At 42.3% G+C, this 144,179-nt stretch overlaps 1 protein-coding gene across 1 annotated transcript; it reads right to left on the bottom strand.

The window, feature by feature from the left end:
• Window positions 1-23,722: 23,722 nt before the first annotated feature.
• Window positions 23,723-142,558, bottom strand: TAF3 (TATA-box binding protein associated factor 3). Its single transcript, XM_043883554.1, has 7 exons — window positions 142,185-142,558; window positions 137,433-137,675; window positions 57,210-59,038; window positions 49,677-49,759; window positions 29,621-29,876; window positions 26,579-26,685; window positions 23,723-25,658 (listed from the first exon to the last, which is right to left on the bottom strand). The coding sequence occupies exons 1-7, from the start codon at window positions 142,348-142,350 to the stop codon at window positions 25,544-25,546; spliced, it is 2,799 nt and encodes a 932-aa protein (XP_043739489.1). The 5' UTR covers window positions 142,351-142,558; the 3' UTR covers window positions 23,723-25,543.
• Between the last annotated feature and the right edge of the window lie 1,621 nt (window positions 142,559-144,179).

Below are 144,179 nucleotides of genomic sequence, written 5' to 3'. Positions count from 1 at the left end.
TTCCTTATCTGTACTGCTCACATATCCAGGATCAGAGGAGCTGATTAAGAAAGAAGTCAGAGGCAACGTTGGATTCATAATGATTTGGAATAATGAATCCTTATCTCTGCTTTCCAGATTATCTGCCTTTCAGCTCCCAATGTTTTGTTACATGGGATAATTTATTGCATCTAATACATCACAATGAATCTGATGGTAGAAAGTGATGGCCGACGTTGTGAAAGGGGGCCCTTATTTTTTATCCCGGGGCAATGAAACTGCTTTTTGCAGTTTTTAATTGGGAAAATATAAGGTAGATCTGATAAAAAAAAAAAAAAAAAAAAAGAGCTGGGTATAATCTTGCCTGCTCCCGCATTACCGCTGCTCTTTAATTAGTGTGTCAATTTCAGGCTGAAATTAACAAGATCGACCTGAAACCCGGGCTTAGTTTCTCCCCAGCACCTAGATCCTAATTTTTAACATGATTTATTTTTATGAAAAAGGAGATAATTAATCATAAACATTGAGGAAAGCACAGAGCCAAGTTGAGATAAAATGCCATTTGCATCTTTATATAGAAAGATACCAATAATGTTAATTTTTCAGAGATTTCTTCACTCCTCGCCATCTCCTGCCCCCACTCAGCTCCCACCCTGACTGCTGCCCACTCCAGCCTCATTCCTAGTAAACAAGAAAAAAAAAAATCAACTCCAGTTTCCTCTTTGGTATTCACTGATCTTTCTTTTAAGGGTATGTATTTTTATATATTGTCAGCTCCGCTGGCTTTGTCTGTTAACACATGCAGAATTTTACAGGTTTCCTTCCCTCCTCAGAGCAGTGGGGTGGGTGGATCGCCTGCTCTCTCTTCCACCTACCCTCATCATCTTCCTTCCATTTTAGAGTTAGAGAGAGGAGGACACACATCTCATTTAATGGTTAATTAGTTACAATAATTGGCATTTTTGTTTCTTTTGTCTTTTGCCCTAACGCCCAAGGAACAAAAGCCATCCGAATGCAACAGGCTTTCCTCTGTGCTTCTTCAGGACTGATTTCAGAATCCAAAGCTGTACCCGGGTCCCCTCCTTACCCCAGATCGCCCTAGCCACCTCCTGGCTTCGGGAAGTAAGAAGGGGCAGGAGTCACTAGTAATTTGCTCTTTAAGCTTTTTGTGCCTGTTGATTACTTTCTGGTCGCTTGGATTAAACAATCGTTGCAAATATGCAAACCACTGAAAGGCGATTCATACATATTCGCTCTCCAATTGTTCCTCCTGACGTCAGATCATAATTTCTTGGTAATTGGATGGCTTGCACCCGAATAATGTGCATCTGACATTCTCCACGTTTGCTCTGGGTTGTACTAGATTTTGTACTGGGAGTAGGGGGGGAGCAGGGAGGAGGAATTGTGTTTTGTTTTGTTTTTTTTTAAGAATTCTTTTCTGTGCACTGTAGTTCCTACTGCCTCCCTTCCTCGCCTACACTTAAGAATATTTGCTTTTAAAGTGTGAGGATATGGGGTTTGTTTCTTGGGAATACGATTTCCCAGGCAGTTCTTGAGTAGATTGAAGAAAGTTGAAGACAGGCTGGTAAAGACGGAGGAAATGGGGATACAGTTGGGGCAGAAGCAGGGGTGAGGGTCCGTGGAGCCAGAACCACTTCTCTCTCTCTGCTCAGATCTGCAAAGTGTCCACCTCTGTCACTTCTTCACGTCACGCTAGGTTCTCAGCTACCCTGAAGTCAAGTCTCCATTCCTGACCGTGACCCCACACACTCAAGCCGAGTAGGCACCAAATCATTAAAAGCTTGAAGCTTGATTATAAAGATATTTCAGGTTTTAGGCAGGTGGTCCCAGAGAGAAACCTGACTTTCTGATATTTTCTCTTTCCCTCCACCTCGGCCTCAGTTCAGTGGACCTAGACCTCTAGGTCTTATTCTGTATCCAGTGCTTTGGGATTGCCTCTCCTTCCCCCTCTCTCTCCCTCCCGACCCCCTCTTCATCCCTTCCCCTCTTCCTTTTGCTCTCTTTTCCCTCTCTTTAGGACACATCACTCCAAGAATTTCAAGTATCAATTATAAGTAATATTAATTTCTTGGCCCCAACCAGTGAAGAGCAGATGATCTGATAGGAGTATAAAAACGGTGCTTCCCTAGATGAAACAGACCAGTGGAGCCTGCTGGGCCGATTCCCATGGCCAGATGAACATTCAATTTTCCAGCATTATCTCCGCACTTAAACTCGCTTTCTCCGTTTCTGTGCCAAGATAAATTTGCATAATATTTGCAGCTGTAATTAGCTGATGAGCATCTCCTAGCCTCCTCCTTTTGTTTCTCTCTGCATTTGGTCTTCCATTGATGCTACGTTTGATCTTTAATATTATAGGATTCCCGATAGAGGACCGCATATCTTATCTCCTGGGCTCCAAAATCTTTTAAGAAGGATGGGGGGGGCGGGGCGGGGAGAGGGAGAGTGTAGGGAGAAGGCTGAGTGGGGCAAATGAAGCCTCACTAATCACAGTTGAAAAAGGTTATGATGGCAGAAGGTGTAGGTAGTGACAGAACAATGAGAGAAGTGGAGAACCATGGGGGGGATGGGAGGGTTAGGAGGAGCCTCTGGAAATGGGGGAGTCTGGAATGAATAGGTTTATTTAGAGAACGCAGGAGTGCGGTTTGGGGGCTGGGCTGAGATCTGGAACACAGATAGGTAGGGAAGTGTGGTTGGCATCCAGCCTCAAAGGGTATGGCCCTTGCTCCGTTTCTGGGGAACCAGTCTCTGCCCATCCAGAGTCCGAGTAGGACGCTCTGGTGGGTTGCTCCCTTCAAGCAGAAACTGGAGCTTTTGAAACCAGGCGACACCTTTATCTGCTCATCTGTTTGTCTCTGTTAATAGAGACCAGGGCACTCCTGAATTTCTAATACACCACTAACACTTCATTCCCTCCAGTGCTGTTTAAAAGAAATGAAAGCCCAGCCAAAAAAAAAAAAAAAAAAAAATTTAAGAAAAGGGGGAAAATGAAAAGAAAAAGATACAAGGGACTAAATACAAGGAGAGGGGAGTCGGTCGCACTGAATAGCCTCGACTCCATAAGTGGAGCAAAACCAGAAAAGTGACCCCTTGCCTGGGTTGTCATTGTTGTGTTCTTTTTCCCCAAACCAGGAGTCTTCTGACTTGGGTGGCGGCAGGGTGGGAGGGCAGGAGGATTAGAGGAGCCACTGGTTGAATTAGTATTTGTGGGAATCCGGAGGGGAGAGGGAGAAAGGAAAGGAAAGAGGCAGAAGGAGGGGGAAAAAAGAAGACAAGAAAGAGTCGATTTCCATGCCAATCATCGGAACAAATAGCTAACATTTAACGTTTACACCCGCACTGGCGGCGCCCTGGCGCTCCGAGGACCTGGAGCCGAGCTAAAATGTCCCGAAAGCCTTTGGAGAAAACGAGTTTCCAGCTATCAGGTTCTCCCCGTCCCCCCTTCCGCGAGGCTTCGGTTTCAGGCTGGACTTGTCCAATGTCTGCGTCGCTGCTCCGAGCCCCCAAATGAGTGTCAAGGAGGCGAATATCAAATAGCGCCGGGGTCAAGGCGATTTAGTTAACCGCGCGGGGCGCTCGGGACTTGAAACTTGTGTGGGACTCCGGAAGGAGTAAAACAGGCGGAGGGAGGGCTGGTGAATGAATGAATGATGATGAACTGATGAATGAATTAGTGGAGAGGACACCCAGGCACTCGTGGGGCTGAGAGCGCCTCCATGCACTTCCTCTCCCCCGCAGGGCAAAAAGCAACGCTCTAGGTTGGAGAAAAGTTCCTTAAAAAAAAACTTTAATTTTTTTTATATCATGAAGCCAGTTTTCTAAAGCGAAGTCAAGCCATTGGGCCCTTGTCCGGCCCTTCATCGTGTACCTTTTAACACTGTATTGCCTCAAGGCCTCAGGGTCCCTATCTGCCAAATTGATGGGGCAAGACCAGAGGATGGTCAAGGTCCCTTCCTTCTGCTTTGAAAAAGCAGGCTGCGGGCCCTGGGAGGTCAATGGGAAGGAAGGGGCGGGGCGGGGGGGTTGCGGAGGAGACCAGGTCCGCAACCCCAATGCGCCCTGGAGACCCCAGCACTGCCTCCGACCCAGTCTGGGTCGCGGGCGCTGACCAGACAGACTTCCAGCAGCGAGAGCTTCAAACTCCCCCAGTGCAACTGTAGGGTTCCCCCCTCTCCACCCCACTCCCACCCCAAGCTCGGCCGCCCGGAGCAACAGCACTTGTTCTCGATTATTCGATTATTCTCGGTCTCGCCGTCTAGGGAAGTCCGGCTCGTCCTGCCTCGGCCCACTGACTCCTTAGGCGCGCTCTGCGCAGTTTTGTGCCTCCTAAGTTTGCAAGAGAGCATCCTCTTTGGGGGAGGAAAGGCGGAGGCGGCGGGGCGGGGCGGGGCGGGGGGGGGGTGCTGGTGTGTATTGAGGTTTCTTTCAAAGTTCCCAACTCCAGAGCCAGAGCGGAAGTCCAAGCGGACGCAGCCTTCAGCTGCACCGCGCGCCGGGTTAGTAACCGATTAACCCAAGCCTGCTCCTTAGGATTTCACGGTGTCTTTTTTTTCCCCCTTTAGTTTTGAAACCCGGGTTTCTGTGCGCGAGCGGGGGAGGGAGGACGTTTGCACGTGCGCCGATCTGCGTGCTCCGGCGTCGGAGCCTGTGCTCTGGAGCTGGGAAGTGGGAGCGGGGAGGAGACCGCGGCTGGGGTGGGGTGGGGAGTGTTAGCACCAGACTTGGTGATTTGATGATTTATTTCCCCGAACCCTGAGTGGAATATCGGGTGGAGGCAGTAGGCAGGCGGCAAGCCGTTGCTTCGGAGGCTAGTCAGGCTCCAGGACTGGCACCCCGGTCTCCATTATCCTTTCGGCCTCGCCCCCCGCCCCCATCAACTCGGCCAGACCCCTACCTCCCACCCCTCGGGCGCAGTTCGGGGTCTGTCCGAGGCCGAGCGCCTGGACCCTGGCCGTCCAGTACGGTGCCTGAGGAGTGGGGGTCTGTGCAGGCGAAGGGGGGGGAGCTACCCACGACCGAGGTGCCGAGACGTGCGGGGTGGACTGGCAGGGGCGGGGTGGGCTGGCAGGGGCGGGGTGGCGCTGTCTACTTAAATAACCCTTCTCTTGGTGAGTCCCTCTTCTCGCTGTAATTCTCAGCGATAGTCATGAAGACTAATCGCGATGCTACTTTCCCCCTTCTTTCTCAAATTAAAAAGAGAGAGAGAGAGAGAGAAAAGCGCACCCAACTCCACTAGCGTTCGGGTTGTGGAGAGAAATTCTCCAATAGAGCAGTGTAATTTCTCAGTTGATTTTGATTGACACACTGTCCCTGGGATCATGTGTTAATCCCTTCTTCACTCAAGCCTTTTCATAACTCATTTCTCTCTCGCTAGATGGGGACTCTGATGGTTACCGAGGCAACCACGATAGCGCTAAGCTATTTCCCTCTCTGCAAGGAGACCATTATTCCGCATGCATAGGCCATTTGCAACAGAGGTCGTCGCAAAGTCATTCACAACACAGCACACACGTTTATTAAACTTTTATTCTCTTTTTTCCCCCCAACACAGAAACTAGTTTGCCCTTGTACGGGGGAGTGAGGGATCATTGTCCTACCCCGGGTTGGCAGCCACTGCTCTCGAGGGCGCGGGCCCCTCGCGGACACTCAGCACCCGCCTCCGGCGCGCGGGGGTCAAAGGTCCCTCCACTTCCCCATCTGCCCTTTGAGTCTTCTCTGACGCCACCTCTGGGACCTTGGGATAAGAAGAGGCAGGGGCAGCGTCTCAGTACAACCGGGAACCGGCCTCTCCGGCCGCGCGACCTCCGCCCGGGAGGCCGGGACTTCGCCTGCCTTCCGATGCGGGCCCCCCCGTTTCTCGGAGTTCCCCCTCGCCGACATCCCCTTTCTCCTCCCCGCCTGGAGACCTGGGCTCTCCGGGGGCCTCCTGCTGCGCTGGCCGCCCTGGCATCGGAAAAGCTACCTGCCCGTAGCGCTCGGATCGTGGGTTTCTGTTCCCATTCTGGCCACGAAAAGGGCCGGCGAGGCGCCCAGGCTCCGGCCTGGCCCCGCACGTCGGGGGCGCCGGGAAACGGATGGGTTGGGTCCCCAGACTTCTGGCCGAGGGTTGGGGCTGGCGGGAGGGGAGTGGAAGAACCGGACTGTCTGGGGCGGTCAGTCAAGAGCATTATTACCCCAGACCCTTCTGGGTTAAGGCAAACACAGCAAACACCTGTCTTCCCTGCGCGGGAGCTCCCCAGAGCCACAGGGCAGCTGAGAGGGCCCGGCATCCCCGGCCACTACTTGCATCTTCTCCCACTTCCTCCCTCCCTTTCTTTTGCCCCCCTTTGGTCCCTCCCAGCCTCTGTTTTTTATGGGAGTAGACCCACAGGGGCCCTAGGGTGTGGGTCTCTAGCTTATGGGAGGAGACAGGCCTCCACCAGCCCCAGGCGCCCTCACCGCCTTCCCCACCTGAACCCCAGCTCGCTGAGGTCCCCCAGAGGATGCACCTGCCTCACCCACAGCCAGGGTTGTCCCCTGGAGCCTGTCCCTATCCTTCTCCCCCCCGCCAGGACCAGCTGGCTGGGAGCTGGCTCACTGCCCTGAAGGCACCAGCAGAGAGCACAGAGGTGGAGGCAGGCAAAGGTGTTGGGGGGTCGGTTCCCAGGTCAGCATGTGGCGGGTCCTCCAGAGGGCCACGGGGGTCAACCTCCCCAAGCCCCGGGTTGCCCACCTTCTGTCGAGGTCCCACAGGTGATACTGAAGGCCGGAGGGGATGCCATTTGCACGGGTGCCCCCTCCCACTCCATTCTGTCCCCAGAGAGGGGGGTTGCTTTGTTCAGCCTCGGAGGTGACATCACCTGTCCCATGGGGAATGCAGCCGGCTGGGGTGGGAGGCGCCCGAAGAGCCTGTGATCTGGCAGGGCAGGGGTGCTGGGGAAGGGGCGAGGAGGGACCCTTCCCCAGGGGGTCAGCCAGCTCATCCTGGGCCCTCCCCTTGCCACATCCACAGACCTCCCCTGGAAAGGCATCTGGAGAGGGGAATTTCAGCCACAGCCTTCCCAGGGGGTGTGGGGGTCCCGGAATCTAGAGCCCCGGGCAGAGGGTTCCAGGCTGGGGAACTGAGTCGGGAGCCGGCTGGGTGGGCGGCAGTGGCCCAGCGGAGCCTTCAGGAAGTGGGCTGTGTGTAGGCAGCTGGTCTCACTTTTAAGGAGGAGACCCCAGCCACTGAGAATGCAGCTCTGGGGGGCTGGGAGCGGAGCCAGGAGGAAGCAGAAAGAGTTCCTGTCCTGACTGCTCCGCAGGGAGCTCCGAGGGTCACAGACAGGCCACACGCCCCCCTCTGAGCTGTGCCTGGTGTTGGCAGGAGGGTGGCAGAAGCCTGAGTCTGGGCGAGGGTTGGCTTGGGTTCGAGGCACCTGAGGAAGGGGAGGAGAAAGACTGCATGTTCGGGGGCCAGCTCCCAGTGCCATCAGGCTGGGTTGGCTTTAGGCCTGGCCATCTGATCTCTGCGAGTTGGAAGGCACCACACGTCACACAAACTCATCACCCACCTGAGTTATTTCGGGGGAAACCAAACTGATAAAACTCTGTTCTAAGGAAAGGGCCGTCCAGGTTACAGGAAGCCCGGCCACTTACACCAGAGGCCACAGCAGTCGGGAGATGTTACGACAGCATCTGCATCCATCATAAAATACATCGGTTATGAAATACTGCTTATTAAAGTCCAAACCCCTTGTAAGATAGGTTTATTCCCATTTCACAGGTGACCCAGCCTGGCTGGTCACGACGCCAGCCCTCATTACTGCTCCTGGGGCTTCACTGCTTCCAGGAGACCTCAGTGTATGCTGGGGAATGTCCATGGGGTTACCGGCGTATTTCTGTGTCTTCATCCTTCCTTCCTGTAACCTTGTGTTTGCCTGATGGGCACCCTGCTAAGCTCTGAGACAGGAAACTGTCCCCCGTGCCCAGGTAGAGTCGGGGGCGGGGGTGGAAGGACAAGCAAATGGATCACTTGAGATGCAATAAACAGCCTGTAAAAAGCCTGCTCTGTGAGAACAGAGGACAGAAGGCTTGGGCGTGTCCTCGAATGTCCACCAAATTGGGAAGCTGGATCTGGCTCTTGGGGTGCTCACAGTGCAGGGTAGGCAAGGAAGAGATTTTCCAGAAGTAAAGAGGCAAGTTCAATAGCACTGGGATGGGGTGGGGGGTGGGTGGGGAAAGGGCCTGGAGGGTTGGAGAAAGGATGAGAAAGATGTTGTGGGGGTGTTCTCAGGTGATGCTAGTGGTGAAACACCCTCCTGTCAATGCAGGAGACATAAGAGATCGGGTTTGATTCCAGGATCGGGAAGATCCCCTGTAGGAGGATATGACAACCCACTCCAGTATTCTTGCCTGGAGAATCCCATGTTCAGAGGAGCCTGGTGGACTACAGTCCATAGGGACGCAAAGAGTCAGACACAACTGAATCAGCTTAACACACATGAGCAGGGGAGGAGTGGGAGGGGTCAAGACTCAGGGCAGTGAACTGTGGAGTCCAGCTAAGTGGCTTTATCTGGTGGGCACTGGGGAACCAGTGATGGTTCACGCAGAGGAGCAGCAGCATCAGAATGAATGAAGTTAGAGATTCCACATGCCATTCTGATGACAAGTCTCCCCCTGCCCGCCCCCCACCCAGTCACATGCCCAGAACTAAAGTGTTTGCCTCAATAATTTCTAGTTGTATACAGCAACTGAGAAATACTCTGCCTCCCCCCCCCCCCCCCGCAAATGCTTAGGCAAAAGCAACACTTACACCGAGGCTCCTGGGTCTCTGTGCATTTTCTCTCGATGGCTGCTAGGGACCCTGGTCCCCCCGGCTCTTGTGAGTGTGCTGAGAGCAGCAGCCCTGGTCGCTGGCTATGATGCAGGCACATCCCTGCCTGGACCAAAGGCACTCTGACAGTTTCACGGCCGTGACAGAAATCAACTAAAACCCTGAAGGCAAGCGGTGACACCACCTAGAACACCACACGGCACCGTGACTGTGATGGCAAGAGGCGGGGAAGCCGCTGCCCTCATGAATATATGGCAGGTATCTACAAACCCTCACGCTAATTGATGGGCTCCCTATATATCATCCTAGATAAAGGGCCCCTGTGCAGTAAATGCTGATGTTGAGAACACCCTGATAGGGCTTTGTTAACAAGAAGATAACAGGAGAGCAAGATATGTTTGTTTAGCTGCCTATAGATAAACCCAATAGGTCTTCGTTAACTTTTCATGACTGATGGCAACCGCTAACCATGATAAATAATCCTGCGACGGGGAACTTTATTTAAAGTGCCAGAAATGGGACCTACATTTTTAGCTCTTTTGAATTAGGAGGAAGTATTTTCTGAGTGTGAGCACGCCTATGTGATAGTACACCCATGCCCAATTTTCACTAAATAATTTAAACCATCGGCTGAACCCCTGAACCAAGTTGACCTTTGGTACTTTTTTCAGGGTTTGCTGTGTTTCAACCTCACGGAAGTGGAGCAGATCTGAGGGAGGAACTGGGTTTTACAGAGTGAAATCTAGTCCAAAAAAGTGGCAGAACCTTGGGAAATCAACACAAATGTTTTTGGAGCAGCTACAAACAGGTAAAAATGCTTCAATATTTTGAAAAATATTCCTCAGTATTTGTTAGGAATATGGTGGCCAGAGATGGCCCATCTGTCAACATATAGGAAGTTGCAAAGTCTTCTCCAAAACTGATGGCTGCATAAAGATTTATTTTTCAAAGCTAAAGAGGTAAGCTTCTCACTGTCTTAAACGATGTCTTGATACATCATGCTTTACCTAGTGTCTGACTCTTTGCGACCCCATGGACTGTAGCCCACCAGGCTCCTCTGTCCAAGGGATTCTCCAGGCAGGAATACTGGAGTAGGTTACCATCTCTTCCTCCAGGGGATCTTCCTGACCCAGAGATCGATGGGTCCCCAAATCAGGCTGTGTCCAGAACTCACCCCAAATGAAATCCTACAAGTGCGTGGAAGGCAGCTATTTCATAAACCTGCTTCCAAAGAGACCAAACTTGTGTGCCATTGGAAAAAATGATCATCCCACTGTTACCTTTCTTGAAATCTATTTTTCTTTTTCTTTTTTTTTTTTTTTTTACTAAAAGCATCATTTGAATTTTATCTTTGCTAAAATGCTAGGAGGAGTGAGGCATCTGACCTGATGGAATAATCTTCTGTAACTTGCAGACTAAACAAATTTGATGGAAGAAGTGACTCTGGGTCTCTAAAGTGACCCAAATTTGCCACCAGTAAATGGAGATCTCAGATGAAATGATGTTTCTGTTAATAAAAAGAATATGAAGTGGAATTTGTTCTAATGTAGAAAAATGATTGCAAAAGTCACAGGTTAAATATGTCCTAAAGTGCTAGGGAAAGCTTTCTGTCTTTTTTTTTTTTTTTTTTTTCTGATGTGTCACAAATAAGAAAGAGCTATTGTAATTCAGGTCCGTTTTTGGGCTCCCTCTCTGGGGCAGCTCGGTCCTGAAAGCATCAGATTTGATGCCCTAGACTCCCTGGAACCGCGAGTTCACATCCCCAAGGGCTTGGGCTCAACCCTTCCTCCTTCCTGGGCAATAAATAGCATGGAAACCAGGTTATCTGTGTGGCCAACTTTCAGGAAAGACCTTGAAAACAGAGACGGGGTGGACCTGAGCGGTCACGTGCTGCTTTCCATTACCCTGGGGTTCACTGCAGGGTGGCTGCAAGCAACCGTCCCGAAGCAGCTAAGTGCCCCAGCGATCCCAGGAGATACTTCTCGTGGGTTTCTAATAGAAGGCCGGTTCAAAGCCTGCCTAGACTCGGAGGCAGCCGGCTCCCTTTACCCTGGTGTGAAGCCATTGGGTGGCTCCATCAGATTAGGTGTGAGACAGGGGGAGGGAATTCTGAATGTTTGCCGGTACATCCAGCTTTCAGTGGCAGGTCTATGGTGCCTTCGTATCTTAGCACTCTATTTTGTATTTGTGATTAGCGGGTTGGCTTAGGCACAACGTGATTAATCTTTCTTCCTTTCTCTCTGGCTCAAAGTGACGGTGCCCTCACCTGAGTTTCAACAGTCAAGTCACTGAAGCCATGGCACATTTTTTTAAACTTCTGCCACTTCTTTACCTAAGGGGCACCGTCTCCACTTGAGCTTTGAATAGATTGTTGGCCCAATTTCTGACAGGACTCTACTTAATATGAAAGACCAGCTTTTCTTGTGGGGAATAAAAAAATCAGACAGTGCCAGCCAAGACCATCAAATGGTTGGGCTGAGGTTTGTTTTAGGTTCCTGAGCTGTCATACATAGCACCTGAGCAGTGACTGGACCAGACGGCTCTCCTGGGCCTTCGCTTACTATTTCCCCAAATTATTGCTTTTCCTTCTGACCTTTGAGCACCAACAAAACATGAGTAACAGCTTAGTGAAGCCAGATTCTTATTTCCAGCTGCATGATGCATATGCAAAATGATGGCCATGTGATGTGACTTTTGTGTCTGTAAACTGCACAGTTTCAAAAATTACACAGGAAAGTTGATGTAGGAAGTGTTGTGAGCTACAGGTTGTAATCACACCATGTATCTTTGTATAAACATCCTTCAGATGAGTCTGTATCCACAGACCTCTGAGAGACAAAGTGGGCTGCTCTCAGCATTAACCAGTTCTTTGGGAAAGGAGGTGAATAAACTTCTTACGGCAAAATACTGTCTTTTGAATTCGGTCAGGATTTCTGCTGCATTAAATTGCTGTATTGTCTGTGACCACGAACTGAAACATGGGCTAGCTTGGTTTGGGCAGTCTGGGTAATTTGAAGCCCTCCAAGAGGGCTGAGTATTTTGTAATCAATAAGCAAAACTTCTCTGTTGTTTTTACTGATTTGAAACAAAATTCAGTGACAATGATTTGTCTGTAAAAACATTCGAACAAATAACTAACCATCCAACAAATAATGTAGCTGTTGAAAGGGTCTATATTATCTTCAAGATGCTAGAAGCAGCTTGGAAGCAGTTCACACGTCCATGGATTCAGTGTATGCATATGAACAAGTGCGTTCCTGTTAATGGTTGAATCAATGTGGTAGAAAAAGTTCACTACAATCTTATCCAAAGCACCGAGAACTGGTATTTTGTACATAGAAGACTCCTGGATACATAAAGTATGGACTTAATGAGAAATTGTTAGTAAGTTGAAAACATTAAACTCTTTATGTTTTCTTGCCTTTCCCCGTCTATTGACAATAAAGCTACATAAATGCCTCTATATGCCTTTAAGAATATCCTCCCGTGCAGGAAATGTTAGGGAATATACCCACCTGGGCAGTAGCTGTCTGCCACCCCACCGCTATACAGCCACTGTGCCTGCTAAAGACATGCTCTTCTGTTCCTCCTAAAAATGTGCTCTTGTGAGAGATAAACAGCCTGAACATGATGTGCCTATTTTTTTAAACTTATTTTTAATTGGAGGATCATTGCTTTACTTTTTTTAAAATTTATTTTTAATTGGAAGAAAGTGCTTATTTTTTGTATCCTGGTTTTATTTCAATTCTTTAACTGTAAGCCTATGTTTTTTAATGTTATTTTAGAATAAATCCACACCTTAAAAATGCTGAGGGTACTGGATCCCATGTGCTGCAACTAAGACCCGGTGCAGTCAAAGAAAGAAATAAATACATTTTTTTTTTTTTTAATGCTGAGGGCAAGTCATTTCTGACGGGGTTCCTTGCATACAACACATAGACTACTTCACCCACAGACCTGACACCGTAACAGACACTGGATAGATTTGATGTGTCCCTACCTCTGAAACGGAACTAATTTATTTCTAATATTTCAAGTCTCAAGCCCAATGAGAGAGCTACAAGGAGCCGGTAGATCTCATGGGACCTCTTTGTTTCAATATGACGGGGCTGAGGCCCTGGGGAGAGTTGGGCACAGGCTCAGAAAATGAGGCTATGATGTCAGAGCTTCCTGGCCGTATACAAGGTCAGAGCTCTGTTGAAGGAGCAAAGAATGTCCACAGTCATGCGTGTCCCAAAGCTGCAGTGATATGCTAGCGACTGGCTGCCTGTGCTCACCTACATTTCAACTGGTTAAAATTACTTTAAAATTAAAAATTACTGTAATGTTTTTTGGTTAAAATTAATATATCTTTTTTTATTTCAATTAGTTAGAATTAAACAAAACTAGGGATTCCCTGGTGGTCCAGTAGCTAAGACTTGGTGTTCTCAGAGCAGGGGGCCTAGGTTTGATCCCTGGTTGGGAACTAGATCCCAAGTGCCATGCCTCAACTCAAGATCCCACACACCACAATTAAGACTCGGCTCAGACAAATAAATGAACAAATTTTTTACTAAATAAATATTATTTTAAAATTAAGCAAAATTAAACATTCAGTTTATTAGCTGCAGTAGCTGCATCTCAAATGCTCCACAACCCATGTGGCCATGGCCCCTATATTGGACAGAACAGACGTGAAAAGAAAGACGTGTCCATCTTCACGGTCTGAGCCGGGAGATGAATGCAGTGACCCCAGAACACAAACGCTTCTGTGTGGGAGAGATTTCTAACCACATGGGGAAAGGGTGCAATGGCAGATCCTCCACTAGGGGGTGCTCTAGACACCAGTGCACCCTTCGGCTGGATCACATTCAGAGGGTGCTGAGAAATTCCTGTTGGTTAAGAGAAAGTTGGGTTTCCTTCCTTTCAGTTCAGTTCAGTCCTGTCCGATTCTTTGCGACCCCATGGACTGCAGCATGCCAGGCCTCCTTGTCCATCACCAACTCCCCGAACCTACTCAAAACTCATGTCCATTGAGTCAGTGATGCCATCCAACCATCTCATCCTCTGTCGTCCCCTTCTCCTCTCGCCTTCAATCTTTCCCAGCATCAGGGTCTTTTCCAATGAGTCACTTCATCCAATCAGGTGGCCAAAGTGTTGGAGCTTCAGTGTTAGCATCAGTCCTTCTGATGAATATTCAGGGCTGATTTCCTTTAGGATTAACTGGTTAGATCTCCTTGCAGTCCAAAGGACTCTCAAGAGTCTTCTCCAGCACCATAGTTCAAAAGCATCAAGTCTTCAGCGCTCAGCTTTATGGTTCAACCCTCACATCCATACATGACTACTGGGAAAACCATAGCTTTGACTAGATGGACTTTGTTGGTAAAGTAATGTCTCTGCTGTTCAATATGCTGTCTAGGTTGGTCATAGCTTTTCTTCCAAGGAGCAAGCGTCTTTTAATTTTGAGGCTGCTGTCACCGTCTGCACTGATTTGGAGCCCCCAAATACAAAGTCTCTCACTGTTTTCATTGTTTTCCCATCTATTTGCCATGAAATGATGGGACCGGATGCCATGACCTTCATTTTTTGAATGTTGAGTTTTTAAGCCAGCTTTTTCACTCTCCTCTTTCACTTTCATCAAGAGGCTCTTTAGTTTTCTTCACTTTCTGACATAAGGGTGGTGTCATCTGAGTATCTGAGGTTATTGATATTTCTCCCAGCAGTCTTGATTCCCCGCTTGTGCTTCATCCAGTCCAGCGTTTCTCATGATGTACTCTGCATGTAAGTTAAATAAGCAGGGTGACAATATACAGCCTTGACGTACTCCTTTCCCAATTTGAAACCAGTCTGTTCCATGTCCAGTTCTAACTGTTGCTTCCTGACCTGCATACAGATTTCTCAGGAGTCAGGTCAGGTGGTCTGGTATTCCCATCTCTTGAAGGATTTTCCATAGTTTATTGTGATCCACACAGTCAAAGGCTTTGGTGTAGTCAATAAAGCAAAAGTAGATGTTTTTCTGGAACTCTCTTGCTTTTTTGATGATCCAACAAATGTTGGCAATTTGATCTCTGGTTCTTCTACCTTTTCTAAATCCAGCTTGAACATCTGGACGTTCACGGTTCACGCACTGTTGAAGCCTGGCTTGGAGAATTTTGCATAGTACTTTGCTAGCGTGAGAGGTGAATGCAATTGTGCGGTAGTTCTGATCCATTTCCTGCACTGAGGCCTGAGGCTGTGCAGGAATGGATAGGTAAAACCATGTGCGTGCTGAGCATGGGTGAAGTCTAGCAAGTGCTTGTCTTGTATGATTTACTATTTCATTTTTTTCAAACTTTAAACTTTTTATTTTGTATTGGGGTATAGCCATTAACAATGCTGTGGTAGTTTCAGGTAAACAGTGAAGGGACTCACCCATACATATACCTGGATCCATTCTCCCCCAAATCACCCTCCCATCCGGGTTGACACATAACATTGAGCAGAGTTCCCTGTGCTATACAGTAGGTCTTTGTTGGTTATCCATTTTGAATACAGCAGTGTGTACATGACCTTCCTAAACTCCCTAACGATCCCTTCCCCCGGAGTCTCTGCTTTGTAAGTTCATTTGTATCATTTCTTTTTAGATTCCACATATACAGGATGTCATATGATATTTCTCCTTCTCTGTCTGACTTACTTCACTCTGTGTGATTCTCTCTAGGTCCATCCATGTTGCTATAAATAGCATTATTTCATTTTTAATGGATGAGTAATATTCCACTGTACAGGTGTACCACATCTTCTTTATCCATTCATCTGTTGATGGACATTTAGGTTGCTTCCATGTCTTGGCTATTTAAATATTGTTGCAATGAACATTGGGGTGCATGAATCTTTTCAGATCATGTTTTCCTCCAGATATATGCCCAGGAGTGGGATTGCAGTGTCATAGAGTTTTAGTTTTAGTTCTCTGAGATTGTTCAACGTTAGAAAGTGCCAATGCCAAATCCATTGCATTTTGACTTGCTGTGTATTAATATCAGTTGTCTAGGCCTGCTGATGGCAGCACACCTCTCCCTCCACTGCCCACCTCTGGGTACCATACAGATGGGTATAAGGGTGAGCTGGAGAAACGGGTCCTGGGATGAAGTCTCTCTGCAAGTGACCTTCTGTATCCAGAAATCAAATCATTGGACAATAAAATCAAATAATGCCTGTCCAACCTTCAAACCTTGATTGTAAACCAAGATTGCCTTTTTAAAATTAAAAAAAATTTAATTGAAGTATAGTTGGCTTACAACACAGTGTTAGTTTCAGTTATACAGTAAAGAGATTCAGTTATATATACATATATATATATATTTGATTCTTTCCAATATAGTTTATCAGAAGATATTGAGTAGAATTCCCTCTGCTATACAGTCGGTTCTTGCTGTTTACCTATTTTTATATAGTACTGTGTGTACATGTTAGTCCCAGATTCCTGTTTTAGTCTTCCCTTTCCTCCCCTTTGGTAACCATGTTTGTTTTCTATCTGTGAGTCTGATTCTGTTTTGTAAAGAAGTTCATTTGTACTAATTTTAGATTCCACATATAAGTGATATCATATAATACTTGTCTTTCTCTGACTTACTTCACTTAATATGATCATCTCTGGGTCCAACCATGTTGCTGGAAATGGCATTATTCATTCCTTCTTTCATGGCTGAGTCATATTGCATTGTATATGCAGGTGACGCCATGCTTCTGGCAGAAAGTGAAGAGGAACTAAAGAGCCTCCTGATGAAAGTGAAAGAGGAGTGAAAAAGTTGGCTTAAAATTCAGCTTTCAAAAAATGAAGATCATGGCATCTGGTCCCATCACTTCATGGCAAATAGATGGGGAAACAATGGAAACAGTGACAGACTTTATTTTCTTGGGCTCCAAAATCACTGCAGATGGTGACTGCAGCCGTAAAATTAAAAGATGCTTACTCCTTGGAAGAAAAACTATGACCAACCTAGACAGCATATTAAAAAGCAGAGACATCACTTGGACAAGGGCCCATCTAGTCAAAGCTATGGTTTTTCCAGTAGTCATATATGGATGTGAGAGTTGGACTATAAAGAAAGTTTTTCCAGTGGTCATGTATGGATGTGAGAGTTGGACTATAAAGAAAGCTGAGCACCGAAGAATTGATGCTTTTGAACTGTGGTGTTAGAGAAGACTCTTGAGAGTCCTTTGGACTGCAAGGAGATCCAACCAGTCCATCCTAAAGGAAATCAGTCCTGAATATTCATTGGAAGGACTGATGCTAACACTGAAGCTTCAACACTTTAGCCACCTGATTCAAAGAACTGACTTACTGGAAAAGACCCTGATGCTGGGAAAGATTGAAGGTGGGAAGAGAAGGGGACGACAGAGGATGAGATGGTTGGATGGCATCACCGACTCAATGGACATGAGTTTGAGCAAGCTCCAGGAGATGGTGATGGACAGGGAAGCCTAGTGTGCTGCAGTCCATGGGGTCGCACGCAAAGAGTCGGACATGACTAAGCAACTGGACTGAACTGATATATGTATGTACCACATCTTTATCCATTCCTCTCTTGATGGATATTTAGGTTGCTTCCGTGTCTTGGCTATTGTGAATAGCACTCCTGGGAACATAGGGGTGTATGTATCTTTTTGAATTAAAGCCTTCATATTTTCAGGGTATATGCCCAGGAGTGGGGCTACTGGCCAAGACCGCTCTTTTGATGGGATATCAAAATCCAGAATCTGAGTCTCATAGTAAATCCAGAATTTATAGAGCACTGAAAAATTATTGGAAGAGCAAGATAATCTGTTACCTACTAACAGATTAAAAAACAATTCCTACAATAGATACTATGGCTCCCATTTGTTGAGCTCTTTCAATGTGTTAAATGCTTTACATCAGATCTCATTCAATTTTTGCAATTATCCAAAGAAGACATTCTTATTCTCCTTTGACAGAGAAGGAAGCTGAGATTTAGATAAATTAAATATTTTCTTCTAGTTCATTCAGTAGTTGAGCAAGACAGCCAGGATTCAAATCCAGGTTCTGACAAAAAAAAAATGTGTGCTCTTTGTGGGAGAATGTGAGGGTGGGATATTTCAAAAGAACAGCATGTATACTATCTATGGTGAAACAGATCACCAGCCCAGGTGGGATGCATGAGACAAGTGCTCCGGCCTGGTGCACTGGGAAGACCCAGAGGAATCGGGTGGAGAGGGAGGTGGGAGGGGGGATCGGGATTGGGAATACATGTAAATCCATGGCTGATTCATATCAATGTATGACAAAACCCACTGGAAAAAAAATTAAAAAAAAAAAAAATGTGTGCTCTTGGCTACTATCATGCTGCCTAGATTCCTTAAAATTCAGTTAAAGGTCTAAACACAATTTGAAAAAAGACACATAAAGCAGAAAATATGAATTTAATGCATGCAGCTCATCAACCATTCTGTAAGCACTCCAATGGGGGTACATAGGTCTGGCCAATTATATTCAGTTTCTAAATTCAATTTCATTTCTAAACATTGGTAAAAATACAGTAAGTCAAAAATATTGTTATCATACCTCCAACAAAATTTGACTTGGATTGTTCTTCCTGGAAGTGAGCTTGATTCCTAGGAGTCAGGGAAGTAACCTGCCCATATCACAAGGAAGGTCACCATGTAGAAGGAGTTCAAATCATCCAAAAATTTCATCAGGTTATATTTTGATTATTTCTTTTTTTCTTACACTGTTTGGAATGTTGACTAATTTTTTTTGTTTTGTTTTTTTGTTAGCTTTTAGAAAGTGATTTCTCTATGTTCTCTATGTTCCTGAGATGTTCTCAGGAACATCTCAAAGGATGTTCCTGAATGATCAATTCCTCTTTTCTCCTTCATTCTGTTACTTTTGACATGGTTATTTACAACATCCAGGCTTCCCTGGTGGCTCAGTGGTAGAGAATCTGCCTGCCAATGCAGGAGACATGGGTCAATCCCTGGGTCAGGAAGATCCCCTGGAGAAGGGAATGGCTACCCACTCCAGTATTCTTGCCTGGGATATCCCATGGATGGAGGAGCCTGGCAGGCTATACAGTCCATGGGGTTGCAAAGAGTCAAACACCACTTAGCAACTGAACAACAACAAATGTCAACATTCACAAAAACAAAGAAGGAGCCCAGAATGTCCTGCACGCAGCCACATCCACACACATCCCCCCAAACACCGCTAGGCATCTCCCCAGGCTGCAGGAATAAAGAGATGTCCTGAGACGCCTCCCCAGCATTGCAGAGAGAGATGATGGAGAATTGCCTTAGAGACGTGCTCCACACCCTCAGAAATGGATCCAAGCCACAGTGCACAGAAAGATGGCCAGTCCTGATTCCTGTTTGACTGAGTTTCAATTGCAGGTCCACGAGTCCAAGGAACATGATGCCATAAGACTTTGCAAACCAACACAGATGTCAGACTGTGTATAGCATGAGTCCTTGTATATAAAATCCTCAAAAAGCAAAAATGGAATCGACTAAATGGGATGAACACAAAGGTGGGACAGTCAGGAGAGACCCTGATAAACCCAAGGACGGTGGCTCCTCTGTCAGGAGAGAGGGGTGTGGACGTGGGAGGGGCTGCGTAGACTCAGGCTGCTTCCAAACACTGCAGCTGTTGTTTACTCGCTCAGTAACAGCCAACTCTTTGTGACCCCACAGACTGTACCCCACCAGGCTCCTCTGTCCATGGGATTCTCCAGGCTAGAACACTGGAGTAGGTTGCCATTTCCTCCTCCAGGGGATCTACCCAACCCAGGGATCGAACCCTCATCTCCCGAATCTCTGTAAAAACCTTATTCCTGATCTGGGAGGTAGTCATCCTGACAGCGCTTTACAGTCATTTGTTAAAACTCTACATGAGTTTTAACTATTTTGTGCTTGTTCCTCTCTAGAATAAATAAATTTAAAAAATCTGAATTGGAAATAAAAAGCAGTAAGTTGAAAAAATTACAGCCTTCCCAGGAACTTTCACGAATTGGAGAAGGAAATGGCAACCCACTCCAGTGTTCTTGCCTGGAGAATCCCAGGGATGGGGGAGCCTGGTGGGCTGCCGTCTGCGGGGCTGCACAGAGTCAGACACGACTGAAGCGACTTAGCAGCAGCAGCAGCAGCAATGTGGTCTCACCAAGGAAGTATGATAAGAGAGGAAAAAACATGTACAAACACCTGTATAGCTTTTTTAAAGTATGAGGAAAAGCTTTTTTCCCTGAACTTTGAACGCTCAGGGAGGCAATCAGAGCTTCCCAAGGACGTTGCCGCAGAACGTGCAGAATGCAACTTTCCCAAAGCTCAGCTCACAACCTCTCCAATGCCATTCTCCATAAACACCTCACGTGGAAACAGGCCACGGGTGAAGTTATTAGTATTTCGGTTTCGCTTTGGGCAGAGCATAGCACAGAACTGTGAAAATCTGACTCTGGAAACATTTAGGCGGACCACACGGTGACTTTCCTCGTGATATGGGCAGGTTACCTTCCTGACTCCTAGGAATCAAGCTCACTTCCAGGAATAACAATCTAAGCCAAATTTTGTGGGAGGTATCATAACAATATTTTTGACTTATTGTATTTTTACCAATATTTAGAAACCGGAATTGAATTTAGAAATTGAATAGAATTGGCCAGGTCCATGGCCCTCCATTGGAGTGCGTATAGGATGGTTGATGAGCTGCATGCATTAAATTCATATTTTCTGCTTTATGTGTCTTTTTTCAAATTGTGTTTAGATCTGTAACTGAATTACTACTGATGACTACTTTTATTATAGATTTAAATGAGGCCCTAGAAGCAGAACAAACATTTTCTTCCAACCATTGAATTTGGCAGTAGTTAACTCATTAAGGCCAATGAGAGTCTTCAGTTTTGTGTAGTTTTGTGTAAGATGGTTCCATTCTAAACGTTTCACTAATCAAAAATAAGACCAAGCCAAAAAAGAAAAAAAAAAACAACTCCGCAAAAACTTCAAAAGGTTAACAAAATCTTGACTAGGTTCCAAGGATATAGGTAGGAGATAATTGCTAAGGGCAAAATATTTAAAATTATTCCGTTCTGAAAACCCCACACCTTTATGTCTTGTGGCATCCATCTCTTTACAAAAAGAAATGCATTTTTTCATATATTGTCAACTCTGCTAGTTCCCAGAATAGTTAATGTAACTGTTTGCTAAACTTTTCAATATTTTGTTCTAAATATAAACATTTCAAAGTATAATGCTGTATCCATATGAAAAGCTATTGCAGTCTAAGATGAATAGAAAGGTGATGTGGAGAGAAGTGGAGAAAGAACTTGTACAGAAGGGGCTTCAGGAGTCAGTGAAATTCAAGTTAATACACAGAATATTGTGAGAACAAGTACAAAGCGGTGGAGGCCTGATGGTGGAGGAAAATTGAACTTGGGTGTAACGCACATTTGCCACTTTCTGCCGTTTCCATGAAGTGTGTCCAGCTAACGTTGAACAAACAAATCCAAGTGTTTCCAACTGTCCTTCTAGAAACTAACCTAAAAGCTGAGTGGTCTGGAAGGAAAAAAGTTAACCAGTGGTTGGTTGACTACCTCATGTGTAAACTAAATGTTGTGTTTCCCTGATAGGAAGAAGAAAAGGTTCAGCTGTCCGCCGGAATATCTGATTCCCAGTGTCACCTCCTGGCCGGCACTTGGGGATTAATAGTTTCTTTAGATATTTTAGGCCGCGACAAACGCAGGATTCTCAAATAAAGAGTTTCCAAAGAGAATGACCTATACTATTGTGGAGAGACGTTATTCAGAGCATTATCTGTTTCATTCTTCACTTGGGATGACTATCTACTCCTAGACTTGGACTTCTAAAGGAGACTGCTATGATCTGGAGAGATTGGCCATAAAACTATTTGTATTGAGAACTTAGCCCGCGCGCCTTTAGTGGACTTCATTCATTAGCATTCTCACCGGCCGGGTTTCCATATCTCAGTGTTCCTTTTATACTTTAATTTGGTTACCAGGGTCTTTGTTGAATCGTCCTATTCAAGGGAGAACAAAGGCGGGTGAGGTGATACCCCGGAGTGAGGCACTATGTTTTATCTTTGCGAAAAGCCCGACAGGGCCAGAGTGCTCCGATGCCCTCTGATTTTCTGCAGGACGTTTGGAGCCGCAAATCATCTGGAGGGTAGGGCTCCTGGCTGTGCTTCAGTGCAGACACCTTCAGAAGACAAGCAGCTTGGCGGTCAGAGGGGAATGTGTCCCACTCCCACCGGAGACACCCTCTATGCCTTTACATCACGTTTTCTCAGTCCCGGGAGTCTTTCCAATGCTTGCTGCTCTGTGACCTTTTTCTCCCTCAAAAGTCAAAACCCACTCTCTTACAACCCTCCTCCACTGTGGGTGGAAATGTAAATTGGCACAGTCACTGTGGAGAACAGTAGGGAGGTTCCTTAAAACACTAAAAATAGAGCCACCATATGACACTGCAATCCCACTCCTGGGCACACATCCAGAGAAAAACATGATCCGAAAGGATACGTGCACCCCAATGTTCAATGCAGCACTGTTTACAATAGCCAAGACATGGAAGCAACCTAAATGTCCATCAATAAATGAATGGATAAAGAAGATGTGGTGTGTATATATATATATATATATATTTCATGTATATATGGAAATGGAATACTACTCAGCCATTAAAAAGAATGAAATAATGTCATTTGCAGCAACATGCATGGACCTAGAGAGTGTCATACTGAGTCAAGTAAGTCAAACAGAGAGGGAGAAATATCATATGACATCCCTTATATGTGGACTGTAAAAAGAAATGATACAAATGAACTTACAAAACAGAAAGAGACACACAGACTTGGAGAATGAACTTATGATGTGGAGGGTGGGGGAAGAAGGGTCAGTTCGGGTGTTTGGGACGGACATGCACACACTGCTGTATTGAAAGTGAATAACCAACAAGGACTTACTGTATAGCGCAGGGGCCTCTGCTCAATGTTATGTGGCTGCCCGGATGGGAGGAAGCCTGGGGGAGAATGGATACCTGTGTACGTGTGGCTGAGTCCCTTTGCTGTCCACCTGAAACTACCACAACATTGTTAATCAGCTATGCCCCAATACAAAATAAAAAGGTTTTAAAACAAGACCAAAAAATGCCGTGAATTTTCCAGTCAAAAAAACCCCCCCAAACCCACTCTCTTTCTATTGCATGGGTCCCCTCAAGGTTTTCTGCTGATTAAAACCATCATCTTTCCCAACATAACCCTTCCTTCTCTCGTCCAACACAGGCTTTTCATTTCCCTATTTAGTTCGACTGCATTGGGATGACTGAATTCATCTCCATCCTCTTCGTGACGTCTGTGAAACTCTTTTTCTTCAGCGCAACTTTATGTGGGGTGAGTCAGCCCAGCTTTCTAACTCTGCTTCGGAACACCGGGGTTTTATTCTCTAATCCACATTTCCTTTTGCAGTTTCTTGGACCCCTTTTGGTTGGTGTACAGCTAGCCACCCTGTAGAGACGGAGACCACCAGCCCATTTCACACAGGCCGCTGAACAGTCAGAAGGTGGTAACAACTCCGAGTCTCTGGTGACCTGGGCTGGATTCAGCTCACTGACCCAGAGGTGAAAGGCTCTGTATTCCATTACTAATCCCCCGAGCTCTTCGGCCCCCTGAAAATGATTCTTTGGTTTTATTATTGCAAAGGCCATTTATAAAATCATGAACTGGATTTAGGAAAGCAACCATGAAATAGCAAAAGACAACGAACTGATTGAAATTCCTTCAGTGTCCTGTGGGCTGAGGTCTCTCAGACAGCGGGACTAGGGCAAAGTTCTATATGGGCACTGCGTTCTGATTTCAGTGGCGTGACCAGCTCACTTAGATGTGGCAAGGTCAGATCCACTGACCATGCCTTGAGGAACTAAATCCTAAGTAAAGAAAATGGAAAAGCAAACTATGAAATAGCCAATAATCCTTTATTTTGCACTTCCCCACCCTCATCCCTCTCCAAAAAGCACTAATGGGGAAGATTCTGTGCATGTGAAAATATCGTATAAAGTATTTAGGATGATCTGAAATTAATAGAACAAAACCACGTATCTCAACATAGATGCTTTCTTTGTAGGCATAGAAAAATGTTGGCTTCTAGAACAAGGAGGGCAATGAAATACTGCACTCGAGAGGGTGACACTGATCTGCAATTTAACATTCACGGCAGAAAACCTCAATATGATTAATTCATACACTAATATCAATTTACTTGGCATTTTAAAAAAAAAAATCACAATTTCTATTAATATATTTGTATTAGGTTCAAAGCCCATAGTCTAGCATTCAAGATATCCATTACACTGGCCCAACTTGGGATTATTTCAAAATCAAGTAAAAGTCCATATTTATTCCAAAGTTGCTAAAATATGCTAATAAAATTAAATTTGATGTTTTACATTAAAAATAAAATATTTGGTTTATCTCTCAGACATCTATTAACATATAATAAATAGTGGGCAGTATAGTAATATAATAAAGTTTTGTGATACCCTGAAATTTGATGATTTTCTTTAAAAAAAAATTGCATAATATACTTCATTTCAGCCTTAAACCACAATATAATGAACAGATTTGCAGAAATAAAACAATATAAACACAAAATGCTACAGTATTTTTTCTTTTTTTTTTTTTACTTTTGGGCAATCTACATGTCCTTTGAAACAAAAGGAAGTCAACAAAAAGAAATTTACAGAAATGGAAGAGATAACAATTTCAAATCATAAGCCATAGATTTAAATTGCCTTGCTTTCCTTCCAACTGCTCAGGTCCTCCCCCGTGTTCTGCGAGGGTTCAGCTCAAGGTAGGGAACTGAACTTAGCATGGCTCTTTTTTTTCCAGCCTTCTTTGCTTATGTACAGCGGTAATTACAGACGTGGCTGAAACCGCAGCGCGTTTTCACAGAAAGCCAGAATTAAACACGATAAAAAAATTTTTAAAAATAACTACTTCATAAATATTTATTATTTACATTAGGGGAGATCTCCTTGTGTGCAGAGGTTTCATACAAGCTGATGAGATGGGTAAGCCATGAGAAGACCACCAGCAGTTTGGAGGAACGGGCAAAGTCCGCCGACGAGAGAGAGAGAGAGAGAGAGAGAGAGAGAGAGAGAGAGAGAGAGAGAGAGAGAGAGAGAGGACAGGTGAGAGAGTCAACAAAAACAACTTGCACGAGAGCCAACAGGACATGATAGAAACCTTTTTCTTAAAAAATATAAGGTATTTCACAAAAAGCCTGAACATTTTACATGTTAGTACTAAAAACAGGGGGTGGGGTGGGGGAAGCTTCATATATTTTTCATCACAAAAATATTTACTGACACTCCCCCTCGAGTTTTCTTTCATGTGATTACGATTATCTGACTACAGAGGGGAGGAGGCTGGAGACACATACAGCCGACCCACGTCACCCTCGGGCACGGTCAGGGCGGGCCACACGCCATCTTCTCAGCTAACACCTTAAGGAAAAGGCCCTGGAGAGAATTGAGGAAAATCGAAAGGAGAGAGTATAGTCTTTTTATTAATAATACTTGTCACTGGTAATAGGAAACGGAGGCGAGGCCCCCCCACGTGAGAGTTCTTCTGCGGGGGCGACCACGTGGCCCTCTCCGGGGGCCCCGGCAAAGCCCCCGGGGGTGGGGGCGTGTGTTCCGTCCTCAGTCTGGCCGGGCTCAGCGTCCGGGCGGGCGACGCGGTGGCGGCGGGCGGGGGCAGCCCCGCTCCAGGCATCAGTGCGCCCGGTGCTTCCGCTTCTTGTGCTTTTTATCCTTCTTCCTGTTCGAGCACTTGGGGCAGAACCACTGCATCTCTTCCGGGGGCGCGGCCATGATGCCCACGCAGGGCCTACACGGGAACCAAGCGAGAGGAGCGTCAGACAAACCGGCTTCAGACACACACATCTTCTTGTCCTACGTTTTTCAGGACATCATTCAATAATCTGTTATGTGTATGGGTTCGATCCCTGGGTTGGGAAGATCCCCTGGAGGAGGAAAAGGCTACCACCCACTCCAATATTCTGGCCTAGAATTCCACGGACTGTATAGTCCATGGGGTCGCAAAGAGTCGGACACGACTGAGCGATTTTCACTTTCAAGGCGCATTTACCAGACACCCAAGTCACCAGCTCTGGCGGAGGATGCGGCTGCACCCCTGCTGGGCCAGTGGGCGATCACCTTACACGAGCCCCTTCCCCAGGCTCTGCTGGAGACCTTAATGAGCTCATTCATCCTTTCAGCCAGAAATAGTCTAATTCCTGTGAGCCAGGCTTTGTTTTTATCTCAGAGATATCCCACAGCACCTGACTAAGCAGATTCCTATCTTTTCATATCCGATATTTTCAAGATAGAACAGCAGGACTGTTCGCATGCACCCTGATGCTGCTCCTTCCGTTTGGGGAAGCTGTGGAGACCACTCCAGCTGCCCCTTTACTTCTGCACTTTATGGGGGTGTTTACGGGGTTCCCTCCGTGTTTCCACAGCTGCTACAGAAAATGACTGACAAGAAAGGCAAGGGAACCAACCTGCTGTATCTCCTTTTCCCTTTCTAAAGAATACGTGAGCTAAGCGACACATTCAGAATTTAGGCTGAAGAGCCACAGTCTAAAGACTAATTTTTTGCAAATAATACGAATGCCATTCTCTTGGCACAGGGATTCTGCTCCAGACGCTCCTCCCAGGAAATGAGCTGCTCTGGGAGATGAGCCTGCATGGGCCGGGGCCACGCGTGTCCTGAGCCTCTCCCCCGGTGCCCCGCAGGGGACTCACCAGTGGTACCAGTCATCACATTCGTCACAGCCGATCATGGGGCTCCCATCGTCGGGCTTGTTGCAGCCGGGACAGATCCAGATCTGGTTTCCCCACTCGTCTCGGATCTGGGGTGGGCGAAACGAGAGAGGCATTGAGAAAAAAGAAATCCCCAAAAGGGCATGATAAGGATTACTACACACTGTGGAGCTAATAAACTGACAGACTAAATGAACAGACGGAAAAACCCAGGAGCTAATAATTTATTAAAGCTGTGATCATGGTCCTCACTATCCTGGGATCATATGGAAAAAAAAATGCTCCTTAGAGTTCAATGATAAGACCTTTCTTCTACTTTTTTTTTTTTTTTGGCCATGTTGCATGGCTTGCAAGATCTTAATTCCTTGACCAGGGATTGAACCTGGGCCCTGGCAATGGGAGTGCCGAGTCCTAATTACTAGGCCATCGGGGAACTCCCAAGATGTTTCTAATGACTATTTTAAACTGTCTTTTCAAAGTCATAAAAACAAAACCTTTGATAATCATTTCTGTGAGCAATGTGACCTACAGTCACCTTCATCTAAAGAAAGACTGAAACACACAGGTTCTGAATGACTAGTAACGCCTGATACTTCTGAAAGCTACCTAGTTCAACTCTGCGTTGTTCCCTCCATTGCATTCACAGGTCTGGAATCAATAAGTACGGCCTATGTGCATATATCGCCTTATTACTTATTAGCCAAACCCTCCTCCTGAACTGGCTGATAAGATCAAGGATATAAAAGAGTTGTTACTAAGTAACTTTCCATTCCCTTTATGACATTTTTAGCAAAGTACAATCAACTAAAGGGCAAATGAAATAAGGGACGCAGGAGGCCAAAGAGCCACGCGTTTTCACGTTATTTTGCAACAAATATGCTGTGCTCTGGATTTGACTTAGCAGTTCCAAATAAGAAGCATTCCTAACTGAACCACCTCCTCAAATTCCACATGAACAAGACCAATCTGGAAGAGACAATTCTCTGACAGTCTTTCAAAAAGCCAGCAATAACTAAGAGTTAATTTTTGAAGTTTTGCTGACCACACAGCATATAATTTCATTCCATTGATTTTGCAAGCTGTAGTCTCTCCTGGTGCGTTCAGATACAACGCTGACTGGATGTGCAGGAGAGAAACGGTTTTTTGTGTGTGTGACGGGTGTACGGGGGGCAGAGACGGTTCATTCCAACTCACGGAATTCTAACTATTTTAAGGTCTGCCATTCTGGAAAGTCTCTGCAAGAGCAGACAGGCTGTGAAGGCTTCCTGAACAAATCTGTGGGCAGCCACATCCCCGACTCGGTCCTAGTCTCCAGTTTCAAGCAGAGACCACCAGTCGGCCTGTGCCAGCTGTCTGGGGTGAAGGCCAGCCCAGTAACCTGCGCCCTGAAGCTGCCATGCATGCCCTGTCCTGCGGCTGATTCTTGAAATTAGGAGGCCGTGACCCTGCGACATGAGAAATCTGCTACAGCGCCCAGCCCCTCGCAGTTTACTAAGCTCTTTCGAAAACACCTGACTTGGTTTCATCCTCCTAAACAGTGCTTGGGTAGGTTAGAAATGGGGAGACTGGAGCTGAAGGAATGTCAGTGACAGTTCCAGTGTCATAGATCGGGCAGCAACAAAATCAGCCTGTGTCCTTCCTTCAAATCACACATTTTGTCTTCTGTCTACAAAATGTCTCTGAGGGGACAGAGGCTTTTCGTCTATGCTGTCTATGCAAGTCTGATCTATCTCCAGGGAGTTGACTCAAAAATCCACTGGAGAATCAGCTTTTAGAGCTAGAACACACCACAGGGATCACTTAGTCTAACAATCCCTGGTTACAGCTGAAGAAATGGAGGTCAGGGAGATCAAGCATAAAGTCCTCCCCGATTTACCCATCTTGGGGTGACGTGGCCTCAATTAAACACCTGTGGCAACTGGTCCTTGAATGCACTGATTTAATGACCACAGATCTTTGTACCATGTCTTCCATTGTTGTCTTGAATTGCCAATTTAATATTTTCTTGTTAATAGTTCATGTCTTTATATCCTCTCTGAAGACTTCTGAGACTTTCTTCTTATCCTCTGTATCATGATAGTGCCTCAAACACTTAATGATTCACTGAAATTTCCTTTCAAATGCCCGTATAGAAAAGTAATACTTGCATGATTTGTGACGTCAACGGCAGGGGTCCGAGTCTGTCGCTTCCCAAGCACATCTATTCTGAAAGATCCTAGCCGCCACCAGGCTGACACGTCTCAGTCTACACACTCGGAGGTCCCCCAGTGTCAGCTCACTGAGGACCTCTATGTGCCTGAAATCGTTTTGTCATGTGCTCGTGAGTCACACTACGGAGCCCAAAGAGCCTGTTTGTTACTTAACTGAATTCAGGGCTTCAGTTAGACCTGATACTAGTAAGTAGGGCACAAACATGAGAAAACGGTCTCATGACAACCGTGTGAACACATGTGTCAAGGTGAGTTTTTCCACCTGAAGACAGGCTTGGACTCAGGAAGTTCTGTGGTTTACAGGTTCATTTCCATTCATTCTGCAGGCCCAGATATGTTCTGGATCTCAGCCAGTGAGATACTATAATTAGTACTCCTGCTCAGAAACAGCGGCTGGCCTGTGAGATGTGTGTACGTCATGCTAATTATTCTCTGAAGTGAATCACTGCTTGATCAAGAAAGTCAATGAGGAGCTTGACTGTCACTATTCACCTCTATATTTATACGATTGTGCTGTATATATGTTTGTGTGTGTGTGTGTGTATAGTCATATTCCAAAACAATGATGCGTAACAAAAACAATGCTCTGGCATTGTTTATGGAGACTAACTATGCAGACATCCTAACACAATACTTTTCAGCCAAAAGCTTGAAAATGCAATGAATATGCCTTTCCAGTCCTGAAGAATCGCTTCTGAAATTCAATGATGATCCATCTGACACTGCTTTTTTAATTGGAAACATTTTCATGAGCAAAGAGTGAGCTCTTAATTGACTTTCTCTTAAATACTCCCCAAAACAGAAAGCTGCTCACCACGTAGGTGCTGACCGTCTCCGTGACCACACTGCGGACCGGGGCTTTGGAGCTGGCGGCTCCCGAAGCAGCAGGGGCTGGGGCGGGCATCCCGGCGAGGGGTGCGCTGGCCGGGGCCAGGAGGGGCAAAGGCACCGGGGCAGGGGTGACGTGCATGGGGGCCGGGGCGGGGGCCGGGGCGGGTGGCGGCGTCTTGGGTCTGTTCAGAGAAGGCGCCGGCTTAGCCTCGGGGGCTGGGACCACTTTGCTGATGACGCTGTCAACAAAGGAGAGAAAAGGAAAAATCAAAACACACAGTTGAGTCAAGCCAGGTAGCTACAAACACGATGGCACAATCGCTTGGTTCTTCTAGCAGCGAGAGACTTTTTGGAGAGAGCAGAGAGAGGCAGAGCTCAGGCTGCAAGGCTCTTGCCCAAGCTGCTGCTCCACGACCAGGGCAGGGAGAGAGGCTGGGCAGCAGGAAACAGGCAGGGGCTCCAGCTCCCTTCCATGGTCAGAGCTGCCTGCTGCTCTGCTTCTCCATCAACACTGCCTTCTTCACAGAACCCAAGCCAGGGAAGAAGAACTCGGCTCAGAACCAGGAGGTCGGAGGTCAAACTCTACGTCTTCCACAGGCTGGGGTGTGACCTCACACAAGGCATTTAAAAGCACTAGTTGCTGAGCACCTCTAAGCAGGTAGGTGTTATACTAGGTACTTCCCACACATTACCTCATTCAGTCCTCAGGGCAACGTCAAAGAAGCTGCAGTGACCCTTGTTTTATAAACAAGGGAACAGGAGCAGAGAAAGGAGTTTGGGTAAAAGTGGCAGGCTTTGAACTGAGACCTGCCTATTTGGTCCTCAAACTCTTTCTTTTTTTTTTTTTATACGAAGTTCCTAGATTTGGCAGGGGGCTGTATATATCATTTCAAGTACAGAGAAAATGTATTTATTTCCGGTCTCTCTCCTTTCCTCCTCCAGAAGGATCCACGGTCCTCTGGCTAGCAGGTGTGTTTCCATATTTTTGTCCTTTGAATTTTTTCTGCAGATACCCATAAACAGTGCATCCCACTGCTGTTTTAGGCATTTCAAGTATACAAACAATTCACATGCTATTTATCGTTGGCAACAAGCTTTCCTCACTTAGTTTTTGCAACTGAGATATAACCAACAGGTAGCCTTGTGTCTGTCTGACCACACAATGCGTCGGTTTGACACATTCGTACACTCCAATCTGATTACTGCCGTGGCTTCAGCTAATTACGTCATGTCACGTAATTATCATTTCTTTTTTCTAAAGAGGACCGTTTGGATCTAGTGTCTCCCTTACCTTCAAGGCTTGTGAATGGTACCCATGAAAATGGTTTAGCATTAGCAGTGAAGCCAATGGATGTAAACAGACTGCTGATCAGTTTATGGGGCAATACCTAAGGTCTCAGAAACACCTACCTGAACAAATCTGCTTATTTACCAATTTAGAGAAATGGCACTTTCATGAAAATAACTATTATAAAGATAATCCTTCCAAATGCGTATTCCTCCAATTCAATTGAATTACTCTAGTTCAATTAATTACTCCTTTAAATATGGTACGTATTGAGATATATATATATATATATATTCACATATATATTTCTCATTCAAATTTTCTGAGTAGCAAAAGAAAAAACACTAAAGTGGGTACTCAGTGTTGATGAGACAAAATATGTACTAATTTTTTGCTTCTAGGAGATGAGACTGGAGTTCAGTTCAGTTCAGTCACTCAGTCGTGTCCAACTCTTTGCAACCCCATGGGCTGCAGCACACCAGGCCTCCCTATCCATCACCAACTCATGTTGAGTAAACATGAGTTTACTCAAACTCATGTCCATTGAGTCAGTGATGCCATCCAACCATCTCATCCTCTGTCGTCCCCTTCTCTGCCCAGCTTCAATCTTTCCCAGCATCAGGATCTTTTCAAATGAGTCAGTTCTTTGCATCAGGTGACCAAAGTATTGGAGTTTCAGCTTCAGCATCAGTCCTTCCAATGAATATTCAGGATTGATTTCCTTTAGGGTGGACTGGTTGGATCTCCTTGCAGTCCAAGAGACTCTCAAGAGTCTTCTCCAACACCTCAGTTGAAAAGCATCAATTCTTCGATGCTCAGCTTTCTTTATAGTCCAACTCTCACATCCATACATGACTACTGGAAAAACCATAGCTTTGACTAGATAGACCTTTGTTGGCAAAGTAATGTCTCTGCTTTTTAATATGCTGTCTAGGTTGGTCATAACTTTCCTTCCACGGAGCAAGCACCTTTTAATTTCATGGCTGCAGTCACCATCTGCAGTGATTTTAGGGCCCAAGAAAATAAAGTCTCTCACTTTTCCCACTGTTTCTCCATCTATTTGCCATGAAGTGATGGGACCAGATGCTATGACCTTAGTTTTCTGAATGTTGAGTTTTAAGCCAACTTTTTCACTCTCCTCTTTTACTTTCATCAAGAGGCTCTTTAGTTCTTCCTCACTTTCTGCCATAAAGGTGGTGTCATCTGCATATCTGAGGTTACTGATATTTCTCCCGGCAATCTTGATTCCAGCTTGTGCTTCATCCAGCCCAGCGTTTCTCATGATGTACTCTGCATGTAAGTTAAATAAGCAGGGTGACAATATACAGCCTTGACGTACTCCTTTTCCTATTTGGAACCAGTCTGTTGTTCCATGTCCAGTTCTAACTGTTGCTTCCTGACCTGCATACAGACTGGTGTTATGTAGGCTCCAAAGGGACTTGCCTTTCCCAACTCTTTTGAAATCCACAAGAAAACTGATGAGAATTTGGAAGCTATTGTTGGTTCCAGCTGCTCCGTTACTTTTGAGGTAACTGGAGGTAGAGTTTTAAGAACAACTTTTTTTATTATCGCTTTAATTTTGAACATTATCGAAAAAAATAGATAATGGTATCACATGATATAATTCCTCCTCAGTTGTAAGACAAACTGTCATCCTTCAACCTAATTTGATCATCATAAAAATAATTTTGGGTCCCCACTGGTCTTCGCTGTCAACCTTTGTTGTTTCCTCCTTTCAGACATTGCCTTCTCTGTTCTTCCCACCCCCAGAACTCTACCAGGGGGAGTTTAAAGACCCTCACTAGTCAGCAGCTGTGTGCAAACACTGTGAGGCCGGCCATCAGAATCATCAAAGTCCAAATGGCAGGCTACTCAGTGCTCGAAGTTCACAAGTTCCCTCACAATAGCTCACTTACTCGCCCTTAAAAGCCAAGAGCCATTTTTAAATGGCAACAAAATGATGCCATAAGTAAAACCTACTGTAAGTGCCTCCATGAATTTTTTACATCAATTTTTCAACAGGGAACTTGTTTGATGTCTTGGAGAAAACTCACTTTGATAAAGCTGCAACTTGCTTTTCTCCTTCAGATTTAAACCTCTGATCAATCTCAGCAACTCTGTGCATCTTTTAAGACACACATGAAACAGACTCCCATGGTGTACTGTAAACTAGCCCCTCCTTACCAAAAAGAGACCACTGAGCTTTCACTATGTATTAGGGTGGTTGTCGTCCTAGCACTGCTGCATCAGTGGTTATAAGACATCACAGCTCTGCTTTCTTACTTTTCTTTTAAAAGTCCCAGAAATACTGGGCCCAAGAGTGGCCTCCAGCAGCACCCGCTGCCCTGGGGTAGTCTCCTCGCAGCCTGAGTGGGTCTGACTCGGGTCTGACTTGGGTGGCTGCTAACGGGCTGTTGTGAAAACAACTACACATGACGGCCGGCGAGGTCATGAGAGACACTGCAGCTCCTGCCTTGCTCTCTTTCGGATCGAGAGCTCTGGGGAAGCCAGAGGCTAAGTCATGAGGATGCTGAATCTGCCTTAGAAAGACGCCCACATGACCGGCCAGTGGGGCCTCCAGCCCATAGTCACGTGTGAGCCCACAGGCCATTCTCCAGCCCTGGGGAGGCCTTCCAGTGGCCGAGGCCCAGGGCAGTGGCTTGATGGAGACCGGAGTCAAAACCACCCCAAATTCCTGACCCACAGGAAACTGGGAAGTAATACCTGTTTATGGCTTTAGCTGTTAAGTTTTGGGGTCATTAGTTATGTGGAAATAGAAAATTAATATACCAAGTATTTAATTAATCTCAATTAGGAACAAAAATAAATACCTAGAATTTAGGAGAAATTATATTTGCGAGCATCAGGACTTAAAAGAACAAACTGTAACACAGTCATTTCCATATTTCACGTGTGATCAAAAGGAACAAACACCTAAAGACAATTATGGGAATTGGTGTTATGTTGATTCTTCAAATCAGTCATTACCCTTCTTCTTCTTGATCCTTACAGCTCAGCTCTGAGTGCTCATATAATTAGCACGCAGCTGCAAATGGAACGGAGCTAACTCCTTCAAGCTCGTGGCTTGCCTCCTAAACACTACATCATCTTATCTTGTCATAGCCCAAGTACATACCAAGTGGCAAACATTTTATCTTTTAATTCAGGCATGACCTATTTGAAAAATGAAACAGATTGCATGAAGTAATTAGAGGAAAATATAGCCATTGTAGAGTGTTCCTTTCCAAAGGAGATCACCAAGTGATTAGACTTAATAGAAGATGTTCAAAATCTGTAAAATGGTCTAGAAGGACAAGAGTGCTTAGATAAATAAAAATGTATATTTCTTAACAGTATTTTCAGAAATATAGACAAAAAGATAATTTAAAAAAGCAACAAAAATGGTAAGGTGTAGGGCCATGAGGATAAAAGCGGAAGGATAGGATGGAGAGCAAGACTTCTCTGAATACATCTTATTATACAGTCTCAACTTTGGAGGCAAGGAAATGTCTTACATATTCAGAAATTTTAAGTTATAAAACTGCCTACGAGTAAAAATAAGCAGAAAAGAATGAACCTCAATGTATATCTTGTTGGTGACACAACCAGCTACACCCACACACACACAATGACTTCAGGAGGACAGCATTTGAGACTCTCCTCAAATTCAGCTCCACCCAAGTCTTTTCTGATTCTTTTGGGCTGGAAGTAATCAACTTGAACATCTGGATCAGTTGAGATGTATCTCTTATAGACTTTCACACTTTCTACCTTCTGTTATGATTGTTTGTATCTATGTTCCTGAGAGAAGACACAACATCTGATCCAAATTTGTCACTTGCACAGTGTATTTCTGACAGTTTTACTATGTATATAATCAAAATTAGTATTTTTCAAATGCAAAATAATTTTTAAAACATGTAAAACCAAGAAGATGTTGTCCAGGACAAGGCCAGGGTTCTCTTGGAAAAAAACCAAATTCCCCGTAGTCAGAACTTGTAAAAGATTTTGTGATGTTAGTAAAGCTTCTGCTTCTCTCCAGCAAAGAAAGGGTGCCTTCAATAAAAAAAGCCAAACCAAATGAAACTGAAGAGTCAGCACTGATGAAAGCTCACCTTTATCACTTTCTGGGCCTGGAGTCTACAGAGGAGGATGAGATGCTTTTACATGAAAGTACGAAAGTCAACTATAAAAGATGAGCAAGCACTCATTCGTTCGTTCATTCATTCACTGTAGGGTTAAATAACATCCCAATTATATGAAAACATTAAAAGCAGGAAGAGGATATTCAGTGAACTAGAAAAATGAACAAGAGTCTGATTAAGATCTGTGTCTCACTGTAGTGTTGTAATATTGTTATGACTGAGGTTGTGCTTGGAAAACCCAACGTTACTACTTTAAAATATACTAAAATTTGATAATAGCTGTTGTGTTTTTATCCAAAATGATCATGCTTTACATGAACTTTTACCTTCCTCTGTAAACAGCATGGAAACAATATATATTTATAGCCTGTGCTACATATGTAGATGTATGTTGTTGTTGTTGTTGTTTTAGTCGCTACGTCATGTCTCTTTTGTGACTCCACGGACTGTAGCCCACCAGGCTCCTCTGTCCATGGGACTATCCCGGTAAGAATACTGGAGTGGGTTGCCATTTCCTCTTCCAGGGGATCATCCTGACCAAGGGATCAAACCTGTATCTCTTGCTTGGCAGGCAGATTCTTTACCCTCAGCCAGCAGGGAAGCCCAGAGAGATAAATACACACACATAAATATGTACTTCCACCTTTGTGGGCTAAAGCAGCAGAAGTAACTGATTAAAATTCTAAGCACATGTTTGAAATGCCTCTCTGGTCCTCCCACTTGGGCTTTCTAGCAGGTAACTGGGCAGACTAGGCTGCATCTTGGGGAGAAATCTGAGCTGGAAGGAAAGATTTGGGAATCATCATCACCTAACTTTGAAAAGAACAAAAAAGAAAATTTAGGGAGAAAGAACAGAGTGGTGGATCAAGGGCAAGAAGAGAAAGTGATCAAAGAAAAACAGAAGCAATGATGGAGAAAGAGAGCACCGTGTCATGAAAAACAAGGACTGGAGGTTTTCAAAAAGGGCTTGGGGGGAAGAATGTATTGAACAGGAAGGATGAAGACTCAGGGCTGCGGCATTGTCTCGGGATGCATTTAATCATCTTAATGAGAAGCTTCAGGAAAGTTTCCAGAGCAGAAACCAGGATGTGGTGAGTTTAGGAATAAAATGGGGGGGGGGGGGGGAGTGGAAATTGGAAGAAAGTCCATATAAGGAATATGTTTTGAAAAGTGAAAATGAGAAGAGGCATCTATGTGACCTTTCCCTCACCTGGAGGGGAGGCTGGTGGGTGTGTGTATGAGGATTAGGATGGCAGAACCCAATGGAAGGTACCAGAAGGGAACAGAAGATACAGTGGGAGGAAGTAACAAAGGAGGTGGCGGGGAGGTCAGGGCCAGGAAAGGTGGGGATGGAGAAGGAACAGGTCCTGAAGGTCAGGAGGGATGCTGGGCTCCCTCCTGGACCAGCCTGAAGGACAAGCCGTGAAGACAGGTGCAGCTCTGGAACCCCGAAGAGTGAATCCAAACAGGGGTGATGTGGCCAGTCAGTCCCTGCAGCGACGAGTCCCTGAACCCAACCCGTGTGGGTTCTCCGTCACAGAGGTCGGGCAGGGACGTGAGTGTTCAGCTCACAAGGAGGCCGGAGCGGGGACAGAGAGGAAGAAGCATCACACTGTGCCTCTAAAGTCCCTCCGGAAATATTTTAATATTGAAGTGAAAGTGTCAGTTGCTCAGTCGTGTCCGACTCTTTGCAACTCCATGACTGCAGCCTGCCAGGGCTCCTCTGTCCATGGGCTTCTCCAGGCAAGAATCCTGGAGTGGGTTGCCACTCCCTTCTCCAGGGGGATTTTCCCAACCCAGGGATCAAACCCAGATCAAAACTCTCCTGCATGGCAGGCAGATTTTTTACCATGAGCCAGCCCTATAAAATGACAGGAAGGATAGGACGCGAAGGATTGAAATTTTCTTTGTTGTTGTCAGTAATAATAATATACCTCCTGTTCTCATCAGTAGGTACACATTCTCTTTAAACACTAGAAGTGCAACTAGTTTGATCTTTAGGGGAAATTATAGGTAAGACAGTATCCAAAAGGTTACCATGATATAGCTAAATTACCTCTGCCTGTCACAGGTTAAAGAACATTTAAATGCTGGAAGTTCACATCAGCTTTTTCTAGATAACAAATCTTAAATGCCTTCCTATATTCACTCAATGAGTGATCCGGGGCCTTGATAACCAGCAGGGAGGAACTTGCCAACTATCATTCAAATCATATCTACAAAGGTGGTCATAAATATTTTAAAACCTAAGTCAACTAAATAAGACCTAGACCCATTAAGGATAAGATCTCTTACAACAAATTAAATAAAACAATTTATTGAAGTCTGGACGCAAGATAAGCTAGATTTACTAGCTGACCTTTTATTCATTTAAAGAACAAAATTAGCTCTAATTGCATTAGAATGGAATCCAGTAAATTTTCCCCAGTCTTCTAATGTGGCATCAGTGTAAGGACCGCTGTAATTGTTTACAAGTAAGATGGAAATGCTTTGATTATAATCTTTCCACTTGTTTTACTGGGTAGTAAAAACATTTCCCAAAACCTGAAGCCAGTTTTTCTGACAGCATACTATTTTTTTTTTCCTCTTGGATACACTGTATCTTTGGCAATAGTCGACAAACTACCATGCGTCAGGGGAAGAAGTCAAACTTGGGGATTTCATCTAAACTTTAGCTGGGTAAAAAAGAGAGAGTGCTCTAAGAAGGTCAAGATCCTCCCAGTCTGGAAAATATCAGAAAAGGGCTGAAGACCCAAGCAAGAAAAATGTTAACGACCTGCTTCCTCTTGGAATTATAACTGAGATATATGGGTTTGGGTCTGCTGAATTTATCAATATAAGTACAAAAAGTAGCAAGAATAATGGATACCACCCACAATTTGTGTTCTCATTGTTCAGCTGCTAGGAAATTTCATGTGTCACGGTACCATATTTCACTAGCATTAAAAATAAGTTATTTGCCATAGATTTTAAATGCAGTCATTCTTAAGTTTTTTATTCTTATTTATTAATTTTTTGGGGGGTCACTGTTCTTGTTAGATAGTTTCTCATACAGGCAAAATACCTATGAAATGTTTCTGTGTCCGCGGCAAGTTAACCAGGGCAAAACAAAGAAAACTATCAACACTTTTCAATCTTTTTTTTTTTTTTAATCAAAGCAGACAGTTTTACTGCAAGAGAAACAAATTAAAACTAGAAGAAGAAAAGGCCTTCCAAGTCTGACGGGACGATGGTCTGAAATGTTCTTGAACTTTATTTCTAAAGGATCATCTTTTTTTTTTTTAAACAACAAGCTCCCTTGCTCTGCCTCTTCAGCATGCTTTTATAAAAACATGAACTTGACTGCCTTTCTCTACATAAACGAAAAGCATATCAATCGTTTCTGCCTGCCCCACCCCCATCCCAGTGGGCGCGCCCTTCTCTGCTGGAACCTACCAGCCCTCGCCAACAGGGCCCCGCACCCTCCCACTGGGGCTGGCTTCAGGATGGGAGCCAACGAAGGGTGCTGTCAAGTGGGGGGCTGGGGGCGTGGGGGGGTGCAGCCTATGAGCACAGAAGGAACCACACTGGCCAAGAGCAACCAGGACCACCTCTGCCTCCACACAGAGGCCAGGCGGAGAAAAAGAAAGCGAGCAGTCTTAATGACACTTTGAACCTTGGTTAAAGTCACCTTGCCTAAAGTCAAATAAACTGCCTTAACCACGGTTTGAGCTAGTTTAATTAGGGTTTCTGTTACTTGCGCCCAGAGTCCTGACTAATAGAAAGCATGAGAAGTGTTTCTTTATTTTTTTTTAGTATCTCTACTAGTTTCTTTTTTTTTTTTTCATTTATTTTTATTAGTTGGAGGCTAATTACTTTACAATATTGTAGTGGGTTTTGTCATACATTGACATGAATCAGCCATGGAGTTACATGTGTTCCCCATCCCAATCCCCCCTCCCACCTCCCTCTCCATCCGATTCCTCTGGGTCTTCCCAGTGCACCAGGCCCGAGCACTTGTCTCATGCATCCAGCCTGGGCTGGTGATCTGTTTCACCCTAGGTAATATACATGTTTCGATGCTGTTCTCTCGAATCATCCCACCCTCACCTTCTCCCACAGAGTCCAAAATTCTGTTCTGTACATCTGTGTCTCGTTTTGTTTTGCATATCGGGTTACCGTTACCATCTTTCTAAATTCCATATATATGCGTTAGTATACTGTATTGGTCTTTATCTTTGTGGCTTACTTCACTCTGTTATAATGGGCTCCAGTTTCATCCATCTCATTAGAACTGATTCAAATGAACAGTATGGTACTGGCACAAAGACAGAAATATAGATCAATGGAACAGAATAGAAAGCCTGGAGATAAATCCACGAACCTATGGACACCTTATCTTCGACAAAGGAGGCAAGAATATACAATGGAAAAAAGACAACCTCTTTAACAAGTGGTGCTGAGGAAACTGGTCAACCACTTGTAAAAGAATGAAACTAGAACACTTTCTAACATCATACACAAAAATAAACTCAAAATGGATTAAAGATCTAAATCTAAGACCAGAAACTATAAAACTCCTAGAGGAGAACATAGGCAAAAACACTCTCTGACATAAATCACAGCAGGATCCTCTATGACCCACCTCCCAGAATATTGGAAATAAAAGCAAAAATAAACAAATGAGACCTAATTAAACTTAAAAGCTTTTGCACAACAAAGGAAACTATAAGCAAGGTGAAAAGACAGCCCTCAGATTGGGAGAAAATAATAGAAGTGTTTCAACTGGAGAAGAGAGTACTCTTTATGAAGCACCCGCACTGTGCATGCTCCGAGGCTACACCCTTGGACTAGGGGTTGGAGTAAGAAAGAGTCAAAGAAAAAAATGCCTTTTATCTGCTGTAAAAGCTGCTATGGAAGACGGCTATTTTGCCATCAGGTTCCTATGGAAATAAAGTTTCAAATTTAGCATCTTGAAAAACATTGTCTCTCCTGAGAAACTAAGGGGTACCTTCTCTTTAAAAAATGTATCTCACTCTGCCCTTATTGCTAGGAAGTTGTGATCATATCTGATGTATAAATTTTCTTTTTTCCTCACCTTGTTCTTGGTTTCCTAGTATTTTCCAGTATCTTTATTTTATGTTCTCTAAGTCACTCTTAAATTTATTTAAACTAGAAAAAAGCTACATATGAATAAACAACATTTTAAGTGTAGGAAAATATGCAGAAAGTGAAATAAAAATAATTTGCTATTATTTTTCTAAAGAACTTGCCACTAAAATACCACTATACACATTTTACCTATTAAGGGCCTTTCAGTTAAATCTGGTTACATAAGAACATAAAATGCTTACTTTCTTTAAAAATATTTTAAATGGTTACTTTTGTAATTGTGCATAGTTATCCTCTATTTCTGGTTGTACTGTCAAAAAGAGTTAATCAGAAAAGTTTGGATCGCAGAAAAGACAGCAAATATCTATACTTACTTTACATTTTTAAAGGTTAACCATTTATTTTTCAGGACTAATGAGCAAAAAGTTTTAGCTTCCATTTTTATGGTACATATAGATAATTTAGAAATTAAAACTATTAAGCAGCCTTGGTTCAAGAGGAAGGAGACATATGTATACCTTTGGCTGATTTATGTTGATGTTTGGCAGAAACCAACACAATATTGTAAAGCAATTATCCTTTAATTTAAAATAAATAAATTTTTCAAAAAAGAAGCCTCTTCCTCAGCATAAACTAAACTCTATAAACTGCAACAAAAAAGTGAATTACTTACAGGAAAAGGAAAGCATCCAATTTTCAGCACTTCTGCTAAGAGAGGTCTGATTAATGAAAGAATTTCCTGGATTGTAAGAAATCTGATAATACTCATGGCCTTGGTGACAAAGTGTTAGTAGAAGGAAAACTCTAGTTGCCAGCAGTAAAGTAGTCACTGAAAAATAGTTTCGCAAATTGTGCGCATTTGGGGAACAGGATTAAACTTGTAACAGACAGTATCTATTGTGTCCTCTAGCCAAAAGAAAATTTAGACTTGGTAATGATACTGTTTTCATGAAAGTGACACAGAACGATTCTGGGTCACTTGACCAAATACAGTATCAGGTGTTACCTGGAGCAATGACTGAGCATGACTGGATGTGTGTACGCCAAGCCGCTCAGTCGTGTCTGACGCCTTGGGACCCTTTGGACTGTAGTCCACCAGGCTCCTCTGTCCTTGGGATTCTCTGAGCAAGAGTACTAGAGTGGGTTGCCATTTCCTCCTGCAAGGGATCTTCCTGACCCAGGGATTGAACCCACGGCTCTTATGTCTTCTGCAATGGCAGATGGGTTCTTTACCACTAGCGCCACTTGGGACGCCGGCTGGATGTGTGGAGGGGCCCAATTCATTAGCTGTCCCTGGTGAGCGCTCTGAACCAGGGCAGCAGTGCCCTGAGAGCAGGACCAGCTCCAAACTTCTCCAGTATAGCAGCGCCACCAACCAGGCCAAATGATACTGCTGGCAGGACAGCCACGGGACAGACGGAGAAAAGGACAGACCCACCTCCCCAGCGCCAGCGAGAGGAGAGCCTAAAGAGACACGGAGAAACGTGAGGCGGGGAAGACCGCGTAACCCCTAACCGCCACTGTTACCCTCAAATCTTTACATACAAGGGCCTTTCCTCTTAATACTTTACCAATACTTTAAGTTACCTTTTTAAATGAGATGCTCCTTTAATAGAATTTTGAGCTTTATAAATATAACCACACATTTAATGCTCTGCATGTCTCTTCTGACAATCCTGTCTAAGCAGTCCCACCCCTCAGATGCTCCCTTGCTTACACCACTGTGTTCTGTTTACGTCCTTCATAGAAATGACTAAACGCACGGATGCCACAAGTTAGCCCAGCTTTCCTAGGCTTACTCATAATGAACTGACTCAGTAAATGACAAGGCCGGGGCAACAGGTAACACGGCGGCTGTGCTGCCACCCGGCAGCCCATAGCGCCTCTGGTCCCAGGGACACTCACTGCCCCTTCCGGCACCAGGTCTGGGGGGCCTCAGCAGCAACATACTGACCTGACCGGTAAGACGTCAGGCGCTGCTCCCAGGCCAGCTAAACCCACCTGCTCTCTCGGCATCAAGGCAAAGCTTGGCCCTTAGGCCAGACTCAGTTATTCATTGATTTACTTGAATGCATTGCTTCTTCCCCTTCACACCACCCCTACAAGCTACAGATGCTGAGACTATAACTTCAGGATCAGTATCTTAGTTTCCTCTTCAATACAAACTAAGGGGAACTCTGGGTCCTCATTCCTGGGATACCTGTTAAAGGAATCTGAGGTGCCTGGAGAGTGACCTTGAACTTTAACACAATCAGGAGGTGGCACTGGGTCCCCACAGACCCTTCACACCACACTCGGCAGGAGTGCTCAATCAAGGGAGACAAGGGCCCTCTGTCTGGCTTCCAGGAACAATAACAGAGAAGAGAGGAAACAGTCTAACCTCAAAGCACTTTCCTGGATCATGGGTCAGAGGCATCATTTCTTTATATAAGATTTAGAAACTAAATATTGTCCTAGAGATCTTCCAACAAGAGGGTATAATTTGAACCCTGTAAAGTGTTTTCTTTTTCCTATGGTTTCAAAAGACTCTACTCTCTGCCTGTTCTTCAGAAATAAACAACTCCTCCTCCTAGACTATTCAACCCCCCACTTTGAGTCCTAGTCTACTCATTAATTCTACTTCAAAAGAGCATCATTACAGCCCCAGGTGAATACAAACTATATACAGGCATGTTTATATGAACCTACCGTCTCTTTTCCATCATTACTGCCAAGGAATAAGCCATGATCCCTATGCTACAACAATAAAAGATTACTTTTAATTTCATATAATTTTCAAGTGTCATAAAGTGTTATCCTTCTTTTAATTTCTTTCAGCTGAGCCATAAAAAACACACAGTGGGATGGATTGGCCCATGGCCGTAGCTTGTTGACCACCGATTCAGATTTAAAAAAACAAAAAACAAACAGAAAGACCCCTCTTTACTGATTATGTTGTATTTTATATAAAATCCTATTGCTCATGGCAAAGGGGCTTGTATAACTCAACGAAGCTATGAGCCATGACGTGTAGGGCCAACCAAAACAGGTCACAGTGGAGAGTTCTGACAAAACGTGGTCCAGTGGAGGACGGAATGGCAAACGGCTCCAGTATTCTTGCCTCGAGGATCCCCGTAGACAGAATAAAACGGTAAAAAAATATGACACCAGAAGATGAACCCCCCCCCAGGTGGGAAGGTGTTCAATATGCTATGGGGAAGAGTGGAGGGCGATTACTAATAGCTCCAGAAAGAATGAAGAGGCTGGGCCAAAGCAGAAGCGACGCCCAGGTGTGGACGTGCCTGGTGGTGAAAGTAAAGTCCGATGCTGTAAAGAGCAATATTGCATAGGAACCTGGAAGTCAGGCCCATGAATCAAGGTAAGCTGGATATGGTCAAGCAAGAGATGGCAAGAGTGAACATCGATACCTTAGGAATCTGTGAACTAAAATGGACTGGAATGGGCGAATTTAATTCAGATGACCATTATATCTACTAGTGTGAGCAAGAATCCCTTAGAAGAAATGCAGTAGCCCCCATAGTCAATCAAAGAGTCCGAAATACAGTATCTGGGTACAATTTCAAAAGTGACAGAATGATCTTGATTTGTTTCCAGGGCAAACCATTCAACACAGTAATCCAAGTCTGTGCCCCAACCTCTGACGCTGAAGAATCTCAAGTAGACCGGTTCTCTGAAGACCTACAAGATCTTCTAGAACTAACACCAAAAAAAATATATCCTTTTCATCATAGGGGACTGGAATGCAAAAGTAGAAAGTTAAGAGATAACTGGAATAACAGGCAAGTCTGGCATTGGAGTACAAAATGAAGAAGAGAGAAGGCTAACAATTTTGCCAAGAGAACACCCTGGTCATAGCAAACAACTTCCAACAACACAAGAGATGACTTTACACATGGACATCATCAGATGGTCAATACTGAAAGCAGACTGATCATTTTGCATCAGTATTCAGTTCAGTTCAGTCACTCAATTGTGTCCGACTCTTTGCAACCCCACGGACTGCAGCACACCAGGCTTCCCTGTCCCATCACCAACTCCTGGATTATTTTGCATCTTTGCAGCCAAAGATGGGGAAGCTCTATACAGTTAGCAAAAATAAGACCTGAGGCTGACTGTGGCTCAGATCATGAGCTCCTTATTGCAAAATACAGGCTTAAATTGAAGAATGCAGGGAAAACCACTAGGCCATCCAGGTATGACGTAAATCAAATCCCTTAAGATTATATAGTGGAGGTGACAGATAGATTCAAGAGATTAGATCTGGTAGAGAGTGCCTGAAGAACTATGGGAGGAGGTTTGTAACACTGTACAGGAGCTAGTGATCAATACCTTCCCAAAGAAAAAGAAATGCAAGAAGGCAAAGTGATTGTCTGAGGAAGCTTCACAAATAGCTGAGCAAAGAAGAGAAGTGAAGAGCAAGGGAGAAAGGGAAAGCGCCAACCAACTGGATACATAGTTCCAGAGAACAGCAAGGAGAGATAAGAGGCCTTCAATGAACAATGCAAAGAAATAGAGGAAAATAATAAGGTGGGAAAGACTAGAGAGCTCTTCAAGAAACAGAAGAGATTAAGAAGAGGTGGCAAGAATACACAGAAGAACTATACAAAAAATATATTTTAATGACCAAGATAACTATGATTGTGTGGTCACTCACCTAGAGCCGGACATCCTGGAGTGTGAAGTCAAGTGGGCCTCAGGAAGCATTACAACAAACAAAGTTAATGGAGGTGACAGAATTCCAGATGAGCTATTTCAATCCTAAAAGCTGAAGTTGTTAGGTGTTGCCCTCAATATGTGCGCAAATTTGGAAAACTCATCAGTGCTCACAAGCCTGGAAAAGGTCAGTTTTCATTCCAATCCCAAAGATGGGCAATGCCAAGGAACATACAAACTACCATACAACTGCACTCATTTCACATGCTAATTTCACATTTCACAACGTAACGCTCAAAATCCTTCAAGCAATGCTTCAGCAGTATGTGAACTGAGACCTTCCAGATGTACAGGCCGGGTTTAGAAAAGGCAAAAGAAGCAAGCGAAGCAACTGACAAAGAATTAATCTCAAAAATATATAAGCAGCTCATGCAGCTCAATACCAGAAAAATAAACGACCCAATCAAAAAATGGGCCAAAGAACTAAACAGACATTTCTCCAAAGAAGACATACAGATGGCTATCAAACATATGAAAAGCTGTTCAACATCACTCATTGTCAGAGAAATGTAAATCAAAACCATAATGAGGTAACATCTCACACTGGTCAGAATGGCCGCTATCAAAAAGTCTACAAACAGTAAATGCTGGAGAGGATGTGGAAAAAAGAGAAACCCCTTACCCTGTTGGTGGGAATGCAAACTAGTACAGCCACTATGGAGAACAGTGTGGAGAGTCCTTAAAAAACTGGAAATAGAACTGCCGTACGACCCAGCAATCCCACTGCTGGGCATACACACAAAGGAAACCAGAACTGAATGAGACACATCTTCCCCAATGTTCATTGCAGCACTGTTTACAATAGTTAGGACATGGAAGCAACCTAGATGTCCATCGGCAGACAAACGGATAATGAATTATCCAGGAATAGCTGTATAATTACTGGAATTAATGTTCCAGTAATAGCTGGAATATTACTCAGCTATTAAAAAGAATGCATTTGAATCAGTTTTAACGAGGTGGATGAAACTGGAGCCTATTATAAGTCAGAAAGAAAAACACCAATACAGTTATATTAACGCATATATACGGAATTTAGAAAGATGGTAATGATGACCCTATATGCCAGACAGCAAAAGAGACACAGAGATAAAGAACAGACTTTTGGACTCTGTGGGAGAAGGCGATGGTGGAATGATTTGAGAGAACAGCATTGAAACATATATATTATCATATGTGAAACAGATTGCCAGTCCAGGTTGGATGCATGAGACAGGGTGCTCAGGGCTGGTGCACTGGGATGACCCAGAGGGATGGGATGGGGAGGGAGGCGGGAGGCGGGTTCAGGATGGGGGACATATGTACACCCATGACTGATTCATGTCAATGTATGGCAAAAACCACTAAAATATTGTAAAGTAATTAGCCTCCAATTAAATTAATTTTAAAAAAAGATAAAAATCCACCAAAAAATTTTTTTATTAGGGTATAGTTGATTTACAATGTTGTGTTATCAATATCAACTTATATTTCTAATACTGGTGAATGGAAACACTGAGAAATCTTGTTCACATAAATATGCAAACAGAAATGAAAAGTGATTTGTTATAGTAGGGACACTCAATTCTTTGAATTTCTTCTGAGTTAAATGACAAAAATGAAAAAAACAAACAAACACAAAAAAGAAAAGGCAGAGGAACCAGAGATCAAATTTTCAACATTCTCTGGATCATGGAGAAAGTAAGGGGATTCCAGGAAAACATCTACTTTAGCTTAACTGACTACACTTCACTGACTCTGCTAAGGCCTTTGACTGTGTGGATCACAAAAAACTGCAGAAATTCTTAAAGAAAAGAAAATACCAGAAAACCTTACCAGTCTCATGAAAAACTTGCATGTGGGTCAGGAAACAATAGTTAAAACCTTACATGGGACAATGAACTGGTTCAAAATTGGGAAAGGAGTATATCAAGGCTGTATACTATCACCCTGCTTATTTAACTTATATGCAGAATATATCATATGAAATGCCAGGCTGGATGAACCACAAGCTGGAATTAAGACTGCTGGCAGAAATATCAACAACATAAAATATGCAGATAATACCACTTTAATGGCAGAAAGCGAAGAGGAACTAAAGAGCCTCTTGATGAGGGTGAAAGAGGACAGTGAAAAAGATGGCTTGATACTCAACCTTTAAAATACTAAGATCACGGCATCCAATCCCATCACTTCAGGGCAAAGAGAAGGGGAAAAAATAGAAGCAATGAGAGATTTTCTTTTCTTGGGCTCCAAAATCACTGCGGACAGTCAATGCAGCCACAAAATTAAAAGACACTTGCTCCCTGAAAGGAAAGCTGTGACAAACCTAGACAGCATGTTTAAAAGCAGAAACATCACTTTGCTGACAAAGGTTCATAGAGTCAAAAGTATGGTTTTTCCTGGAGTCATGTATGGATGTGAGAGCTGGACCATAAAGAAGGCTGAGTGCTGAAGAATCGATGCTTTTGAATTGCAGCGTTGGAGAAGACTCCTAAGAGTCCTTTGGATTGCAAGCAGATCAACCCTGAATATTCACTGGAGGGACTGATGCTGAAGCTGAAGCTCTAATACTTTGGCCATCTGATGCAGAGAATCGACTCTCTGGAAGACCCTGATGCTGGGAAAGATTGAAGGCAAAAGGAGGAGTAAGCAAAGGATGAGATGGTTGGATCGTATCACTGACTCAATGGACAGGAATCTGAGCAAGCTCCAGGAGACAGTGGAGGACAGAGGAGCCTGGCGTGCTGCAGTCCACGGGGTCGCAAAGAGTCAGATAGGACTTAGCGACTAAACAACAACAACATGTGACTTGGACCTCTTTTTCTTTCAAGTTTAAAATGTAATATATTTCACTTAGTTTACTCCTTTGTTCATTATAAGTATATATTCCCTTGTTTCTGACTTTGGTCAAATGATTGATTATTCATATGATATGGGAGTTATTTCCCTAAATATCAGAAAGTTCACGTTACATAACGTTATACTTTCAAGGACAATTTGTCTAGAATGTCTGGGTACTATAATTTCCCTAATACTGGACATTCTGTTCCAGAGTCATAGGATCTATTTCTCACAACTTCCAATATCTTAGGTATATGAGTGATTTATTGAGAGGAAAAGGAATTAGTCAACCAAATAACTGAAAGATGCTTAAAGGCAGATGTGATGAATACTACTATCAATGCCTTTCTAAAAATCTTATTCCTCTAAAGGAATAAGCAAGCCGAACTTGTATGTGTAAGGAAAGGTGAAGTAATGGTGAGTTAGGACAAAACTGGAATAAAATATGAATGGGTAGGAGAAAAATATTTGTCCAGAGATAGGTAAGAGTATCTTTCCTTCAGAGAAATGAACCCAAGGACAGGAATTCTAAGGAGACGGCAGGTACAGGTGCTTTGGTTGGGTCCCTGTGCTAACTAGCTCTCTGCTCTCTAATGATAAGGACATGATTAAAATTTTTGTAGGGAAGGTAGAAGGGCATCAGCACAGTATTTGGTTTAAAAAGAGCTCAATCTATGGTATTTTTGTTCCATTTTCTAAGCTTGTCAGTAATACTACAGCCTACTGTCTGGGTCTCTCTTGGCACAACCAGAACAAGCAATGTGGAAATTACGTAGATAATTTAGGCAAGAAAAGCACTAACCAGATTTTCTTCTTTCAATCATCAGAATACACAGTCTCCTAGAAGGCCATGTTTGCCCTACACCATCATTCACTGGAACGATGCTGGACTTTTCCTCAGTATTACGTTTGGAACTAACAGAAGCAGTGGCTGCGTAAAATACACACTACAAACTCTAAGACGGAACGAACGACGAGAATGCAAGGCAAACCTCCTGTTGTCTACTCTACCTACTAAAGAAACAAGTTCACGGCTCCTACTTTGATCTTTATGGTTAAAAACGGAATGAAAGTTAAATGCCTTGTGAACCTATTTTCTATATAACATTTGATTGCTTGTGATGTAAATAAACTAATCCATCTTTAGGCTTTACTGGTAAAAATACAGTTGTAAATTTGTACTCTGAGCTTACAAAATTCACTGAAATGATGCATAGTATGATTTTTAGATGAATGATTTTCAACATGATTTGCAAAAAACAAGATCAGTGTTCATCACCTTATTAGGATCACATAAGAGCATTGTAAGCCTTAATTCATATCACAAATATGAATAAAGAAACACAGCCAACAAATTTACTTTGAAGAAGGATAGGTAGATGTGATGATTCCATGAAATTAAGAAAGTAAACAGTAAACACCATGTCTCCATTTCCAGTTCTCTCTTAAAAAAAAAAGGGTGGATAATTCAGACTTCAGTTGTCACTGATACAGTGCTTGACCAAGCTTTTGGCATTATCCTTGTTCTATATGCACAGAATAAAAGCACGTGCCATCTGAGCAAGAAGAGAATCTTCATTCTTTGTCCTGCTGACAGAGAACACACGCTTGAGGAGGTTTAATACTACGTCCACCTGGGTGTAATGTGGGCAGTCAGTCCATTCAATACAGTTTCTTATTTTTCAGATAACTGGGGCCTCACAAACTAAGCAGAAACAATGTCCTGTATTAGTCTTTAAAAGAGAAGAACTGGGGCGAGAGGGCTGGGGTTGGGCAGAAAGGCTCCTATGTGCTGAATAAAGCAGTAAGCATTTACTCTGAGAAAGAAACCAATAAACATTTTAGAATGAAGCCTTCTCGGAATAGAGCCTGACTGCACACGTCCACACTGGAAAGATCCTCGAGTTCTAACCCGCCAGGGTAGAGGAGTAAAAGGTACGGTCAATCTCTTGCCCTCTATACTGAACGTCAATACTTACATTTTGTCTTGGCCGGCTCCAACTCTGAGAGTCAGTCTGGGGATAACCGGGCTTGGGGCTGGGACCACGGGCTCCACTTTGATCTGTTGAAGACAGTACATTAGAGTCAACTACACTTTTCTCAACAGAAGTACTACCTCCCTTTTCTCCTACACCCTCATCCCCACAAACTTGACAGGCTTTTTGAATTTCAAATGTGGCTGAGGTGCTAGAGGTAAAGCTAACCCGGGGCTCTTTCGTTTTCATTTCTCAAAGACTCAGGCATCATGAGAAATTCCCCAAATTTTAAACACTTTAAATATGGGAGCTATTTCTGTATTTGCTTAGTTTTGATTAATTTCTCAGATTTTATTGTCAGAATTTTTAAACAAGAATTGTTGCTTCGGTCATTCAGTGGAAAAATTACGTGACTGTCAGATTTAATATATAACAGGAAAAAACTGCAGCAGGGGCTCCATTATAAGATAAAATTTATGGGTCTTGAAAAATGTTAAACTCACCTTACGTTTATCATGCCATATAGGAAAACCGACACACCCAGTGTAACTACAGCACTGAACTGCTTCATTTTTTGACTAATAGAAAAGTGATCTAAAATAGTGTAAGCGACAAAACATATTTACTTAGAAAGCATTCACGGTGAAGGCAGTGACTGCTGAGTAAGTTGAAGATACCAGCTCGAATAGCTGAGCTAATAATCAAAAGGGAACATACACATGAACTATGGTGTTGAAAGGACTTTGTCACGATTTCTGACTTGAAGATCCTCTGTGGTAAAATCAGTATTTTAACTGAACAAACGAGAATCATCTGCAGCACAGTTTTTCAGCAGGTTTTACGGGCGTTCTCGGTGGGGTGGGTTGCTGCTGAGTGGGTGACCCACTCAGCTACGTGTCAACATCCCTGGCTCGGCAGGAGGACGCTGCTAGTCACTGCGACAACTGGTGCCAGCCTCTGATTTATGTATTTCAACCTCAAGAGAAGTTAAGAAAAGAAGTAGTGCAGTGGCTCTCAAGGGAAGGAGTTTATAACACAGTGCTCAATATATTGCCATTGGCCAAAAAGTTCATCATGGTTTTTTCCTATGATGTTGAGGAAAAACCCAAAGGAACTTCTGGGTCAATCCAATAGTATCTCACAGAAACAATACATTGCACATTGATCAAACCGACCTTTTTTTTATATGTTTTAACCTGACCCCTTCTTGAGTTTTGTTTTTTTTTTTTTAAATCCACGGTCACATCAAGATCTATGACTTCATTCATTCTCTTGAGCAGTGCATGACACACAGGTGGTACTCAACCAACATCTGTTGAATGAACCACTCATCCTGCAAGTACCCTCAACTCCCTGCCTCTCGGTCATTTCACCATTTGTCCAGGACCAATCTGAAATCATTCCCCAGAGCACTAATTCCAAAGAAAAAATTTAAAACGGCTCCAGCTTCTGCCATCAAAACTCCAATTTCGTCTGTGCCTTTAAGACTCTCTGCCTATTTGGATTCTCTGCTAAACTAGATAAGAGTGGAGACCACTCTGTGCATTGCTATTTCCCAGTGCCTGTTGTAGGGTCTGACACATAAGTGCTTAAGGTATATTTTAAGAATTAATCGGAAGCAATGATTTCAAACATTTACAGCTTTTAAGACCCATCCCATGATTTCCTTCCCCTTCTGCTCACAAACCCCACAGGAAAAAATGCTGAAACCACTGGGCACACAACTCCTCCAATTCCCTACAAATGTCTGCACCCACGATTACACTAGAGTCCATCACCTCCAGCCTTTGAAAGAAACTTCCTCCTTATTTGTGGCATCTTCACCTTCTCAGTTCATTATTTTCCTCCAGCGTTCTAACGCGCTCAACTCTCATTTAAAAAACTTACCTCCCCTTTACCCTCTCACTGATGACACGTTCTAGTCTTTACTTCATCTTCTCCATTTCTCATTCACTCCTCACCCAACTTCACTCTACTTTCTGGCCCCAATAAAGTCACTCTTTCTAGACACTCACTCTTCCCTAATGTTCCTGTCTATTTCTCCACTGAGATCTTCACCATGCTCCTTCCCTGACCCTAACAAAGTCCTCTTCTTTGGCCTGACCTCTCTGGGTCCTCTCCTCTCGTCGCCCGACACCGACTTCATTCACATTCACGGATTCAATTGTAAAAGTTTTCAATATGTCATGTCTTCAAAATCACCCTCTCTACACCAGCACTGACTGGAAGTAACACCAGAATATAATGCTGTCTACTGGACATTTTCAACTAAATACTCTAGAAAGACTTTACCACATCTAAATCTTATCAGTTTCCCCACAAAAACCGGCTCCTCTAAATGGTCTTACTTTTGCGCGATTCTTAATCCAGTGGTTTCCACGAAGCTTCAGGGACCAAGGGTCACTGGGGTGGAGGCAGAGAGAGACCCATGGAAGAAACCTCTGTATTCACTTTCTCTGATTCTTTGAACACCGAGGTCTATATCTAACACAAACCTGAGGACCAATGGTCTAGCCTATTTTGTAAACAACTAAGGTTTCTGTATTTTTCTCACCATTCTGGGTTACCTGTGGGAAAATAAATATGTCCCAAGCAAACAAACATTTATAAAACACTTAATTCTTGCCAGGCATTGCATTTGGTTATTTTTCAGATGTTCTCATTCAGGTTCTTTAACAAACAGGTGAGGTAGGTATTATGGTTTCCATTTTACAGAGGGAATGATCATACACGAAGCAACCATTTTTCCTTTCTTTCTGTTTCCTTTTCCTTTTCTGTTTTAAGGTCACAAAAGTAGCAAACCTAGGACTGAATACAGTTTTTTAATTCAGAGAATGAAAAATTGTATAAAGTTCCTAAATTTCTTCAATTCTAAAATATTTTAGGGTCTCACACATACACTCATAAGTGACCCGAGTATTAGAAGTAATATTCCATATTCCTTCAACCCACAATACTATTATTGAAACCCCTTAAGCTTTATTAAAAAATTAAAGCTGCTTGCCCTATCTTTAAAAAAATCTTCTTTAGTATCATTATGCTTCTCACTTTACTCTGGTCCATTCCTATGACCACACTGCACAATAATTACAACTTACTCGCATTGTACTTCACAAAGTCTGTCCCATACACACAATCCCGTGTGATCTCCATAACTCTCTAAGCTAAGTGTGGAAGGAATCATTACTCACACGTAACTGAGGGCTCAGAAAGACCGAGTGGTTTGGCCAGAGTTACAGAGCTAGTAAATGACTGAAATTCAGTTCTCCGCCCCCAAATTCATCCTCTGTTTCACCACACTATTTGTGACTCTTTGCCACATATTTTGGGTCTTTTTTTATGGTAATGCTGATGTCCTGCACGGAACTATTCAGTTTCTTTGTCAATGTCTTTTATGATGAGTGACACATACTTGTGAGATGGCTAGGGTAGAGTGTAAAATACAGTTTTTCCTCCTATGGGAAACTAACTAGCTTATATGGAAATTGAGATCAATGTCGGACTCACCTCCATTCAACTAAACTTGCTGGCTTTTTGAGGCTGACTGCAAGACTTGGCAGGACAAAAAGAATCAAGGCATGGTCTATTTACAACCTACTATTTAAAAAAAATTAAATGATACAATATGTAAAAGCAAAAGAAAACAAAAATGCAGAGCTATTTTAAGAGTCAGATTAAAAATGGTATAAATGCGCCCTGAGGACAACAGATATTTAGTAGAATTGCTGAATTAATGAATGACTCAGAACCTGTTACCTCAGCTCAAAGTTTTCCCTGTAATTAGGGTGACTACCCCGTCCAGAAAGAACTTTGACAGCGAAAGTAGGAGCTGTTATTTATGCCATGTAACAGGTGTAAATGGATTGTCCCAGGCAAGCCAGGACATATGACAACCCTACTGAAAAACAGTTAAATACTTTCATTTCATTCTTAAAGAGGTCAAAGAAGATTTAACTGAAAGATAAAACTCAAGCAAGCATAGAAAAAGACTAGTAAGGATGCTAACAATGTCGATAGAGAAAGCACAGTTTCTAAATAAAAATTTCTCTCCAGACTTTTGTTCACACTGACTTTATCTGAGCGGCCGCCCAGATGAAAACACAGGGACGTTTCCTATAATCGTGCAATGACTTCTCATGTGCCCATCCCATGGCAGTCAACACACTGGATGACAACGGCTTCGATTTCTTGAACAGTAAGACTGACACCATCTTTTAATGGCATGAAGCCAAAATCCAGGGGAAAGAGGAGCTTGTAAGGGTTAAAATAAAAGAAGAGCACTTTAGAGTGATGCTGAGAATTGGGGCGCGTGGAAGAGCATTTACAGTGGATTACTAAGCTTCCCAATTCACTAAAGAAGCAAAGTCCAGTAATATAAGACTCCTTTGTAGCTAACTAAAAATACATTGTCAGTGGATTTGTCCAGTTTTATGTATAAGCAATACTTCTTTCACCTGAACTAATACTAGTAGTCATATAAGCCCCTTATTGCCATGTGCTGCATTTTTTTTGCTAATCTTCAAGGATTTAGCTTCTTTGCCACATACCTCAGGGCACCAACTGATAAAGCTCTAACTCTCCATTTTTCCAGGACACCAGCAGTGCGGCCTTGCAAAAAATGAAAATCGCTCAAGAGATTTAAAGGGGAAATTTATTTTTAAAATCCTGACTTGAAGCAAAGAGGTGGATTTTTTAAAAGCTTATCTATAAAGAATCAGTTTAAATTTAAATTCTATCTTGGAACTCTTTCATGCATTCCAGCTTTAAAGTTTATCTTCTGACAGGGACTTTCTGCAAAGGTAATGGGCAGCTTTGTCAATATAATCTGGCCAAGTTTTTACTTTCTATTTTTTTAATGTTAAATTTCTTTCATTAAACATACACACACACACACAAACCTAAATATGTGTGCCACTGGCAGCAAGTTCAGCCAGCACTGGTTCAGATAGCTATCTATGGTAATATATCAGAGAAACACCCCAAAATAGTACTGGTGGAAAGCTGAATTTAATAACCTAACATTTTAGATGCTCAACTATGTCAACTGGTAACTACTCTGCTGTCTTTCTTAACAATGAAGGTCTTTACATTATTTCCATTCAGAAACATAGTCTAACACTGATAAACTGTTTAAAAATTAAACAGATGGACATAAGATCTGCAGTTGTGGTCCAGTGGGGACAATGAAACAGCATTCGGGCTCTTGGTAAAAGAGTTCAGTTCGTGCCTCCATAGCCCTGGGTGTGGGCTTGAGGAAGCATCTATAAACTCAAACAGACTCATTTAACATGAAGTTACTAGTTTCCTTGTGGAACAGACAGTTATAAGAAACAGGAAGGGCCTATTCCCTGCCCCCCCTTCTTACTGAGGTTAGATTTTATTTACTGAAAGCCCCTCATTTCACTAGTGTATCATGGAAGCTGATGAGAACACGATGGAAATGAGTCAACAGTATACTTACAACAGAAAGGTAAGACGCCGGGGACCTTTTATCAAGAGGTTCGAACCGAGGAGACCACTCTTCAACCCCACTTAGTCTTACATACATGCAGAGAAGTCAGACTAAAGTGAGCACAGCAGGCTGCCCCAGGGAACATGGTGAGGAGGGCTACAGTCACCCGAGTTGCCCAGGCGCCCAAGCTCACAGGCTGGAAAGGTCGGGGTGGGAACTCGGGCTTAACTCCAAAGACAGCAACGTTTATTAATTGTAAAGCCCTCCTGGCTGATTTTGATAAGTTTTTATCTTTAAAAACTGCTCCATAACCATCAAAACTGATACAAGGACCTGATTACCTCTGTTAGGTGAAATCTGTGTGGCTTGTAACTGAGCCTCCAACGACGATGGTCTGAGGGACTGGTCCTTCCCAAAGGCAGGGGTCGTTTTACCAGCTAACCTGACGTGTTAGGTCCCCCACCATGGACTTTCCAGGCCTGAGATGGTGATGAAAGCAAGTGTACTCTTAATTTGCTAAGGGGTCCTCTGCCAAGTTACTATGTACCTAATGGACAAGCAGCTAACTACCGTAAACATTTCAAAACGGGAAGTCACTTTTGTGTGTAAAGGACCTGGCTCTTGCTGGCTGTGACCTCAACCCTGGACAAGTCGCTCAGGCTGTTTCTCATCCATAAACATAAACATCCATAAACATGAGACATCTTTATGTCTCATCCATAAATGTTGATAACAATACCCATGGGACCCATGTCACATGGGTGTCAGGGGAGAAACTAAGGCATGTGGAGGTGCTTTAAAATCTTCCAGGTACCACGGAAAAATAATGCAATAATAAAGCGATTTCAAAAATGGACAAAAAAAGAGTTGGATTTCTGTGTCTTGTTAACCTGCTGATGTTCAGTTATTAATTTCAGAATTTCCACTCTACTTCCTTCTGTTTTAGAATAATAGCCAAGGGGAACAGAGAAAGAATAAAGTTAGGCAGGAAAATGTGAGATTATCCTGGTGAGCTCATCAGCTAAACTAATTTTCCCAGTTAAGTCTGAAATGAAAATCAGTGCAGGAGTATGGATTATGGAGCTGCTGTAGGTCAAATACAGCACACTTTACCATGTGGGAAAAATTACTGGGTATGATTTTGTAGCCAGCCTCAAAGAGGGACGCTCCCAGAGGGCAGGGAGAGGCTCTTTGAGGGTCTGTGTGTATGGCAGCAGGAATACTTGGACACTTTTTAAGAAAGTTTAAAAGAAATTGTCTGATCAACCAGTCAACCACTGTAATCCAAAGCATGGTGGGGAGAGAGCAAAGCTCTCAAGGCAGAGGTCACACCCTGTGCCCCAGGACTCAAGGTCCTTCCCGCAGGATGTATCAATTCATCGGTTTCTTAGACTGTGTCCTATGGAAGCCTGAGCTACTTACATGGAAAATATTCAGCATTAGTTTCTCCCCACTAACCAGGCTGTCAGATGAGCTAGATACTCAAAAGATGTGTCCTCATCTTATTAAAGCAGAAAACAGAAGGATAAGACGTGTTACAGAAAGTAGAAGATAGGCATGACCTTAAATACTTGCAAAACGGCTCACCAAGCAGAGAGCCGCGTGAGGGAGCGAGGACCCATGGACCTTGCTGTCCTCTTAGGAGGGCAGGGCCATGGTTTCGCCTGCTCTGAGAAAACGAGGTGCTGCTTTTTCCAGGTATCTGCTATTTGGGTACAGATCGGTATGCAGCAGACTTGATAATTGTAAAAAAAAAAAAAAGAAAAATACTATTTACAATTGAAGAGATTACGGATCTTTTTAAACTAGCCAGAGATTAGTGAGGCTAACAGAGATATGATGGCCTGTGGATTGGATTCCTCTCAGGCTATGAATTTTGAATGTTTTCTGGTGTACGGGGGGAGGGGGAGGCTGATGACAGGTTCATGGGTTTGAGAATTAAAATTAAGTTTTGTAAACACATTACAGGCCAGCTTCCGGTGAAGCCGCGGGTGATCTACATCGGGGCGGACAGACCGCTGCTGGCTCTGCCTGCGTCTCGCACCGGGACAGGGTTCAAAGGGCCCCGAAGGTAAGGCGCTTACTTTCTCGTGCTTGTGTCTCTCCTTCTCCTTCTCCCGCTTCTCTCTCTCGCGCTTCTCCTTCTCCCTCTCCTTCTCCTTCTTCTCCTTCTCCTTTTCTTTCTCCTTCTTTTTCTTCTTCTCCTTTTTGTCCTTCTTCCTCTCCTTCTCCTTGGGCTTCTCCTTCTCCTCGAAGAGCTTCTCGGGGAGCACGGGCGTCAGGGAGGGCAGCACGGCCGTGATGCGCATGGCGGCGGCGGGGCTGAACAGGGGCAGCGCCACGTCCTTGGGGGGCAGGACCAGAGGGGCCGGGGTGGCCTTCAGCTTCTCCTCGCGGCCTTTCTCTTTCGCTTTCTCTTTGTCCCGCTTCTCTTTGTCCTTTTTGCCCTTTTCTCGGTCTTTTTTCTTGTCTTTGTGCTTCTCCTTTTCCTTCCTCACCATCCCATCTTTCAACCTGGCTTTTGGATCCACATCTTCGAACTCTTTTATCTTAAACTTGTAGGGATCTGCCTCTTCGTCTTTGAGAAAGTCCTTCCAGGGATACTTGGCTTCCTTGCTGGCCTCCCTGTCTTTCTCCTTCTCCTTCCCTTTCTCCTTCTCTTTGCTTTTCTCCTTGCTTTTGTCCCGGTCCCTCTCCTTATCTCGCTGCTTCTCTTTCTTCTTCATCTTCGTCTTCAGTTCCTTTTTCAACTTCTTTTTGACGTCCAAGGAGGCGGGTGGTTTGGGTTTCTCCTCGTACACCTTGTGCGAGGGCTCGGGGGTGGGAGGAGAGACCGAAGGGGAGGAAATGTAAGGGAAGCTGGGGGGCATGCTAGGAGGGGTCCCCATCTTGGCCTTCCGAACCACCTCGTCGATGGATGCGTCCATTGTCCACGAATTGTCCGAACTTGAAGTTCCACCTGAAAGAGGCAGAGGGGTGGACCCGGACTTGGGGAAATTATTGGAGGAGGTGGAGGCTTTGGGGGTAGCAGATTCTGAACCTGAAATTCTCTTAGGGCTGGTAAAAATGTCTCCTTCTGATTCGGACCCAGAAGAGAACTCAAAAGGATCGGGCTCACGTTCCGCGCAAGCCCGTGCGATCACGGCATCAATGGAGTCGTCAATGGTCTTGTCAGTGATGACAGCCTTTCTGAGCTGACTCTCATTGTTCAGTCGCCCAGCATCAGGCAGTGCTTGTATCTGTTTCACCTGAATAGCCTCTTTACTGATTTTCTCACTTATTGTGGCTGAAGGAGTCCTGTTGGGTGTGTCAGGTCTGACAGGTACTTGGGGAATGTGAGTCATGACCTTGGGGCTCTTGGGGCTCTTGGGGCTCTTGGAACGTCCAGGAGATTTCTTTTCTTTGGATATGGTTTTTGGAGACCGAATAGGACTTCCGACCATGGCTGGTGACGGAATCATTTTGGGTGATTTCGTCTTCTGTCCTGGAGAACTGGTTTTAGTCTTTGTTTTGGGTGTAAACGACTTTGCTTCCAATGGTTTTGCAGTTGGCATCTGTGATTTTGCCACTGGAGCTAACATTGGCGGCTCTGGTGATGGAGGAGCTGGGTCCGTGCTGTCCTGGGTGTGGACGGGGGACAGCATGGGAGGGATCTTCTGGGGGTTCAGCGAGCTGAGTGGCTCTCGAGCCTCCAGTACCACCACGTCCAGGGCGTCCCCCTTGGTGCTCAGGAGGCGTGGCCGCTTCATCGCGGGCATTTCTTCAGCTTCCGGACTGTCCAGAGGTCTCTTACCCAAGAAGTTCTCATCATTAATAATCTCCTCATCCTCCAGCTCGTCGTCTTCTTCCAAGGGAACCTGCATGGCTTCTGCTGATGTGCCTCCATCTGTGGGCACCTGCTCCTCTTCTTCTTCTGGGGAAGGAAGAAAAAAGAAGTGTTATTAGAATATATATACTAAAAAAATACCCTAAGGATAAAAAAAAACAACAACACTTCAAGACATGATTTCTAGGAAAGAAAGGAAATTATTGACAGTTGTTAGAGAGTAGAGTGGTTAAGTTTTCTAGGACCTTCCAAATACGTGTGCTGTCTTTGTTTGAGGAGTGGCGACCAGTGACAGGAGACATATGAACTGTTTTCCTTCTGAGCGACGTGGCCCTAAATGCAGGATCTGAAGTCTGCTAAGGACTTCCTCTTTGCCGTCTGCTTCCTTAATTCTTTTCCTAACTTGACTAAATACTGCCTTTCTCTTCTTCTCTTCCTCTTGTGTACATGCGCGCACACACACCCCTCTCAAAACCAAGAGATGGGTTAGCATGTAAACTACTAACCTCAGAAATGACAGAAAAGAATACTTTTTAATAGTTCATATGCTACTTCTTTCTCCCGTCTGCTGACTTGAGGACAGCCACTTTGAGAAGTGGTGTGGTGACATGGAAGACACTCAGCTTGGCCTTAGAGATGCGGTGTTTCCACAGGCGTGCAGGCATTGCAGAGCAATGGGCCCGAGGCAGTCTCTCAACCTCTCGGAGGCTGTTTTCTGACCTCTCAAAAGGGGCTAATGTTACTTGCCCTGCCAACCTGACCAAGTTGTTGTGGGGTCATATTCTTTCCTCCCGCACAATATTAACTACGCTGCATCTACCATGCACGATGATAAAGGCTGAAAGGGCTACTGGAAGAAGTCAGGAATAAACCACAACCTAAAAGACCTTACAGCTCAGCGGGAGACACCGCGCAGGTGGACAGCATGTGGCAAGTGATCAGGACCATGAGACAGACCAAGTGTCAAAGCAGCTCAAAGGAGAAACAGATCACCTCTGTGTCAAGACCGGGAAAAGACCTGACAAATGAGGTAGTGTTTTGGATATTTGGAGACTGGGAATGAAGAAGTACAGGATGAAGGAACAGATGACGCAGAGATGGAGGGGGGCACAAGGAAACTGTATAAGAAACTCAGAAAGTATTAAAAAATTTATGATGGCTGCTTACATTTAAGTGAAAAAAATTTTTTAACATAATGCTTGATTCAAAGTGGGTCTCCACCAGCTAGGGAGGATTATTCCATTTCTGTTATTTTATTTTTAATGTTTAATTTTCATGTTTTTATTTCCAGTCCCTATTAACTTATATGCATCTAGAAGCTTTATGTCGTTTAGAGGAATATAAGTGAATTATAAAAATACTTAAAAATTAATTTAATTTACAAATATTTTACACTTAAAGATTTTATAAGAAAGCTTCAATGGTGGCATCAAAATTAATCAAAATGGAAGAGGGAATTTTGCTGGAAGAGAAAGACTTTAATAAAACTTTAATAAGAACAGGAAAAGTGTGAAAATATTTATAACAGTTTTCTGAATTAGAAACAGATACATAACAGAGTGTGACTGCATGCAAGGCGTAAAGCATAACGATGAATGGGTACCTGTAAAACCACCACCCAACTTTAAGAAGACAACCCTAGCAGCACCATCAAGACGCCCCTTGGTCACTTTCTGATGGATGCTCTCCTCTCTCCACTCCACCCCATTCCAGGTAACTCCTCTTCTTTTTACTGTCCTTCCCTTGTTTCCTGTACAGTTTTACCACATTTGTATGCAGTGACTTGTTTTTGAACTTTATGTAAGTGGTATCATACTATAATATCTTTCAGCTCTTTTCCCCCCCTAACAATATGTTTCTGGGCATCTCCTATGTCCATGCAGGTTCATTTTCACCATTATAAAAATGTACCACGCTTATTTATCCATTCTCCTGGTACTGAAAGTTTTCCACTTAAGCAAATATATTTTATTTTTAAAATATTACAAAATGCAAACAAATGAATACAACTGATCTAGCTTATGCTTGTTCAAACACAGACTTAATTGATGATTCTGCATAATTAGTGTCTGGTTTTCTATTACATGAGTTATTTTAATTCTGTGGTCTAAGAGTTTGGAATAAGATAAATATGTAATAGCTACTGAATGGTTTATTCTCTACTGTCACCCAAACTCCCCCCTGCAGGTTAATTTCAGCTTGATTACAGGTGACTGGCAAGGAAGTGCTCATTGTGTGTATGTGTATAATGAGCACAATTCATAAAAAATCTGGAAAGTGCCCTAAAAGTGGTTTTTAGCATTTTCCTATACTTATCCATGAAAACAGCTTTATTATAAAATAGCATATAATTCGGTTAACAGAAGTTTAATATTACAAGATACCTGATCTTTTGACATGTTACTACACAAAGGTATAAAAAATAGTATAAAAAATTTGAGTCACAACTCTTTCTAATTTAACACAAATATAGATACAAGAACAGAAGCTGTGCTCCAAAGTCAAATAGGTGATGTTACTTAATATGAGAAGTATTTTAAAGATTTTTTTATTTCCAGAGAACTAAGAACTCACTTTCTACTGTTTAAAAATGTTTAAACTAGAGGGAAAGACTCTTCTGCATCCATGTGACAAACAAATATTGGGGAAAAAAAAAACTAGTTCAAGGAAAACTACTGTGACATTTAAAATAAGTTCTTTTTGACTTCTCAGTGCTTCAGGTCCTTGATCGAGAAGATGGGGATACCCTAGTATTGCTTATCTTGTGAGGACAGTGAAAAGTAATTGCTAATTAGAGTTGGGTAAGTATTCAAACCACTAAATAATAACAATGAACAATAATAGAGATATACCTTTTAAAATTGACTTTACAATCCTTTTTGAGAAGATTAAAAAAAAAAAAACAGCTCTCCTCACTATAATCTCTCTAAGACCACATAACAGGGCAAGTCCAGAGTTAGCATCTCCAGGTCAAGTGGACAATCACTGCGGTCATCTGCCCTAATAACTCCATCCAGCAGTGAGAGCGGTCTGGAGCTGTTGGGGAGACTCTGGAAGGATAACAGAAATTTTACTCAAGGAGGCTAGTTCTCTGGAAGTGTTACGGTCATGCTGCCAAAGGTAGGGTTTGGAATTATTTACAAAACTGGTGTTTCCCTTCCTGCTCATGCTAAGATTTGGATAAAGGTAACAGATGACTTTTGATCTGATTATTCTTTGTGAGAGGGTTTACTCAAAATGTTGATATGTGTTATAACTGACTACTAGCACTGTCATTCATCAAAGACTACCATAAATTATGATTAAGTCCTACACTTCTAAGAGAAAAAAAAGGCCATAAAAAATGACATATGAAGAACAACATATAAACCAGGGTAGGAACCCCTATTATTTTTTTTTAATGTTAAATTACTGGGAGAGATTCATGTCCACTACCAAGAACCTTACTCTTCATATAAATTCACTAAAATGTGTGAACACTATAATCCAATCTAAGTAAAAACCTGACATATTAAGAAGTAACTTCTCATTCTGTCAAACGTTGTCCATATGTAACAATACTTTTTCATTTGTCAAAAAGGGAACAACAGGCAATAATATGAATGATTCAGCACAGTTAGAAATATCATTTAAAATATATTTAATTGGTAGCAGAATATTACAACATGCAGAAAAAGATGGAGTTAATCTCTCTTTAAACAATCAATGATCTCAAGTCAACATTTGATTGTGAACATTTTTCAACTTGAAATAATTTCAAACTTATAGAAAAGTTCTAAGTGCTACAAATTACTCACAAATAGCTTTTACCCATATTTACCAAATCAATATTTTGCTAGTGCAGAACAATTGTCAGATTCTTTTAATGATATGTAAGAAAACAAATGGATCTATATTGCTGTCCATTGTTTTAAAAATTCCATAGATATTAAGCGGAGTTGGGGAGACACTACAAACACCACTCCAACTTCCTTCATTGATGACACAAATAAATAATCCACACTTCCTACATTTCCCAGGGAAGTAACAAGCAAAACATGTTTCTTCCCCAAACTTCTCTACAGCCACCTTTTTGGTCTAACACATGCAAGTGTACCTGCTCCTCAGGTGGCTCAATGGTAAAGAACCCGCCTGCCCATGCAGGAGACCAGCGTTTAATCACTGGGTTGGGAAGATGCCCTAGAGTAGGGAATGGTTACCCACTTCAGTATTCTTGCCTGGGAAATTCCATGGACAGAGGAGCCTGGCAGACTACAGTCCACAGAATTACAAGAGTCAGACAACGACTGAATGACTAACACACTTCTAAGTTATTAAAAATATTGGTTAAGAACATCTTTTTTAAGAAAAATCTTTTAAACCAGAATAATAAATGCCTTTAAAGAAATACTATAATCTTAAAAGCTGATGGATGTTAGGAAATTGTTTGCATGGGCATGAAAGGTTTTTATCTCATTAACTATACAGATGCATGATCTCAAGCAGAAAATATACTTGTGCTTCTGAACTTTATAAGGACAATAAAATGCTACCTGTACATCTCACCAAAAACTAAATGTACTGAAAACTAGATTTCTTGTGATTTTTTAGAAATGTACATGCAGAAATTAATTTCTAGCAACAATGACACAAACTTTCCCACTGTCTAATTAAGTTATGCATACTAATGTTTTCATAATAGATATGAAAAGATTCATTTAAAATGGATACTTTTCAGAACACATCTTTCTATATATTAGGTATGTTTATTACAACCAGTTGGAGTGACTCAATACTACTTACATTCATTCATTTACTCCTTACTCATCACTCATTTATTGGTTCACCTTCCAAGAGCCTTGTAAACACCAGCAGAGCAAGCACCTCGTTAGGTCCTAGGAACATACAAATAAGACACGACTTCCTATCCTGAAGAAGCCACCACACTGTGTGGCCACTGATTCAAGTGCTGTGGCAGTCACTGGCCTACGGTACCCAAGCTGTCACATCCAGGGACATGGGAACAGAAACCCCAAGGTCGATCATAGAGGAAGCTTGATGGAAATGAACTCTGGGGCCTGTTTCCAGAGCCGCAACTCGACCCAGGACAGCCCACTTACTTTCTCAGACCTGAGTCGCCCCATCTGCAAAATATAAGATTGACATCTGACTCCTGCTTCAAAGAACTGAAGATTTCTAATATTAGGGCCATCTCCACATGCAGGGGGGTGCTCTACAGGGCAGGACAGAGCCCTTTTGCCCCTAAATATCTCTCTGATCACACGCCTCAGAGCTTGGCATTCTGACCACTTGATTCATGTCTTGGATAAGGGCTGTATTTTTTAAAATACTGCTGCTGGAATATTTTTAAGACTGTAAGCCTGACAAATGATTGAGTCTACCCTACTTTTTGAGGTGAGGAGACTCTGAATAAGTGAAACTTCAGTGAAGCAATTTGATGGAATGCTGAGGATGGAGAGGGTCTGGTACCCAGGGTGCTCTGAGGAGGGCCAGGCTCTAGCGGGATGCTATGGGGCGAGGACAAAGACCTTGGGCAGCTGGAGAATGTCAGGCAGACACGGGACACCTTGGAAATGCAGGAAGAGTAGCAGCATTAAAACCACCCAGTCCAGCCAACATTTTCTCTTAGTTCCAAATGAGGACAAAACAATTTTTTGCAGCCCATCTGTCTCTTCATAAGATACTTTAAAAATTGTCCTGTCTATGACGTGACTGAAATTAGACCCTTTAAAACACAGCTCAACATGTATGAGTGCGTAGGTATTATCAAAACCAAGCTATTTTCCTGAAAAAGAAATGAAATTACTAACAAAGACAAGACAATTAGGCCATGACAATTCATACAGTACAACCAATCAATAACACAATAAATTAATAGCAGAGTGAAGCTGATGCATTACAAATACCTATATATACACTGACCTGCAGAAAAGCACTTTTTTCACTAACATTTGGCACAATAAAAAACTAAAATGCTATATAAGCAGGCCAACCTGAAATGACACCTGGTATTATAAATGGCCTAATCTATATGTTAATAGTGTTGTATCACATAACTGCAGCGAGGCCAAGATAACAGTATGACTTTGGGGTTTCTATGGCTACACCCTGGGCGAGCGCGCCTGAGAGGGCTGGCTGCTGACACCACACGGGCGCTCTGAGTGCTTCTTCTGGGTTATTTATGATATGATTTATGATAACAACAACATCTCCTATTTTCTCTCCTCCTCAGATACAATAAATTGCTATCGTTAATCACCCTTCTTGGTGCAACTATGATTACAACAGCATAATAGGGCCTAGCTATGGTAATACTGTGTTTTGTTTTTTTTTTTGAAAGAAATAAATACAAGGAGATCTCTCCAGACAATGTCAATATCTCTAATATTTTAATCATCTGCCTTTAAGTTTTTCAGAATAAATTCTATTACAACTAAGATTCCATATCCTAGGATGTAAGCCTTTCGTGCAGATCAAATCCACAATCGAGCCCCACACATTCACAAGTCACTTCCACCAGGACGTTCTTACACTCACGACAGTTAAGACTATGCACAGGGTATGGAATCCTTTCCGAGAGAGATGACGGCAGTTGTTGCTCTCCTGTAGCAATGAGGCTAATCTTACTGCGGATTCTCCATCCCCAGAACTAGTCAAACAAGTTAAATCAGCCAGTGGTCTATCAGAAGGGAAAAGACAGAGAAGAGAAACTCTGCCATCATGCAGTGTTGTGTGACTTGCCTTTGCCCACCACTGGTGGTGTGGTTGCTTAGTCTTTCTGAATTTCTGTTTCCTTTCATGCCCATTCCAGGTAATAGTCAGCACTGCCTCTTTGGCTTCTGAGTATCAGAGGGATCCCTTCCTCCCTGTCCCAATGCCCCAATGCCCTTTCTATGGGTGACTCTAGGTCTCGGCAGGAGGTGGAGCCTACTTGATCTGGGTGGTTGCGTGACTTGCCGTGGCTGATGGATCAGAGTTGGCAACAGTGACGGCAGAGGACTGAAAACCACTTGCAGACTGGGGCTTGCCCTCCTGCTGCTCCTGGGAGACCTGCAACCCCCCTAGTGTGAATGAGCCTGGGTTAGACTCTAGGAGGTGAGAAATGCATCGCTCAGAGCCCTGGTCACACCCGTCAGACATACAAGGGAGGCCACTGATCACTGAGTGAGTGAAGTCTCTCAGTCGTGTCTGACTCTTTGCAACCCCATGGACCATACTAACTGATGGAAAAAGTATATCCACACCCAGCGGAAGAACCGCACTGCTGAGCCAACCCCAAATGCCAACTTGCAGGATTATGAGTGAGTATCAACAGTAATTTTAAGCCACTAATCTCTGAGGTGGCTTGCCACATAGCAACATATTAATTATGTGTTCACATGAACAGTAGATTTGTGTGATCTGTGGCGGTTACATTCTACAAAGGGGCTGCAAATACTAAATTAGTGAAGACTGAACCACTGTTCCCAGAGGAAATACAAGGCTAGGTTCCTCAGAGGCCCTGGTCACATCTCTGACAGCAGATCCATATGTAATCTCGCTTCATGTGTGTTTCTGTCTAAAGACATCTCATTTAACACACATGTGGACTCCCTCACAGTGAGCTCCCTGCCGACGGCTCTATGACCACGGCTGCATGGAGCACTCCGCTCTCACCATTAGCGCATCGCAGCCTTCTTGCATTTGGGAGCGCCAGTCAGCATCCTGCCTGGGGGCCACTCTGGAGAGCAGAATCACCAACAGCAAGCCAACAATGCGAGAAGCATGGCAACAAATAGAAAGCACACCCGTCGACAGTCTGAGTTGAAATAAGAAGGCAGGGTGTCGCCATGTTTGGACTCAGTTAGAAACATGCACAACCCAAGTGTCCTGTCAGCCATGCACCAAAAAAACAGTGGTGGTTTTTTTTCGAAACACCGAAGAAACAGTGGTGGTGGAGGTGGAAGTGGGAAGGCAGAAGGGTAAGAAGATAAAGACCATTTCATTCATTCATTCCTTTCTTTACCCAGCAAATGTTTATTATGATCAATGTACAGCAGGCCACACGGACCTAAGTAAACAAAGGACAAGGTTTCCCTTCCCAGAGACTTTACATGTCGGTAGAGTGGATAGGCAACTAATAACTATAAACAATATTCCATAGTGATTAAGTGCTCAGAAGTTCATAAAACAGGATCACATGTCTGGGGAGGGAAAGGGCTATTTTAGACAGAACATTCACTGAGGAAGTGACATATTGGCGGAGACCAGACTCCTGAGAAAATAACAGTTCTCTAGCCACTCAGGGGGAAAAATGCTAAAGGACTAGTCAGATTGAACACAACCACACTCAATAGAAGATCAATTATTATATGAAAATACACACATGTAAAAAGTCACTGAGCTTGCATAGCAGCACTGCTTTCCCAGTTTACACAGTGAAGCAAACAGGCACGTGCCAGAGGCCAACGTACTTAAAGAAAGTGGATCAAGAAAGGCCGTTTATCCTTGGGATGATACCTCATTCTATTTTTCACAGTTTGCTACCATAAAAACAAAGTAAAAACTAACAACTACATTAAGTAGTTGATGACTGACGCTATGCCTTTACACTGCACAGGCTTCTAGGTACGGAGTATACATGCTCTTAACCAAACCTTTATTCTAATGCAGGGTTGCTCCTGTGCTGTAAATGACCTTGACAAAACTCTGGAAGAAATATCCCAAGACCTGGGGCTCTGAAGCTATTTTAGAATTAGCTCTGAATAATTGTCCCACAATATGAGTTTCTTGATTAATTGCTTCAGATAAGGTCTCCTTTTCGTCGCTGGCCTCCAGTGGCTCCCTCTAGTTCCCATAATCACTTTTGTCTCATTCTTCTGAACCCTGGAAGGCCGAGAGAAAAATCAGAGATACACCAATTCCATTACTCAAGGATTAGCTAAGAGATAACCCTTTGTATTCCATTACTGACCATTATTTGAGTAATTATTCAGTAACTACCATACGTCTGAAAGATGCACTAATTGTTTTCTGAGGCTCAGTGCTGCTCTGCACCAGACAAATTGTGAATGTCATGTTCTTTAACCCCACAAATCTACATTTGGGTCACAGGAGAAAAATGGCTAGCAACTTGGACTGGATTTCCTTTTTCTTGGATTTCTTTCGCTACCTGAAAAAGAAAAGCTGAAACAAGAATAATTAGTCTGCTGAAGGTCTTACTGACTAACTAGAAAATTAGGACTCTATTTTTTACCAGATTTCTGTCTTGCAAGAGTCAGATTTCTGCATAATTTAGACAGAAAATTGGCAGGGGATGGCTGTTCCATCCAATTTCAACAAAATTAGTATTCAGCCACCTGAATTTTTGGCAGTATTCCAGTATATTTATCCAAAGCGATAAGTAAACAGAAAATAAAAGAAAATTAACAATCATGCCTAAATAAGTTAGTTTCTCTCTTTACCTCTGTTTTCTCTCACACGCACCAACATTTTAAAAAAAAAGTGAATAACTTTAAAAGCATATTTCATGAATGGATTCACAGTCTTGTGTTCTCCCCTTAGTACCAAATGCAGACAGAACAAGAAAATCCACCCAATTTTCAAAATACAAAGAACCCGAGGATGGTCAACAGACTCAAATGTAGTCTACAATGGGGGAATGTGTCTTTTTTCATTGCTTATCCTCCAAATAAAGCACATCAGTTATGTCAGCTCTTGATTACCCTTACTAACAGATGGGAATGATAGAGACAGTGATTCCAAATTCACTAGAAACTGCTTTGGAATGCATCCTGAAGAAAGCTGAAAACCCAAAGAGCTCATGTTTGCTTACCTTTAGTTTCTTCTAGAACTCTAGTAGGCACCAGGGAAAAAAACAAACAAAAAACCCAAGAGGCACAAATCATGCGTTTAATTTACCAAGTACCTACCATCTGCAAGCTCTGAGCTCAGAGAAAACTGGAAAGTGTCTGAGTTTGGCAGCTCAGAGATGCCCCCGGAAGCTAGCAGGGTGTAAGGTCTGGAAGCCACGTGGAAAGGTCAGCAAAAGGGGCGCTTCCATTCGCCAGTTTGCTGCGCACCTACTATACGCTGGGCACCAGTGCTAAGGACTCAAGTAAAGACCTTCAACATGCTCACCTATGGGAAAGTTACAAGCTGAGAACCACACGTATCATTTAAAACAAGACAGTCTGCAATGATAGACAATAAGCAGAGTGCTAAGGCTCTCAGAAGCAAACAGTAAGCGCAGCACCCACCAACAGAAAGTGAATGTGAGCGGAGCAGAGGGAGGAGGTCTGCTTCGGGCAGTGGCCACCGAGGGGGCAGCTGGTGAGCCCGAGCACAGAAGACCTGCCTGCCAGCCCCGCCTCTCCCACCTCCCACTCTCTCCATCTCTCTGAAGCCATCAGAGAGTTACTTGGAAGCCTGTACTTGTCAGACTGCGATCCAGAAGAAGAACCAGGAGGTGAGCCTGACAGTTGGTTTTTGGCTCCAGGAGCCTGGAAAAGCCACAGTCCAGAGCCTGGGCACAGTACTTAGCAGGCTCGCGGGACAAGAAGAACAAAACCTAACTGACACATGGTCTCAGCAGAACCCCAAGAGCCACTGTGTTGAGAAGAGACTTGGCGGGGACGGGGGGAAACAGGGGCACAGAGAAAAGCTGGGTGGCAAGCGTGGTGGCCCGGGGGTGGGGGAATGACTGGGGCCTGAGTCAGCTGATAGAGACCATTACAGGCGGTCACAGTCCTGTTGAGAGAAGAAGATTCTAGAAGTGTCTTTTGAGGGAGGCAGCGAACAGGAGGGGGTATATAATGTTTCTAAACATTTTCAGTTAGCTGCCAGGATTTGAGAATCCAGAAATGCCAAGAAAATAAAAACCTAGAGATCTAAATATTCTGCCTTTCCAAAAACATCAGATCTAGAGCCCCATAGCCTCATCCCCGTGAGGCTATCACCCACTATAACCTCATCCTCATGGGGCCACTTCACAGTCACCATATCCCCAGCTCCTCTAGGGATCTCCACCTGCAGCCCCCACTGGGAAGCCTGGAACAGACTGGCCCCCAAGATAGTCTCGGTTGGCATAACCTAGGACTTTGTTAGAATCCTTGAAGTTTTCTCTAGAACCTGGTTTAACTAAAGAAAGACAAAGCTTAGGGTTTATAGGCACATCAACACAAACATCCTGTTCTCATCAACACGGTTTCCTGTTACCTGTGTGAAGCAACATCATACAAATATGTAAACACAGTAAAAAATGTTTCTGGCTGAAAAATAAGTGCTATAATTTTAGGCTGAAAAAAATCCCTGAACTCCCAGAGATGAGTCTTATATATATGCCAATGAAATCCAATTAAAGCAAATGGATTAAAAATATATTTGATAGTAAAATGTTTACCTTAAAGTACCTCTTCAGATAAGGAATATTTGTTGACTCACTGTATATGGGAAGCCCTACAGAGAACTATAAAAGGCAATGTATGTATCCCCATGGATGTCTGAGGCTGACTCCTTTTCTCTGACTCTCAAAGGGATTGCTTCCAAATCGGAATTATGAGTTAGAAGAACATAACTAACAGAACACTATAGAACTAGTAAAAACGTCAACCTGCCACCTTTTGAAATATAACTGAAGAGGAGTCATATGACACAACCCCATTTGTGAAGAAACTGACCTCAGAACAAACGCCCCCGACTCCTTGAAGCTGTACTCAGTGTGACACTTCGGGGGAAGTGACAAGATGCAATTGAAATGGACCTATTAAAAACAAAGTATGTTCTAAAGTTAAATGTTATTTAAGAAAGCAGGAACACAGTGCCATGTTCCTCACATACTGTTGTCTTTCTTCTTCACTGCTTACAAATACGTTCACAATCCTCGATCACGAAACACCCAAGATTTTAAAAACTCAGACAACAGGCATTTCCCAACCCCAAGAAATTCAGTCGAGCTGGGAAGACACACAAGAAAATGAGAGCTCAGGGAAGCTAGGGAACCATCAGAGTACAGAAGAGGGTGCTCAGTCCTTCGTCAAATTGCTCCAAAAAAGGAGTTTTCCCCTGATTGTTCCAGTTCGCCACTTATTTACTCTTCAACTCTTTCCTAAGTGCCCCAACCACTTGCCTGAAATGCCCTCCGCTGGTTCCTTGTAACTTCCTCACCTCTCACTACAAAGAATCCTCTTCCTGCCCGCCCTCTAGATGAGTAAAGGCTGATTACGTTTCCATTTTACTGAAATTCTCTTTTGCTATATTCAGTTCAACTTCAGTTTAACAAATACTAATTTATATCTGGCAGTCTCTTTGAGAAGGTGGGGACTAACTAGTAATCTCTCTGTATCTTGTACCTGGAACTGCCTGTGAAGGTTTGTTAACAAAGGAAATAAGTACCCAGTGGCAGTACTTGTTGCCTGACAGTCTAGGATCAATTGGCAAAATTAAACTGCACGATGTACAATGTTGTCATCATCTAAGATTTGAAAACATGGGCTCTTAATCTTGCATTTTGAAGACTTCAAGTTATACTTACCATCTTGCGTTTTAGAACCACCATGATAATCCATGTTCTGTTTATTTACAAAGTCTTCTTGTAATCAGAAATGCAGGAGGGTATGTTCTGATGGTCTATGAGAACTTAGAACGGGAGCTGAAATTCCCCGGACCCAAGCCCACAGTGAATCACAGTTTCAAGTATCCACGGAAGCTCTCTTCCAGGGTGAGAAAGGGGACTTTGTCGTAAACGAACTTTAGAGTCAACAGAAACAGAAACACCACAGTGATTAAGAACAGAATTTTTAGGGTTTGAGGCCCAAGTCTGCCATGGATTAGCAGCAGCACCGGACGTCTTCATGCTCTGGTTCATCATCAGTAAAATGGGAATGATAATAAAACCAACTATGAGTTACTGTGAGAAGCAAAATAAATGAGACAATGCATGATGCATAATAAATGCTCGATACATTTTAACTTACATGAGTTACTAGGTGAATTAATCAAGCATAATGTCTAAATTATAAAAAGAAAAAGAAAAAAACCAAACACAACCAGAAGAGCCAGACAATGCTACTGTTAGTATGTGCTGGTGATGGACACATCAGGCTCTCCATGCTATTAATATATCTGTAGTGCTGCCACGGGCTTGGGAGACACAGTTCTGGAAAGGGAAAGTTGTGGGATTTCTAGAGATAAAGACCTCTTTCCCCGGTAGAGATATTAACATATTACATGTGCTACAAAAATATAACCCCCATATTTTCCTATGCTAATTGTACAGTATTAAGAAAACAGATATCAATCAGCATTACACACATTTATAGTATTACTAACTACAAAATTAATTATTCAAAATTACTTTTCTAGGCGAACTTTGTTTTTTAGGGAATATGTGACCTTCATAACCCATTCATTGATGGTCAAGAATCAGTTATACATAATTCAAGTAGGTACACATTTGCCTATTTTTTTCCTTTTCTATTTACTGACTCCTACCTAAAAATCTAACCTATGTAACGCTTAGCCTTTTAGGATTTCTCTTAAGCTATATCCTTTATATTTACACAGAAATTCAATTTCTTACTTGGGTTTATCACTGTGGGTAATATTTTTACATTGGGTTTATTTTTCCCTTTTCTTGTCATTTTTTTTTTTTTTTGCATCTTATTATTTTAGACCACTGTGAAATTAAGCCCAACTCTTAAATGAATATAAACAGTATTCTATACTCTTATTTATTGGTAATGTATTGTTTAAATAATATAGGCTTATTATTTCAGAAAAGTAGAAAACACAGATAAGCAATGTGGAACATCAAAACAAAACAAAGCAAAACAAAATGCCACACATAATCCTAAATCCCAGAGGAACCACTCCCCGTGCTCGTCTTAACTCACACAGTCATCCTTGACTGGAAAGGACTGAGTTGATAACAATAATAGAGACTGTGGAAGAATGTGATCAAAAATAGAGAAGAAATTTACATCTCTCAATTAATGAAAATGAGGAGATTCTTACAGTTCTAGGTACAGGGAGACCTGTCTCAACATAAAACATTTTCCAATCAATAACAGATTGTGGAAGAATGCGATCAAAAACAGAGAAAAAAATTTACATCTCTCAATTAATGAAAATGAAGACATTTTTGTAGTTCAAGTTACAGAAGACCTATCTTGGTATAAAACATTTTCTAATGTTTAGAAATTAATTCCTTCTGAGTTGAATAAAATGCAGAAAGAGAAAAATTTGAAAGGCCAATAAAACCCCAAAAAGCCTCCCTTAACTATGCACTGCAGAACAAATGTAGTTTTATTACATTAAATTCAAGCTTATGAGAATTTTGCTTATGGTAACTAAAGACTGCTTATGATAACTAAACATTTCAAACAGAGCAAACAAATGGGAAACTCTAAAAAACAATTCTCCTTTTGAGATGAAAATTTTATCATAAGCACATGCCTTCAACCACATGGTGTAACCAGTTTTATAATATGCCTACTTCTCTAGAGGTCAAGCATCCAAAAAAAAAAAAGCAAGAAAAATTTTGATTTTCCAGACAGTTCTCTGAACCTGAAAACAAAAGCTACTAAATAGTAACTACCTGCCAAAAAGATCATTTCATTTGCATTTCCTGATAAGAGAAAGGGAGCCAGTCTTGGGCTATTACCCAGATAACTGTGGGTAGGCAGGTCTACAAAAGCCATTAGAATATTAGTTTTTATCTTTTCTAAGTTGCAGTTATTAACATAAAGGCAGTCCCACAAGCTTTGCTTGCCCACATAGGAATTACACCAATTATTATTCATAATGACATCCTTGAGCCAGCAGGTGAAGTATGTTTGGATGGAATACTCCAGTATTAAGAAATTAATACAGTGCATAATACAATTTGGAAATGTCCGTGATGCATTCAAATGGCATTTCTAACACAAAGTAAAATTTCATGGAAAATCCATTTATGGAACCCCCCCCCCCCACAATACCTAAGATTCAGGTCAAGGGTAATTCTGTTGTGTATAACTATTTTAATTAGCTCATTTGACAACTACTGAGTGCTTCCTGTACCCTGGGCGGGCACTGTTGTAGGCGTTGGGGACCCTGTGAAGAAGTCAAGTATACACGTGGACTCTTGACTGGCTGGGGAACCAAGTGGTCACACACATGAGGAACATGAAATTCTCTGTTCAACTCTGAAAGCAGAACACAACTGCTCCAAAGATCAATAAAGAACTACAATTCTCGGCAATTAATTATACATTTATGAAGTTAAAACGAATCAACATAAGAACTGCTTTACCCCAAGGTTCACAGGAAGCTTGCTAGGTTGCCAGTATTAGTTCACACCTCAGTGGTCTCCTCTGGGGTACAACCGGGTGCCCTACGCGTTCAAACAAGTTAATTTTGAAAAAATTATTTATCAAGTTTGAGTGAAACAGTAGTAAGATAAGCAGCAGGAAACTAAATCGACATGATTACTCAAAAAGCAGAATCTTTAGCAAGCTATGATTTCTCAATGGCCTACCTTTTCAGTGAGATTTAGACATACCCGTGTCCTCTGATAGAATGAAACTAAGAAGACAACTAGAAAACTAGGACTTCTCAAAGTTTTAATTCTGATTTCCCTCCTCTTCACCCTTTGCTGCCCAAAAGCATAGACAGTTGCACTGGGATACAAGGTTATGGGTGTTTTTCTTTTATACTTTCCAATCTCTCTTTAATGCTGTGCATATTTAAAGAGAAAAAAATAACCTGAATAGATTTTTAAAGAATACTTCATCACTTACAGGGTCACCACCAAGAGAGTACACTCTTCACCTTTACCAAAACAAATGACTTTGGTGTTGAAAAAGGTTAAAGAAAAAGGAAGTAGACACAGTCCCATGAAGATGTGTGAATGACCTACATGCTTGACTTCTATGTTTGTTATGGTTTGATAGGCAGGTCACTGGGCTTAACGACTGAGGCTTGCAGGGAATTTCAAATTCCTGAACGATAAATGAAGCACAGACACTAAGGCAGACCAGTTTCCTGACAGGACAAAGTGCTCAAGACTGCTTAGATGTACTTTAAAATCAGAACACGCTAGCAGGAAAGTGTCACTTTCTTCGGTGTTTTTATACCAATATATTTTCTCATCAAGTCAGCACAAAATGAAACACATTTCATGTACAAGAAAACCAGCTTTGGCTTCTCCATCCCTCCTCATCTCTCAAACACCCTTGCACGAAGTACAAAATAGTAATTAATAAACAGTAAGCATGAGCTACTCAAACTTCATCACACTGACAGAAAAAGGAACTTTCTAAACAAAATTATGGCCTAAGTATTGTGAACTGTATGGTTTAACTGTCCTAGTTTTAATGTTTCTATCAAATTTCATAAACTTCAAGTATGAAATATACTTCGTATCTTGGAGTGGTCCTTTATTTTTAAAATGAAAATAAACAGTTTTGTTATTACATCACATCAAACGTTAGCTTTATAGATGTCCTGTTTGAGATATCTAACCTTGGTTTCTGTATAAAGAACCAAACACATGTGCAAAAATTTAATTCTCCTCCCAATTATTCAAATACAATGAACTATCAACTTTAGTAGTATTTGTATAGTGAATCCAAAAAATTGGGGAAGAGGGTCCACATTTTGTTTATATTTAAAGTAAGAAGGTACTCCTTAAAAATAAATATTATCATGCATCAACTACTGTATTTAATTCAGGATGAACATTAAGTCAATAAGGGACTAATGTGACAACTAGAGGTGGAAGGAAAAAGACAAGATTTGTTTTTACTACACAGAAAACACAGTAATACTAACTCCAAAAATAAGAAGAAAGTCAGAAGAAAAGAATGAAGCTCATTCAGACTGCTTTAAACATAAAGATGTGGTAAACACGAGAAAAATTAAAATTAGTTTTCATGCAAGTAATATTACAGATTACAGTAATAAATAAAACCCTCCTCCAAAGTATACAGGAGTACGTTTTCATGACATACACACACAGAATCCATGACAAAGAGGTTAATAAACAGACACATAAACCATATATTATTACTTAAGATGTGACACAAAGCAATTTTCAATTACATCTGATAGTCTGCTCTTGCAGACTCTTTATTTTGGTTCATACAGCGTGAATCAAGGATATAAAATGTCAGCCTTCAACCTGAACTGTTTTGCTGTTGGAGATTTCTGTCATAATCATAATAGGATTTAGATAAAGATGCTCATTTTAATGATTTCGGTTTACTCACATAGATAGAAAAAACTTTTAATAAAGGTAGTATGAGGAAATAACTGTTGGACAGGCTGACCAGAAATCTTATATGGAAGATTTACACATATTAAAAGAACCCAATGTTACTAAGTGGTGTAAATGTATATGCTAGGAGATACAAGTTTCCTAATAAACCTATTATTTATGACAGAATACACGGCTCCAATTATGAATTGTAATCTGCTTTTGTTTTCTCTAAAGTGATATATTTGAACTGAGATAAAATGAACTGGTTTCTTAATGTTTCAAGGAGTAGTAGTATTATTCTAGAATGCTGCTTTAAAATAGAACACTTTTCTTATGCACCAATATATAAAACTGGCAGTTACTCAGTCACTAGGTTGTGTCCGACTCTGCGACCCCATGGACTGCGGCAAGCCAGCCTTCCCTGTCCTTCACTATGGACAGTAACTAATCAAAATATACACTGAAACAGGAATAACTAAGTAATAAACCATGATCAGGGGATTGCTAGTCATCTGCTTTAAAAGGCAATTAAGTGAGGATAGAGAACAATCACTTTGAATCAATGAGTCTTATTTGCCTGGCACAGTCATTATCTCAGTTATGCTGTACGTTTATCCAAAGAGTACTTAACATAAAAACACCAAGCCAGCTATTACTAATCACTACACTGTCATTTATAATGTCTTGGAGATTTGCATATAATATTATTTTAAATTAGATACTGAGGCATCTGTTTGATATCTGGAGTACTACTTGGTTATCATCTATGGTCTCCTAAAGAGGAAAGAAATGTCTGGAGAAATTAAGGGATGAGACTGAACAGTACAATTATCACACTTGAAAAACTGCACAAGTTTAAAACTCACAAATCGGTCCTCACCTGATTCCAGAAAAAGCAGTAAATGTATCCATCATATTGGGACCCCAATTCAGACCTAGTCCAAAACCATTCAATAATTAACATTAGTTCAATGACAGTTTATTTAATAAGCAGAAAAAAAATTCAAGCAGGAAGAAGTATCAATACTCAATTATAGCCTGGAGAAATCTGACAAGGTTCCAGGGACAAACATTCCTTGTAAAAATTCCTTTGCGTTTGAACGAAGAGTTGAACTTACTAAGTAAACAGATCACCATTTTTAAAGAGAAAAAAATAAAACATATATGAACACCAACTTAGGCTTGACAAAAATGTGACTGTGATTTCCTGGGAGATGGAAAACCGTACCTTACCCAGTTGAGTACATCTATGACCTGGCATGAGATCTTTAAATCTTTCTTGAATTAAGAGAAGCATGGTTTTTGCTTAGCTCTGGCATTTCAGTTCTTGATCCATAGGATAATGTCCACATTAGAAAATAAATATCACTTTCAAAAAAACAGAAAATTTCTCTTTTAAACTTCTAAAATATTCAACTAACAACAGTATTGGCCATAGAGCTGAAAACTCAAGATGTTTTCATCTTGAAATGTAAACTTACAAAAAAAAAGGACTATAAAACCTTTACCTGAAATCTTCTTGGTACTAAGTTTCCAAGCTTTTTGACGGCAAGCCACAGTAAAAAATATTCTATATCTTCACACTTATACACACACATCTATGTATAAGTACAGCAAAAGTGTCGTGAGATAATACTTGCCCTCACTGTGAGTGCAGAATTCTATAAAAAAATTTTAATGCATTTTCAACCCACTAAACTGACTTAACAATCATTAATGAGTCATGACCTAAAGCTGGAAAAACTGCTCAGTTCGTCTCAGGAAAGTTTTTTAAAAGGGGGGAGGTGTCTAAGGGAACTGATGTAGGTTTGAGCTTTGAACAGAATATTTTGGATAAGTAACAGAATACTAAGTAGGAATTTTTAAAGCCAGTAGGGCAGCAACCTCAAGCATGGTAGTCTGAATACTCTTAATTTTTAGCAACTAAATAATGTGGAAAGGATAGAAAAACTACCTTATAAATAAAACTACCCTTACTGTCCTGCTTCAATTAGGTATGTCTTTTATTAGTTTAGATTTCCAAGAGGAACAGTGTGCATCATTAACAAGACGAAGAAAGAAGGAAGAAATGTAGAATGTCCAAGATAGCTTCTGACCTAAAAAAGAGCTCCTGAGAATTATCTGGGGATTCCAACTTCCCTCAAACAGAATACCACTAATATCCTCCAGATTGTCTGGCCCAAGCCCTTGCCATCTCCAGAAAATGTTTACATTACAGCTGGGTTCAAATGCAAGGTCAGTTAGCTTTAAGATTTGGGAAACCACCAAGAGCTTTTTAGCTACAGTATAAATCACTGTTAACAAAATTATTAAGTTTCTAAATTGACAAAAACAGTTGCACTCTATTTCAGTGCTACCATGTTTCCTTAAAATATATGGTGAAAAGATAAGCTTTATTCCAAAAATGTTTTACCTGCAAATCAAAAGGCTTTTCAGGTTGAGCCATATTATGTTAAAGAAGGACAACAATTAACTGTGATTTTTATCTCCCTTCTGCCTTCAAAAACGCCAGTTTATGTCAAGTAAACAAGATAAGGCATTTATATTGTACAAATGCAGACTTGTTCTTTAGAAATTGTTTCTGTGAATAATACAGAGTAGACACCAGGAGATTATTTTCTATTTCATTATATGCTACACAAAAATCAATATGACTTTATTGGGGATAAGATGGCTAGGAATGCATTTTATCATTTATATCTCGGAACAAAATGGACAGCATGAAAACCTCAACATTGTAAACAGAGATTGGGATCATACAATTCCCACAGCATTCATCTGGTGGGGGAGCAAACCCAACAAATGACCCAAGTATTATGCAGATACGTATGTGAGTGTATATATATATATAAATATATATGAATATAAGCATATACATGTTTTAAATATGTATATATATTTAGGATAATGTTAATAAATGAACAAACCATTATCAAGTACAAGCAAGGACTAGAAATGCTTAAAACACCTTTCTCTGTACATGTAAGCGGAAATGTCATGCAGCACTGCTCTAACTCCAAACCCTACTGGGTTCTATACATGCATCATCTCTAAATCTTAAGTACAGGCAAGCCTGGACTTGTCTCCATTTTACAGGTGAAAACACTGAGGCTGGGGAAGGCCCTATGACTTGCTCACGTGTACAATTAATCCAAGAAACAGCAGGTCCACGTACTCTGCGGGACAGAAGCAGGACTGCTGAGTTCCTGGTGGGGCCGCCCCCCTACGCTCAATACCATCCACCTCACTGGGGCCGGGCGCAGAAGAGACAGACCCCACAAGGAGCCCGTCGCAAAGCAAGCCGATCGGCTCCCCAGCCCCGGATGGAGGCATGGCTGACACCTCACAGGACAGCCCCGTTACCTCAGCCTTTCACCCCTGAGGCCGAGCCCCCCGGATGTCCATCCATCGTCACCTGGCCGCTCGCCCTCGTGTGGCTCTCCACCCCATCTGCCCAGACTCCGCGCCTCCGAGGCTCACACCCCGTCAGGAGCAGAGCCTCCTGTGGGGCCGGGGTCTTCTGCCAAGGCTTCCCTGAGCTTTCTGTGGAATCTCAGGGGACACCCTGCCTATGACGGCCACTTCAACTGGCGCCGTCTTCTCTCCCTGGACCGCATGCCAGCTGTCCCCGGTGACCTGGGTCCCTTCTCCTCATCTTGCTTCCCCACCATCCTCCCCCCCTGCCACGCTCCCCGTGGAGTGACATCATCAGGCAGCATCATGACCACTTTCTAGAGTGCTCATCTCTGGCCCAAGGAGTTAGTCCTCTGCGTTTTGGGGCAAGTCTCATCCCCACTGTATTATCTCCACCTCTATTCAAGTGACCCAAGCAACATCCACGTAACGGCTTAAAGGCTGAATGACAAGAGCGGCACCCCGTGCGCCCCATCCCGGTGGGCTGATGCCCGACTTTGTGGAGCCTCGTCTGTAACCGGAGGACGAGGGCGGAGTCTGACCCACTAGAGATTCACTAGTAACCCCCACCAAGGCTCTCCTTCCTCCCTTCCCAGGCCAGCCTCCTCAGAGCACATCTGAACCGCACTTGCAGGCTCTTGACTCCCCCGCTCGCCGTTGCCATCGTCACACTCACTGGCCAAACGCCATCCCTGCTTACATCCAGCTCCTCACTCACCCCCAGCCTCTACCCAGCCAGCTCCATCTGCACACTCAGGCCACGGAGCCATTCATGGCAACTGGGCCCCCAGCACTGCCTGGCGTTCCTGCACTCCTCCGGCTCTTCCTCTCTCCCATCTGCCTTGGAGAGCACGCCACGCCTGGGCCTGTTTCTTCACGCTGCCCCGTCCCCCTTCTCTCTCCCCAGCTCTCAGCCGTAACTGCCCCTCACTCTGCTGTGTCACCAGGGGAGCAACCAGCGCCGCCTCCTCCCCAGCCAGCTGATGTGCTCCAGACTCCCCTCCTCCATTTATACTCCCTTGCCACCACCAGCTGACTCCTCTCCAGCAGATCTTTCCTAGGAGCAAACACTATGCCATCTCCCATCGGAAACACAGAATAAAACTAACAGAAGGACCTTCCTTGGGCCTGCCACCCTCCTGTGTGTCTGCTGTCCTGTCTACACCCTTTGAAGTCCCCCAGCTGGCTGTCTCTATGACTCACCTCCCATCTGCTCTTCAACCTTCTCCAATCAGACTTTCATCCCCACCGCTCCCCTCAAACCACTCTAGTCAAGGCCAACAATGGCCTCTGTTCTGCCAAATCCAATGACCCGCTTTCAGTTTTCACCTTAGCTAATTTCTCAGAAGTATTTCCTTTCCAAATGCCTTTTTCCTCATTGGCGTCCGACTCTTCTCCTCACACTGTCACCCAGTCCATGAGCGGGCCACTCCACCACCTCCAACTGCTTCTCCCGCTGCCTGCTAACAGCCTCCTAATCTGACCCCACCTGCTAGTCTCCTAACAGCAGCCAGATTGATCTCACCAAAGCGCAAATGAGATGATGCCCCTCCCTTGATCAAAACTGCCTTTGGATTAAAAGAGATCCAGACTCTTCCAATGGGGCTTCCCCAGTGCCTCAGTGGTACAGAATTCGCCTGCAATGCAGGACTTGCAGGAGACTCGGGTTCGATCCTGGGTCAGGAAGACCCTGTGCAGGAAGGCCTGGCAACCCACTCCAGCATCCTTGCCTGGAGAATCCCATGGACAGAGGAGCCTGGTGGGCTACAGTCCATGGGGTCGCAAAGAGTCAGACAGGACTGAGCAACTGAGCACACACACAAAGGATACAAAGGAACTAGATCTCAAGGTTCCTATTCTCGATATTTCTGTATAATAATATGTGACAATGTACTTGGAATATATGCAATTACATTTTGAGTTTTACTAGAAAACTGTCTCATGTAGGGAAAACTGCATTAGAAGATAACAAATGTCAATCATGTAACTATGCTACTCAGTGAGCTTCCCAGGCAGCTCAGTGGTAAAGAATCCCCCTGTCCCTGCAACTAGACTCGGGAGATGAGGTTTCGATCCCCGTCTCAGGTAGCTCCCTTGGAGAAGGAAATGGCGACTCACTCCAGTATTCTTGCTTGGAAAATCCCATGGACAGAGGAGTCTGGTTGGCTACAGTCCATGGGGCTGCAAAGAGTCAGCTGCAACTCAGCACGTGGGTTAACCCTTCCAGATGGCGGCTTACCAGCCTCTCCACTCCCGCCTCTCCACGCTCAGCTCCTCCCACCCTGCACTGCCACAGGCTACTGCATCATTCTAGAAGGGTGAAGTCCGCCTCCAGTGAGGCCACAGCAAGAACCCGAGCTGCACCCTCTGCTTGAAACGTTATACCTCAAGTGCACACACGGTGGGAGGGGAGACATCCTCCTGGACTTCTTGCTCAGGTTTGCTCTGATGCCACCCCGCTGGCTCCACTCAAAGTGCCGCCTCTCCGGATTCCCCGCCTCACCCTCTCTGCTTCCTTGCTTCATTCTGTTCACAGTACTTACTACTATGTGGTGGTGGTGTTTAGTCCCTCAGTCGTGTCCAACTCTCTGCAACCCCATGGACTGTAGCCCACCAGGCCCCTCCGTCCATGGGACTTCCCAGGCAAGAATACTGGAGCGGGTTGCCGTTTTCCTCCTCCATACTACTATCTGAAAATCTGTCAAATGTCTGTTTAGCTACTTTAGTATAGTCCGTCTCTCCAACTAAACTGCCTGCGGAACTAGCGCACGAACCTCGTGTGTTTTGTTTGCTGAGGCCCTTCTCTGCGGGGAGCACACGGCGGGGTGCAGCGAGCATCCGCTGCGTCAGTGCACTTGGTAAGCAGTGGGGGGGCTGAGAGCCTAGGTTCCTATCATTCGGAAGCCTAAGAGCTTTCTAGGATACAACATACTGCCTGCATTTCTCCAGAAAATTAGACAAATAGTATAAACCCAATTCACTTACTTTTTGTCAATCAACTTACTTCAAAACTATGTATTATGTTTTAAGATACAGGATATGTCTCACATAGTAAACAAAACGGAAAAGCAGGAGTTTTGAAGGAAGAAAACTACATATACTCGTGGGGTAATTTAAAGCTACGAGATACGTGACAGTTTGAATCTATAAACACAAGAGTAAAACTGAATTTGTAAAAGGTTCCTTTAACTGCAGTTAAACTTAGACTCACAAACTAAATTAGCATACTGCAAAATCTCACCTGATATGAAAGACATGCCTTTCACCAGCTCAGCTGGCTTAGAGGTTACTTTAAATAGGAAATTATGCAACAGATGTGGTGTTCATTATTAAAACAAACTACCTAAACTGAGATACATGTAGATACATCGACAGATATACGAAGGTTTTCAGAATTAGTCCAGTTCTTATATTTTTAAAATTAATTAACGTCTTCTATTTATTACATTTTATAGCTACAGTCCATATATGAAACTGATGGGCTGAAGCTGAGTGACGGTTCCATGAAGTTAATCAATTACACTATTCTACTTGAAACTTCCCATAACGAAAACCTTTTTAAAGTTTCTGAATATTCCACACTTAGTTTCTGTATGTATGTGACTTAAAAACATGGTCAAGACTGGAATATCTACTTTAATTACCTGAAGAAAAAGACATCATGGAATAATCCATCAACAAAGGAAACTTTAATAGCCACGTGACTGAGAGCCAGGTTTCTATTTTGTGTGGTGCTTTAAGGAGTAACTCCTGGGGAGTGTCCAAACCAAACACTTTGGGGTTAAGTGAAAGGACTACACTGGGACGATTTATGAACCCGTCGCTCACTCTGACACAACAGGCACAGAGGACTGCTCAGACAGACGCTCAATGAGACCGGGGCTTTAAAAGCCACACCGCATTCATAAACTCGGGGAGACACAGATCTTCGGGAGCCTAGAAAGTCGGCGTCCTAAACCCCAACAGGAACTCACGGGTGACAGTGCGGGCAACTGTGGCCTTTCCTGGGACGGCAGCTCAGCGAGCGCTGATCGTTCAGTCTTCAAGGAAAGATCTAAAAAAGGCTTATGTGGTGCAGAAAAAACTATCCAATTTAAAAATGTTGGCAACAAAAGAACTTCTAAACATTTTTTAAACATGTGTAAGTCCACCTAAACACATCTGTGGGGTGAATGAAAAGTATGCCCCACCTAAGAAAGTACACATTATTCCTGGTTTGAACTTATAGATGGTATATTTTTAAAATTCTGACCTTGTTCATGATTCCACATACAAGCAGATATTTAAATTCAGGTCAGAATCCACCAAATTATTCCTAGCTCTTGGTTAGTAGTTAGGTTACTGTTCCTGAAAAGTCATTTTAACTTAATACTCAGTTATTATACTCAGAAACATGCTTAAAATTCACAAAGTATGGCAGTAATTTCAAAATTCCTGATATTTAGGAATTTTATGCTGCAATAGTTACTACTACCTATTTGCAACACGTCATACTATGCAATATATATTTTTTATTAGATACATTCTGCCAAGTAAAGCAGAAAAAATCCAGTGGGTACAAACTGTAGATGCTCAGCATCAGGAGGAGACTGGGGCCCTGGGGGCTCAATGGAATCATTATCATCACAGGGTGCAGTGAGCATAGGCTCTCGTGTCCTAGAGGTGCTGTGATTTAGTCACTCAGTTATGTCTGACTCGCAAGACCCCATGGACTGTAGCCCGCCAGGCTCCTCTGTCCACGGGATTTCCCAGGCAAGAACACTGGAGTGGGCTGCACTTCCTTCTCCAGGGGATCTTTCTGATTCAAGGATGGAACCCTGTCTCCTGCATTGGCAGGCGGACTCTTCACCACTGATCCACCAGGAAGCCCAGTGTCATAAAGACCTGGGTTCAGATCCCGCCTCTGCCAATTCCCAGTTGATTCCTCTTCCCAAATGAGGACATCCTCACCTGCTTGCAGTGGTAATTCTCTTCACTCTTAAGATAATTAAATGTGACCCAATAAAGCACCCGGCATGTGTTAGAGGATTAAATCATACTAGTTTCCTTTTGCCCTAAATTTGCAGTCATCAAGCACAAATATTTCTAAAATTTAATTCATCACCCTCTCTATATAACTGGATTGTCATCCCATCTCATTTCCCATAATTTTAATCATTTTTTGAAATTCATTTGTTAGCCAACGCAGCAGTGTATCCAATGACAAAGAACACAGAACCTGGTGGAACCAGAGCTGTTCATTTAGCACCAGTGTGGCTCCAAGGGGTGGGGAGTAATGCGGGCCAAGTCCTGAGAGTGGGGGACACAGTTCTACCCACAGACTTCTTGTAAGCTACCCTCAACTCCTGAGTAGGACCAGCAATTCTCAAACCTCGGCATGTAACCAGAACGCTTTTAAAAAGCACAGATCTGGGGCTCCCAGGAGATTCTGGTTCAACAGGTCTGGAAGGAGGCCCTTGAACTTGAACTTCTAAAAAGCTCCAGGTGATGCTGCTATTGCTGGCAGGTGGACCAGGCTCTGTCTAGACCACCGAACATTCCAGACAACAGGCATCTGAGGAAGAGGGGAGGCCACAGCCATGGCTAAGAAGTAACACATCTGCTCAGATTCTGTTCAAGGCAAGGCAAGTGATGTAAAAATGTAACCTCGAAACATAGTTCTCAGCTGTGGTTCCCCCAACCCCACCACCAGTAGCACTTGGGAACTCATTAAAAACAAAATTTCTTGGGCCCATCCCAGAGCCACTCATAAACTCTGGGGTTAGTCCCCAGAAATCTGAGCTTAATAGGCCTTCTAAGTGATTCTGACCTAAGCTAAAGTGGAAGAACCTCTCTCTATTCAGTTCCCCATAACCACTTCCAACAGAACACTTCCAAGTTCATCCTTCTTACACTTCAGGTTTCCATGTCAGCGTTTGCTGAAGAAAGGGTCCTGTGATTTGAACAACATTTGATGTTCGCTTCCGTCTCGTTCCGTGCTCCGTGACTCTGGAAGCACACAGTGGCCTGGATGCTTCATGGCTAGCTTCCATGGCAGCTCTTGGCAATGCAGAAGAAGAAGAGAAGGTCGACATGAATTTGGGGATGAAGACGATGGTGGTGCACAGATGACATTTCTCAGGTACTACTCTACAAGACCTTTTCCTTTATGAACCCATTTAATCTTCATGGCCACCCCATGAAATAGCTATTGTGAGAATTTAGAGTATTGAAAGCTACCAACACTTAAAAACCAGGACGTTTCTGGTTTCTGGTTTTAAAAGTGAAAAACTTGGCGATGCAGGGCCTGCGTTCCTGCCTGAGGGTAATCAGCTGGGCTGAGCAGTGGCCGCCCACCGGCTTTGACAGGAAAGGTGCCCTCGGGTTCAAGGGTCCCGCCCCCACCCGCGGGCTCCTTCCTCACGGTCCTCAACTCCTGGTCCCGAAAGGCAGGAGTCTGTGGCACCTGCTTTGGGGGGAAAAGGTATAATTGCTACGTAGAGGGGATTGGGATGGCGAAGCAGAGGGAAGAGCGCAGTCAGGGCCGGAAACGGGGCAAGGCTGACAGGGACTCACCTAGGCATGCGGGCACAGGGCAAACCCCAGATGAGGCCGGCTCCCTGGCATTGCTGAGCCCCAACCACCTGCTGAGCCCCCGCCTTCCAGCAGCTCGCGCACTCCTCCAGCTTCTGATTACCGCAGAGCTCACTTCACTGGCTCCCTCCCTGAATCTTTTCTAGCTTCAATCCAACCTCCACTCTGCCTTCAGAGCGCTCTTTCTAAAACACAACTCTCATCACTTTGCCTCCTTGCCCAAAACCCTTCATGGGTCCACGTTGTTGTAACACCCACTTTCAAACTAAGACGGGGAATCGCCTCTGTGATGACAAAGTGTACCGGGAGATAAATGTGTCAAAAGGATGCATGTGGAGCAGCTCTAACTGTCCCTTACAACTTCACTCTCACCTTCCTCCCGGACACCTGCAGCGGTCCAGCGGGAGATGCCTCCTCGCAGCCTCTGGGGAAGCTGGGCGGAGGGGAGGGCCGAGTGTTGTGAATGGCGGGGAGGTACCGGCAGGGTCACTGCTGAGTCAAAGCAGCCCCCCGGACTCGGGGACACCCAGCTGGCAGTGACCCAGCTTCTCCCCTTGTGGACTTGGGCACTTCTAGGAGATGGCCCAGTGACACGGTGGCAAGAACCCAAGTTCCCAAAAGACTTCGGGGAAGACAGCTGTCCTCCAGGCCTAGACTAGCCACACTGGGAGCAGGGGAACTGAACTCCTGTCTTATTTAAGCCACTGTTTATTTGGCCTTCTTATGACTGCAGCTTAACCTTATCCTTAATGAATACAATTTGATATGTGTTTTCTTTCCCCTGATGTAGACTTTCAACCCTTTTAGAAAACAAGTCAATGATAAACTTAAAGGTCCTAGGTTCTAAAAAAATATTCTATGATCCCCAAAGTTAGAAAACACTAATACAACCCACCCGTATACCCAAACGTACAAAAATAATTAATCTGCTGAATGTTCTGGAAAAAGAAAAGGAGTTGGTAGAAGAAAGATACTCACAGGGTTTCCCTCCCAGTTAGGGGTTAGGCTGACTGCGATTTTTTTTCTAATTTAAAATGTAAAGCAAAGCAGAATCCAACAACATGGAGAAACTGACGGGAACAGAAAAGTAGGATTCTCTCCCTGAAGAGAGGCACAGGGAGACCTGGCGGCCGCCTGAAACAGCACCTCTCTGGAAGAAAGCGGGCAGTGACAGGAACTTACTGCACTTCCCCCTGAGGTGTGATCACTTCATAAAAGCCAACACACAGGATAAGACACTACAGGCTTATACTATAAACTGTCCACCTAACTTGGGGAAAACCGTTTCCCTTTTGCTTTTTTCCTGTGGTTCACCTGAGTCAGTATTTCCCAAACTTCTGGTACTTGTACAATACCTTTATAATTTTTTTATAGTATTGATATGACACGTGAGTTACTATCCCTTTATTTCTCTCAAAATTTGGCTGATTTTTGACTTGTGTGTGTGTGCTCAGTCGTGTCCAACTCTTTGTGACCCCACGGACCGTAACCCACCAGGCTCTTCTGTCCACGGGATTCTCCAGGCAAGAACACCGGAGTGGACTGTCATTGCCTTCTTCAGCAGATCTTCTGACCCAGGAAGCGAACCTTCATCTCTTATGTCTCCTGCATTGGCATGCAGGTTCCTTACTGGTAGTGCCGAACTTACGTACCCATTTTATCCTGTTATAAACAATAACACCTGTGAAATCACCCAGTCCTGTGTTAGTTATGTTTTTGTAGTATCCGTTAAAATACAAAAACTAAACCTAAACATTCGTCACCTGACATCACCTCGCTTGCCAGCAGGGATGTACACACACACTCTGAAGCACTGGACTCGGACAATCTCAGGAGCATGGTAACTGTCCTCTAAGTGGGGTCCCAGCAACAGACCCCCGGAAGGACCCCGGGCCTCCTGGTGTCCCGAGCACTGAGGCGACAGCACAACAGCCAGAGATGTGGACGCGCCTCCCTCCTCCGCGTTATCCCCAGAGCTTTCACGTGCGCTGGTACCCGCATGTGCCAGAGCCTGGGTTCAGAGCAAAAGCCTGCTAACAGCTATTCAAGCTATTCAAGTCTACAGAAGGCTAAGCCGCTTGGCCCAAGGAGCACTCTTCTTCCCAGAGACAGTCACCTAAATTCCAGCCCAAGATGCATGGGAGAAAAGCCCAGAGTCGCAGAAAGGCTGGACCGCACATGAGCAGTGTCAGATTCGAACACGCTGTCAGGCTGGGGGTGCAAACAGCTACAAGAGATCAACAAAAGAATATGATGTCCTTGTCAGTGCCACCCTGGTTCCACACGGCAAATAAACAGCAACGCAGCAGAAATCTTTAGGTTTTCCCAAAACAGCCATCTTCCTAAATCCTTCAACATTTTACTGGTTTTTTCAAAGCTTACCTCTGGGAGGAGAAGGGAGCTTCAGAGTGGTAATCTTAAAGGGCAAACATCAAGTTCTCCCACTGACCAGGAATCATGTAGCTGTGGTTAAACCTGTCTCTGACAGCTCTGTCAGAAAGGATATTGACTGAACCAGGCCTGCTCTCTTTAAACGTGGGCATTATTAGATGTCGTGTGTGTTCTACCTCTGGGTTAGAGAGGAACGTTACCATCCAATATTCAAATTAAAGACACGACGCTGTGAAACAGTAACTTCAGAAGGAAAAGTTAAAGGAGAATTGAGTGGAGAGAGGAATTAGACAAAAGAAGAAAAGCAATGCAAGTATTTACCTTCCAAAAAAAAAAAAAATTAATGTAACTGTTACTGGCCTTAGTTGATCAGGTGGAAAATTTTTTCATGCTATGACATGTTTGGAATGTTCTAATGTGAAATACTAATTTAGGAATTTTTCTGATTATTCCCAACAGATTTGACAAGTTAACTCTGTTAAACACTAAACACTCAAAATAACTGGGCTCCAGGCACACGGCACAGTGAGTCTAGCATATAACCTTAGCCCCCGAATGCACAGATTACGGGAAAGAAGCTGACGATCCAATGATACTCGCCATCTGAACAGCTACACGCAACGCTGTTTTCCACTCAAGCCCGATTTCAAAGGAAAGTCGTTCTCAATGGTTGGCTGGTCAAAAACAACATTAAGTAGCAAGCACTAAAAAGTTAATTGAATGTTTGCCAGAAAGAGTATGGCTCGTTTTTTATGCTGGATAATTAATTTCTTTGTTTTTATAAGAATTTTAAAGAGTGACCAACATGCACCCCGTGGGTAATTAACTTCACTCAAACAGACTTCTTACTTTTGTGGCATGGGCTGCGCCTCAGAGTGGAAACACTCCAAGCATGGTTTTATTTCAAAATTTGCGTCTTCTAGTATTTTTTTTCCTTACCTTAAGGCTATATATTTAGTGTAGTATTCAGCCTCCACTACAAATAGCTTTAATAATATCACTGACAGTACACGCCTAAGTAAATCCCCATAAGGAAAACAGGTTTTAGAATATGAGGCATTCTTAAGTAAATTACAATCAAATGTAACGATCTTAGTGACTGTAAACGTGCAAGCCAAAAATTCATTTGGGGATGACTGGTCTGGGTCTTAAAAAAAAAAAAAATCTGAACATCTGGAAAGTTTCCATAAGCCTGCTGAAAGAAATTATAAATATTTATATACACTACTACTTTATGAAGCATGACTTTAAGAAATCATTTTAAAGATTAACAAGGCATCCTAAATGTGAATTATTTTGTGATGAATTTGCTATGATTTAAAAAAATTATGATTTCTTTCTGAGAATAAAATTCACATGCTCCCAATCAAAATCTTATTTTGTTAATATTAATTCTGAAGAGAAGAACTTCTGTAAAACAGAATAAGCTAAAAACAAACAAGACCCTAGGACAAGTAGGTGTACCTTCCTTACAAAATCTCCCTAAAAATTGGGGTCACTGCTTCTTAAATACATCCTATGCGTGACCATTTCTACAAAAATGTTTTTCTGTTGTAGTAACTCAAAGAACCTGAGCCATTTCATAAGTTTCTATTCTCTGAGGCTGAATCTCAGTCGACACAGCACACGTTTTCAAGGTGCCAGCGTTGTAATGCTTGTGCCTGGTTCCTGGTTCCTCTTAGGAGTCACACAGGAGCAGCTGGCTGACCACCTCGCTGTTCAGTCATCCGGGTGGCTGCATGTAAAACAGTCATCCGTCTTATCTGTAACATCCTAGCTCCCCAAATCAATCAAAATCCCTAGAAATGATGCAGTATTCTAGGTATTTCGTCACTCACGTGACTGTGAGACAAACACCTCTATTGAAAGTGTAATCCATCAACACCTGTATATGAAGCTATGGGACTCTGCATGTTTTCTGGGCTTTTTAAATTTTTTTCTTTTAAAGATTAGAAGGCTTACTTTAGCCACTAGAAATAATGGGGGGAATGGGAAGCAGTGGCTAGATTAAAACCCTTAGGTAAAGGCAAGAGTGCAGAGATGATTAGCCAAGTTACCCCATCAGTGGATTTTTCACTCTGCCATCCCCAGTGGCTCAGGAGTAAAGAATCTGTCTGCCAGCACAGGAGATGTGGGGCAGATTCCTGGGTCGGGAAGATCCCCTGAGAAGGAAACGGCAACCCACTCCAGTATTCTTGCCTGGAGAATCCCCATAGACAGAGGAGCCTGGTGGACTACAGTCCATAGGGTCGCAAAGAGTTGGAACGACTTAGTGACGAAACAACAACAAACTTAACATTATGCAAATGTCATCTACTCCTCTCCAAAATATTCCAACAAACAATTAGTGGGCAAGCAAACAAAGAAGCAGTGCTATAAGTAGATGCTAGTTTTTATGGCAATTGAAGAAAATGAATGGAGAAGGCAACCCTAATTATAGGTACTTTTCTTGTAAGATTACTAAAACTCCATCTAAAAAGAAATGATACAAATGAGCCTACCTACAAACAGAAACAGAATCGCAGACTTAAAGAATGAGCTTATGGTTGCTGGGGAGTGGGAAGGGATGGAGGGAAAGGACAGTTAGGGAGTTTGGGATGGACATGTACACACTCCTACCTTTAAAATGGAAAACCAACAAGGACCTCTTGTGAGGCACAGGGAACCCTGCCCAGTGTTACGTGGCAGCCTGGGTGGGAGGGGAGCTTAGGGGAGAATGGATATACGTGTATGTATGGCTTGGTGCCTTAGCTGTCCGCGTGAAACTATCACAACATTGTTAAACAGCTATACTCCAATACAAAATTAAAAGTTAAAAATAAAAAAAACCAAAATTCCACAATCTGCCGGGGGAGGGGGGGAATCACTGTTAATATAATTAGGGTTTTCATTTTACAATTTTCTACACATATTTAACTGAAATCATATAAGAGTTTGCACCCTATTTTTACTTAACATTACAGCCCAAAGCATGTTCCTACTGCTAGATGTTTAGTTTTCCCTCCATTTTTTCTCTCTGTTTCTTAGTGTTCAACATCAACAGAACTGGGGAGCGTCCTGAGGCCACAGACTGCCCCTACGGTCTGGCTCCCCAGCGTTAGCACATTACTGCACAAAGAACAGACATTTATGTTTGTTGGCTTAGAAAGGAACCACGCTGTAACCTGGTCCTCTGTGATGAAAAACTGAGCTTTATAGTGGAAGCAAGATCAACACTCATGATTGAACAATCAAAGGCAGAATCTCTGAATCAAGATGGAAAAATTAAAGACGGATTGATTTTTGTCCATATCCAATTCTCCTGCCCCCACCAAAGGTATTAAAATCATAGATGAACTTGACATTTATACTAATTGCTGTTGTTGTTCAGCCTCTAAGTTGTGTCCAACTCTTTCCAACCCCACGGGCTGCAGCACGCCAGGCTCCTCTGTCCTCCTCTATCTCCCAGAGTTTGCTCAAACTCATGTCCATTGAGTCGGTGATGCAACCATCTCATCCTCTGTCCCCTCTTCCTCCTGCCTTCAATCTTTCCCAGCTTCAGGGTCTTTTCCAGAGAGTCGATTCTTCACATTAGGTGGCCAAAGTACTAGAGCTTCAGCACCAGTCCTTCCAGTGAATATTCAGGGTTGATTTCCTTTAGGATGGATTGGTTTGATCTCCTTGCTGTCCAAGGGACGCTCATTAGGCTCAATAAACATTAACTGACTGAATAGAAAACAGGTTTCCAGGAAATGAACTCCAATGTAAAACACTGAGCAACTGCAAACCGTGTCTCCATGTTCACCAGGTCAGTGTTCACTGGCCATCCAGGGACCAGCACACCGCTCTTGCCAGGGAGAAGGGACCCCCCACACACACCCAACACGAGGCAGCACTGAGATGCAACACACAGGCAACGACGACCTGGTTACTTCTGTTTTCCTGTCTTGTCATTTTCTACCTTATGTGGCCATTTTCTTCTTCTTTGCGCTTATGATCAAATGCATTCCTTGAGGGCGAAGGCCCGCTAAGGACAGCAGGGACAGTGTTTATAACACTGAACAGTGTATACTGGTTAGGTGAAGAAGAAGTTTATGAAATATGCAACATTCCCAAGTCAAATATTGAGAGTAACCACAGTTGTGGATTGCATTCCACTGCCTTCATTAGAACAGCTAATCATCAATTGAGAGTTTACAAGACAACATAAAAATGGAAAAGGGAAAGGATGATTTTAGGCCTAGTAAAATTAAATGTGCAATTCTTTTGGTAATACAGGGCAGGAGATTATGGTTGGAGAGAAGATATGTATTTTGAGCTCAGTACCTACTCTGTTGGCAACAGCATTCAGTTAAAGATAGAAGACGACTAACTCTTGCTTCCTTCTGTTTTTCTTCGAGGGTTCCTTTGAGAAGGAGGGTTAAAGAGATATGCGGTATACAGAAATATTAAAAGAGGTGATATTTTAATTATGAGAATGAATTTATATGAGACAACTCCTATTAAGGATTAACAATATCTGATAAAAGGTTGACCTGAGCAAAAGAGAGGTAGGAAGCTGAAGCTGGATGAGGAGGAGGTGGAGATAACCTTGTATACACACATCAGATAGGCTAGGACAGTGCTGGAAGTCAGGGCATCAATGAGAAGGAAATGGCAGCAGTCGGAGCAGAAGATGACCAGGAAAGAGGTGGCCACAGGAGTGAGAAAGAGTGCCAGATGCAATCAGTGACACGAAGGGAAACGAGCCGCTGAGGCACAAAAGCCAGATGAGACACCGAAGCGCAGAGGAAGGTACCTGAGAAGGCCGAAGTTCGGGCTAGGAAAGCCAGCCCCTGGCTCTGTAGCGGTTCTGATGGGTCACCTCACAGGACAACCTGCGACAACCCACACACCGTGTGGCTCCTCCCTACTTCTCACATGTTTATCAGGTCTTAAAGAGCACAGACCTTCCAAGAGACAAATTCAAAACCACAGATAAGACACTTCTCCCATGGAAGTGAAGTGTTGCTCAGTCGTGTCCAACTCTTTGCGACCCCATGGACTGTAGTCCTCCAGGTTCCTCTGTCCATGGAATTCTCCAGGCAAGAATACTGGAGTGGGTTTTCATTTCCTTCTCCAGGGGAATCTTCCTGGCCCAGGGGTCGGGTCTCCTGCATTGCAGGCAGATTCTTTACTATCTGAGCCACCTTCACTGTTAAGTAACAAAGCTTTCTTTCTGTAATTTAGGCCTTAAAGTAATTAGCAACTTTCTCAATATACATCTCAAGTGCTCCAAGACTATATTTTAAAGCTTATTCATGAAATAAATTTTAATTTATTGAAATAATATAATGAAGAATTATTTCCATTTTAGCTTCTTAGACATTTCAAAGAAAAGATGGGTAACTGACCAACTGAAAGATCACCCAACAGACACATAGGCTGTTGGGATTCTTCTCAAAAGAACCTAAATTTTATCGCAGAACTGATAATTACCAGTGAAAATTTTTTTGTTTTAATAATCTGACAATGTATTTTACCATGGTAAGATTTAATATTTTAACATAGTTTTAAAATTTATGAAATATTTTGTGCTGCTTTTAAAAAATCATCACTTTTGATTGTAGCTGAAGAAAAAGTAAAGCAATTAAGTTTTCTTCTGCTTTTTTCACCTTCTTTTATATTTGTAAATTTTTTGCAATCAAGCAGAATAAAGAAAAGAAAATTAATGGTGTTTTCTTATAAAAGTGGTAACTGAAAAATGAGTGAAAAGTCCCCCAAGTTGAAAACTCAGAGGAGCTGAAACACACTGTCTGTACTACAGACACTTACAGACAGAATATGCTGAATTTGATTATTGATACATTTAGTTCAGCTCAATTAATTAGTTCTTAGCCAAGCAAGCCCTTACAAAATAGATTAGGGTGCACAGAAAACGCAAAACTCTTCCAGAGAAAAGGGGTAAAATAAGCATTTACAATGTGTATCTTAATTTTGTAATAAATAAAGTTGTATACATGGAAATTGCTTAATAAATATTTAATGACTGAATGATTAAACATCCAGGTTCTGAAGCTAAATTGTTAAAAGAGGGAAATCTCTTCTTTGTTAACATGAAAATTGGTTATAAGTTAACCATCAGCAAAAGTCATTCACTGCTACAATTTATACGCGTACTGTAAGGCCATATAACACCACTGTGCTTGCGTTAACAAGCAAAAGAGCTACTCCATTTATATTGGCAATGTTCCACAAACAACAGAGCTAAGTCCAGGAGATACAACATTTTCAAAATGCATGTAAACTATTTAGATGAATTCTTTCTGCTGACAGTCCCCAGGGAGAAAAGAGAAAATGATGTGTTTTACCCTAAGAGCTCAAAGCCCTCTTGGGAGGTAATTCAATTGAAATTTTACATTCAGTCTAGCCAGGCAGTGATAAACAGATGCTTGAATTAGCTGCCATATACCATAATCAAATATCTTAAGGAGAAAACTTTCTGACAAAAATACAGAGAAGAGGGTGAAGAGAAAAAAAAGAGGGGAAAGAAAATATTTTTTTAAGCTAACTGCTATTTTTAGGGGGAAAAAACTGTTTTTCTAACTACTTCTGTAAGTAGTATACCATAAGAATCAACAATGCCTTTCAATACATTTACTGGTTAGTTCACAGCAGGGGGCCAGTTAGCTCACAAATACTCAGAAATAACTAAACTTATACTCAGTTTTTTGAAATTGATATAATTTGATTTTTTAATGGTTACATGTACAAAATGTAATTTGTATCTGTGTCTTTTACAGTAAGCATCTTCCAATCTTTGCTGAAAGTAACTTGTTGTACAAATAATAAATAAATGATGAAAGCTTAAAATTCATTCAAAAAATTACTCCCATGTATCAAAATGGGCAAAACCATAAAAGCAGCTAAAAAAACATAAATTATGACCAGCAACCAACCAAAGAAAGATCACTTCATCTATATCAAAAGTCTGCAACCTTCCTTTAGGTAACTCACTAGAGTAACTAATGCTCTTCATTTTTTTCTCTAAACCATATCTGCCGACACTCCCAGTCTGCAGAGAGCACGTAGCAAGTGAAGCCTGGAGCTACTCTCCACCAGTCACTTACAATATTTACAAATATTAGTCCCCACTAGTTGACCTGTGTGTTTACCACAATCAGTTGTGCTGTTCTCAAACTAGTGCCTGCCACTTATACTTGTTATTGCAGCTAGGTTACTTAATTAAATATTAACCAAGAAGATATGAATGCAAAAAAAGTGACTTGTTTCTAATGAAAATCAAATCAAAACAGTTCAGAAAGACTCAATATAGATTCATCACTGGAGGGGAAATGTCTGTTGATGTAAGTGTGGGCAGGGATTTAAAAAATAAACTGGAAGGATTAGAAGTTAAAAATCTAGAGGGGTTCTGTACTGATTACTTTGTAAGTTTTTAAAGTTCTAACGTCAGTTTAAAGAAAGGGACACTGGAGATCACAGATGATGTACCAGAGGGGGTTTGATGCACAAAAAACCATGCTAAATTCCAACCAGAAAACCAACACTCGATGAGCCTTGACCCCCACTGAGAGAGACAGGTGGAGGGACATTTATACGTCTCAGCTGAATATCGAGTGCTAAGGTTCTCACATGTCAATCTTGTCTTTTAAACAATTCTCCGCTTTGACTTCTTTTCTGTGATGAACTGACCAACTGAGGTCTGATAAGAGCTTCTCCAGGCTCAGCTGGGACCTGGCGCGCAGACGCAGAAGCTCGCTGGCAGGCGATAAGGGACCAGCACAGACACGGGGACAGGATGCTCCCAGCTCCCAGGCAGGCCTGGCTGGCAAGGAGAGGTCAAAGAGAACTTGAAAGGGGTTAAATCCTAAAAAGGACATAGAAGTTCAGCAGGCAGATAGGCAGAGGAGGAGGTCTCTGAAGCAGAGGAAACCAAGGCGGGCAGGTGAGAGACCCCCGAGCACTGCAGGCTGGCAAGTAAAGGGCAGAGGAGGGGCGCAGAGAGCGAGGCTGGTCCTACCTGCCGTGGACAAGCCTGTGATTTTTATCAGGAAGGCAAAATAATCTGAAGAACTGTAAGTAAAGCAGTAACTAGATCTCTGTTACAGAAATACTGCTCGGGCCCAGTATGGTGGACAGAGGAAGCAGGAAGGGTAACGGCGAAATCAGAAGTGGGCCCTTGGGGTCAGAGAAGAGTGTGGACTTAATGTTGAGGAGGCAGAACTGATAAGAATTCAAGAGAGAGAGGTGATGAGAACAGTGAGAAAGAAAAGTTGTCAGAGGACCCCACAGGCATCTACCAGGGAAACGAGATAGAAGATGGTGGCCCTTGAAACATGGACATGGGGGGAGACCCAGAAAGAAGGGGGTGTGCTCCTTAGCCTGGAGGAAGTTAAAGGAGGGCTTTAAATGTTTGCCTTAAAATGGGAGAGATCTGAGCCTGTCTGCAGGCAGGGGAAGCGGGGAGAGAGGGAGTTGGAAACAACGAGGTGATGAGATGCAGAGCAATGGACCGAATGCCGGCCAGGTGGGCCAGTTCACCGCGACGGCAGAGGCATTCTACAATATGGACTTGGGGGCCTAGAAACCTCTAGTTTAAAAAGGCCCCCAAGTTATTCTATTGTTGCTCTGTGGAATGGAGCTGGAACCACTGGCCCAGCACTTGCATGAAAGACTTCAACGCTCTCTTTTCAACTCTATCATTTCCTCTGGCACTCTGTTTTAAATGGCCAATTAAAATTATAAAGAATCTTAATAACCTAAGGGTACAATCAGGTATTTTCCTCTCTAATCCTTAACTCTGCGTTTATCACCCCCAATTCTAGCGTGGACTGAAAAGCCTTTCTTGAGGTTTGTTCTCAGACTTCAGATGATTCAGCATCAAAACACTCCCGGGGTTCTTATCTGTTTCAGTCCCAGGCAGTCAATTCATCTTCCTAAACAGTTCACAGTCATCGCCGGGAAAAGTCTTAGGTTGCATTTTCATCTACTCTGCTCTCTGATCCTCCTGCTTCCTTTCCCTATGAGCAGCAGAAGTGGGGAAAGAAAAAAGGAGAGAGAGAGACAGGAACAGGGAGAAGAGCTATACACACAGTCTTTTCACCGTGAGGAGAAAGCCTTTCTTGACTCTGCGCGATCACAAAAAGTTCTCTCCACACCCGCCACAATTCTTAAGCGCAGTTCCACGCCGGCCTCGGAGCTGTGCTGTCTGAGACAGCACGGCACGTCCCGGGGGACCTTCATTTTCCAGCACCCCTTTCACAGCGGGAGCCGTCCAGAAACGGCTTTAGATCCTGTTCCCCTAACCATCTCCTCCACCAGCTTGTCTTCCTGACACGAAAGAGAACGTTTCGGGCAAAATTAAAAGATACTCCTAAAGAAGGTATTTAAAATAATTTCAATGTGAGATGACTCCGGTCTGTATGTTATTTTCCCATTCATGTCAGGAATGTAAGTTTCGCTTCCTGATTAAGACTGACAGAAGTTACTCGAGAGCAGAGAGCAGGTTGTAAGTGTTGGAAGTACACAGAATGCTGGGGCTAAGATGGGGATGAACACTTATTGGCTGTCTGCTGTGTGCTACGGTGGATACGTGAGGCCTCGCTTTTACGACCACCCTGTGAGACCCGATGACCCTCATCTTGTTGATAAGGAAGCGAGTTCACAGGGGTTGAGAGTCATCCAGCTACTGAGGGGCCAGGTCAGGATTCTCATAGACCTCTCCAAGGGCCAAGCTCATACTTTTCTTTGGTTATGACATATGGTGAGGAAATATTTATTTTCAGGATTAAAAAAATTAATAGGATTCTATGGAAGGATGTGATAAAGGAAAGAGGCAGGAGAAAGAAAAGAATCCACTAGAGAAACAGAAGAGGGGCCGGAGCTCCAGGTGACGCTGAGACCCCCGGACCTGGGGAGGGAAGCGGACAGTGCTGGGAGGGGGGCATGGTTGGTCACGTGGAAAGTGGCCGACTTGTCCCCAAGCACCAATGTGCAGAAGATCTGGCCTAGGAGGGATTCTTCAAATCTAAAACCCCGATGACAGGTCGTCAAAAACAATCACCCAGGGCAGCACCCATGAAAGCGCTCAGCTCAAAGAGCCTCCCCATGGCTGCTAAGCAATAACCCTCCAGCCCTTCCAAGAAGGAACTTCTGAACACAAACTCTTGACTATATACCTTCAAATGAAATATTAAACAAGTGAAGTAACTGTGAATAAAAACTGAAATCTAGCTAGGAGGACTGTTTTTCATATAGCTGTGCTAAATCGCTCAGTTGCATCTGACTCTTCGCCACCCCATGGACTGTAGCCCGCCAGGCTCCTCTGTCCATGGGATTTTCCAGGCAAAAATACTGGAATGGGTGGCTACTTCCTCCTCCAGAGGATTTTCCCGAGTCAGGGATAGACCCCTTGTCTCCTGCATTGGCAGGTGGATTCTTCCACTGTACCACCTGGGAGGCCCATATTGCATACTTCAGAGTTAAACAAACAAGAGAATAAACTCGGTTCTGGAGCCAACTTGGAGTTGGGAGTATAAACTGCTCTAACTGCCTATGAAGAGAGAGATATGGGACCAGAAACAGATGTGTGTGCAGGACTCTGGAGAAATAGCTGGCTCCTGAGCTAGAGCTGGGAAGTACAGAAGAGATGGATCATGGTATTGGGCCAGAGAGTAAGGAAGTGCTCCGAGAATGATGGTGGTGGCTGTGATTTAGTCACTAAGTTGTGTCTGATTCTTACGACCCCATGGACTGTAGCCTGCTGGGCTCCCCTGTCCATGGGATTTTCCAGGCAAGAATATTGGAGTGGGTTGCATTTCCTCCTCCAGGGGATCTTCCCGACCCAAGAATGGAACCCAGGTCTCCTGCACTGCAGGCAGATTCTTTACCAACTGAGCTCTGAGGGAAGTCCTCCGAGAATGGTGGGAACATGTTAAAGAACACCAAGGCAGCTTGAGGGGCTCACGTGGGCCAAACCAGGGAGGATTTAAGCACCAAAAAAAAGGACCACTGACTAAAATAGAAATTCACAATTGTATACTGATATAAATACATGAATAAATAAGTGGTAAAGAAGGAAAAAACCTCCCTTAGCATAGAATGCCAACTAATAAATGTAGAAGAATGGATTAGAAATTTACTATCTAGCAACTCTGATGGTAATAACTGGTCCGGGTGAAAATCATCAGTGGGCATTAAAAGTGCTGGACAGAATATCTGCATCATCTCAAAGCATCTCCCCACAAGAGTGTTAGCAATGACAGAGAAAAAAGTAATAACTTGACAGTGGAGAGACCTGGCTGACACCATCTTAACCAAGGAAAGTCAAAATGCAATCAACACCTCTGGGCTCTTCACATGGCCCACAAGAACACAGCACCACTTCCATGGGGTTCTGGACAAAAACACATCTTCCTAACTGGATGCTGGACCAGACATTCTCCTTTCCTTTTGCTACAGAGGATACTGTTGGAACAAGTGATATAATTGAATATGGCCTATAAACCAGATGATAGCATTATATCAATGTTAATTTCCCAATTCTGATGACTGTACTGTGGTTACATATCAGAAACCCCTTGTTTTTAGGAAATACACACTGAAATATTTAATAGTGAAAGGGCATCTTGTTGGCACCTTACTTTCAAATGTTTCAGGAAAAGACAAAAGAAAACGTGTGTGTGTGTGTGTGTGTGTGTGTGTGTGTGTACACACAAATAGAATGACAGAGTAAAGGAGCTAAGATGCGAATGTTTGGGGAATATGAATGAAGAATACAGGGGATTCTTTGTGCTGTTCTTACAACTTTCTATAAGTCTGATATGATCTCCAAGTAGAAAGTAAAACAAAATCATCTCGCATATTAAACCAGCTATTGCTTAATACTTTTGCGAGAACCTCAAGTGCTCTCTTGGGCAGTTCCTGAACCCACCAGTGGCCCCCCGCTCCTCCTACCAGCCTGGGATGTGAACCACTGCCTCTTCAGACAACTGTACCTGTTAGACAATTCCTTCTTACACTGAGGCACAGTCTATGCCCCGGGTATTTTTCACCCCTCAAACCTCCCTGCCTTTCCTTGTGGTTACAATCTTATCCCCCTAAATCATTTTCAGGGGGCTTTCTACCATCTGTAGGTTTAGTGGCACCATATTCTTTTTTAAAGACCAAACTTCTTACTCTCATTTTCTTGCTTCTGAAGATTTTTTTCTCAGTCTCTTAAATTATTATTTCTTCTACTACAAAATGAAGTAGATAGACTAGATGGCCTGTCACATCCGATCACAAGACTGCGAATTTCTTAGAGCAAGGGCAATGCAGTGTGCCTGGCAATGACACGTGCTAAGTGTGAATGCATGTGTTGGACCAGGCAAACCATCAAACCCAACACGCTAAGACCAATGGTTGGTTGACAGGCTCCAGTAAGCAGATCTCTGCACAATGCCAACTGTATCTAATTCTTCAAAAGCTGAATACAAAAACAGCTTTAAATGTTTAACTGCTTCCCTGAAACCCAGTAAAATATATAATGCACCCACCACTTTAGGATTTGCTGGGAGAAACTGAGGGCAAGAGAAGGCGGCAACAGAGGATGAGATGGTTGGACAGCATCACCGACTCAATGGACTGACTCAATAAGTTTCAGCAAACTCCAGGAGACAGCGAAACACAGGGAAGCCTGGTGTGCTGCAGTCCATGGGGTCACAATAGCTGGACATGACTTAGCGACTGAAAAACAACCACTTTAGGAAACAGCTGTGTCTGTGAAAACTTGTGGATTAATCAACCTGCTTGATTTCCAGTTTTGAGCACACTGTAATTACCCAATCGATGGCTGTTCAACTGACCTCACTATTTCTTTCCATTATTCAACCCATGGCACACCTGTGAAGTTACAGGAACAGCCCATAAGGAAGACGATCAACACCTAATATATACAGTCCCTAGTGATGGTATTTCTGCTTAAGAATCACAAAATGTTATTCTGTAATTAAAAACAAAAAAAAATAGTCAACTAGGGCAGAGGAGTTACACAGTGAATTAGATTTAAAGCTCGAACTAGAACTCAAGCCTAAGGCGCCCCCGTCAGAGTTCCTTCTGCCGTATCTCATCTCTCTGCCAACTTGACCCTGGAATGCTTCCTTGAGGATAAGTTTTTCATTTACATTTAAACACCCAGTTGTTAGTCTATAATGCTAAGGACCTCTCTAGAAACTGGGCGTTGTATTTATAAAATGTATAAACAAACATCTGATACAAAAGATGTAAAGTTCAAGCTTTATCACTAAGTATTTTCTAATCAATCTGTATATAAAAATATTTGGGGTTCCTCTAAGGCTTCTATGGGCTTCCTTGGTGACTCAGATGGTAAAGAATCTGACCGCAATGCAGGAAACCTGGGTTCAATCCCTGGGTTGGGAAGATCCCCTGGAGAAGGAAATGGCAGCCCACTCCAGTATCCTTGCCTGGAAAATCCCATGGTCAGAGGACCCTGGTTAGGCTACAGTCCATGGGGTCACAAAGAGTCGTACTTCACTTTCACTTTAAGGCTTCCATATCTAATTTTAAAAAATGTTTTATTAAAATGTAATAAAATACATACACAAAATACATATATTATAGCATACGGCTTGATGGATTTTCACAACACTCAGATCAAGAGAAGGGCATCACCAGCTTCCTGCACTTCAGTTCCTCCCAGGCTCCACGAGGCACCACCACACGCTCTTCTAAGAGCAGAAGCAGTGCTGTGTTTGGTCTGGCTTCCTTCACTGCCTCTCTGTTTGAGACAGCTTTCTACACTGTGTATAGCTAGAGATCATTTTCATTGCTACATAATATTCCACAGTATATTTATCCATTCCACTGTCAGGAGGACTTCGAATCTGCTTTTTTGTATTTGTTTTTATATTACTTTCTTATAGAAGACTCCTAGAGTTTTAGAAGCCCTATGCTTCACAAAACCAAGATCTGCTCCTGGGTACATCCACATGATGAAATGTCTTACACTGTTTCTAAAAGGAATGTTTTAGAATAACAGATAGCCTGGGAAAGTCAGAAGCATGATACCTAGGACCTACCATTTTGCAGTCCAGTGGCACATAGTATGTATTCATGTCTACTGAAGAAATGCCACATTGCAAAGTACAGTAAAAGTCAATACAGGGAAACCATGACAAGTGAGATGACAGAAACATTAGCTCAGATACATTTCACATTTGAATTGTCATCACACTAGCTACCTCTCTAGCCTGTCCCTTCTCAAACAACATACCCGGTGTACACGAGGCACCTGCAGGGGGGGAGATGGGCACTGAATTTATCAGGTAGTTTTAAAAAGTGAAGTAAGAACCAAGAAACCTCATTCTATTATCTCTATTTGTCACTAGCTTTTAAGATTTCATTACTATGGGCCTGAACCACCTTACTGTTTTACATTGAAGGACTGTAATCTCAGAGTCTGTTCAGCTCTGTGATTCTTAGACACTCTCACTGTAAGATAATAAGAATAAATGAAATATATTTCTATTTTTTTATTAAAAGAGTATTTGAAAATTCTAATAAAGATTGAGGAGAAGGGGACGACAGAGAATGAGATGGTTGGATGGCATCACCGACTCAATGGACATGGGTTTGGGTGGACTCTGGGAGTTGGTGATGGACAGGGAGGCCTGGCGTGCTGCAGTTCATGGGGTCGCAAAGAGTCAGACACAACTGAGTGACTGAACTGAACTGAATAATAAATTATGGTATAATATTGTATTCTCATTCATATTCTGAATATTTAGGAATTAAGTAAACAAGTAGTTTAATTTTTTTCTATGTGTCTAAAGAACGGAGCAAGAAATTCCAACTTAAAAACTTTTGCTGACAATTCTGGGCCAGTAAGTGTGTCTACTGACTGTACTGAGAGTTTTTTAAACCAAGAAATTAATCATGTAAAAACATTCCAAGGTGGAAAAAAAAAGAAAAAGACCTCCTAGGTATCTATACCCTTACTACCCACTCAATCCCTACTGATGAATTCTAAAGTTACAAATTCAGGTATCTTTAAAAAATTTATAAATTCAGCATTGATTACTCCTAAAGACTCTTAAAGACTGACAACTTTCTCATTTTTCTACAAGATTCTCAACAAAGTTTGCAGTTACAAAAAGGGAGTAACAAGCAGTAAACTGTAAAAAAAAAAAAGAGAAAATAAACATCAGATGTGGAGTCTCCATTAAAAAAAAAAACGTAGTGAGCAGATAGGAAAGTGAGCAATTTGGGTAAAGGAAGTTCAAAGAGAGATTTGAAAATCAGAGTGACAGTTTTATTTAGATTTGCTAAAGATAAAGGAAGCAAGCCAAAGTAGAAGTGATAGGTGAGCCACACTGTCCTATTTCTAGCACCAGAAAAAGTGGAGGAAGAACTGGGTACATTCTGAAGTTTAAGCATCTATGAGGGAGGTGAGAAAAATAGTTTTAATAGGTGGCAGAAAAGTTAAAACGCGGATAAAGATTTCAGTAAAATAACTGATTTTGGCTCTATATTTCAAAGGTAAAGAAAGTAACCAACAAGCTCTATGACTCTTAAGACAATACACTGATATTTACAAATGAGCTACTTAAAACTAACTGCACGGAATGTGACCTACCAGTTAATAATGCCCATGACTGTGTGCACAGCCCACACACACATGAACGTGTGAGACCTCACTGGCTTCTCTCTCCCATGTGCACAATAAACGCACTTCTGACAACAGCATCTCAGTAGCTACCGTGACCATAAATAAGCTGTTCCTTCAAACATAATCCTTACGAAACAGGAAAACTTTCCGAAAGTGATTTGCACTTTAAAATACCCATTTCATTCAGAAATAAAATACCTCTAGGTGACAGTTCATGATTAAATTTACAGACGACAAAGTCCACAGTCAGGAATATGCAGACCCCTGAACACTGCAGGTAAGGCACATTTTTTTGGTAACAATCTTTTTGATTTAGAAATAAAGCACTTTACATTATTTTGGAAAATTAACCCTGAGCAACAGTCTTGTCTTTCTCTTGTTGAAATTTTCTATGTTTTGACTATAAGGGAACAAAGAAAAGAAAACTATCAATCATTTCACCAACTAACTTACACACGTGTAACATTTACCTTTTAGTCATTAGGGGTCTCCCTTTGTGATACAGAAGACACAAACCATAAATAAAAAGAAAGGAAAAGAAAGAACACTTTCTTTTTGTAAATACAGATTTGAAAGTTTAACAGGAATACGAGATTACTATTGCTTGTTTGGAGTTTGATTATATTCTGTCCGTAAAACAGTCCTATGGGGGAGGGGAATTTATTTGCTTTGGAAACCAAGTTTGCTTTTACTGCCTCCTGATTAAAGCAGAATACACACAGGGTTCTCCACGAAGAGAGGCAAAAACCTGTAGTTTTTGTGCACTTTTCTGTCGGCAGATAAGGATTTCTTTTCTCTCTTCTGTTTGGAGTAATTAGACACCAGAGGTGGGGGGAGAGTGGGCAAATTCACTAAATTAGATATATTTAAAAAGGGCCATTGTTCTATTTCTTAAGGCTCTGACTTTGTTAATAATGCATTCGGACCACCCTACAAAAGTAACTGTTGAAGAGACCATCAACTTGTATTTCACATGGCCGCCCCCGCCCCCGCCCCCACGCCGGCAGTGTGCGGGTTCCACTGAGCCTCCAACGGGCCGTCTGCCTCGGTGGAGATGGCCAAAGCTTCCGCCACTCGGCTGGGTCTTCTCTCTAACACAATCTGCATCAGCCGGCAATAAAATAAATCGACCTGCCGTTGATGGAAACGTGTCATTCTTCAGCCAGAAAGAGAAACGGCTAAGTAGGTGGAAATGTAGACCCATATTAGAAAGATTAATACACGTGAGGCTCCAAGACCATCATTTATAGGAACTTTCAAAGAAAACGGTTACAGTTTCCAGAAACGGTGCCAGATGTTTATATTACCTTCAATTTAAATGGTTAAATAAATAAACAGTGTGTGAAGTACGGAGAAGGGGGAAAAGGTAAGAGGGGCCGATTATGACAGCAGGAGCGTTTTTATTTACTACCGTGTAAATACCGATGGATAAATAATACCTAAAACCAGCGGGAAGACTGTTTTCAGTCTCCTTATTTCAATTAACGGCTCAGATAAGCAAGCGTCATTTAAAACAAGGAATACTTACAAATCAGTACCTTTAATTGAGGGCTAAAGGAAAAACAGTGCATTTTGGAGAATTAAGAAATGTAAACATGAGCAGGGATGGGGGTAATTCCAACCTATAAAACCCAAGCAGTTACTGAAGAGGGAAGGGAACCAGAGTTCAGTCTATATAGCTTCTCTAGCATGTGTGTCCTCAGTAGTTATAGGGTATTTGTAGGCAAGCAATCTGGGGAACATTTTTGAGAAATCTGCACCTTGGGAGAAAATTACCTCAATCAGCATTTCTCCTAATACTGTGGTGCTGTTTCCACAGAAAATTAATTGAAAAAAGCATCAAGACAAAACATATCCTTTTAGACCCTACATTTTCTAATATATTCATGAACACGTGTCATAAAACTATTCCTCTGAGTAATACAAAAAACAAAAAAATACTTTTTGTCTTTCAACATATGAGCTCATATCCAGGTGTGAAAAGAAGTGTCAAAATCATGAAATACCATCACCTCTTGATAAGGGTAAGGTTTTTTTTTTTCCTACCACCAAGCAACCCGACATCTGATGTATATAGGTAAGCCCAGGGGTAAGGTACATATAACTTCATAAAAATGATTATCTTAACAGGTAAACCCAATTAATACTCATAGTTTATAAATGGATTGTAATATTTATTCTTTTGCATTTCTTAAAAAAAATTAGCCTCTAAAACTCCATCAGTACAGGTTTAAATGTAGGGCAATTAAGGACTTCCAAAAACATTTAATCTGTTCTCAGTTTCTTTTCTTTAAAATGCCTATAAAATTAATTGCACTCCTGAGCTCCATACAAATAAATAAAAATACTAAGAGGTATATTTTATATGACAAGCTCACAAGCTTTAAAAATTCATTAAGAGCTTGGCAATAATATTTTCAGAGCATTTTACTATTACATATCGATCCTAATGCACTTGACTTATCTGGAGAGATAAAACTTATCTTGACCTTGCTGAATACAAACAGCCTTGACTAAAACCTGTGATGGCCTCTCTGGGGGAAAACACAGCGATGATCATTACCGAGAGGATACAGGAACTGTGAGCAGGCCATACAAACGCGTCCACAAAATGCAAACTTGCTTTACTCTCCCTGTGGTCATAAGAAATGAGAAAACAATAGCTCTGTATCTACGAATAATTAAGCACTGAGTTACTTTCTTTCATTGACTTGATATATTTTCATTTCCTAGCAAGAATCTAGTACAGTTTCTATATATTCTTCTGTCATGTGACTGCTTTTTCAAAATACCTGGTCCAGTCTGCCTCATGACGCACCTAAAGCGCAGAGCTTGGGACCGGTGGGAGGAAGGGAGAAAACTACAAAGCCCTCCCTTGCCGAAAAATTTAGGGGAAATGACAGAGAGCCTGCTCAAAGCGCATTTCAATTTTCAGCTCACACTTGATTCCAATTCCACCAAAATATTCTAAAATTCTAATGCAGTGATCAATGAATAAAACGTATTTCTAATTTTTTTTTTTTTAATTACATGGTAGCTCCCCTCAACTACCTTCCTCCTCTCTCAAATTTTACCCCTGCAATTTTACTGTCAGGGTGAATGGCTAAGTCAACATTAAATCACCTATTCAGTTTTTCGAAGTCTGTGATACACAAAGTAAGCCAATGCAAGTCCTTTTTCACCATTTAAAATAGAGGCCTGTTTTGAGATAAACACAATTTCAACAGTCGATTACACCCTTAACTAGAGTATTACATAAAGTTTAAAAAAATACAAAAACTTCTTGAAGAAAATTCTAGTTAATTCCAGAATATCACATGGCTGCCAGATAGAGACTTAAAAATAAACTAAACCATTAAGATTTCTAATTCTCAAATGCTTTCCTTTTACAAACATTAAAGTATAGAATGAAATTAATTTCAAGCACATGAAATTTTTACTACTTTTTTAAGTTCCTGAAAAATATACCCCTAGTAATCTACAATTTGATTTCAAATGAGGTCCCTGTTTGTTTTAAGCAACTTTAGGATTTATGGATAAATTATGATTTTATGAATCACAGCCCTGACACAACTTCAAATTCAGTCTTGGGTTTTCTCTAACCTCCCTGCCCCCACAGGCAGCCAGGCAGCAAATGCACACTTACTGTCATTTTATGTAACACTTATGTTCCTTTAAGAAAGAGAGGAGTAACTTTAATTGTGCTTTAATATTCACTATTTTACCAGCTAAATATCTACATCAATAGTGTTTAATTTTAAGGAGGAACGAAAAAGAAATTACATAGAGAATTGGCTAAGTAGATCAGTGGTTTCTTAAAGCAGTACAGTAATGCTGATACATTTTTTAAAACCCTGCAAGAATTCCTTGTCCTCTATTATTATTCAGATCACCTGAACCTAAGACTTTATTACTATGGCACATTAACTCTGCTATTTCTCAAGACAGAACCAGGAATTTTAAACGTTCCCTATCGAACAATTTGCTCCGAGCACCTAAACACAGCACTGTGATTTTATATATTTCCATCTACAATATTGCTTGGCGCTGATAAACCATAATACAACTTTCTGTGTTTTAACAGGCGACAGTTTTTGGCACTGGCTATAGAACAGTACAGACTTAAAAAAAAGAAAACCACCATCCACAAACTCTGCCACAAAGAATAAGGCTCCATTGCTAATTATACAGGGAACTGATTTTAATTATACAGAGAACATTGCTTTTAAAAACACTTTCCAAACTGCAAAAGCAGATGGGGGAGTTAGTGGATCAATAAAACACCTCTACTGCAGTACAACAGTGCCCTCTACTGGTACGTGTTGAACTTTGCAAAGAAAAAAACACGTCACTCAAAAACTAAAGCCATGAGAGAACAAATTACTGAAAATTTTGCTGCTTTAACAGAAGTAAATTCAATTTGTGCCACATCAATATTTAACTTTGTATTTTAAATGCTTATTAATGAAATTTAGAGTTTTTAAATGACTAAATTTAAGAAGTATGGCTTACAACGATACCATCTGAGTAAAAGACAGTTTTTTAAAAAAAATGATGAATAAATATTAAAAATATGTGGGGACTTCCCTGTTTATCCAGTGGTTAAGACTGCTCTCCCAATGTAGGGGTCTGGGTTCATCCCCTGATCAGGGAACTAGATTCCACATGCCAGGGGAAGTAAGACCCAGCATAGCCAAATAAAAGTAAAAAATGAAACAAAATATTTGGATCATTTATAAATAGTATTTCTTAATGTAAAACTTGCATATTTAGTAAAAGAAACTAAATTTTCACTCATTAACTGTATAAATTTTACCTAACTCTGTCCATCAAGCATAAAATGTCACAATATCAAGATAACAGTAGTTATTTGTAATACTTACTTGTAATAAACCTATAAGTTACTTGTAATAAACTTATAGTCAGAGAGTATTTATTTCTTGTACTTATTTCTTTTAACTAGCTACTGTTTCTGTAAGAATACCCTTGGTTTCAGCAACAATTAACAATCTATGTTTACTTAGCACATGGATATCAGTAACAAAATATCGTTACTATTACAGTTCTTCTGTTTGAAGTAAAAACTCAACCATGTATGAAATCTGATTTCCAAGAAACCACATTATGAGACTTAAAGTTACACGGTTCTTTAAAATTTTTGAATCTTACATTTTACAAGATGTAAGATTTTATAAATCTTACATTTGGAAGATAGAAAACCTTAAAAAATAAAGTTTAAGGACAAGCACATTCAACTTACCTCAGTGTATTAATACTACAACTTTAATCTCTAGCAAAAATAAACTATTCCTTCTGTCTAGAACTGAAGAAACGTTCCTGTTGTCTTTCCTTTTAAATATTTTGTTTCTATCACAGATACATACAATCTAAGTTATGTAAACTGTACTTTAAAAAGCAGTTCAAGAACTTCTAACTGTACAGGAAACTGACTTGTTTTACATAACGTGAAACTCCGAGCTTCAAGAAAGGTGATGCCTAGCATACAGTCTTTCAGCAACTTAAAATCGTCCAGGAGTGGGGATGGGACACAGGAAGGGTCAGAACGAGGCAGCTACACTCAGGAAACTGGCAGGTAGGGGGTAAAGTTTTTGATGGGGGCGACAGGGAGGGTTGTTGAGTGGTCCAAGAAACACACTTGGAGGAAAGGAGGAAAAGGTAGAAATATGTCAAATTCTGCTGCTGGACAGGGGTTAAAACTCGCAAGTGGAAGGGTTTGGTTGGTGGTTTAACCAGTTACCATCCTGACTCTACTTCAATAAAAGATCTGCATGTCTCAGCAGCAGTTAATTTTCAATTTTATAATGGATGTCAACAGAAACAATACAATTTACTTTATAAGCAATCACTTTTATAATCAACTACCAGAAAGTATGTTCAATTAGGAAAGAAACTATATTCAAACTGACCACTGGAAAAGAAGAAGCAGAAATAATTATGAAAGCAGCAGAGAATTACATTAGACATAAAAATGGAGGGAGTATATCCTGAAGGATCTGAGGATTTTTTTTTTAAGGATATACTTCCTGAAAAACTCAGAACTGGTGTGTCCTTAAAGCACAACAGTACAATGATGACTATTAAGACCTTCACAATTAAAGAAAGAGTTATAGATTACAAAAAGGAAAGGACCCAGTGGATCATTCTTGGGATCAGAGTTTTACAGTTCCTACTCCTGAGTTCAAAGTTATGCCTCATTTAACATGCAGGAGAAAAGAGCAAGTTGCCCTTTTCTGCTATCTGTATTACTATGGGTATAATACTACAGACCATCTGCCATTTTTCCCCATGATCTTTAAAAAAGAAAAAAGGATGTGTATATGAAATCCCTAAATTTAAACATTTGTAAAGTGGAGTCAAACACCGTCTACCCAAGAATTTAAATTCCTGAAAATTATTTCTTTGGGCTGACCAAAACTCTGAAGTCAGGCATGGATAAGAAGAGGCAATTTATGATGATAAGAAGAGGCAATTTACAATGAAAAGAAGACAAACAGGTCATAAACACACCCACTGTTAATCAAAGGTATGTAAGATATAGCCATTTTTCACCACTCTGGCAAAGAGCAAAAATAACTCCCATGATGGAGGCCAAGTGACAGGGAAGAAGTGGACCCGTGCTAGGAGAAGACACTGGGGTTACCTTGCTGGAGGGCAATTTGGAACATGTATCCTTGAAAGTGTGGCAATCCTTTAACTGATTCAGCGATGCTGCTCTAGAAATTTCTCTTCAGGAAACTATTAGAAAGTGCAGATAGATATGTGACCAAAGATGTTCTTGAAAGCACTGTTAAGATGGTGAAAAATCCTAAATAACCTAAAGGTTACCACAAGGACTGATGGCACACCTATACAGGGCAATACTGCAGAAAGGTCAGCTGCCACCAGAAATCAGCTACAGACATGGAAGACACGCTTAGTACAGGGAGAGAGTGGGAGGGGAAGCAAATCAGAACACAGGACACGCGGTGTGGTCTCACTCTGGGGAAAGCGGAACCAGTAAGGACTACACACATACACACACACCCAGGGGGGAAAGCCAGGCAGGTCCCATCATGAAATGTGACTATAAGTGATGCCTCTTTTTCTTATATGGATTTTAAACTTTTTCCAAATTAGTGTCTTTCTTATATAATAAAGTTCGTATTTTTAAAATAGAAGTAGGACATTAGAATAGAGTGTGAAATCTTCAGATTAACAAACAAAATAGGGGAGTCATTCTACGATGTGCTGGTTTATACTCTGAACTCTAAAACCAGTGATCTGAATTCTAATCTTGGAAGGATCTTTTTAGAAGATGATACGGGGTTATGATTAAAATGCATGAATTCTGAAGTCGGATCTTCTTCTATTTAAATCCTACCTCTAGATTTCCTAACTGTGTGATCTTAGGACAATTTCTTAAGGTTCTCAAAGTTGATTTTTCATCTGAAAAATAAGAATATTAATACCTGCCTTATGGATTTTATTATTATGGCTTTCCTGGTAGTTCAAAAGGTAAAGAATCTGCCTGAGATGCAGGAGACCTGAGTTTGATCCCTGAGTTGGGAAGATCCCCTGGAGAAGGGAATGGCTACCCGCTCCAGTAGTCTTGCCTAGAGAATTCTATGGACAGAGGAGCCTGGAGGACTATAGTCCATGGGATCACATAGAGTTGGACATGACTGAGCAACTAACACTATGGATTATGAGTAAACAGATAACAAAATTATCATGATTATTAATTACATTATTGTTGATTACTCAGTACTGTCTAGGGCCCAGAAGACAGGGCACTAAGACCTGTACACAGACTACATCATTTCATCTTCTCCACTTCCCATGAGGTAGGAACTATTTGTGATGTGTATTTCACATATGAGGAAATGAGACCTGGAATATTAAAAGCAACTCATCCAATGAAATGGCTATGAAGAGCTGCTCTAGAATTTGAACCTAAGACTGTGTACCTACAAAGCTTATGCTTTTAACTACTGTGTTGTACGCCTCCACCCCTCAATGGTCACACCAGCTAAGCTACTGTTGTTTTTACTCCTTCCGCTGGACTGACATTTTCTATTCTTTCATTTCAGAATATTTCACTTGTCAAACAATATAATAAAAATCCAACTCTTTGTTGTGACTAACACACCAAACTCCCCCCGTTCAGGGCTGTGTAAGACAATACGCCTGACCTTTAAACTTCTAGTAGCCACCCTTCCTCCTCCACGTGGAATGAGCATGTTCTTCAAATTCTCTAAATATTCTCCAACACCATGGATCTAGTAATGGTAAACCCATTTCCCGCCTGATTTAGAACAAGGGTGTGATTTTTAAATGAGTCAGGAAATACTTGTTTTTAAGCTCAAATTTAAACACTGGATTTCAGCCTTTGCATCAGCAGAATAATTCTCAAAGAAGGGACTAAGAACTAGTTCCTTAGCCTAAAATATAAAACAGCTTTTAAATGCACACTTGAAATCATATCTCTAAACTGCATTCCTCTCTTTGGGATTTAGACTGCATATTGATCTAAACCCGAATTTATCTCTGAGATCAGGAGTTCCCATCTTGGGCAGATTACACCTCAGAGCGCACAATTAATAACTCTTTCTGGCCCTCCTCCTCGGCATCAGACTGCTGCCTTGAACACTGCAGGGTTTTCTTCAAAATCGCTTCCAAATGGGCTTCCCAGGTTCTCCTCCGACTCATCTGTCAACTCCAGCCTTCTCTATAGCGCTGCTTTCTTTCTAATAACTTGAAACTCTTCGATGGGTTCCCATTGCACTTAAAGTCCTGCTGCTTCTCCCCGCATACCACATCGGGACTGACCCTGGCTGCATGTTCTAGCCTGCTCCCCCTCAGAGGTACTGGCCTCATTCCTGGGTCTGGAAAACAACCACAGTCTCACTTCCGCCCTCTGGTAGCAGCTCACTCCTACCTGCACCCTCTTCCCTGACTGTCACCAGGGAGCCATGAGCCAAGATGCACCCCACGTGGAGGAAGCCGCCCCGACACGCCAGGGCGGGCCAGGGTCACACCTCTCCTTCTAACTCTCTGCGCAGAGAGCATGGGCGTCGCGCCTCCTCTTTTTTCCTGTGCTGACTGTCAGCACACATGAGGCGGAACCCCAGCGCCAGGACGTGGGACCCTCCGCCTGTTCTACTTGCTGCCACATGCTTAGTGTTCAGCATGCTGATGGCCCGGAGGAGACGTCTGGTGAAAGAACTATGTTTAGTTTTCCAAGTTCACTAATCAGAAACGTGACATATACACACTGCGGGCTTCCCTGGTGGCTCAGTGATAAAGAATCTGCCTGCAATGCAGGAGACCGGGGCGCGATCCCTGGGTCGGGAAGATCCCCTGGAAGCTCTCTTGCCTGGAGAAGCCCATGGACAGAGGAGCCTGGCTGGCTGCAGCCCACAGGGTGGCCGAGAGTCGGACACGACTGAGTGACTCGGCAGCAGCAGCATGCACACTGCAGAACTGAGAAAAACACAGAGGGACATTTTAAAAATGACTTTACATTCCAAACAGAACTGCTACTGCTGTTTTGGCATGTCCATCACGAGGAGGACTCAGGAGTTCGGAGCTAGTACTTGGGAAAGAGCAGGCGGCTGTGCTGTGAGGGAAAGGCGAGGCGGGGCGGGGGGTGGTGGGCGCTGAATGCAGCACCTGCAGGAAATGGGGGGACGGCAAAATAGCATCAGTCTCTTTTATCTGCATAAACAAACGGCGTGAACAGAGACGTGCAAGTGAGGGCCTGTGGGGAGAGAAGGGAATGAGATGGAGAGGGGAAGCCAGGAGAACCCGGCTCAGCGTGTGCTCTTACGTTGCTCTGATTGTGGAGCTAAGTGAGAGTATCGCCTGGCCAAGACAAACACCTTTGCTAACCTTTCTATTTGTTTTTCACTCTTGCCTGTGAAAAGCCCTCAGTCGAGGTGAACCCCGTTGCCACTTTCCACGGGCCTGCAACAGAACCGTGAGACACAGGGCAAGTGAAACAGCGCAGGCAGGCCTGGGCCCCTGCCAGTCTCCAACCAGGCCTGGCGCCGGCTCAGCCGTCGGGCCGTGCCCTTCTGGTCGGCCTGCTCTCCTTCTCTCTGAACCACTGGTCATACCTCCTCCACCCTGCTCTGCCTTCCGACTCTCGCTCCCGACCCTCCAGTCTCTGCTCATCACTCAGAAGCTCATGACTGGGGACTCCCCCCAACCAACCCCTCTCCAAACCTAGGAATCTTCCTGTGTTTCTACCAACCCCTCTCCAAACCTAGGAATCTTCCTGTGTTTCTATCAGACTCTCCCGTAACAGGGGAGGAAAGTCTTATCAAAGGTCTTATCTCCACACATCCATGGTCAGCTGATTTTCAACAAAGCACTCAAGGCAATTCAATAAAGAATGGGTTACTTTTCAACAAATGATGCAATAAAATAGGATATCCATATGCCCTGGGGGGAAAAACCCCACAAAACAAAACAAAACCATCTCAACCTATTTTCACTCTACACACAAAAATTAACTCAAAATGGATCATAAACCTAAAAGCAAAACCTAAATCTATAAAACGTGTAGAAGGAAACATCAAAATCTGAAATGCCTCTTCCCTGACAGACATGGTTAATAAAATGAAAAGAGAAAACAGAGGCTGAGAGAAAATATTTGCCCTCCAAAATGTTCATGCCCCTACACAAAAACCTACACATGGGTGTTCATAACAGCTCTATTCATACCTGCCAAAACCTTTTCTAAAGGGTCGGTCAACTGGTGAATGGATAAATAAATGGTGGCATGTTCATCATAAGGAATACAACTCAGCAACAAAAATATGACTACTGGCCAATATAAAAGGGATGAATCACCACAGTATTATGCTAAGTAAAAGAAGACAGACCCAAAAGGTTACACGGTGCACTATTCCACGTACGATGTTCTAGAAAAGGAAAAACCATAGGGCTAGGACCCAGGGCAGTGACGGGAGGGAGGGATGCCAGGGTGGGGTCTGGAAGGACGGGAGGAAATTACAAAGCGATACGAGAAACTTACTGGGATGATTTGCATTTTTTAAAAAATTATCTTGAAAATTCTGGGGAAATGGTTGTACGCAGTAGCAGCATAACTTTGGAATCTCTCTGAACCTCCACATGAAAACAGCAGAACCATGAGATAGCAAAATCAGAAACCCATGAATATTTACAAGAAAACTAAGGGGTATCCCTGACAATTCCAAAATACAAGCAGATGTGGACAAGAACACAAAAAACACAAGACCTATTTATCATCAGCATGTTATGGAAAAAGTAGAAGCAAGCTACAGAGCCTTGGACTTATCCTGAGAAATAACCAACAGACATTCACGGGAAAGTACAGGGGCCACGCTGAGAACGGTGGCTAAAACTGCAGGGGTGCTGGTCACTCCAGACCAGACCAGTCCCCAAGCCCTGCAGTGAAGTCCGCGGGCGCTGGCGAAGGTCAGGGCACCCTCCCAGCACAGGGCCCTGAAATCAGGAGAACCTCCTGGGACTGGTACCAGAACTGGAACAGAACAGGGACAATAGAGATGAAAGGCAGGCGAAGTCAGACAAAGTGGACAAGGAGAAGAGCGAGGGGAGCTCAGAAATCAAGCTGCAGTATTTCTGAACACCACATGCAGACACCAAAAGGGGGCGCCCTGGGAAGATAGAAAAGCCATCTGAACCAAGCCCTCTCCTAAGAAAACGAACCTCAACAAAAATGAGCATCCAAGAAGTGCCAAGGTCAAAACCCACGCAAAGCTACTATGGCAGAAAATGGAGAAACAGATTAACACTCCACTGAAAATGAAAGAAAAATTGGAAAACATATGGAAAAACAACAAACAGTTCAGCACCGAAACATACTATTTAAAAACAAGCTAAGGAACGTTTGGAAAATTATATAAGCTATGAAAATAAAAACATAAAGGAGAATTAGAAAAATTCAGAAACAAGATGACAGAAGCAAGATACTTCAAAAAATTTTTTAAATTTGAGAAAAAAAGACAAAAACAAAAAAGAGCAAATAAACTCTGATGTCTGAAGAGAAAGAGAAAAGGAAAATTCTATAAATCAAGTAGTTAAAAGGTTAGAATGAATCAAGAAGAAAAAACAAATAATGGTGAAAGGCAAAAAAGCCCCAACATACAGCTAACAGTAAGTCCTGAAAAAGAAAACCAAACGAAAGGAACAGAACCAACACAAAGGGAATACTTCAAGAAAAACCTCCTGAAGATTCTACCTACATTTTTATAGAGGACAAAATGTACCTGAGAACATCAACCAGAACACCCAGTGCCAAGATACGGTGATAAAATCAGTAGGCTTCTTAGAAAAACGAAAAAAAAAAAAAAATCCTTTGAGTGTCTAAGTAAAAAGAACAAAATATTTTTAAAAAGGAAAATACATGATCAGAATTGACAGGCTAACCCAAGAGCAAGGAGCACTCCAGTGCCCAGACTGTGGTTCTGAAATATCATTTCCAAAGACAAAAACTGCTGATTGGAGTTCAATTTCCAGGAATGGCAGAACAGCATGAGCCAGACAAGACTTCCCCAGGTAACAACTGGGGACTCTGTATTTTCTGCTCAATTTCACTGTGAACCTAAAACTCTTTTAAAAAACAAAGTCTTTTTTTTTTTTTTTTAATGCCATGTAAACAGCATCAAATATGTGAAATACTTAATCACTTTTATAAACACAAGTTTTCAAAAGATGTGTAAGAGCTGTACACTGAAAACTACAGAACACGGCTGAGAAAAACTAAAGAGGGTCTAAATAATGGAGAGCTAACCCATGTCCATTTATCAGAAGGCTCAACAGGGTTAGGATTCCAATTCTCTCCAAACTGGTCTACAGATCTGATGCAGTCCCAACACAAATTCCAGCAGTGTTTCATGTAGAAATTTATAGGGTGGTCCTAAATTTCATATGGGAATGAAAAAAAATCTAGTGTCAAGTACTTATAAAGCCTCTGAAATGCTACTCTACTTTCAATCAAGAAAAATTTTAAAAATGGAATGAAACAGGAGTGCAAATGAATTTCCTTCTGTCTCCTTACCTCATTCTCAACTGAGGATGGCCTCAGGTTCCTGTCTCTCTCAAGGGCAAAGGCATGGCAGGAGGAATGAATGAGTGAATGAAGGAGGTGAAGAGCAGGCAGTCTCACCTCAGACGTGGTATCAGGAAGTGGGTAAGTCGGAATATGGGTCCTGTTATTCTCACAGACCAATCTGGGATGGGCTGCAGGAAAAGCCCATAATCACGGCTGCCCTCCCGGAACCCAGAAACCACATGGCAAGACCTGAAGACAGGATGTGTATGGATGGAAAAGGGCTCTGATTTTCCACGAGGTGTTCCAGAAAGTCTTGAGGAGATGCCATATGACTGAAGACCTGAAGAAGGTGAGGATGCAAGTAGGACACACATTCACAGTAGCATATATACACACAAGTCACACACTCACATACACACACACAGCGAAGGCTCTGGTGTCATCCCCACTGACAAGCCTCAGGTCACTGACCTTAGACAGGAGAGAAAGCATGGTAACTTTCAGAATCTCTATGCATCCCTGACTGATCATGTACACTTGTTTGATACGAGATTAATTAAGAGACGATTAAAAACAGACACACGGTGAGTCCTACAAGTCCCAGCTTTCAGACTTGGCTCTGCCAGTTGAGAAAGGATCTAACCTCTCTGAGCCTCAGTTTTTTATCTAAAATGAGGACTGAAGACCTACCTTACAGTGAGGCTCTGAGGATTAAGTAGATGCTGTATTTGAGGGGATGAGCCCCATGAACACATGGTGGTTCCTAACTGTCGAACAGAAACTCGCCTTCCGGCTCTGCTCACAAAGCAGACACACGAAGTGCTGCAGCTACAAGGTGACGCTGCCTGGGTCTGAAACTGACAGGTCACACCTCAAGATCAAGTGCCTGAAGGTACAGCAGGTCAGAGTCAGTCTTATTATAACAAACCAGAAGCGACTATGTGAAGTCCCTGTGACGGCTGGTATTCTGCTGTCATCTTTACTGAAACAAGTGGGCTACAAGGCTTCAGCCACTGTCGATCAGACGGTGTTTTCAGTAGAAGACACAGGGAAGAGAGGGGATAGATCTGCTTCTCTGTGAAGTCAGTAACTACAGCCTATTTTCGTTGTTTGGGGAGGCAGAGAAGAGGCTGCTCAGAGCTCACCCCTTTCTATCTGAGGACACCCAGCTTTCCAACTCTCTCCATCCTGAAAAGAACTGCTTCCAGATAAGCAGAGCCAGGGCCGTAACTCCGCATACACTTTCCCACTTTCTGTCCTACAAGCAAAGCTGTATCTTGGATGATCTAATCAAGCCAACAGACAAACAAAAATGAAGAAGAAATGCTGTAATGTATCAGCGCATCTGAGGAGGATGACGATGATGACGATGTTGATATTAAAACACAACTAAAGAGCTGGGTGCTTGACAAGGTTCTAAGCACTATTCCCATTATGTTACACAGATTACACTCACAATAACCCTACAGTAACTTCTATTAACAAAAGATGTATCTGAGTCAAAAGAAACAAAAAGACAGAACTCAGTTAGTAAGCTAAGACTTTTCAACATAATGCAGTGAGGAACTAAGGAGCCCATGTGAGAACCTTCAGACTCCTAGTTCCATGTTCCAGCCTGCAAGACATTGGAAAAAGAAGTCTGGAGTTTTCCTAAATAGTCAGGAAACTGGTTAAGTATATATCCAGAGCTCGTGAAAAACTGGTTAAGTATATATCCAAGAATAAATCAATGTTATTAATGATATTAACTGTAGCCCAGCTGATGTGGGAGAAAAAATGTCACCTGCCATATCAGCAAAACAAAGGATGCTGCAGCTGTCAAGCCATCAGCCACTGTGGCGGCCTGACCGTGCACCCTGAGGTGATCCTTCAAGATGGAGAAAAGCAGGATGCTGGCCCTAGACAGTCAAGGTCCACCTTCAAAGGAATGATTTCAAGGAGCCTAGACTCTCGCAACTTCCTGTACGCAGAAAAGTGCTAAATTTATTAACTCGAGATGTCTGGTTTTCTTTAATTGACATCTTTTGATGTTCGCACTACCTACACATCTTGGATTCTCCCTTACCTCTTAGGAAAGGTAGCTCTGAGCAACCTGAGAAGCTGTTTTCTGGGTTTAAGTCCTCAGAAAATCCGACATAAATGATTAGGTCATGCGGGAGGTTTTAAGGTACCAAGTGCCAGGAAGAAAAACTGATTGTTAATTCAGTGAAAGAACTAGAATCCAAGTCCAAATTATACAAAATTACTGGAAATCTCTAGTAATACCGCTCATTTCTTTGATGTAAACCAGCACCTTTAGGATAAAGATAAAGAGTTCATGATTCTACCATTAAAATTCTTTGGGGAAAGACTGTTTTTAACAGCCAGGTCAGTTAGTATTGAAAGAGGAGTTGTTCTATGAGGTGACAGGATATAAGGCAGTTATATAATCTCACATCCCCATTTGTAATAAAATAGAGCTCAACAGTTAATATGCTACTGAGGCCATTTAAACCTATTCGTAAAGTGTCAACCCCATAAATCCTCAAATCCCACTCTTTCCTACTCCCACCTCCCCCCTCAAATAATTCAACTGACAAGTAGATAAAGTTTCTGAAAAATCCCTAAGGTTGGTAGGAAAAAAACAACAACGTATTTCAGAAATGCTGAAAAGGCCCTGGGGGTGCAGTATGGCTGAAAATCAGAGTATTCCCCTAATGAATTTAGAAAGCTAATAGCAGTTTCATAATTTCTCTAATTTTCGCTTGGGTTTTCTTTCTTAACCTTAACAAAACATGGCTTAAGGTGCTGAGGTAAACAGTCGTGTAAAAAAGCTATGAGAAAGCTCAGCGCTTTCCTTGGATGATATTTATACCCGTGTGAAAGGAAAAAAAAGTCATTATTCCCCTCAAATCAAAATACAATTCCCCTTTCATGAAATAACTCACAAACAGGATGAAGAATTCAAGCAACATAAAATCAAAATGCCTTTTAAAACTCCAGAACTAGTCTGAGTGGAGTCCTGTGACGGTTCCCCAAATGATACCCTATCCAGTGTCCACTTCGACGTCCCGAAGACTCGCCGGCACCAAGGCGCTGCCTCTCTGGGGGTACCCGGTGCTGCCCTGCAGGCACGCGGCCAGCTTCTCCTCCGGCTCCAGAGAGCTTGCTCCCTGACAGACTGCCTCTGAGAGCGGTGGTGAGAAGCAGCTCAAGTCTGCGAATGGGATAAAACGACGTACCCATGACAGGAGAGACACCATATCAGAAGGGAGTTTAGGCGGCTTGCTGAAGAGCCTGCATTTTCATTAATCCTTGTTTTTTTTCCTTTATCTTCCTTTCTTTCACATTTACTTATTTTAGGCACCAGCATGACCACCCAAATAATACCGCCTTAGAAACAAAGTGCCTACTTGCTCTGATTGTGACTCAAACAGAAAGAGGAGCGGATCTGATTCCATTAAGAAGTAAATTCAAAAGAAATTTTAGAACATTAACAGGGGAATTTCTAGTTCTCATAGTCCTTTTGGGATGGAACTGTAATATCGTTATCATAATATGCTAAATACAAAGCAGGATCTATCTTCCTTCCAGGGAGTAAAGTTCAGTAGAGTTCTTTTGGCTTTTATGGCCTTAATTATACATAGATAGATAGATAGACAGATAGATGGATGTTCCTCAGTCTGAGAGTGAGATGGCCATTTGGTTTTCAGAAGGATTGATCACTTTACAAGGGATTAGGGACAAGTATCCTTTAAGTAGGGAACATTCTGGCTTTATTTTAAATTCTATTTTTAAAAATTTGAGTGACTGTTTTTTTCAGATATACATTTCTTGGGAAAAGGGAGAAAATTAAATTAAAATCAGATCATATAAACTTGCAATTAATTAAATTATATAAAAACAAAAGTAATGAATGACTTAAAATGCATCACTCCGAATCATGTTGTTCTTTGAGTTATTTACATCTTCTGCACCTGTGTGGTGAAAACATTATTAATAACATTAGTCACCAGCTCTCTTCCCAACATCACATGGCTTTAGTGCTTGAAACCAGCCATAGTGGGAGTATTTACATCATGTGTGAAAGTGAAAGTTGCTCAGTCGTGTCTGACTCTTTGCAACCCCATGGACTGTAGCCTGCCAGGCTTCTCTGTTCATGGAATTCTCCAGGCAAGAATACTGGAGTGGGCAGCCAGTATTCCCTTCTCCAGGGGATCTTCCTAAATGGGGGATTGAGCCCAGGTCTCCATTATGGAAATGGGTAAACATCATAAAACACAGAAGGATTTTTGTTAATTGTCTAGACTTAAGAAGATGATGGAGAAAGTGCTGAAAATGTAGATTAGCACAAACAAATGGGAACATATTCTTCCAGCATTCAAAGACCAGTATCTAACTCAGCAAAGGAATCTTTCCTGTTACTAACAAATGAGACAAGCTTCAACACAAATTCTTTGCTTCACTTTTGTCTTCCTTGTTAATACAAGGGAAAACATCAACCACCATGCATGTTGGAACTATACCCACTGGGCAGCTGCACCTGTAGTTTGGTTACAGATATGAAAGTTAAGCAAAAAAAAAAAAAAAGAAAGTTAAGCAAAAATCAACAAGAGCATTCTGTAAAAACTAGATGACTATATAGAACCTACAATTAAGAGTCTTATTTTTTATAGTGAAACAGATCACCAGCCCAGGTTGGATGCATGAGACAAGTGCTCAGGGCTGGTACACTGGGAAGACCCAGAGGGATGGGATGGAGAGGGAGGTGGGAGGGGGGATCGGGATGGGGAACACATGTAAATCCATGGCTGATTCATGTCAATGTATGGCAAAAAACCACTACAATATTGTAAAGTAATTAGCCTCCAACTAATAAAAATAAATGGAAAAAAAATTTTTAATAAGTCTTATTTTTTATTATTATTTGCAAATGGTGTACTACCCATTTTTATATTAGGAAAATGTGTGATAAATCTGTGAATGCATACATATGCATTCTTTTCTTTTCTCTTCCTTCCTTTCTTTTTTTGGAAGAGGTTATGAAACATCTACCAGAACACCAGTCAATGGGACTGTCTCTAAGCTGGCCTCTGAGCCCTTCTGATTCTACCCGTCTTTGAGAACTTGCTGCCAACTGTGTAGATGTTCCAGGCTGCTCTGTGGACTTACTGCCCCAGACTCGGAAACAGCCATTTTCCCGAGGCACCCTGGCTTTCAGACTCCGCCGGAAGCCTCCCAGGATGCGCCTTTCCAGAGAACCCTACCACCTCGCCCTGCCTCCACCCCTCCATCACCACTCCATACCAAGTCATGCTCACCGCCAGGGCAAACCCACCAGACATGCACCCTGGAGAGGGCTTTGCACTATTTCTCTGCTGAAGGCTCTTTCCCCAGATGTCCTGCACAGCTACCTCCCTCGCTTCCTTAACATCTTTGCTCCGACATCCCTTTCTCAGTCATGTCTACCTGGCTACCATAGTTTTAATTGCAACTGTCTTCCCAGCCCTAGCATTACTCATAATGCCCTATTTTTTTCCCTCATAGTACTTATCCCCTTTCAAGAATACTATATAATTTGTTTTTCTTATTTCCTCTCTATTCTACTCACTAAAGTATAAAAACAAATCCCTTACAATTATACAGTGAAAGTGAGAAATAGATTCAAGGGATTAGATATGATAGAGTATCTGATGAGCTATGGACGAAGGTTTGTGACATTGTACAGGAGACAGGGATCAAGACCATTCCCAAGAAAAAGAAATGCAAAAAACCAAATATGTCTGTCTGATGAAGCCTTGCAAATAGCTGTGAAAAGAAGAGAAGTGAGAAGCAAAGGAGAAAAGGAAAGATACACCCATCTGAATGCAGAGTTCCAAAGAATGGCAAGGAGAGATAAGAAAGCCTTCCTCAGGGATCAGTGCAAAGAAGTAGAGGAAAACAACAGAACGGGAAAGACTAGAGATCTCTTCAAGAAAATCAGAGATACCAAGGGAACATTTCATGCAAAGACGGGTTCAATAAAGGACAGAAATGGTATGGACCTAACAGAAGCAGAAGATATTAAGAAGAGGTGACAAGAATACACAGAAGAACTGTACAAAAAAGATCTTCACAACCCAGATAATCATGATGGTGTAATCACTCACCTAGAGCCACACATCCTGGAATGTGAAGTCAAGTGGGCCTTAGGAAGCATCACTACGGACAAAGCTAGGAATTCCAGTTGAGCTATTTCAAATCCTAAAGATGCTGCTGTGAAAGTGCTGCACTCAATATGTCAGCAAATTTGGAAAACTCAGCAGTGGCCACAGGACTGGAAAAGGTCAGTTTTCATTTCAATCCCAAAGAAAGGCAACGCCAAAGAATGCTCAAACTATCACACAATTGCACTCATCTCTAATGCTAGTAAAGTAAAGCTCAAAATTCTCCAAGCCAGGCTTCAACAGTACGTGAACCATGAACTTCCAGATGTTCAAGCTGGATTTAGAAAAGGCTAAGGAAACAGAGATCAAATTTCCAACATCCGTTGGATCATTAAAAAAGCAAGAGAGTTCCAGAAGAACATCTATTTCTGCTTTATTGACTATGCCAAAGACTTTGACTATGTGGATCACCCCAAACTGTGGAAAATTCTTAAAGAGATGGGAATACCAGACCACCTGACCTGCCTCTTGAGAAATCTGTACGCAGATCAGGAAGCAACAGTTAGAACTGGACATGGAACAACAGATTGGTTCCAAAGAGTGAAATGAATGCATCCAGGCTGTACACTGTCACCCTGCTTATTTAACTTATATGCAGAGTACATCATGAGAAATGCTGAGCTGGATGAAGCACAAGCTGGAATCAAGATGGCCAGAAGAAATATCAATAACCTCAGATACGTAGATGACACCACCCTCATGGCAGAAAGCAAAGAACTAAAGAGCCTCTTGATGAAAGTAAAAGAGGAAGAGTGAAAAAGCTGGCTTAAAGCTCAACATTTAGAAAACTAAGATCATGGTATCTGGTCTCATCACTTCACGGCAAACAGATGGTGAAACAGTGGAAACAGTGACAGACTTTATTTTTTTTGGGCTCCCAAATCATTGCAGATGGTGACTGCAGCCATGAAATTAAAAGACGCTTACTCCTTGGGAAAAAAGTTATGACCAACCTAGGCAGCATATTAAAAAGCAGAGACATTACTTTGCCAACAAAGGTCCGTCTAGTTAAGGCTATGGTTTTTCCAATAGCCATGAATGGACATGAGAGTTGGACTATAAAGAAAGCTGAGCATAGAAGAATTGATGCTTTTGAACTGTGTTCTTGGAGAAGACTCTTGAGAATCCCTTGGACTGCACAAAGATCAAACCAGTCAAACCTAAAGGAAATCAGTCCTGAATATTCATTGGAAGGACTGATGTTCAAGCTAAAATTCCAGTACTTTGGCCACCTGATGTGAAGAACTGATTCATTTGAAAAGACCCCGATGCTGGGAAAGATCGAAGGCGGGAAGAGAAGGGGACAACAGAGGATGAGATGGTTGGATGGCATCACTGACTCAATGGACATGAGTTTGAGTAAACTCTGGGAGTTGGTGATGGACAGGGAGGCCTGGCGTGCTGCAGCCCATGGGGTCACAAAGAGTCGGACACGACTGAGCGACTGAACTGAACTGAACTGAAAGTATAAAATCCACAAGGACGAAAACTACTGTCTGTTCTGCTCATATGTATTTTCTGTGTTAACTGGCACACACAATCACTAAGTACATGCTGAATGAATTCAATAAGTGAATATGTATTACGAGGTCAATATTTTAAATAGCATCCATTTCTAACTTTAAATTAATGTCTGGTATGGATTTTGCCTCCAACATGACTTCTCCAAATTAATAGTATGACTTGTCCTACAATTCCAAAATATACTGAATGCTCTCATTCATGAGAGCAAATCAATGAAAGGAGTAATAACCATCAATTGTGCTTCTCAACTAAGACATCATAAAGATGTAATCTACAAGTACATCCCTGCTAACAGAAAATAACACCGGGTTTCACTGTCAGCTGAGCAATTCACCCCAGCCCAGACAGGACTCATCAGGAGATGGGGATCCTAAAGTCAGTCGCTTGACGGTTCCCAATCATTTCTAAATAATGCCCTCCTTCGTAACAACAAAAGATATCATGAATGCCCACAACAACATAGCTGTAATGTTAGTATACACTAACTAGGGAAATGCATGTGTACATGCTCAGTCATGTCTGCCTCTTTGCAACCCCATGGACTGTAGCCCACCAGGCTCCTCTGTCCATGGGATTCTCCAGGTGAGAATACTGGAGTGGGTTGCCATTTCCTTCTCCAGGGCATCTTCCCAATCCAGGGATTGAACCTACATCTCCTACATCTCCTGCACTGCAGGTGGATTCTACACCACCGAGCTACCTGGAGAACCCACTTAGGGAAATACGTAATAACAAAAGACTATGAACTAAATGAAATTGTATGCTATTAACCACAACAGTTGTTCTACACACTAAAAATATAGTTACATTATATGTTCATGTAAGTTCTTTTACTTAGCCTACATAGGATGCTTCACACGACTCAGGCGATACCCTCAAGTCTTCCCAGAAGTCTATGATCAACAGGGTTAAATCAGTGGCATAAAGTAATCAAAAGCTTCATTGTGGATATTTGAACCTTATAAATGGGACCATCACAGTAATACAATTTAAGCATAAAAAATGAGCTCAAGTAACTTAAAAAACAAACAAAAAAATGAGTCATTTGGAGTCAGACTTTGGATCCCCCAGTTATTAGTCTGTGATTGTTAAAGTTACCTGCCGCCCCACACCGCAGTCTGCTCGTCTACAGAAGGACCAGCACTGGCTCTTCATCCTCAGGAGGGCTGTGATGAGGATGAAATGCGGCAGCACGTGGAAGGCCCTCAGAGGAGTGTGTGGCACCTCAGTCAGGGCATCTAAGTGCTGCTGCTTCTCACCAAATCCCATCACATCCAGCGTTCAGGCCCTTGTTGCTCAAAGTCTGATATAAACTCACCATGTGTCATACCTTTTTGCTACTAAAATTTAGAAAGACAAGGTTGAAAAAAAAGGTCTTAAGAAAAAACAAACTCTGCCATGAACATCTGTGGAAACCTTAACATTTGTTAAACTATAAACACACATATACTGATAGGCTCCGAGGCCACGGTGGGTTAAACACCACTTTGGTGGGTGCAATAATTGTACAGTATTTGCAAGAAGACTTACGATGTGTACCACACAGACAAGTAAAGATACAGAATTCTTTGCCATTAAAAAAAAATTTCCCAGAGCATTTCTGGTAACACCAAAGAGGACAGTTCTAAACAATCCTTTCCTTCCCGACAAAGCAGCTTTAATAATAATGAATTCACTGCCAGGCTTCACTGGAGGCTGAACTTTCAGAAACCCTTTAAATGCAAAACTAAGTGTATCCCTGTTTCATATTGAATGTGCAATAGGATATGGAGCAGTTCTCAGGGGACCTGGCAAGGTCTGGGCACTGACAACCCGATGCCTGCTGAGATGGGCCCCAGCACACAGGTAACACTCGACTGCGGACAGAGTCTTCCCACCGACAGCTCAGGCCCCTTCAAAGTTAACCTGAACACGCTGTACAGGAGAGGAAATGAAAAGTGAGTTTTTCTCCTCCACCGTGCCCTGGGACTTCCTGAGGTTTCCGTTCCACTGCTGACTGGCCCAGAACTACTGCTTCCATCTAACTATTCCCAATTGTGTCTGTCAAGACATAATGAGGGCTGCACACTAAAGAGAAGTGTTCAAATGTAATAGCGTCATTAAATCCGACAAATGTTTCTAACTTTCACCCTCAGGATAGCAGGAAAAATAACTATTACCATTTGACATCTTGGCTCAGTGGAACCTTCATATTTTTAAGCCATTTTATACATAATTTGCAGAAATACAAGTAAAAGGAGAGTAAAAACAAGGCAAAAAACGTTGCTAGCTCTGTATTTAATTTCTGATTTGTCTAATAATTATGCAATGTTAGTTTTTTCTCTTTTCCAAGTGGAAAATGAAAAATTTTGCACTTTCAACTATGTTCAATTAAACCTAAAAGTTGGCTAGAACGATGCTTTCAGTCTTCTTAATTACATTCTTGAAACAGAATACAGAATTAGAAAATGGCCCCAAAATCAGAAAAATGAAAGGTGGCAATTTATTTCATTATTGGATCATCCTTATCTAGGTGATTTCATCATTCTTCCATTTTATTAGCATATTTGCATTTCATATTCTTCCATTTTTAAGCATATTTGGGACTAATTGATGAGTAATGATGAGTCATAATAAAATAATACCTATGATGATTAAATAGCAAAATGTTTCAAGATAGAGAAAATATGATCCATAAGATCCCATATTGTAACTTAAATTTATATAAGGGTGCAATGGACCCATATGGTAATGGCAAGGCAGAAGGAGTTTTATTCAACTAAAAAATTAAATAAATTTTCTCTTTGTGCTTTTGACAATCTCTAAGAAAGAATAAAAACCATGAAATGCCAATCCTTTCAAACAAAAAGAACTGCTCAAAACTCAAAACCAAAAATTGGAGCTAATCAAGTCTAACAATACCCTGAAGGTTAAGAACACGTTTTCTCAAATTGTGTTAAATGTTAATACCAGAATAATTAAAATGTTAAATGTAAATAATATCACCTATTAAGTTAGAAACACTGTTTTAAATGAAAGATGAAATAAAATGGATATTTTATATTACTAGTACTATAAATTAATACAATATTTTTAGAGGAATTTCATTAAAATTTTTTAACTTCATAGTCTTAACTCAGTAATCAAATTTTCAAAAGTCAATCAGAAATAATCTGAAATACTGAGAAAACTGTATGAATAAAAGCATGTATTACAGTGATATTCGTGTAAGTTAAAACTTAGAAGAGGCCTAAATCTTCAAGACTAAGGGGTGTCCCATCACACAGTCACTTAAAATGACAGTTAAAGGGAATTCCCAGGGGGGCCAGAGGTTAAGGCTTCACGCCCTTACTGAGTAGAGCCTGGGTTCGATCCATGGTTGGGGAACTAAAAATCCCACAAGCCTGTGGTGCAGTCAAAAAATTTTATAAATAAAATAAAGTGATGGTTATAAAGACTATCCAGCAACATGGAATAAGTAATACTCTTCATCTTTCATCTCAGACCAGACCTCTCAACCATCACTCTATAGCTGAACAGCTAACTGCTACGGGGCAGATACTCAAAGATATTCACTAAGTAAGCACCACAAATCAAAATCTCTAACAAACCTGCAGCATCTCCACACCCCCATCCTACTAACACAAGGACAGAACGACAAACCCACACCAAATCCTCTGAATCTATCGTATACATTTCCTGTTCACGCCGACATCTGCCACCGTCTCCAAATAAAAACTATTTGATGGCTAGCACATAGTAGGTGAATTAATTAAATGAAAAAGTACAGTATATAAAAATTTATGCTGTAATTAAACTATGTTAAATGGGCACAGGTAAACACACACACTTTGAGGACTACATCATAGTAACAGTTGTTACATGTTCCAGTTGGAGATTATTTTTTTTTTAGTTCCCAATTTTTACCTAAAAACAAAAGTGTTCCCCACCATTTTAAATACATTAATACAAATGTATTTTAATCTAAATTTTAAAAAACAGACTTTGAAATTCAATTCCGGTGAGACCTCTAGCATACTGGTATGGTCAAAAACTTATTTTTGACCATAAAAATCATCATAAAATGATGATCATAAAAGCATCATAAAATGGTAACTTCTTTTGGAAAGCAGTGTGTAATATCAAAAGCCATACATGTGTGCATACCTTTGATCTAAGAACTCCTCCCTTGGGAATTTATCATAAAAAATAATATAAAAGAAAAATATGTACAAAGACACTTGAGACAAAATTATAATACTTAAAAACAGTAAAAGTCTCTAAAATTAAAGAGATTGGTTGAGTAAATTATGGTACATTCTTTAAAAAAAAAAAGTAAATATAAAAATAGGAACTAGGAAAAAAGATGATAGAATGTTAAGTTTTAAAAGCAGAATATAAATAATGTTGAATTAAGAAGAGTTTTTTTCAGGTCTCTATCAGAGAGTTTTAATTTTTATTTTTTTAAATTATGAAGGTATGATAACACATTTACAGCAGACTTGGAAAATACAGAACAAGGTTACATATAGTTCCACTCTATATTACAATTATTTTTTAAGTAGATAAATTAACATTTTTAGTTGTAGTTTTAATATCAAACTTCCAAAAACTAACAGAATGAATATACAGAGAAGTAGAAGGATATAGTAAACCTGAAAAGCACTGTGAAAAAATTCAACATAATTAAGATTTATAAAATTTTCAAACAACAGTAGGACACAAATTGTATTAACTATGTCAATTAACCAAAACTTCTCTTCATAAATGAAAAATGGGTGGATACACAAGGGGAAAGTGAAAATGGGGAAAATATGCCCACATAAAAGTATCTTCTAATGGGACTTTGAAGATGTTTAAAAATCAAAACAGATGGAAAGGTAGTTACAGATAATTTAAAATTTTTGAAAAGAAAAGCTAGAGTTTCAGGAAGGATAATATAGGTCTTTGCTAAATGATAAAAAGAAATCTTGGCCAGATACAAAAGTTTCCTTAAAACAAACAGTAAATATATTCATGTGTAACTGCTCTAACAAAGTTCCAGAGACAATAAATTATTAGCAATGCTGCTGTCTTTCTTTCTAAAACAAGCCACCTATGGTTTAAGTTATATGCTTTTTCTTAAGACTTTAAAAACTTTGGGGGGCATTTAACTGGATATCAAACACTAACAGAAAAGGAAAGAGTGCCACCTACTGAACTGTAATCCCTTCCACAGGAAAAAAGAAATCAATATTCTTATTTAGACTGCAGAGTTTAAAGTCTGCACCAGGAATAAAACGGTCCTTCCTCCGATGGTGTCACCAGTCAGAATCCAGGCCCCATCACCTCCCCCTTGGATGACCAAGTTCCAGCCAGACTCTTCTCTCTCAAAGCCACCCTCCGCCCTCACCGTCACCGTATCCTGGCCACTTAAAACACAGTCATCAAGTCCTTCATTCCTTACAGCATAATTTGAAATCATACATAAATATTAGTCCAGTCTTTCTGCCACCCCCTCTTAGATTAGAAACTCTAGGAAGGCAAAAATTGGCCCTTTCTGGAGACACACCCCTCTATCTCCCGAATTAAGCAGTTATAAATAAATGAAAAGACGATTCTGAATTTTTTTTAGCACCAATGGTACAAGATCGATATACCACCACTGTAAGTGAAGCAAATAACTTGGTATTATTCTATTTGAAACAGAAAAGCTCCATGCAGCCATAGCAGCTAATTAGTTAAATAAAATGCAATTACTGCACTGTCCCAGATAAGATTCAAATTCAGCAAAGCAAGAGAGAATAAATCCTAATTTACGACAAAAGCACTCACACTGGGGTCTTAGTCTAAGTCAGCCGTGTAACATCTATTGCCCTATTCACCTCTCAAGCTCTCCCTCCGCTACATAGGAAACTTTCCAAGAAATCTAACTGTGGATATTAGAAATTTCTGAAATTTCTAAAATTTTATTAAAATCAACAAAATACTTTTTCTATCATGGAAGGGAGAAACAGACAAATGTAGTGGTTGAGGTATATAAAATACCAAATGCTGAACTTTCCTAAGGCATTAGATACTATTAATACTTTGCTTATTTAGAAGCATACAAACGATTTTATTATAACATTGCAAGTGAGCTCTTTTTTTTTTTTTTTTTGAGCTCTTATTTTTATAAATCCAGACAGATTAAAGGAAAAACATTTCAACCAGAAGAGAATTCTGGCCTGGTCCACTGTAAAGTGGAGTCCATCACAGCTGTGTGTGCTGGAACCTCTACTCACCACTCTGAAATATATGCACCTCTGCTTAAGGGCTGAATGCAAAGCTGGAGACACCCATATATTTTAAAACTCTAACTCAAAAACTTACACTATAGGTACAAACCCACATCTGTCTTGCCAGAGGCAGGGAAATGAGGTCTGATCAGTCCTTATAGATCCGTGCTGCCAATTTCAAAGAAGCATACTGAACTGCACCACTGACAGTACAGAGTACATAGCAAATCCAGACTGTGGGAAACCCTAAAAGTCCGACACCCCAGGCTCCTCAACAAACACAATGCATTGTAAGGGGGAAGGGAGCAGGCGGGGCAGGGAACCAGAAGTGGGGCCTGTAGACTAAAAGAAACTTAAAAGATACGAGAAGTAAAAAAAAAAAAAACCTGGTGGATGTGAAAAGAAATTAAAGTATCTAGGGATACACATTTGACTAATAATACTATTAAGAAAAACAAAGCAGTATTCCCTATAATAAAGCGAGAAGAGTGGAAAAGAGAGGGGTGGGCACACGGCGGGGCTCTGGAGTGGTTGGTAAAGTTCTGGGTACTGAAATGGGAGGTGGTTATAAGGTATTTGTTTGTTTAGTTGCTAAGCCAACTAAGCCAACTCTTTATGACCCCATGACTATAGCCTGCCAGGCTCCTCTGTCCACAGGATTCTCCAGGCAAGAATATTAGAGTGGGTAGCCACTCCCTTCTCCAGGGGATCTTCCCAACCCAGCAATCAAACCTGCATCTCCTGAATTGGCAGGCAGATTCTTTACCACTGAGCCACCAGGGAAGCCCTTTATAAAGGTATTTGCTTTGTAATAATTCACTAAGCTATACCCACTCCTCCAAAAAAATAGATCGGTAAATAAGGATAAACACTGCCTCTAAGTCAACCAGTCAGGTGGTACTTGGTGATCTCAATGAGAGCGACTTCAAGAGAAGGATGGAGGAAGTCAGACAGCAGCAGCTCAAGAGACAAATGATAGGAACTGAAGTGGACACACATCCTGAGTCAAAACACTTCCCATTAAAAGACCTAGAAGGATTCACACCTTAAACACATTACTCTTGGAGAACGAGAGTATGAGGAAAATGAGGAAGACCTTTCATTTTATACTGAATATACTTGGACAGTATTTTTTTTCCCCCAACATGCTTGTGTTACTTTTTAAAATTATTTTGAACCTATAAATGTTTATTTTTGGAAGTGCTTCATAAAATAAGCCCTGGGAGAGAAGAGACAAATGGAGAAGAATTCCAAATAATTTCTGCAGAAGAGTTTAATTTGTGGAAATACTCCACCTTTAAAGGGGGGGAAGTATAACTCCCTACTCCTTAACAGTGGTCTACGCATAGGGGATTCTTTCCACAGGTGACAGTGTGGGAAGAGGGAAAAGAGGGTACCTTCAGAGTGGATATACCAAGACAGACCACCTCTGCCACGTGACCACGGTCAGCATCAACAGTGATCGATCGCGTTGATAGGATGTACCTTTAATAAGATACGATGAAAATGGCACTTCACAACTGTGGTCTTCCTCCCCCAAAACCTGTCATTCCAGTGCAATCATGAGAAAAGCCTGACAAATTCCAACAGAGGGGCATCTATATACCTCTGACCAATACCCCTCAGAACTGTCACAGTCATCAGCAATGGAAAGTTTGAAAACTGTCAGAGTCAACAAGAGCCTAAGAAGACATGATAACTAGAGTTATGGGCATACGGATGGAACAGAAAAAGGTTATTAGGTAAAAACTACAGATAATGGACATTAATAATGCATAATAATAATGTATCAACGTTGGTTCATTAACCATAACAAATATCCCATAGTAATATATTAATATTACATGAAACTGGGTACGGGATTTTCCTATAAATCTAAATCTATTCAAAGAAAGTTAACTTATTTTATAAAACCCTAAAAGTAGCAACATCACAGTATCTTGACCAAGTTTGCTAGGTTGCTAAGTTTACTGCAATAAGTAAAGCAGAGTAAATGGTTTCTATTTCTTTTTTCCTTCTCAAGTATTATGGACAGATCACCTAGAATACCAGTGATCTACTGACCATACTTTTGAGAACCGAACAATGACTCTGGAAGAGAATACTATTTTTCACACATTCCTTGGTACAACAAAACAGGAAAGAAAAATATGTTACTGGTGTGAATCTGAAAATACATATGGCGGGTGGGTAGTGTTCTTGGCTAAAACACACCGGGTACTGGCCATCAGAACTTTAACAGTCTACGCAAGATATGCATTTATAACATCCTTTCAAAGAGGTTTCACTTGTAAACACATAATCAGTTATAACAGGTAGGAAATCATCTCTCATCTTCTCCCACCCCATCTTCACACAGCTGACAATCAGAGAGCTCTTCCATCAAGCACACACTCCAGCCCAGCTATTAAGTCTGTGTCTCCTTAGCCCCTAAGCATGTGATTAACACTGTTTTAGATTTATTCTTATTGTTGAATCACTTCCTCAAATGTATATTGTCCTTCAAGGGAAAAGGAAATTCCTCAAGAGTGAAGCCGCAAGATGGGAAGGGGACCAACATGCGTTATTACGTGTTAAGCACTGTCCTATTTTATATAAATGTCTCACAGAAGCTCTCCCTCAGTCCTCCCATCACTCTCCTGGCAGGTATTATATACCTGCCTGACAGACGATGGAAATGACACTAGGAAAGGTAAAGTGACTCCGTGAGACCGTGAACTCAGTAACGAACTGAGTCACATCTGAATGGCTCCAGGAAGCCCAGGCTGCTGCTTCTACAGTTCAACAAGGGACCGAACCCACACCCCCTGCATTGGAAGGCAAAGTCTTAACCACTGGACCACCAGGCGGAGTCCCCACACGCTTTTTCGACATAAACCAAGTTGAAAGACTGATAAAAGGGTAGCCCCATGACAGAACTTTGCTAGTAAGATTTTATGACCAAAGTCTGATCATGCCTGTGGCTCTTAGGAAAATAAAACAAGAAACTTGGTGAACAGATGTTACTATCAAAGTTGTTCACATCTGTACCACACTGCACCACTAACCAGAATACCAGATACCTTCTAATGTGCTGTGCCAGTGGAAGAAAAGACTTCAGGTTGTACATGACTTACTAAGTTGACTTGTGTGGCTGTATTAAAAACCGGGTAACCACAGGACTGTATTTTATGTTCTTTTCCCTGAATAAAAGGTTTTAATAAGCATCTTATTGTACTGCCTATCATTACTATATCCTTATGAACAATATGCACATCATATGAATCAGCAGTATTTCTGCTCCTTAGAAAATCGACAAGTGTTAGCTGGAAAAAGAAGTGGTCAAGGCTTACATTATTTTCCTCCTAGAATGTTTATAATTTCTATTTCAGAAACTTCAAATAACATAAGATTCTTCTTTTGCTTCAAATAATCCAGAAGAGAAATTCAAAAATTTACTATCGTAATTTCAGAGAGCAGTCAGTAGCTAAAATCACTGAATCATTTTTCACTCTCCTTCACTACCCAGTACAAATCTGCTATCTTAGCTACATTTCCTTGGCAGTATTTAAACATGATAACCATATCACTTTGAGAGAATTTCATTGTGTATAATTTGCGTGCCATAAAAACGAAACAAGAAGGTAAGCATAGATTATAATCAAAGTCCTAGCTTTGGTTCTGAGTAGTAAGCTCATCAGGGTTTAAATATTAAAAATAATTAACCCTCTAAATTATTAAAAATAACTCACTCTCTAAATTAATAAATGCAGGCCATGCAATGACCAGAGAGGAACCTGTGTGTGAACCAGGAAGTGAGATTAATTGAACTTGAATTCAAATTAAAAAAAAAAAAAAAAACAGAAAAAAATTTAAACAATCTAACTACTAAACAGGAGGTTAAATGGGAGGCAAAATGATATGAAAACTACAAAATAGATTTAGAAAGCTCCAAAGTACACAGAGAAAGTGGACTATATAACTCTTTATATGGAGAAGACAGTAGTTCCAGCTCAAACACATGCCAATTGATAACACACATAGTCTTGCTGTTACACTTTACCAGGGTCTAACTCGCTGAAATGATACACATATCACTCTGAGAATCACTAATGTGCCAGTTCCTTACAACAGTGTCTTTCCTTCAGTTTCCTCCTATGTAATGCCTTCCCTTCTCTCCCAGCATTTGATGACCATTCATGTTTTCTTAGCACAATTTAAAATTTTGTGTACTTCCAAATAGCATTTTAAAGGTACTTGTATACTTCTAAGTGGCATTTCATCTAAAAAAAATTTCAGAGCCATACAAAGGCTATTCTTAAAGTACAAGAGGACACATCAAGGCTAACTTAATGCTACTTTCATGAAGAGGAGTTCTTTTCAACACAGTTAGTACCAGGTCTCAGCCCAAGAAACCCTCCTTTGATGATGTTAATGTTGAAATTCATTTGTTATTAAAGTAAATATATGCTTAGAGAAGCTGTAACAAATATAAGTTTCTAAGATCAAGAACACAGACATTAGGGAATGAGGGGTTTAAACAGAATGCCTTTACACAAGGGGTTACAAACAGTAAGACTTCCTCCAAGGTAATAAAGGTTACAAATACAAATAAATTCAAAGGTGGGGAGGAGACAGATTCTTAGCAGCTACTGAGGAACACTGGGAATGACTGATATCCAAGTGTGAAGATTTCCAAGCCGTGCTGTTAATGTACCATTAGTCAGGAAAGGAGGAGAAACAAGGAACTTCTACAGGCAAGACCCTACAAACAACGCTTAATTAAACTCGATTCAAAAACACCTACTGAAGGCATGCTTTGTATCACATTTACTGGTGAAACTGACTGCTGCCTTCAGTCAGGATTAAACCTCTAAGAACTTTTAAGTAGAAAAGTGCTAAGCTGTCAAGTAGCGTCTTTTTCCAAGGGACTCAAACCAGACAGCTACGACAGTTTTCCATGTCTAAACTGTTCCTCAAACAATACAGAATTACCATACGATCCAGCAATTCCTCTTCTGAGTAGAGACCCCAAAGAACTGAAAAGCAGGGCATCAAGTGTTTGCAACATTCACAGCAGTACCATCCACAAGAGCCAGAAGGCAGAAGAAACAACCCAAGCAGCCATCAAAAGATCGACGGAAAACAAAATGTGGCTTAATATGCACAACGAGGTATAGTTCAGCCTTTAAAAGGAGAGAAAGTTTGACACTTGCTACAACATGGATGAATCTTGAAGACATTATGCCAAGTGAAGAAAGCCAGATAAAAGATAAGTAAAATTCCACTTCTAAGAAATACCTAGAGCAGTCAAATTTGTAGACAGAAAATAGAATGATGGCTGCCAGGGGTTGAGGGGAGGGGGCAATAAGCAGTTATTGTTCAATGGTTACAGAGTTAGAGACGAAAATGTTCTGCAGATGAACAGGGGTGCTGGTAGCATAACAGTGTCAATGCACTAAAAGCCACTGAACTGCACAGTAATAAAAAAGTTATAAAGTTATTTCTGCCATCATTTGCATTATCCTGAAGCACATCTACAGTTTTAGAATTTTAAAAAAGAAAGATATTGTAACTTTTCTATTTTTTAACAAAAAATGTTCTGTACCTGCATTAGAGACCACAAACTACATATGTATTTCTTTAGAATCTTAGTGAACATAAAAGATGAACATGTAAAATCATGCAGGAAAAAAGGAACTCTTCAAGGATTGACTATGCCTGAGAAGGTATTATTTTTGCAATAAAATTCTGTATGACCAAACATAAATATTTCTACTCATCATAAAGATACAGATAAATCTACATAATATTAGTGAATGTTCACCCACTGTTTCCAGTATCATCCAACTCACATCTACAGTAAATGGGGAGAACCACCCCAATTTTATGCTTCAAAGCCTTTCTCATTTACTGAATATCTCATTCTCATTTACTGAATATCCCATTCTCATTTACTACATCTCCTGACAGGCTTCTCTCTGAAGTCACCTTCGGTTCTCCCCTACTTAAAATTTACAAAGGAAATTAATGCCTTGATGATTCCAGGGCTCTGCCTGCTGAGGCTGGCTGCAAGTTTGTTGCCTTTAAGGTTAGAACAATTTGTAAGTAATATTAAAATATTTTTATTGCATTTCCAGAATTTATATGTTAGCATAACATTTTCTAAATTCAGTTAGAAAACCTAAGCAGATTAAAAACCCATTAAATAAGTTACAAATACATGAGCAAGAAACAAAAACTCCCACAAACCTTCTTGAGAAGACACAATGGGTGGCATGTAATCGGGGATGTACTCTTTTCTTTCCTCGGCATCTTTACTTCCGGGTTGAGGAAACTGAAGAACGTTGTTCTTGCTAACAGGAAACGAAGGGATCTGATGTGGGAAAGTGACGGGTTCAATATTGTGGATGTAGTCTTCTAGTTCGTGAAGACTAACCCCCATGAGTTGGAAAGCTTCACCAACATCATCCAAAATTGGGTCTGTCCGGCCATCTGAAACAAAGTCAAAAGCAGAGCAAATTATTTTAAGAAAATTCCATGAATATCTTTGAAAGCATTAAGAGAAAAAGTATTAGGTAAATATACAACTCAGAAACAAATATAGTATATACTTAGGACTCAGTTATTGGAAAGAGTTGAATAGAGTTTCAACAGAACGTCGAACTGTTTAGATATTAGAAAGCTGACTCTGAAAGTCGATTTAAATACAATCTGATGACCAGCCAGAACAGCACAGACAATTCACACTGACAACCAGCCAGTACAAAACTAATGTCAATAGTAACTCAAGGATGGTCAACGGCACCTGTAAAGTGGCTGACACAAAGTAAATGTTTATTATTATTTTTCTTATCAAATATGCAGAATGCTGAGCTAGGTAAACGTCCATTCCATTTTCTCTGTTACTGATACAGTGCTGGAGACTACATCAGTGGTTGGCATACAGCTGCCCTCCATAAACATCTGATCAATGAATTACATCACTGAATCAAATTTTTGTAAATCTAAGAAAATGTGTTGACAGGACTTAGATCATATAGGCAATTTAAATACACATTTTAAATGTATTTAGAAGATACTATATAAAATGGGTAGAGATAAAATGATAAAGCATTATATATAGTGAGATTCTCTTTAGAAAAGGAAGTTCCTTCTCTGCCTGCCCTTAGCAGAACTTAAGGTCTCTACACCTTTTAAAACTTCTATGAAAATTCCAGTTCCAGATTTCCGATAGCCTATTTCTTTCTTTTTTTTTTTTACTGTAATATCCTATAATCATATCAAATTCAGTTTGCCTGAAATTAAATCATGATGTAAAATAGAAAAGAATAATACCCAGTTTGCAAAAACGAGACATGCTTGCTAACACTCATTCAGAAAACTTCTGCAAGGATACACATTCAACTTTAACAGTTTACGGGGCTGAAAGCAGCAGACAGGGGAAGGGAAGAAGTGAGGCATGAGACTCACATCTAACTTCAAGAATTTTGTACTCGGAATTTCTATACAAGTATAGGTTACTTCTATGATGTATAAGAAAGAGAGAATACATAAAATGAGTACCTGTTCTTCCCCTTAATGACAGGCAGGCATTTTCAACTCTTTGATCCTCATTAAAAGCACTATTCTTTTCTCACTCTAAAAAAATGTGATCCTCTTGAATTCCTCCACATTTGCGCAGTTTCAGCCCAAGACATTCCAGTCCTTCCCCCTGCACCATCCTTGTTGGCCCTGGCTTTCAGCACTTCTCCTTTCGCTGGGTTCCCACTCTCCCCGTCTCGGCAGAGCTCCAAGCCCTCCCCAGTGCATCTCTAGCGCATCTCACCGACAGCGCGACTGTCTTCAAGCATCACCTGCGGCCCCTACCCCCTGCTCCGAAGTGTGCAGTGTCTCCCGCCTCTATCTGTGAAGTCCCTCCCTCACCTGATTTCTCTCCATTTAACACTTTTCCCTAGCACCTTCTAAATGAACTGGTTACATATGCCAAGCTGGCCGCCTCACTGAATCCCACTTGGTTATCTCAGCTTATGCTTTTCTTCTACCTGGCGTGCTCCCCACCTCGCACCTCTGTGCGTCACGCCTCAACATAAGTCTCGTCTTCTCTGTGAAGCCGGCCCTGGAACCCAGAGTGCGCATGCGTCTCTCCGTCTCTGTCTTTCTCCTGCAGTTACTGCCGACACCGCGCGCTACTTTCAGCGTACACACACATTGTTTAATGTATAATAGAGCGCAGACGGAAACTTCTGCTCCTGAGCGCTTTGGTAAACCGTTCCCTTTGGGAAATTTTTAAATGTACTATTTGTTGAATTAATAGTAACTTCCGATACTTCCTTTCTGAAAGAGCATCTTTTTAAAAAGGAACAAATAGCATCATTTTGTTTTTACTGACATTTCGACACCCTTGTACACAGCTTATGGGCAGGGATTATGCCTAAGTAATCCCACGTCTCCATCAGGTAGCACATACATAAGTGGTGCTCAATAGACATTGTGTCAGAAAGACAAAAGAAATAAAGAAACAGAAGACAAGATTGCATAGCGGGGACCTGATGTTACAGAATTCCAGTCTGAAATAAGAATAGTGGAGAAAAAGGAACCTAGAAAAGTCTGTAACCAGTTAAGTATACCAGGAAGTAGCATTTTGAAAAGTCACCAAATCACAATGGGGAGTAATGAACCTGATCATCCTATTCTCACTAAAAGTAAGACAATCATTACAGAGACTGGGTAATTATCAACAAGGCTCACCCGATGACCCTAGAATACCTGGCTGCTGACAGTGCCAGAACCTAGCTGGTTCTGTGTCAATCAGGAAAGGGAACTATGTATTCTGGGGATATTTTGACCTAAAGGAACAGAACATCCGTCCTCATTTAGGGAATTTGGGAGCAAAAAATATAACCGGGACCACGCATACCGTACCAGTAAACTCACTCAAGGGCCAGGAAGGGAGGAGGGAGGAAAATGAAGCAAAAGCAGAGAGCAGTGTGTTGGCGGTGCACGTGCAAGACAAGAGTGAATGAGAGCCACTCGGCAGCTTCAAGTTCAGATCTGACACAGCTGTGAAAACAAGCGGTCCAAAAATACACATTTTTAAAACACAAAATGTTAAACGACTAAATAGTTATTATGGTAGTGGCTTATCAGTTCAGATATTTATTCAACAAGTATCTCCTGGCTGCCTATTATATTATGGCATTGTACTAGGTTACTGAATACAAATATAATAAATTTGTCTCCTGGGGAGGGAAGAGGAGAGGGTGAGAGACATACACAGATGATTACAAAACAAGGTATTCAGGGACTTCCCTGGTGGTCCAGTAACTAAGGCTCCGAGCTCCTAATGCAGGGGGCCCAGGTTCCATCCTTGATTAGGGAACTAGGTCCCAAAAGCCTCAATGAAGATCCAAGATCCTGTGTGCCGCCACTAAGACTCAGCACAGCCAGATAAATAAATATATTTAAAAAACATACAAGATGTTCAGTTAACATGGCAGAAATATGCACAGAATTATAAGAAGAGATATGATGAGTTTCCTAAAGCAAATGATTTAAGTGGATCTCAAAACAGAAATCATACTTCTGGGGGCAAAAGACACGCTAGGAAACAGCACGCAGGCAGGAATGGTGGGCTTAAAGTTTTCAGGAAAGGCAAGTAGCATGGCTGCAGATTGAGGATGACAGTACAGCAGAAGATAAGAAAATGTGAGCTCACAAAGGAAAGCATGTGCTGCTAGAGAGCTTAGATTTCCAGTCTGTAACTAAGTGGAATATTTTTAAGAATGACACAATCAGAGTTGTGTTATGGAGTGACTAACAGGTTATTCTGATAGCACTATGGAAGTTGGAATGGAACTTGGTACCTAAGAAGTAAAGTGTATCCATGTGTGTCAATTTTTCAGAGGAGTAACCACCTTAACAAAACAAAATGTTCAGTGAAACATTTTACCCAGTTCTCCAGCTTACCACCTGAAAAATAAGTCCCTGAAACGTCAATGAGAGTCAGTTCCCTCTCCACACACAGACTTCCCATAAATGAGATGATGTGTTGCACCCCAACTTCATAAATGCCACCAGCTTCCCTGGTGGCCCCATGGTAAACAATCAGCCAGCTAAGGCAGGAGACTGCCAGTTTGGTCACTGGGCGGGGGAAGATCCCCTAGAGAAGGAAATGGCAAACCACTTCAGTCTTCTTGCCTGGGAAACCCCATGGACAGGGGAGTTTGGTGGGATGCAGCCCACGGAGTCGCAACAGAGTCAGACACGACTGAGCCACGAAAGAACAGATACTACCAGATAATTCACTTAAAAACCATCCGCTGTAGCCCAGACTACCTGGGGAACCTTGTAAACTGCCTATGATCTCTCTACCACACTCTTGATAACCACTGACATAAAAATACAGAGGAGGAAATCAATTGAGATGTACATGAAAGTGAACATAAGTGAAACTGACCAAGTTGGCAGAGATGCTGTCCGTGAAACGAACAGAAACAGAAAGAAGAGGCAGTGTCCCTAACGGAGCAGAGCTGTCAACGAGTCTGTGTTGTCAGGAGCTGAAGAACGGCCAGGCTTGTAAGAAACGGCCGGTAGACGGAGCGCCTGTGACAACTAGTTGTAGTAGTTTGCGGGCAAGGGGAGGGAAAGGACCAAACAGAGGCTGTAAGGCGTTTTGGAGGGGGTTCTGCACGCTGCCAAAGGAGACGATGATTAAGGCCGATGATCAGATCAGAGAGGAGGGCAGAGGGTGTGGAGCTGGGAGCGGGGACCCGGCTCCTGCTGCACGCGGGATAAGTTAGCGGCAGGCGAAGAGGCAGCAGAGGGATGACTCGAGTTTCCAGGGGCAGTGGGAGCGAAGGAGCGTCAGGGGCCGAGAAGACACCCGATCGCGGGGTGAGAGCGAAGGACCAACACCTCCCGGACGCCGGGAGAGCACAGGGGAGCGCGGAGGTGTCACTCGTGACCGGCCAGACAGCCTCCCGTACCCAGCCCGGTACTCACACAGCTCCGAGTACCGGTGGCAGCCCCGTCCCAGCTGCTGCAGGTAGCGCTGCAGCACGTCCGTGAGAAGGTGGCAGGCGCTCAGTTGCACCGAGTCCCAGCCCAGCGCCTGGCAGATCTGCGCCACCGAGACCCTCAACAACGACCTGGAGTAACTCTCGCACATCCCGCTCCGTGGACTCCACCGCAGTCCGTGCCGCCACTTCTCTCCACCTCCGCCGCCTAGCCTTAGCAGGGCCCCCGATTCATCCTCCAGGGCCTCCGCGGCGGGGAAATCGTCCCCCCCAGACCCCCGGCGACCACCTCAAAGCCTCAGCAGCACGGAGCGCGCCAGCCTGAGAGCCGCCATTTTGGACTCGCTCCGCCTCCCGCTGGATGGTCGCCGGGGCGAGGCAGCACTAGCCGAGTGCTGAGCGGGCCGATGCGGAAGCTCCGCCCCGTTGTAGCAGAGCGATGGTCCCGGTGTTGACTCTCGGGCCTGGAAGGATGCAGGAAACCGCGGCGCGGGGCGCAGGTGAAGGATGGGCCAGAGGAGGCAGGTGCCTGGGGCCTCCTCGGGCCACTCGCTCGGAGGGGACCCGGGAGGGGACCGTCAGCGGTTCGGGGGCCGAAGAAGGAGCCAGGATGTGGGTGTTAGAGAGAAGTGAGAACCCGAGAGGCTGTGAGTGCAAGGGTGGGATTTAGGGGCGTGGAAACTTCCAGTCGCGGATCTAATCCCGCCTCTGTTAAAAAAAAAAAAAAAAAATCTGTTTACCGTTGTATAGATTAAATCAGGTCCAAGCTGTTAATCATGTCATTCGAAGCCCTTTACAATAGGGCGGGGTGTAAGGTGTGGCCTGTGCGGCACTGACCACCGGATACAATTTAAGCGGCCAGCAGAAAATGTAATGAAAATTACTAGTATTTTAACACAGTTACTTAAAAATCCGAACTACTACCCTGCCCCTTTCCTGTCTCGGGTCACCTCTTTCTAATCGCAGCCCTGGTTCCAATGAAATTTTATTTACAAAAACGGGTGGCATGCTGGTGGGCGAGAGTTTGCCAGTGTGCCCTTCATCAGCGTCTAGGATCTGTCAAAGGAAGAGAGGACTCAGTTGCCTACGGAGGTCAAAGTCCTTAAATCAAGCTGGGTGTATGAAGAACTGTTGCCTGCCCTAAATTCTCTCTCCGCTCCAGGTAAGGGCTACCAGATCTTAAGGAGCTGCAGGAAATCAGGGTTTTGTGATCAGTAGCTCGATCAATGGAGAAGGCAATGGCACCCCGCTCCAGTACTCTTTCCTGGAAAATCCCATGGACGGAGGAGCCTGGTGGGCTGCAGTCCATGGGGTCGCGAAGAGTCGGACACAACTGAGCGACTTCACTTTCACTTTTCACTTTTATGCATTGGAGAAGGAAATGGCAGCCCCCTCCAGTGTTCCTGCCTGGAGAATCCCAGGGATGGGGTCACACAGAGTTGGACATGACTGAAGTGACTTAGCAGCAGCAGCAGCAGCTCGATCAATATTTTTAACTATTGAGAATACATTTTTAAAAATCTTTTATTCTGTTCATTTATTTGGCTGAGCTGGGTCCTGACTGTGACGTGTGGGCTTCTCATTGGGGTGGCTTCTCCTGTTGCGGAGCGCAGGCTCTAGGTGCCTGGGCTTCAGTAGTTGTGACTCTAGGGCTCTAGAGAGTGGGCTCAGTACTTGTGGCTCATGGGCTCAGTTGCTTTTTGGAATCTGGAATCTTCCCGAACCAGGGATTTTGCCTGCATTGGCAGGCAAATTGTTATTCACTGTACATGCCACCAGGGAAGTCCTGGGAATACATTCGCAAGCCAGACTAATCCCACATTTAAGCTAGATTCAGCCTATAGGAAGCCAGGCTGTACTGACTCACCTACTCAGTCTTTACCCATTTTTGCTTTTTTCTTGTAAAAGCTTCTGGAGTGTTCCTTCCTCCCCTCCCCTCCCCTCCTCCCTAGGCTGTGTTCCTCTGTTCTTGCACCTATCA

The sequence above is a fragment of the Cervus elaphus genome, chromosome 23 (genome assembly GCF_910594005.1).
Source record: "Cervus elaphus chromosome 23, mCerEla1.1, whole genome shotgun sequence".
Lineage (NCBI taxonomy): Eukaryota > Metazoa > Chordata > Mammalia > Artiodactyla > Cervidae > Cervus > Cervus elaphus.
The sequence above is the reverse complement of the archived record's forward strand: the minus strand, read 5'-3'. Positions and strand labels throughout refer to the sequence as shown.

What these genes read in the sequence shown, in the direction of transcription:
- TAF3 (XM_043883554.1), bottom strand. Translation starts at nt 142,350, where the DNA reads ATGTGCGAGAGTTACTCCAGGTCGTTGTTGAGGGTCTCGGTGGCGCAG. An exon ending in GGAGCCGGCCAAGACAAAAT is followed by an intron (nt 29,877 to 49,676) that starts GTAAGTATTGAC and finishes CTTTGTTGACAG; the next exon opens with CGTCATCAGCAAAGTGGTCC. An exon ending in AGACGGTCAGCACCTACGTG is followed by an intron (nt 26,686 to 29,620) that starts GTGAGCAGCTTT and finishes CGCCCACCCCAG; the next exon opens with ATCCGAGACGAGTGGGGAAA.